We start from the raw sequence: 144,179 nt of genomic DNA on the forward strand, positions 1-144,179 counted from the left end.
TTCTCTGATGATGAGTGATGTTGAGTATCTTTTCATGTGTCTGTTAGCCATCTGGATGTCTTCTTTGGGAAAAATGTCTAATCATGTCTTCTGTCTTCTATTTCTTAACAGGTATTTGTTTTTTGGGTGTTGAGTTTGATAAATTCTTTATAGACTTTGCAGGAGGAAAGAATATTCAAAGGAAAAAAAGAGAGTCTCTTCAAAAATGGTGTTGAGAAAACTGGACAGCAACATGCAGAAGAATGAAACTGGACCCCTTTCTTACATGATACACAAAAAGAAATTCAAAATGGATTAAAAACCTACATGTGAGACACGAAGTCATCAAAATCCATGAGAACACAGGCAGTAACCTCTTTGACATTGGCTGTAGCAACTTCTTACTAGACACATTTCCTGAGCCAGGGGGAACAAAAGCAAAAATGAACGATTGGGACTTCATCACGGTAAAAACTTCTGTACAGTGAAGGAAACAATCAACAAAGCTAAGGCAAATATCAGAATGGTAGAAGATATTTGCAAATGACCTATCTGATAAAGGGTTAGCATGCTAAATCTATAAAGAACTTATCAACCTCTTTTCATTTGTCAATTGGATTATCTGGGGTTTTTTCGTGTTGAGTTGAGTTGTATAAGTTCTTCATATGTTTTGGATATTAACCCCTTATTGGATATATTGTTTGCAAATATCTGCTCCATTCAATAGGTTGCTTTTTTGTTTTATGATTTCGTTAAATGTGGAATAGCCTTTTATTCAGATGCCCCAATAGTTTATTTTTGCTTTTGTCTTCCTTGTCTGAGGGGACACATTCATAAATGATGTTGCTAAGACCAATGTCCAAGAAATTACTATTTTTCCTTTTCAGAGTTTTATAGTTTTATGTCTCACACATTTAGGTCTTTAATCCATTTTGAGCTTTCTTTAATGGAAAAGACTGTCTTTTCCCCATTGTACTTTCTTCTTTGTCACAGATTAATTGACCATACAAGTATGGATTTATTTTTGGCCTTTCTATCCTATAATTCTAGGGCACACCTTCCCGTGGAAGAATGGAAGAGCGGCAATACACAAATTCTAAAATCTTTTATGGCAATAAATCTTTTATGATTATACCTAAGACTGTACATTAACTATTCCTTATACAGTAAAAACCTGGAAATTTTGGTGGTACAAAACAACAAGAAATTTTAACAGTATTTTGTATATTGGTACATCTGTACATTTGGTATATTTGTACATTTTATTAAAAATGTGTATTTCATACATGTTTCTTCACTAATCAGCATGATTATACACAATTAAGTGCAATTTTATAATTTGGGTTACAGCATTATACTAATTTCTATTAATACTAATCTTAAATTTTAAAGATTATGAATGAGAGATAAACATAAGTAAAAATATATAAATTGCATTATTTATAACTCAATTATAAAAAAGCATCTAGTTCAATGCATCACATGATTCTACTCTCTCTCCCTTCTTTATATTTAATTATTAACCTTCCCATATTTTCTTCAGAGTAAATGAGTCATCTTCCCACAGAAGACATTCAGCTGCTGTTGGTAACTCAGGCTAACGTGGGTTTTAATTTGTTTTCTGATGGACAATAAGACGTGCTTTGGAAGGCATTAAAATAAATGATTCCAAATGTTTAAATTGTTTTAAGTCAATACAATTTACTGTAAAAAATGAATGAAATAAATAAAAACCTTAACCTGTTTGGAGGGGATATAATCCATAATTGAAAATGTCAACTCTGATAAAAAATCATAAATATTTAAAATTAAATGTGTTGTATATGGCTCAAATTTTATATTCACCATGGTAGCCTGAAAGAATGAGTATGCTTTGAGCTTAAAATGAAAAGGGGAGCTGCTGCCTAGCAAGAGGAGAATGGACTAACATCAACACCATGAAAAACAGGTGGTTTTTTAAGCATTCCAAAAACGGGAAGTGTTATGTATTAATATTTGCTAATTTAACATTATATTAACTTGTTTGGATTTTATGAATGCATGCCTTATTATTCACGTAATTTAAAATTACATGGGCATGTGTGTTTAAAATAGATTTTTAAAAGAAAATAAAAGTATGAGGTAATATTAATCAGAGCATAAAGCTCATCTTTAAAAACCATAAAAGGGGAGGGTTTGGGGAAATGGGTCAAATAGGTGATGGGAATTAAGAGGTGCACTTTTCATAAGCATCAAGTGATGTATTGAACTGTTGAATCACTATATTGTACACCTGAAACTAATATAACCCCATATGTTAACTAACTGGAATTAAAATAATAACTTAAAAATAAATAGAGCCATAAAAGAAAATCTCAAAGTCCTTAATGAAATAGAACACAATTCAGAAGAGAGACCTATTAAAAAATGTTTAATTTGGTACCAATTAGAAGGACCTTAAAGCATCACTTAAAATATCAAACTACTATTGTATAATAAACTGATAGTAATATAAAGCTTGAACAACCATAAAGCCTTATTACTAAAACTGGCCACTTGACCAGCAGGATCAGCATCATTTAGGAGTTTCTTAGAAATGAAGAATCTCAAAGCCCACCCTTGAACTGTTGAATGAATTGGTATTTTGTCAATAAGGTCACTAGGTGATCCATATGCATATTAAAGTGTAAGAATCACTGTCCTATAGCATAATTTTAATTATTACTTCATAAATTATACAGTATTGTTTATTTCATTGCATTAGAAGTGAATGAGCTACCTGACAAAGTTCTAGAAAATTCAATTTGCTATCTGAAAAATCTATTCTATTTATACATTTGCATATGCACACACCTAATAAATTTCTCTCTTATTTAGGTAGATACTTGATGAATATTAATAGCATACAGTAAAAGTGAATTAAATTTTTCTAATCCTAAAGTGGCAGGGTAATGAAAATGATATATTTGCAAATCAAAGAAAATAGTTTACAATAATTTCTTCAAATTTTTTAAAAGATCATTTTAAAGAATCTTCATTTTACAAATCATGATAACTTTAAAATGATTCAATCAGCAACTTCCCATCCTAAACTACTCATGTTAGAATTCTCATAACTTCTAAAAACTCTAATTTTCCAAGGTAGAAGGACTCTACTTTGCTAAAACCGCTGGAGCCTTGCATAAAACACAAACACACACTGTGGAAATTCCAAGCTATTTAAACAAAATGAGCATAGGGATTTCTTTCATTTTAAAATGCAGAAACAGGAGACATTATGCCTTAAGGACCAGAAGATATCTATAGGCATTTCCAAATTAATTCAATATACAGCAATGTATCAAAGGGATCCCAGTCCCTCAGAGCACTCTGGATGCTGAGATAGGTTCCTGAGAACCTTAGAACCCACCCTTGAACTGTTGAATCAATTGATATTTAGTCAAAAAGGTCACTAGGTGATCCATATGCATATTAAAGTATAAGAATCACTGTCCTACAGCATAATTTTAATTATTACTTCATAAATTATACAGTATTGTTTTTTATTTTTTTGCATTAGAAGTGAATGAGCTTAGTACATTCCATGTACAACATCAAAATTTACTAAAACGAATACAGACAATTCAAAATTCTATGATAAACTTAGAGTACTTTTCAAACAACTTATGCCAAATATTTACTTACTTAAGTACTTCTTTAAATCTGAGAAGTTAGGGTGAGTAACTATAAAACAGGGGGCAATATAATCTTTAATGTTATTTACCTAAAACTTTCCACTTCTAGGATGAGTAACAATTATGAATAAATGATAGTCATTTTTAATAAAATACGTGAAATTTTTAACAACTAGGATTATTTGAAAATTAAAGATTATTTTTAAATAAAATTTCTTAAGGGTAATTCAATCATATGCCTCACACTAATTTGTATTACAGAATACAAATAATCACGATTTGACCTATCCTATCTTTTCTTTTATGTAAAGATTTATCTGACACATATATATAAAGAGTTTAACTTATGAAAATGTGATTTATTTTGTGAAGGTATCTTAGGAAACTATTGTGTTTTAAAGAAAACATTATCTACTGAAAATAGCATGATGTAAAGAGAATCTGGACTCTTAAACAACTTACGTGGAATATCCTCTTGAGGTCTATTTTTCCGTAGTAGAGAATATAGACACAAGCTACCAAAAACCTAGAAAAGATGGATGCTGTGATGTTGAGAGAAGAAATAGAGAGGGAGAAAAGAAATCTCAGACTTTAATTTTTTCATTCAACTTTATCCACAGTTTGCATCGGTAATATACATTTAGTGTTCCATTTATTTTTAAATGCATCAGAAAATCAATTATGATAGATCTGTGACCAATACAAAGATTTCTGAATTCTTCAAAAAATTCACTTATAAAAGTCAATAAACTAGCATTCTGTAGAGATCATTATTAAACAAATGGTAATGCATTTTTACTTATTTAAATTCTAACATATCCAACATCACTTCTTTCTTGTGCCATACAGTAATAAAATTTAGCAGATGTAGCTATCTACTACATTTCTTAGGGCCTAATAAAATATTTCAGTTTGATTATTTAACCCTCTTCAAATCACAAATCCAATTCAAATAATTATAATCATTCTTAACTCAAAAATTGATGAAGTAAATATAAAAGAACCATAAGGACCATCTAGAATAAAATTTACACTTATTTAAAAACTAATAAAAGAAATACATTAGAGCCTTGGTAAAATGTTTCCTTGGGGACTATGCTGAGAAACTGACTTAGAGGCGGTGTTGCCTTCTGGCACTACAGTAAATAAACTAACATGATATAGACCTCAGATGGACCCATCTTAAATGGAATTTTGCTTTGCAGTAAAGAATGCTACAGTATGGTTCTGGTGTATTTTCCCTTTAAGGTAATAACTGACAAGTAAATGAAATAAGGAAGTGGCCTATAATTTCACTAATATTTCAATGATATGAAACAGGAAAATATCTGTGAAACAACTTCCAGGTTGATTAATAAGAGGACTTCTACAGCATGATAACTAAGAAAGGCATACGGATGATTGCTGTAGCTTTTACCGGTCACTTTATTTATAACATTGTTAAATTTCTACAACAAAAACTAACAACTTAAGATATTTATTTGCCATTTCTTACCTTTATTACCCAAGTTTTCACTAGGGAGATTGACTATGCCAATGAAGTTTTTTTTGTTTTTTTTTTGTTTTTTTAAGATCCAACTGAAAAATAGTAACTAATTAGCTCAAATATTTAAAGTAATAAATTACTAATAATTTAATTTTTAAACCTTACAGTCTCAAGAAGCTTTAATTCTTTAAAAGCTCCAGTTTCACACTTGGGGAATGTAAAGAACACATCCATATTCTAACGCCAAAATTTAATTATATGGCTTCATGCCGACGGATCAAAAAAAGTTGAGTTGTTCCAAAACCAACCCTTACTATACCATTTGGCACACTAGTTTTTAACTTTTATATATGCCCTTTGAAATAACCAGGCCAACACTTTTAATAAGTTGCATCCATATTAAGAGGTAACAAGTGCAAATAATCACATATTTAAGATATGGTACTTACTTGGCTACTACAAAAGTAATTATACTAAGGTTCTTCTATAGCAAACTGAGTTATTCATTACAGTAATGTTTTTGAAAAATTCTTGCACTACTACCAACATAAATGCATCCATCTCCAAATTAAACAAGGACTTTGTAACATAGTATACTTATGAAAATATTTATAGACTGTTCTGTGTTTAATTCAACATCTTATTAATTGAGGATCATAAGATTTACAGGATCCACAGAGGGCCAGATTTTAAATAAAAACCTATTCTTTAATTGCTGCTCTCTGAATCTGAATAAAATTAATGGCAGTATACTCACATAATGTTACTGAAAGTCAGGACATAAACCCAAACTTTGGCAGTTTTATCAAAATGTCCTTGATAATTAGTACTTTGCTACTTCTCAAAAACCTTACTGCTTTGTGTAACATTTTCAATACAGAAATAAAATACTCTTCAAATAATACATTTTAAAAGATGATTAAGTTTTGCAAAATTAAATAGCATAAATTAAGCATATTAACATTGGGGTTTTTTTTTTTTTTTTTTTTGGACAACATGACATCATAACCAATTTAAGGAAAACTGCAATGGACTAAATAAAAAACCACAAATGTCACAATGTGAGGCACATTTAAATCCTCACATATTACTGACCTTACAAAATCTACTAAAATATTTTAAAGTTCCATTGATTCCATTAATACATAAAAAGAAACTGCAAAAATGCTTAAGACTATATAAGAGTCATCAATTACACAGGCACTTCACATGTAAACAATCTACAGTACAACTGAAAATATTTTGGCACCAACCTATAATACTAAAAGAATTTAATATAAAGCCAGAGTTCTGCATTTTCTACTCTTTTTTTTCTAGAAAACTAAGACCAAAGATTGAAGAAACTGCGTATAAACTAGAAGTGTATTAAATAACTCAAATATAGAATAGTTTTAAATCGGTAAAAAAATGATTACCTCATCCAGGTGTTTACTAGTATGCTATGATATAAAAAATTAAACATAAATGATTATTAAATTGAAACCACATTTTAAATTTAGTATCAATCTGGTTTTTGAAAAATAATCAAGGTTATCAACTGACTTAGTAAAAAGAGAATTTGAATTTATCAAAAACTCATATTAAGTTAATCCTGTCTCCCCCAAAAGAAGTTTGGGCAATTCAAATTTAATTTTTATGTTTAAATGTGATATTTTTTAACCTAAGTCTTGACCTAATTAAATTATTTTTGATTAGAGATTCTTATCATGAATTTGAGATATTTGAAATCACTTCAAATAAATGCAACTATACACTTATGATTTTGAAATGTTACATCAAGCTGTAGAAAGCTGAGATGCCTTGGTTGTAGGTAATTCAAGAAGAGCCTGAACTGTGACACCAACTTTCACAAGACCTCTCTCTTCCAAAATGTGATGAGGCAAACAGAGTCTTTCCTGAAAAACAAAATAAATGACATCAGAACATTTGGTTTTTAGTAGTGCAGTAAAGCCTAAACAAGTCAGAAATAGATTTTTAAAATGTTTCCTGTAAAACATCAAGTAAAAAGTACACCATTCTAGTTAAATTAAATTCTAATTTTTAAAATTGTCTTATTGAGGTGTAATTCACATATAACATTATATTGGCTTCAGGTATAAAATATGATTATTTGAAATATGTATATGGTATAATGCAAGAGGATCATCACAGTAAGTCTAGAACCATCCATTACCATACAAAGTTAACTTTTAGAATTTACTCTCTTGGCAACTCAAAGCTTATTCTATAATATCACTGACTATAATCACTATGTGGTACATTACTCCCATGACTTATTTATTTTATGACTGAAAGTTTGTACCTCTTGAGCCTTCATCACCTAATTTCACTTACTCTCCTCTAGCGAACACTATTCTATTCTCTGTATGTATAATGTACATTTTGTTTTTTTAGAATCCACATATAAGTGAAAACATACAGGATTTGTTTTTCTCTGTCTGACATAATTTGCTTATCATAGTTTCCTCAAGGTCCAACCATGTCACAAATGGCAAGACTTCATTCTTTTTATAGCTGAGTAATATTCCAGTGTGTGTGTGTGTGTGTGTGTGTGTGTGTGTGACATCTGTATCCATTTTGACGGACACTTGGGTTGTTTCAGTATCTTGGCTACTGTAAATAATGCCACAGTGATCGCTGGGGTGTATATATTTCTTTGAATTGGTATTTTTGTTTTCCTTGGATAAATTTTCAGAAGTAGAATTGCTGGATCTTATGGTATTTCTATTTTTATTTTTTTTTTGAGGAAGCTGCATAGGATTTTCCATAGTGGCTATACCAATTTACATTCCCACCAACAGGGTATTAGAGTTCTCTTTTCTCCACATCCTCACCAACATTTTGTCTTTTTGACAGTCATTCTAACAGATGTGAGATGATATCCCATTGTTCTGCTTCTAAAATGGCTGTTTCAAAAGGTTTTAATGGTATGGGATTCTATTTTACAGGCTGTATTTTGATCTGATTCACATAATAAGCAAATATTTTAAAGTGAGAGAGGCATGCTAGATGTTCCCTAAGCTCTCTCTCTCTTTTTAAAAAGAATTTATTTATTTATTCGTCAAAGAGAAAGAGAGAGAGAGAGAGAGCACAAGCAGAGAGTCGGGGGGAAGCAGGCTCCCTACTGAGCAAAGATCCCAGATGTCGGGCTCCCCGCTGAGCAGAGAGAGAAGCAGGCTCCTTGCTGAGCAAGGATCCAGACGCGGTACTCGATCCCAGGACCCTGGGACTGGGATCATGACCTGGACTGAGCCACCCAGGTGCTCCTCCCTAAGTTCTTATGTTGGAGTAGAAAAAGCACTACATTTCCAGTCAGGACATCTAAGGGCCATGTGATATGATGTATTAAAAGTAATAAAATTCCCTGAGACTCAGTTTCTTTATCCTGAAGTCAGGACTGTGTGAGAAACGAAGTGAATAGTCTGGTGGTAGAAGTGCTTTGTAAACTCCTCAGTCCTGTACAAAATTGGCTGCTCTGGTTCATTCATTGTACCAGTTCCGAGGTTCCATGATCTCCATATGAAGAGATTCAGTACTTTTTTATCTTAAGGTTACTTCCCTCCAGCTGCTAGTGATGTTTTGTTGCTCCTTAGTTCCAGTAATCTAGAATTTGATAAGTAACAGCTACCTATTATAAGCACATCACGTGTCCTTTGATCTTCATAATTCTGTAAAAAAGGTTTAAAGCAACTTTGCATTAGGTGCTCATTAGCCTTCAATGATCCTACTCGAACATTACTTTTTTTTTCTTTTTTGTAAGTAATATCTACTACCAACGTGGGGCTCAAACTCACGGCTTCAAGATCAAGTGCCACATTCTCTACCAACGGAGCCAGCCAGATACCCCTCTTCTAACATTCTTAATGTTTTCAAGGGTTCTGTCTTTACCTCTTCTCTTTTATACTATATCCTCTCTTTGGTATTATCAAGCTTTAACAAAACTGCAAGGGTTAACTGAAGGGTTTCATGCATTTGCATATCATCAAATAAATGTGGTAGCCATTTCTGAGGAAACAATGCAGTCCACTGCTTCAGGTGGAACACCCATTCACCTCAGGAATATAGGCTAGTAATGGATAGAGTGAATGGCAAACAGACCATCTACAGGTCCCACCTGGTTTATAACTGTATTATACTTGGAAAGCATAGTATTTTACGAATCTAGAAATATTATAAATTTTTAAAGATTTTATTTATTTATGGGGCACCTGGGTGGCTCATTGGGTTAAGCCTCTGCCTTCGGCTCAGGTCATGATCTCAGGGTCCTGGGATCAAGTCTCACATCTGTGTTCTCTGCTCAGCAGGGAGCCTGCTTCCGCCATCCCCTGCCTGCCTCTCTGTCTACCTGTGATCTCTCACTGTCAAATAAAGAAATGAAATCTTTAAAAAAAAAAAAAAAAAGATTTTATTTATATATTTGAGAGAGGCGGGAGGCAGAGGGAAAAGGAGAGAAAGAATCCCAAACAGACCCCACTGAACAGGGATCCTCACGCAGGACTCGATCTCAGGTCTGAAATCATGACCTGAGCTGAAATCAAGAGTCAGATGTTTCACTGGCTGAGCCACCCAAGCACCCCAGAACATTATATATATTTATTTAATCCACTGTTTTTTAAAAAGATTTAATTTTCGTTACTTGAGAAAGAGAGCAAGCAAGCACAAGTAGGGTAAGCAACAGGCAGAGGGAGAGGGAGACGCATAAACCATTCATGACCTGAGCCAAAGACAGATGCCTAACCAACTAAGACACCCAGGTGCCCCTAAATCCACTGTTTCTTGAAATGTGGAAAGCCTTGGCAAGACTGGGTTCCTATTTCCAAAAGGTAACAACTATATCCTCTACCCTGATGTCTTTCAAATCTTATTTCCTGCCATAATCTCTCACTGAGCTCTGGATACAAATCTGAACGGGATACAGCCAAATGGATGTTCAACAAACATCGAAATCAATGTGTCCACAACAGAATTATCCCATCACTAAATTAAATTTTCCTGTTACAATCTACACCTCAGTGAGTAATACACTATTCAATCTCTCTCAAAATAAAACTGGAGAGGAGTCAAGATGGCGGAGAAGTAGCAGGCTGAGACAACTTCAGCTAGCAGGAGATCAGCTAGATAGCTTATCTAAAGATTGCAAACACCTGCAAATCCATTGGCAGATCGAAGGACAGCAATCCTAGAAACAGAAAAACAACCACTTTCTGAAAGGTAGGACCGGCGGAGAAGTGAATCCAAAGCGACGGGAAGATAGACCACGGGGGGAGGGGCCGGCTCCCGGCAAACAGCGGAGCAATGGAGCACAAAATCAGGACTTTTAAAAGTCTGTTCCACTGAGGGACATCGCTCCAGAGGCTAAACCGGGGCGAAGTCCACGCACGGTCAGCGTGGCCTCGGGTCCCGCAGGGTCACAGAAGGATCGGGGGTGTCTGAGTGCCACAGAACTTGCGGGTATTGAAACGGGAAAGCCGGCTACAGAGACAGAGCTGACAGTAAGCTCACAGCTCGGGATTACCTTGAAACAGTTGCAGGTTCGGTGAGCTCGGTGCGTGGCCAAAAGTCAGGCAGACGGGAGTTACTGGGCACTGTTCTTTGAGGGCGCACTGAGGAGTGGGGCCCCGGGCTATCTGCTCCTCCGGGCCGGAGACCAGGAGGCCGCCATTTGTATTCCTGTCCTCCGAAACACTACGGAAAGCGCTCAACCAACAAAAGCTCCTGAAAGCAAACCTGAGCGATTACTCAGCCCAGCCCCTGGTAAGGGCAGTGCAATTCTGCGTAGGGCAAAGACACTTGAGAATCACTACAACAGGCCCCTCCCCCAGAAGATCAACAAGAAATCCAGCCAAGACCAAGTTCACCTACCAAGGAGTGCGGGTTCAATACCAAGGAGAGCAGCAGAATTCCAGAGGAGGAGAAAGCAAAGCACGGAACTCATGGCTTTCTCCCTGTGATTTTTTAGCCTTGCAGTTAATTTTTTTCTTTTTCATTTTTTTTCGCTTCTTCTGGCTAAAATTTTTTTTAACTGTTACCCTTTTCTTTTTTAATGTTTTTAAACTAGTTTATCTAATATATATTTTTTATTTTTTTATACTTTTCTTTATTCAATTACTTTTTTAAATTCTTTTCTTTTTTTTTCCCTTTCTTTCTTTCTTTTTGAACCTCTTTTTATGCCCTTTCTCCCCCCTCACGATTTGGGATCTCTTCTAATTTGGTTAAAGCATATTTTAGTATTTTAGTATTTTACTTGCACCTTCATATACTCTTATCTGGACAAAATGACAAGGCAGAAAAATTCACCACAAAAAAAGAACAAAAGGCTAGGGACCTAATCAACACAGACATTGGTAATATGTCAGATCTAGAGTTCAGAATGACAATTCTCAAGATTCTAGCCAGGCTCGAAAAAGGCATGGAAGATATTAGAGAAATACACTTGGGAGATATAAAAGCCCTTTCTGGAAAAATAAAAGACTAAAATCTAACCAAGTTGAAATCAAAAAAGCTATTAATGAAGTGCAATAAAAAATGGAGGCTCTCACTGCTAGGATAAATGAGGTAGAAGAAAGAATTAGCGATATAGAAGACCAAAGGACAGAGAATAAAGAAGTTGAGTAAAAGAGGGACAAACAGCTACTGGACCACAAGGGGAGAATTCGAGAGATAAGGGACACCATAAGATGAAACAACATTAGAATAATTGGGATTCCAGAAGAAGAAGAAAGAAAGAGGGGAGCAGAAGGTATCCTGGAGAGAATTATTGGGGGAGAATTTCCCCAATATGGGAAAGGGAAGGAGCATCAAAATTCAGGAGGTTCAGAGAACGCCCTTCAAAATCAATAAGAATAGGCCCACACCCCGTCACCTAATAGTAAAATTTACAAGTCTCAATGACAAAGAGAAAATCCTGAAAGCAGCCCGGGAAAAGAAGTCTGTAACATACAATGGTAAAAATATTAGATTGGCAGCTGACTTATCCACAGAGACCTGGCAGGCCAGAAAGAGCTGGCATGATATTTTCAGAGCACTAAACGAGAAAAACATGCACCCAAAAATACTATATCCAGCTAGGCTATCATTGAAAATAGAAGGAGAGATTAAAAGCTTCCAGGACAAACAAAAACGGAAAGGATTTGCAAACACCAAACCAGCTCTACAGGAAATATTGAAAGGGGTCCTCTAAGTAGAGAGAGCTTACAAGTGGTAGATCATAAATGAACAGAGACAATATACAGTAACAGTCACCTCACAGGCAATACAATGGCACTAAATTCATATCTCTCAATAGTTACCCTGAATGTTAATGGGATAAATGCCCCAATCAAAAGACACAGGGTATCAGAATGGATAAATAAAAAAAGCCATCTATATGTGGCCTCCAAGAAACTCATTTTAATCCCGAAGACACCTCCAGATTTAAAGTGAGGGGATGGAAAACAATTTACCATGCTAATGGACATCAGAAGAAAGTAGGAGTGGCAATCCGTATATCAGATCAATTAGATTTTAAGCCAAAGACTATAATAAGAGATGAGGAAGGACACTATATCATACTCAAAGGGTCTGTCCAAAAAGAAGATCTAACAATTTTAAATATCTATGCCCCCAACGTGGGAGAAGCCAACTATATAAACCAGTTAATATTAAGAAACACATCAACAATAATACAATAATAGTAGGGGACTTTAACACTCCCCTCACTGAAATGGACAAATCATCCAAGCAAAAGATCAACAAGGAAATAAAGGCCTTAAACGACACACTGGACCAGATGGACATTACAGATATATTCAGAACATTTCATCCCAAAGCAACAGAATATATTCTTCTCTAGTGCACATGGAACATTCTCCAGAATAGATCACATCCTGGGTCCTAAATCAGGACTCAAACGGTATCAAAAGATTGGGATGATTTCCCGCATATTTTCAGACAACAATGCTCTGAAGCTAGAACTCCACCACAAGAGGAAGTTTGGAAAGAACAAAAATACATGGAGACTAAACAGCATCCTTCTAAAGAATGAATGGGTCAACTGGGAAATTAAAGAAGAATTGAAAAAAATCATGGAAACAAATGATAATGAAAATACAACGGTTCAAAATCTGTGGGACAAAACAAAGGCAGTCCTGAGAGGAAAATATATAGCAGTACAAGCCTTTCTCAAGAAACAAGAAAGGTCTCTGGTATACAACCTAACCCTACACCTAAAGGAGCTGGAGAAAGAACAAGAAAGAAACCCTAAGCCCAGCAGGAGAAGAGAAATCATAAAGATCAGAGCAGAAATCAATGAAATAGAAACCAAAAAACCAATAGAACAAATCAATGAAACTAGGAGCTGGTTCTTTGAAAGAATTAATAAAATTGATAAACCCCTGGCCAGACTTATCAAAAAGAAAAGAGAAAGGAATAAAATCATGAATGAAAGTGGAGAGATCACAACTAACACCAAAGAAATACAAACTATTATAAGAACATACTATGAGCAACTCTACGCCAACAAATTTGACAATCTGGAAGAAATGGATGCATTCCTAGAAACATATAAACTACCACAACTGAACCAGGAAGAAATAGAAAGCCTGAACAGACCCATAACCAGTAAGGAGATTGAAACAGTCATTAAAAATCTCCAAACAAACAAAAGACAGCTTCCCGGGGGAATTCTACCAAACATTTAAAGAAGAACTAATTCCTATTTTCCTGAAACTGTTCCAAAAAATAGAAATGGAAGAAAAACTTCCAAACTCATTTTATGAGGCCAGCATCACCTTGATCCCAAAACCAGACAAGGATCCCATCAAAAAAGAGAGCTATAGACTAATATCCTTGATGAACACAGATGCGAAAATTCTCACCAAAATACTAGCCAATAGGACTCAATAGTACATTAAAAGAATTATTCACCACGACCAAGTGGGATTTATTCCAGGGCTCCAAGGTTGGTTCAACATCCGCAAATCAGTCAATGTGATACAACACATCAATAAAAGAAAGAACAAGAACCATATGATACTCTATATAGATGATGAAAAAGCATTTGACAAAGCACAGCATCCCTTCCTGATCAAAACTCTTCAAAGTGTAGGGATAGAGGGCACATACCTCTATATCATCAAAGCCATCTATAAAAAACGCACCGCAAATATTCTCAATGGAGAAAAACCGAAAGCTTTTCCACTAATGTCAGGAACATGGCAGGCATGTCCATTATCACCACTGCTATTCAACATAGTACTAGAAGTCCCAGCCGCAGCAATCAGACAACAAAAGAAATTAAAGGCATTCAAATCGGCAAAGAAGAAGTCAAATTATCACTCTTCGCACATGATATGATACTATATGTGGAAAACTCAAAAGACTCCACTCCAAAACTGCTAAAACTTGTAGAGGAATTCAGTAAAGTGTCAGGATATAAAATCAATGCACAGAAATCAGTTGCATTTCTCTACATCAACAATAAGACAGAAGAAAGAGATATTAAGGAGTCAATCCCATTTACAATTGCACATAAAACTATAAGATACCTAGAAATAAACCTAACCAAAGAGGCTAAGAACCTATACTCAGAAAACTATAAAGTACTCATGAAAGAAATTGAGGAAGACACAAAGAAATGGAAAAATGTTCCATGCTCCTGGATTGGAAGAATAAACATTGTGAAAATGTCTTTGCTACCTAAATCAATCTACACATTTAATGCAATTCCTATCAAAGTACCATCCATATAATTCTAAAATCTATATGGAACCAGAAAAGACCTCGAATAGCCAAAGGAATATTGAAAAAAGAAAGCCAAAGTTGGTGGCATCACAATTGCGGACTTCAACGTCTATTACAAAGCTGTCATCATCAAGAAAGCATGGTACTGGCACAAAAACAGACACATAGATCAAGGGAACAGAATAGAGAGCCCAGAAATAGACCATCAACTCTATGGTCAATTAATCTTCGACAAAGCAGGGAAGAATATCCAATGGAAAAAAGACAGCCTCTTCAATAAATGTTGTTGGGAAAATTGGACAGCCACATGCAGAAAAATGAAATTGGACCATTTCCTTACACCACACACAAAAATAGACTCAAAATGGATGAAGGACCTCAATGTGAGAAAGGAATCCATCAAAATCCTTGAGGAGAACACAGGCAGCAACCTCTTTGACCTCAGCCACAGCAACATCTTCCTAGGAACATCGCCAAAGGCAAGGGAAGCAAGGGCAAAAATGAACTATTGGGATTTCATCAAAATCAAAAGCTTTTGCACAGCAAAGGAAAGAGTTAACAAAACCAAAAGACAACTGACAGAATGGGAGAAGATACTTGCAAACGACATATCAGATAAAGGGCAAGTGTCCAAAATCTATAATGAACTTATGAAACTCAACACCCAAAGAACAAATAATCCAATCAAGAAATGGGCAGAGGACATGAACAGACATTTCTGCAAAGAAGACATCCAGATGGCCAACAGACACATGAAAAAGTGCTCCACATCACTTGGCATCAGGGAAATGCAAATCAAAACCACAATGAGATATCACCTCACACCAGTCAGAATGGCTAAAATCAACAAGTCAGGAAATGCCAGATGCTGGCGAGGATGCGGAGAAAGGGGAACCCTCCTCCACTGTTGGTGGGAATGCAAGCTGGTGCAGCCACTCTGGAAAACAGCATGGAGGTTCCTCAAAATGTTGAAAATAGAACTGCCCTATGACCCAGCAATGGCACTACTGGGTATTTACCCTAAAGATACAAACGTAGTGACCCGAAGGGGCACGTGCACCCGAATGTTTATAGCAGCAATGTCCACAATAGCTAAACTATGGAAAGAACCTAGATGTCCATCAACAGATGAATGGATCAAGAAGATGTGGTATATATACACAATGGAATACTATGTAGCCATCAAAAGAAATGAAATCTTGCCATTTGCGACAACGTGGATGGAACTAGAGCGTATCATGCTTAGCGAAATAAGTCAATCAGAGAAAGACAACTATCCTATGATCTTCCTGATAATGAGGAAGTGGTCATGCAACATGGAGGCTTAAGTGGGTAGGAGAGAAATAAATGAAACAAGATGGGACTGGGAGGGAGACAAACCATAAGTGTCTCTTAATCTCACAAAACAAACTGAGGGTTGCTCGGGGGAGGGGGGTTGGGAGAAGGGGGGTGGGATTATGGACATTGGGTAGGGTATGTGCTTTGGTGAGTGCTGAGAAGTGTGTAAACCTGGCAATTCACCGACCTGTACCCCTGGGGATAAAATATATATGTTTATAAAAATATATGTTTATAAAAAATAATATATATTTAAGGGGCACCTGGGTGCCACAGTAGGTTAAAGCCTCTGCCTTCACTCAGGTCATGATCTCAGAGTCCTGGGATCGAACCCCACGTTGGGCTCTCTGCTCAGCAGGGAGCCTGCTCCCCCCCTTTCTCTATGCCTGTATCTCTGCCTATCTGTGATCTCTGCCTGTCAAATAAATAAAATATTTAAAAAAATAAAATAAATAAAAAATTTTGAAAAATAAATAAAACTGTGAATCATAATAATCTTTTTTTTTCTTTTTTTAAAAGATTTTATATATTTATTTGATAGAGAGACAGTGAGAGAGGGAACACAAGAAGGGGGAGTGAGAGAAGGAGATGCAGGCTCCCTGCTGAGCAGGAAGCCCAACGAAGGGCTCGATCCCAGGACCCTGGGATCATGACCTGAGCCAAAGGCAGACACTAAACTACTGAGTCACCCAGGCGCCCCATCTTTTGTTCATAATAATCTTTTCTTTCCTAGTTATTCCCATAAACCACTCATCAAATACTACTGGTAATATCCCATTTATCAGAAGCATTCCCCAAAGCTCTTCTGATCTCCATTTTCACAACAGTATTTATTGCCCTCCTAATGTTATGCCTACTTATTCAAATAACGACTGAAACGTTAAAAAAAAAATAAGGTTTCAAATCAACAACCTCAGCTTCCACCTTAGAACATAGAAAAAGAACAAATTAAACCAATGGGAAGTAGGAAGAAAGAACAAATGAAGTTGAGAGAGGAAGACAATAAAATAAAACCAGGGTCGGGGGGAGTCAGTGAAACCAAATATTAGTTCACTGAAAAAATTTCTAAAAATTCATAAACCTTGGGGCACCTGGGTGGCTCAGTGGGTTAAAGCCCCTGCCTTCAGCTCAGGTCATGATCTCAGGGTCCTGGGATCGAGCCCCGCATCAAGTTCTCTGTTCAGCTGGGAGCCTGCTTCCTCTTCTTTCTCTGCCTGTTTCTCTGCCTACTTGTGATCTCTGTCTGTCAAATAAATAAATAAAATCTTAAAAAAAAAAATTCATAAACCTCCAGCAAGGTTAATCAGCAAAAATAGAGTAACTACACAATTTACCAATATCAGGAATAAGAGAAGTAACATCTCAAGAGAGTCTACAAATATTAAGTTGACAATGAGGGTGATAAGGGAAATCTGTGCTCTAAGGTGGCCAACTAATCCAGCAGGGGAATCCCAGTCCTGGCCCCAGGATCATTCTGGGTTTTCCCTCCTACCCTGCCTCCCCCAAGTGCAAGAGTGCCACAGATGAGGAAGTTCAAGTATATAAAGTATGCTCTTTGTCCTATGAGAGAGAGAGATAGGGCAGGAGGAGCACACAGGGGATCACACAAGGAAAACACTTCCCTGAAGCCACCGACAAGAAAAAGGAGAGGGGCCAATTTTGGGGACTTCTTGCAATCAGCGGGACAAATACTGGAGTTTTACAGGTCTGCAACATGGCTGCTATAAAGGCCTGAGGGCTGTCGTGCTAATGTAGAGTACACAAGCAGCTAACCCAGAGGCAGACTGTATAATCTGTGGTTCCCATTCTTGGGGCACATCTGGGAGAGGTGACATTGCCTCTCCAGGGACAAAGGAGCAGACAGACATCATTTCCCTCCCCTGCCCTTCGGCATAGGTGCTAAGACACCTGATGAGGGCAACTAACCAGGACACTAGCCCTTTAGCACACTTTACTCCAAACCCCACAGTCCTGCACTCTGGTACATCTGCCTATCTCAGTCAAACCTGCATCAATCCCAGCCCAGCAAGACCCTCCCCCAGAAGACCAGCACAGGTTCCCCTTTCCCCCCACATCTGGCCCCTACAGTTTGGAGGATTTAAACTCAGCTGACCTGGCTGGGATAGAGTCCAAAGTACACTGTGCTGCTCCAGGAAGGCAAGCAACCCAGATACAGTGTGAAAACACATACGATACATGAGGGGAAATTGTTCACTCTTCCGGAAGGGCTTCTCTGACAGCAGCAAGCAAGAACTCACCTGTCTGGGGACAAAGGAGATGGCTAGTGCCATTTCATATCCTCACCCCACAGCATAAACTAACCTCAGCAAGCAGCACAGTGCCAACAATTGCTGCCTAAATTGTTTATACCAAGCCCCCTTACCATGTGCTCTTCTGGTACTATTTTTCTAGGATAAGTGTGCCGAAGAACCCAGAGCAGCCCAGGCCCCTCCCCCAGAACACCAACAGAAACGCCCCCATGCACCATATCTACTGACCAGAAAATTCTGCAAAGTTTCAGCTCTAGTGGAAGTAGAATCAGGTCTCTTTTAACAAGCAGACCAGAACACACCTAGTTAAAACTTGCCATACTCTGGCCAAGGTCCAAACATACGCCCCACTACAAGCAAGGAGAAACTCTGCAGAGGACTGATCTGGGGGATAGAGCAACCATAACATAGCAGACTGCATGCAGCATACACCAGAGACACTTCCTCAAGACCCAGGTCATGGACATTTGACTTCTGCTTCATAAAGCCTTTAATCTCCAAAGCAGGAAAGATAATAGGCTTTCCTAACACAGAGAAAAGAGACCTAGACAAAATACGAAGATGGAAGAATTCATCACAAAAGAATGAACAGGGGCACCTGGGTGGCTCACCTGGTTAAGCATCGGCCTTTGGCTCAGATCATGATCCCAGGGTCCTGGGATCAATCCCCACACTGGGCTCCCTACTCAGCTCAAGTCTACTTCTCCTTCTACCCTTCCCCCCTTTCATGATATCTCTCTTTCTCTCTCTCATATGTTCTCTCTGTCTGAAATAAAAAAAAGAAAAATCTTTAAAGAACAAAAGAATGAATAAGAAAAGGTCAGGGCCAAGGATCTAATTGAAACAGATATTAAGTAATATGCCTGATCCAGAATATAAAGCAATAATCATAAGGATACTAGCTGGGTTTAAGAAAAGAATAGAAGATATCAAAGAGATCTTTACTGCAGAGGAAAGGAGCTTAAAATCAGTGAGGATGAAATGGAAGAAGCAGAGGAACAAACAAGTGATATATAAGACAGAATTACGGAAAATAATAAAGCTGACCAAAATAAGGTAAAAAGAAAAATCTTGGATCACAAAAGTATATTAAGGAAACTCGGTGACTCCATGAAATGTAATAACAATCATACCATAGGAGTCTAAGAAGAAGAAGAGAGCAAAGGAGGGCAGAAGATTTCAGTAAATTATAGCTGAAAACTTCCCTAATCTGGGGAAGGAAACAGATCCAGGAGGCACAGAGAACTCCTATCAAAATCAACAAAAGCAGGGGTGTCTGGGTAGCTCAAGCATCGAACTCTTGATTTCAGCTCAGATCATGATATCAGTGTCATGAGATTGAGCCCCTGTTGGGCTCCATGCTCAGTTCGGAGTTTGCTGGAGGTTCTATTCTGCTCCTTCTACCTACCCCTCAGGAGGATAAATAAATAAAATCCTTTAACAAAATCAATGAACGCAAGCCAACACCAAGCCAAATCATAGTTAAATTTGCAAAATATAAAGATAAAGTAAAAATCCTAATATCAGCAAGAAAAATGAAGTACCTAACTTATAAGGGAAGACAAAATTAGCAGAAGATCTTTCCACAGAAACTTGGCAGGCCAGAAGAAAGTGGCATGATATATTCAACGTGTTGAATGGGAAAAATCTGCAGCAAAGAATACTCTATCCAGCAAGGATATCAATCAAAATTGAAGGAGAGATAGAATTTCCTAGAAAAACAAAAACCAGGAGTAGGTGACCACTAAATCAGCCCTTCAAGAAATATTAATTATTAAATATTTAATATTTAATACAATATTATTAAATATTAAATATTTAATGTTAAATATTTCCGACTCTCTGAGTAGGAAAGAAAGACAAAATGCAACAAAGACAACAAAGGAACAGAGAAAATCTCCAGAAACAATGACAAAACAGGTAATAAAATGGCACTAAATTCATATCTACCTTTAATTACTGTGAATTTAAATGGACTAAAAGCTCAAATCAAAGACAGAGAGTGTCATAATGGATAAAAGACAACGCCCACCTATATGTTACCTACAGGAGACTCATTTTAAACCTAAAGACACCTACAGATTGAAATTGAGAGGATGGAGAAATACTGGCCAAGCTAATGGATGCAAAAAAGAAAACAGGAGTAGCAATACTCATATCAGAAAAACTAGATTTTAAACCGAAAACTGTAATATGAGATGAAGAAGGGCACTATATCATAATAAAGGGACCTATCGAACAAGATCTAACAATTATAAATATTTATGCCCCCACTTTGGGGGCAAAACAAAACAATAACAAACATAGAGGAATTCATTGGTAATAATACAATAATAGTAGGGAACTTTAACACCCCACTTACAACAATAGACACATCATCTAAACAGAAACTCAACAAGGGAAAATGCCTTTGAATGACCCACTGGAACAGATGGACTCATCCAGAACATTTCATCCTAAAGAAGAAGAATACACATCCTTTTCAAGTGCACACTGGACATTCTCCAGAATAGATCATATAGTAGGTAACAAATCAGGCCTGAACAAGTATAAAAATATTGACATCAGGGCACATGGGTGGCTGAGTGGGTTTAAGTTTCTGCCTTCAGCTCAGGTCATGATCCTAGGGTCCTAGGATGGAGCCCTACATCGGACTCCCTACTCAGTGGGAGTCTGCTTCTCCCTCTGTCTGCTACTTCCTCTGCTTGTTCTCTCTCGCTGACAAATAAAATCTTTAAAAAAAGGGAGAAAAGACACAAATAAAATCAGAAAGAGAAGAAATCACAACCAACACCACAAAAATACAGACAATGATAAAAGAATATTATAAAAATAATGTTCAAAAAAATGGGTAATCTGGAATAAATGGATAAATTTCTAGAAATATATCAACTACCAAAACTGAAACAGGAAAAATTATAACACTTGAACAAATCACAAACCACCAAAGAAACTGAATCAGTTACCAAAATTCTCCCAACAAATAAAAGTCCTGGGCCAGTTGGCTTCACAGGTGAATTCTAACAAACATTTAAAGACTTAATACCTATTCTTTCAAAACTTTCAAAAAAGTTTTTAAAAAAAACTTTCAAAATCATTCTACAAACCCAGCATTACCTTGATTCTAAAACTAGACTGAGACTCACATAAAAAGAGAACTACAAGCCAATATTCCTGATGAAAAATTCTCAACAAAATACTAGCAAATCAATCCAACAGTACATTAAAAGAATCATTCAGGGGCACCTGGGTGGCTCAGTGGGTTAAAGCCTCTGCCTTCGGCTCAGGTCATGATCCCAGGGTCCTGGGATGGAGCCCCGCATCGGGCTCTCTGCTCAGTGGGGAGCCTGCTTCCTCCTCTCTCTGACTGCCTCTCTGCCTACTTGTGATCTATCTGTCAAATAAATAAATAAAAATCTTTAAAAAAAATAAAAAATAAAAATTAAAAAAAAAATCATTCACCAGGATCAAATGGGATTTATCCTTGGGTTGCAAGAGTGGTTCAATATTAGACAAATTAATCAATGTGATATACCACGTTAATAAAAGGATAAGAACTGTATGATCCTGTCAATAGGTGTAGAAAAAAACATTTGACAAAGTAAACTATAAAACACCGATGAAAGAACTTGAATATGGCACAAGAAATGGAAAAGCAGTCCATGCTCATTGACTAAAAGAATAAATACTGTTAAAATGTCCATACCATCCAAAACGATCTACATCTTGAATGCAATCCCTATGAAAATACCACCAGTATTTTTCAGAGCTAGAATAAACAATCCTAACATCTGTATGGAACCAGAAAAGACCCCAAATAACTAAAGCAGTCCTGAAAAAAAAAGCAAAGCTGGAGGCATCACCATTCCAGACTTTAAAGATATATTACAGACCTGTATTGATTAAAACAATATGTTACTCACTCAAAATCGGAAACATAGATCAATGGAACAGAATAGAAAACCCAGAAAAGGACCTATAATTATATGGTCAACTAATCTTCAACAAAACAGGAAAGAATATCCAACAGAAAAAAGATGCTCTCTTCAGTAAATGGTGTTATGAAAACTGGACTGCAACATGCAAAGGAATGAAATGGGACTACTTTCTTACCCCAAACAGAAAAAAGAAATTCAAAATTAATAAAGACCTAAATGTGAGATAGGAACCCATCAAAATCCTAGAGAACACAGTCAGTAACCTCTTTGACATTGGCTGTAGCAAATTCCTACCATATACATGTCCTGAGGCAAGGGAAACAAAAGGAAAAAAATAAACTATTGGGACTTTTTCAAGATAAAAAGCTTCTGAAGAGTGAAGGAACCAAACAACAAAAGCAAAAGGCAGCCTTCAAAATGGGAGAAGATATTTTCAGGTGACCTATCTGATAAAAGGTTGGTATTCAAAATTTATAAAGAACTTAGAAAACTTACCCCCCAAAATGTAATTCAGTTAAAAAATTGGCAGAAGACATGAGTAGACATTTCTTCAAAAATACACATGAAAAGATGCTCAAAATCACTCATCATTAAGGAAATGCAAATTAAAACCACAATGATATATGACCTCACACCTGTCAGAATAGTTAAAATTAATAATACAGGATACAACAGATGTTGGAGAGGATGTAAAGAAAGGGGAACCCTCTTATACTGTTGCTGGGAATGCAAACTGGTGCAGCCACTCTGGAAAACAGCATGGAGATTACTCAAAAAGTTATCTTTTCATCAAGATAAAAAGCTTCTGCACAGTAAAGGAAAGTCAACAAAACGAAGAGGCAATGCACAGAATGAGAGAAGATATTCGGAAAGATGCTACAAACAAAGAGCTGATATCCAAGATCTATAAAAAACTCCTCAAACTCAACACTCAAAAAACAGATTATCACGTCAAAAATGGGCAGAAGACATGAACAGACACTTCTCCAAAGAAGACATACAAATGGCTAACAGACACATGAAAACATGTTCATCATCATTAGCCATCAGGGAGATTCAAATCAAAACCACACTGAGATACCACCTTACACCGGTCAGAATGGCCAAAATCAACAAGACAGTAAACTCCAACAAGTGTTGGAGAGGATGTGGAGAAAGGGGAACCCTCTCACACTGTTGGTGGGAATGAAAGTTGGTGCAGCCATTTTGGAAAACAGTGTGGAGATTCCTTTAAAAAAATTAAAAATAGAGCTACCCTAGGACCCTACAATTGCACTACTGGCTATTTACCCCAAAGATACAGATGTAGTGAAAAGAAGGGCCATCTGTACGCCAGTGTTTAGAGCAGCAATGGCCACAATCACCAGACTGTGGAAAGAGCCAAGATGCCCTTCAAAAGATGAATGGATAAAGATATGGTCCCTATTACACCTCCATCAGAAAGGATGAATACCCAACTTTTGTGTCATCATGGATGGAACTGGAGGAGATTATGCTGAGTGAAATAAGTCAAGCAGAGACAGTCAATTACCATATGGTTTCACTTACTTGTGGGGCATAAGGAATAACATGGCAGACATTAGGAGAAGGAAGGGGAAAATGATGAGGGAGAATTGGAGGGGGAGATTGTAGCATGAGAGACTGTGGACTCTGAGAAACAAATTGAGGGTTTTGGAAGGGAGTGGGGTAGAGGTATGGGTGAACTTGGTGGTGGGTATTAAGAAGAGCATAGATTGCATGGAGCTACATGGTACATAAACAATGAATCTTGGGTGTGGTGCATAAACAATGAATCTTGGAACACTGAAAAAATAAAATTTAAAAAATAAATAAAGTTAAAAATAGTACTATATTACAACCTACCAACTGCACTACTAGATATTTACCCAAAGGATACAAAAATACTGATTTGAAGGGATACATGCACCCTGATATTTATAACAGCATTATCAAAAATAGCCAAATTATGGACAGAGTCTGAATGTCCATCCATTGATGAATGGATAAAAAAGTGGTATACACAATGGGATATTAATCATAAAAAAGAATGAAATCTTGCCATTTGCAAGGACATAGATGGATCTTGTGAGTATCACAGTAAGCAAAATCAGTCAGTCATAGAAAGACAAATACCATATGATTTCACTCATATATGGAATTTAAGACACATAACAGATGAATAAAGGGGAAAAAGAGAGGGGCAAAACATAAAACTGAGTCTTAACTATAAGGAACACACTAAGGGCTGCTGGAGAGGAGGTGGACAGGGGGACTGGTATTAAGGAGGGCACATGTGATAAGCACTGGGTATTATATGTAAGTGATGAATCACTAAATACTACACCTGAAACTAATATTACACTGTATGCTAACTGACTGGAATTTAAATAAAAACTTGGAAGAAAAAGAATATTCTAAACTTAGACTATTGTGACTCTTGCCCAACTCTGTGACTATTCTACAAACCACTGAAATATATACTTTAAATCAGTGAATTTTACAGTATGTTAATTATATTTCAGTAATAATGTTTTTTAAAAAAAATCAATGTGTGTGCCCAATCTCAGGTGTAAAAAAAGAGGATTACTATTCATATCATACAAACACAACTAAAATTTGATCATAGACCTAAATATAAAACTTAATATTATAAAACTTCTAGAGGCGACTGGGTGGATCAGTCGGTTAAGCATCTGCCTTCGGCTCAGGTCATGATCTGGGCGTCTTGGGATCGAGCCCCACATTAGAGTCCCTACTTGCAGGCAGTCTACTTCTTGCTCTCCCTCCCCTTCATGCTCTCTCTCACTCTCTCTATCAAATAAATAAATAAATCTTTAAAAAAAAGATTATAAAACTTCTAGAAATAAACATAGGAGAAAATTTTTGTGACCCTGAGTTATGCAAGGATTATTTGGTTTGAAACAAAAAGCAGAATTTTTAAAAATGATATATTTTACTTCAAAAAATGTATAACTTCTACCGTTTGAAAGATATTATAGGGGCGCCTGGGTGGCTCAGTCATTAAGCATCTGCCTTTGGCTCAGGTCGTGATCCCAGGGTCTTGGGATTGAGCCCCACATTGGGCTCCCTGCTTGGCGGTAAGCCTGCTTTCCCCTCTCCCACTCCCCCTGCTTGTGTTCCTACTTTTGCTGTATCTCTATATGTCAAATAAATAAATAAAATCTTTTTTTTAAAGAAAGATATTATAATGAGAATGAAAAGACAAGCCAAAGACTAATGCTACAATATTTGTAATCCACACATCTGATAAAGGACTTTGTCCCTTCTTTGTAGAGAAATCTCAAACTCAATGAGAAGAAAACAACCCAATTAAAAAACAGACAAAAGATTAGAACATGTCATAAAAGAAGTCATACAAATGGCAAATAAGCTCTTGAAAAGATGATCAACATCATTAGTCTTCACGGAAATGCAAATTAAAACCACACTGACAAACCAGTACATACCTATTAGAACAGCAGAAATTAAAAAAGAAAAAAACAACATTGACTATATTAAATACTGGTTGAAAATGTAGAGGAACTAGAACTCACACAGTGGTGATAGGAATATAAAATGGTACAACCACTTTAGGAACCAGTTTTTTACTTTCTTATAATGTTAAATACACACCTACTATCCATTCCCATCTTTCCACTCCTGGATATCTACTCCAAATTAAAGAATGCATATATCTGGGGGTGCCTGGGTGGCTCAGTGGGTTAAGCTTCTGCATTCGACTCAGGGTCCTGGGATCAAGCCCCACATAGGGCTCTTTGCTCAGCAGGGAGCCTGTTTCCCCCTCTCTGTCTGCTTGCCTCTCTGCCTATCTGTGATCTCTGTCTGTCAAATACATAAAATCTTAAAAAAAAGAAAAAAAGAATGTATATATCTGAAGACTTGTATATAAATGTTCATAGCTATCTTATTTGTGTAAGTGGTCCCCTAAAACTGGAAACAATTCAAATGGCTATTAACAGGTCAGTGGATCAACAAACTGTCATATATTCATACAATGAAATACTGCTCAGCAATAAAAAGGAATGACTTATTTATACATGCAACAACATTGATGAGTCTTAAAAACAGTAATACTGACTGAAGAAAAGCCAGAAAACAATCATACATATTCTATTATTCCATTTATATACAACATATATACAACTCTAGATAGAAAATGCAAACTAAACTATAATAACAGAAGACAGATTAGTGGTTATCTGGGGAAAAAAAGATTGCAAAGGGACATAAAGAAAGTTTTGGGAGTAATGAACATGTTCATTATCTTGACTATGGTGATGATTTCACGGTGTATGCATGTCAAAACTTAAATTGTACACCTTTTCTATATGTCAATTATACCTCAAAAAAGTTTTTAAAAATAAAAATTTAAAATCTTAAAAGAAGAAAACCTAAATGAGACAACTAACTCTGTATTACCATTTCTAAGTTAGGGAAACAAATTGAAGCTAACTATTAAACTCTTCCCCCACTGCCAGCAGCTGGAGAATTTTGAAAATGGGAGTTGATAACTAGTCGTTTCATACTGCCTCTTATATTAACCTCAGTGGGGCACTAGCCCTTCCCTAAAACAAGCTAAAGAGAGATTAAGAGTATGCTAAGTAGAATAGTTTTCATAAGATCTTCCTAACTGATCCCCCTTGCCTATGGTACCAAGAAGGTATCTCGAGTTGCAATGTCTTTTCTTTCATGTAAAAGAACAGAAATAGAAAATATCCACATTAGAGGATATGTTCTGAAGTTAGACCACCTGGATTCATAGCTTGACTTCACTGTTTATTAAAGATGTGACCTTGGACAAGTTCCCTAACTTCCCTTGCCTCAGTTTCCTCATTTTTAAAATGTGCATTCATTCAATGAATGTTTATTGAGAATGCCCCCCAAAACTCTTAAAAATGGTAAAACAGAGGGGCGCCTGGGTGGCTCACCAAAAAATGGTAAAACAGAAAAATGAATATAATGCAACTAGAAAATAAACCTTTCTAATTTTTGTTTTCTTGATAAGAGATTGAGTACAAAAAAGAAAGAGTTAACATAAAAATATTTAAGAATTAAATTTTTTAGGGATGCCTGGTCGTTGAGCTGGTTAAGTATCTGCCTTCGGCTCAAGTTATGATCCCAGAGACCTGGGACCGAGTCCAGCATCCAGCTCCCTGCTCAGAAGGGAGCCTGTTTCTCCATCTGCTTGTGTGTGCTCTCTCTCTCTGACAAATATATAAAATCTTCAAAAAAAAATTTTAATTACAATGAAAAGAATTAAAATTTTCAAACATCATGTCAGGGGCACCTGAGTGTGTCAGTCGGTTGGCCGTCTGCCTTCAGCTCAGGTCATGATCTCAGTATCCTGGGATCAAGACGCATCAGGGTCCCTGCTCAGTGTACCAAGGGAACATATTCATTTTCATGTTCGGAAAGCATGATTCATCCGATTGTGAAGAAAAAGTCCAGTATGCACACAACAAAGTAACATTTAAGTGACAATTTTGTTAGAAAAATAATAGTTACCTGTGATACACCCAACTTTTTACAAGCATCAAGAAAATTTTCTACATTTCTTCGACATTTTGCCATGCTCAGTTTAGGCTGCAACGTTAAGAGGAAGAAGAAATATTACAAGCATACTTATACAGAAATTTATCAATAAAAAAATTAAATTTATTGAGGTATATTATTTAAAGATAGTTTCAAGAAACTCTATCGTCCTTTAGAGAACTGACAAACTATAGATAAAACTTACCACTGCTGGTGATGGCACGTGAATACTAGCTACAGAGCGTGGCCTTATGTGATTGGCTAAATGGCAAAGAACAACCCCATCCATCAGTGCAGCTCCAATGTCATCAGGCAAAATTACTTTTAACCTGGACTCGAGATTCTGTAAAGAAATGGGTATAAATCACAGATACTCTATGTAAATACATACGCTACATATTTATATTACTAATCGTTATATAATCCAAAATTTTAAAAACCTTGCGATAAAATTCAGGTATCTTGTTAATTTCCCAAGTTAAACCCATTTCTACAAAGCAGATCTATAAAGTCAAGCTCACTTACATTGCGAAGTTGTCGTATTTGCTCTCGTTCTTCCCTTAGATGTTCCATCTTTCTTCTCATTGTAAATCCTGGATCTGCTGCCCCATACTCCTGGCGAGATGAGCGGCTAAAAGCTATAAAAACAGAAATTTCCTAGCTTATCACAAGGCCAATAGGAAGACTCAACCAGCGGTGGGAAAAGAGGCATGATAAAAAAGAAGCAGTACAAAACTACATAAAACAGTATTACTTATTAATACATTCTAAATATTTTTATAGAATTGAAATCTACTTATCTGCACAATTGAAAGCAACAGGGAATACAAGTGTAACGATTTCTACCACCTATCCATGTTCGTATTTAAACATATGTTATTAGAAACTTATGCTCCAGGTTAAAATAATTATTGAACATAAATCAGCCTTTATTATCTTTAAAGAAAAAGGAAATTATTCTTGAAGGTCAATACAGTTATTCAGGAATAAAAACTATAATTCAATACCTTGCCAAGTAACATGGATCCATTTTCTTTTGGGCTTGCCAAATGCGAAAAGATCCCTTTTTAAAACCACAATATAATGGAGTGCTATAATTTCAAACAGTGTTTGGTCTGCTGGCAGAGTGGTCATTCTAATAGCAGTCACAGTAGAGTAGAAATAAGACTGCAGTATATCTAAGGCAAAAAGCTGAGGTTTCAGGAGCTTGAAGGTAAAGAGGAAGAAAGAAATGGGGAATGGGAATTGGAAAGACAAATAAGGTTAAGAGAAAATTACTTTTAGGAGAGGGGAAAGAATCTATGTGTACTTAAAACTATGGAATCAATCCCACTTAAGCTGGAAAACTCTAGTTTCATATATAACCAAAAATTTTTATTTGCAGAATATATACTTACCTGATCTAGGCTTCAAGCCAAAAGGACCATGTGAAAAACCATCAGTTCTATCATATTCCTAAAAAAAAAAAAGAAAAGAAAGAAAGAAAGAAAACCACTTTTCTTTCAAAATAACCAAGATAGTTATTCATATCCATTAAATCTTTGAAGCATTTGTTTCTATGATTAGTGGAGTACAGAAAGACAAACTGCATTTCAATTCAAAATTATACATTTCACTTTTAAAAGGTCTACAAATATTTGCTAATTAATCTGACTACATAAGCTTTTAAATATTCTCTCTCATAGTAGAAGGAAAATAAAAATTACTGAATTATACAAAATAGGTACTGGGGTATCTGGGTGGCTCAATCAGTTAAGCATCTGCCTTCAGATCAGGTCATGATCCCAGGATCCTGGGATGGAGCCCCACATGGGGCTCCCTGCTCAGCAGGGACCCTGCTTCTTCCTCTACCCCTCCCCCTGCTTGTGCTCTCTCAGTCTCCTTTGTTCTTTCCCTCAAATAAATAAATAAAATCTTAACTAACTAAATAAAAAGGTATTATTTTTTGAATGAACAATGAGATCAAAGCCTCCACAAAGTGAAACAAGCTTCAGTGAAAAAATAAGTGAATTTAGCAACATTCACTCAATTATCTATTATGGACTTGACATTTAGTAGATAATATGAGGCAAAGCTGCACATTCATACTAATAGGGGGTGACAGGTGACACACATGAGAAATTATCATCTCTTCTATTTGAATAAATTGTTTCGAAATACTTTCACACAGTGGTGTGGTGTGCTATGGAAAGAAATAGTATATTTTTAAAATCTGAGCTTGGAGTTAGAAAGCTTAGGCTAACTTTTGAGCAAAACATTCAATTTCTCAGGGTACCTGGGTGGTTCTGTCAGTTTGGCATCTGCCTTGGGCTCATATCAAGCTCCCTGCTCAGTGGGGATTCTACTTCTCCCTCTCCCTCTGACCCCTCCTTGTGCTCTATCTCAAATAAATAAATAAAATCTTTCAAGAAAAAATTAATTTCTCTGTGACTTTCTCCATGTTTAAGATGGAATGAAGATTAACTCAGATAACTAAAAGAAAGCACTTTGGAAATTGTACAGTGATAAGAAAACATAATTTCGGGGCGCTTAGGTGGCTCAGTGGTTTAAAGCCTCTGCCTTTGGCTCAGGTCATGATCTCAGGATCCTGGGATGGAGCCCTGCATGGGGGGGGGGGGGTCTCTGCTCAGCAGGGAGCCTGCCTCCCCCCTCCCCCACCTGCCTCTCTGCCTACTTGTGATCTCTGTCTGTCAAATAAATAAATAAAATAAAATAAAAAAAGAAAACATAATTTCATCAGTATCTTATTTAATGCTTGCAATAACTATGAAGCACCTAGAGTATGGGTTTCAGTCACTTGTCTATCATTTATTGATTGGGGTCTTAGGGAATGGTTACCAATCTCTTCAGCTATAAAATCATGAGGATAATACCAGCTCATGGGACTACTTCAGGTTCAAGTGTATAGGCAAGCACTTTGTTAATAGTATAGTACTAGGAATGCCTGGGTAGCTCAGTCAGTTAAGTGACTCTTGATTGAAGCTCAGGTCTTGATGTCAGGGTTAGGAGTTCAGTCCCTGCAGTGTGTTCTACGCTGGGTATGGAGTCTACTAAAAAAAAAAAGACTAAACAGTATAGGGGTGTCTGGGTGGCTCAGTCAGTGGAGCATGTAAGTTTAAGCCCTATGTTGTGCATGGAACCTACTTAAAATTTAAAAAGATAATAATAAATAAAATAATAATAATAAATAGTACACTACTATACTAATTGTTTTTACCATTGTCTTTCACAGATGAAATGGAAGTAATCAAAATTTTGTTGATTCTCTAAATCTTCTGTTGATTAACATGTTATACGCAGTTCAAGTTGAATGTTAGTTGAGCCACCAAAGCACATTTTCATCGCCCCATTCATCCACAAGCTTATAGTTTATCTTCATTATTTTGGTTAAAGTGTTACGAATTTCCCAAAATCTGACTTATGCAAATGCAAGCAAAATGTACTATAAAAGCAATATAATTTATTTGAGAAAAATGGCACTAATACTCTCCCCATGAGCAGAGATGATAAAATCATAAGGAAACTAGGGAACTAGTAACTGATATGCTTACATTTATTATAATTGAAAGTAAAGGAAAGGATTAACAAGGTCATGTGACAAAGACTAATTTTAGGATATCCTAATTTAAATTACTTTTTAAAAGAATCCAAACCATTTTACTTGCCATATACATAATTTAGACATGTTTATAAAGCTAATACCAAAAACATTTAAGTTTTATAATGCGGAGCACCTGGGTGGCTCAGTGGGTTAAAGCCTCTGCCTTTGGCTCAGGTCATGATCCCAGGGTCCTGGGATCGAGCCCCACATTGGGCTCTCTGCTCAGCAGGGAGCCTGCTTCCTCCTCTCTCTCTCTGCCTGCCTCTCTGCCTACTTGTGATCTCTGTCAAATAAATAAACAAAATCTTCAAAAAAAGCTTTATAATGCAACTCACCCAAAACAAAAGCTAAATGATCCTGGCTTAAAAAAAAAAAAATTAATACCACTTAGATAAAATGAACTACTATCTATGTCATTAACCAAAGTTACATGATGAATATGGATGTTCCAAACATTTAGACAAAGTTCTGAATTCACCAAGTGAATACATAATCCTTTCTTTACTAATGCCAACACACTTTTAGAACACTAAATAATCTGACGTAGAAAAGATACTGTTTCAAATATTTTAAATTTATCTCCGGTTGTAAAGTAATGGGTCTAACTAAATTAGAATTGGTCATTCAAGCCACTAGAGTATTTGGGTGAGATCTCACAAATCTTGACTTTCATCTACCCTTCTCCCCTTCCCCCACTTAGGTCTACTATGACAAGAAAGGTGTACCCTCCTGTCGATAGGAACAACCCACCACAGGGAAGTTTCTCGTGGAAAAAGGAAGTTTCTCTTGCATTGCTTTCAGACCTAATTGGTTACGAGAAAAACCAAAGGCCATTGCACAATGCTGAAGTACTTTCAAATATAAAATTGCGAAGTTGTTCTTAACATTTATTTGAAAATATAGATGAATTATAAAACATAAGAATTTTATAAAGTCTATGCTCTATAGGCATTTTCCAATAAGTAATTCAGGTAATACTATTACTATAAATATTTGTACAAAAGATGGTGTTTTTAGAATTTTTTATAAGCTAGGTTTGCACAAATTAAACTACTGTGGAGTTCTTAATATGGGTGAATAAATTATATTGTTTAAAAGAAAAAGAATGATGAGATTAAAGAGAAGAAACAAGGAAGAAACCTTAAGTAAACACATATAAAAACAGAACTTGTACCTCAGATGATACTGGAGATTGTGGTGACATATTAGCATTATCACTGTCTTGCTAAAATATAAAAATAAAAATATGAAAGATGAAATTAAAATACAAATGATGATTTAGACATACAAAAGAAAAATTGAAAACTGTTTTGATCAACTGCTAAAGGAAGAATCTGGAAAATACTATCAACCACCTTGCCACTCAATATGTGGTCTGTGAACCAACAGCATCTGCAACCTCTTGAAGCTTGTGAAAAATGCAGAATCTCAGGCCAACCCTAGACCTGCTGAACCAGACTCTGTATTTCAATAAGATCCCCAGGTGATTGATTCAAAAGCACTTTAAGGTATGAGAAGCACTATCAATTCACATCAAATATTCCTAAAAAATCTATTTCCCTTAAATAACAAAAATGAAAAAAATCTGTATTTTTTAGAAGAGATCCATATTTAGGATTAATTATTGATGGGACATGCCAACAAGATGCTACAATCTAAAAGAGGTATTTGGAGGCATACAAAAATTTTATCACCCCAAGACGAACATTTTACATGGAAAATTATGTGTATCTAATAATGGCTTGGAAGTACATACAAAGAACTTAACTGCATAAAACAATATTAAATGGTCCATGATTTTGAATGACTACTACCAACCAAATACAAAAATCTTCACATTTAACCTTGAATATGCATGCCACATAAGACGTTTATTCATCATTCAACAACAGATTATAGACTGCCTACTATATGTCAGACATGGTACTAGACAGTGGGGATATCAACATTTAGTAAAATATCATCCACTCAAGGATCTCTTAGTCTAGGGGGAAATGATATTCATTGTGCAGGTAATACAACCTTCTCAGTACAATGACAAAGCTATGCATGGCATATTATGAGGCACGGGTAAGGGGCATTTGGGGAACTGGAAGGGGTGGTAAAGAAAGGCAAATCTCCTGAGAAAGTGAAAAATTGAGTAGGTGTTTACCAGAAAGAGAGGGAATGAACAACATTCCAAGATATCCAAAAGGACAAAGGCACAGAAGCAAAAATGAAAGAAAACTTTTGAGCAGTCCATATTGGGAGAGTGAAGTGAAAGAAAGAGAAAGCAGGATAGATTATGAGTTGAGACTAATGTGCTAAGCAGGGGCCTGCTGAGGAAGAAACAAGAATTTACCTTCGAAGTGACAGGGACACAGTGAAGCTTTCTAATCAAGGGGATGGCCTGAGCTCATTTTTGTGTTCTTTGGAGCAGTCATTATGGCTGCAAGGAGGAAAATGGGCTGTAGAAAGGATAAAGAGCAAGGATGATATTGCATGTGGTACAGGCAAAAAAAAATGCTAAGCGCCTGTGCCAGGGCAGAAAAAGCAGAAATGCAGGTGGGGAATGTATTCAAAATATTTCAGTATCACAAAGAAAAAGTAGGTATTTGGTAACTGATTAGATATTAAGGCAGGCAGGACCAAAGTGAATATAAAATACAAAGGGACATGATGTCCATCAACTGATTAATGGATAAAGATGTGGTATATATCTACACTGGAATATTATGCAGCCATCAAAAATGAATTCTTGTCATTTGCAACAACGTGGATAGAACTAGAGGGTGTTATGTTAAGTGAAATAAGTCAATCAGAGAAAGACAATTATCATATAATCTCACTGATATGAGGAAACAAGATGAAACCAGAGAGGGAACCAAACGATAAAAGACTCTTAATCTCAGGAAACAAACTGAAGGTTGCTGGAGGGAAGGGGGAAGGGAGGTATGGGTGGCTGGGTGATGGACATGGGGGAGGGTATGTACTAAGTGAGTGCTGTCAATTGTGTAAGACTGATGAATGACTGAAACAAATAATACATTATATATAAATTTTAAAAAAATTTTTTAAATACAAAGGGAGAGGAACAATGCCACGCTGTACCTCTAGCTCAGGGTTCAGCAAACATTTTCTGTGATTCCATTTCTTAAAGTTTTCAGAAGCCCTGCCAAGTACTCAACATCAAATTACCTACCAATCCCTCTAATGAAAAATACACAAAGCTTAAGTATTTATGGTGATGACACTATATCATTTCAAAAATGCTAGGCTGCTCTATAATTTAAAACAGTGAGATAGAAAAATTTATAGTAATGCACAAGCTGTAGCAACTTAATTTTAAATGTTAAAATAGTACACAAAATTTGTAAAAAAAAAAAAAAAGATTAATAAATTCCAAAAGAATCTCAAATGGTCACGATGTTGATTTAGGAAAACAATAGATGAGAAAATGTAAAAGACAAATGTTATTAATAAAATTCTAAAACTGAACTATTAGAAATTCTGTTCAAAATAAAGGATATATGGAAATTACATGATTAAATTAACAATTGCATGATGATGCTCAGCTTTTATTATTGGAAAAAACCCATGCATTAAATCACTAACCATGAAACTGACAGAGGTATTACATTTTACTCTGAATGAGCCAAATACATATAAAAAGTAAATATTTTTAAATAATTGCTACTATTACCCCCCTTTTCTCACCTCATCCTTTTCATTGCCACTTGAACTCTTCCTTGATGATTTATACTGAAAAATATTTAAAACATACACTTTATTTTTCTTTGAACACACGAGTTCTCTATCAGTAGTAAATTATATGTAGGTTTATTCAAATTCATATTAGTAAATTTATTAAATTATGATACTAACTTTAATTATATAACCAATTTAAACCGTCCCACCAGTTACTAATAGCTAACACAAACAGTGGTTTCATGGCATTGTTCTATATATCTATTAACATTTCCTTCCTGAGCCAATCCACTTCCCATTCATTCAAATTTTCTATCTGAAAGTTGTCTTAAACTCTCTGTTTTTCTCTCTATTTTTCTTAATACACTATATCCAAAACATCATTGTCAATTTTTTCTGTAATGTCTCTCAGGCTTACTTCCAAATTCGTACAACTACCAACTTATCCTAGGCCCACATTACCTCACACCTAGTGGGTAATCTCACCATTCAAAAATGCCATTTATTGTTAAGAAAACTACTGATTTCAAGTAAAAAAAAACAAAAACAAAAACAGTAGGTTAGGTATATATATTGATCATACAATAACAGTAATAGTGATAATAACTAATACTTATAGAAGCGTTTACTAAACACCAGGCACTATCAAAAGTGTGTTACATGTATCAACCCATTTAATTGTCCTAACAATGCTAAAGTGAATACTATTATCTGCATTTTATACTGAGGCACAAGGCCATATGCTTAAAATAAAAAATGCTAGTGTGTGAAAAAGTGCTTGTTTTTAGAATCAAGAATTAAAGAAATACAGTGTGACAACCACTATAGTTCTTGTTTCAAAGTCCTCTACGGTTATTATTTCTCAATCCTCCTCACCACAAATAATCCTGCAAATCAGTGCCAGATTAAAACACTCAAAACACTACTTGCAACTCATGACTCCCCTACTGAAAAACCTACTTTCAAATTATGTTCAAATTTCTTTACCTGGCATTCAAAGTTCTACTTGATGGCCCTCTTTACTTATGCAGCTTTATAATCCATAACTCTTGGAAAACTAGATAATCTACCTGAGAGCTCAACCACAGACTGGGAGGCAAGCAGTATTAGGGTTTACAAATATCAAACCTAAATTCCTTCACTGTCTCTCCCGTGATTTATGACAGCTATCACTAATCTACCAGGGTGCTCTCTCCAGCTGATTCCAGACATAATCTCAATATGTTTACACCCAGTGTTCCAGATAGCCACTGAATGGAGTTGTGACATGTGTGAAAAAACCTACTTGCCATCCCTAGGCATGATGCTTGCAGACAATTTGTGTTCTTGGTTCTACTCTACTTCAACAAGAGTGACGGGGCACCTGGGTGGCTCAGTGGGTTAAAGCCTCTGCCTTTGGCTCAGGTCGTGGTCCCAGAGTCCTGGGATCAAGCCCCACGTCGGGCGCTCTGCTCAGCACGGAGCCTGCTTCCCCCCACCCCGGCTGCCTCTCTGCCTACTTGTGATCTTCATCTGTCAAATAAATAAATAAAATCTTAAAAAAAAAAAGAAAGAAAGAAAAAGAGTGACATTTGCACAGAAGACCCTAGGACCTGAAGATGGCATCAGTCATAACAGTAAAAGAGAAGAAATTCATGGACAGAGGAGCTGCTAAGTTGAATACCGTTGCAGGATCTCACTCCTAAAGGCACTGCTGGGATTTTTCAAAGAGGTTACTACCAGTATTACAAGTACGACAATGTGAAGAAAGGGACCATCATTGGGGTTTCTAAGTTGTTGGCATCTTACATGCTTTTCAACTACTGCCTTTCACTCAAGGAACTCAAACATCAACAGCCACATATGTACCACTGAAGAGGGCCCAGTGTGGAGGGTGCAGTCTGCATTCCTGACCTTGACCTTCTCTGTCAGGCATCACTGATATTTGTTGAATCCTTTCCTACTTTAACTGAGAATTAATACCTGATAAAAGAAGACTGGTACAAAAACAAAAACAAAAACAAAAACAAAAAAAGAATGACATTGGAATGAATAATAAGCTAATATTTATTAAATGTATATTTTGTGGCAAGTGCTATTCTCATAACCACTTCACATTATCAAGTAATTCAGTAATTATAGAATCCTGTAAAAGAAGATGCTATCAGAGTCATTCGAGGATAGAAAAAAATTAAGCTCAGCAAGGTCAGGTGATTTGTCAAGGTCACACAGTTAGTGAATATCCAAGTTAAAAACTGGAACCAAAGCATCTTGATTCTAGAAGCCAAGGCTCTAAACCACTATGCTCTACTACCATCTCTAAATCCTGAAAGATTAGTATAAGTTTGCCAGGAATAAAAAGAGCTAGTGGGCATCCTCAGAAGGAAAGCACAGAGGAATAAAAAAGCTTAGCCTATGTAGAAAACAAAAAGTAGTGGTATGGCGGGGTGCCTGGGTGGCACAGTCAGTTAAGCTTCAAACTCTTGGGTTTGGCTGAGGTCATGATCTCAAGGTTGTGAGACTGAGGCCCCTGCTGGGCAGGCTCCACACTCAGCGGGGAGTCTACTTGAGATTTCTCTCTCCTTCTCCCTCTGCCCTTCCCCACCCATGCCCTCTCAAACTAAAATTAAATAAAGAAATAACTCTTTTAAAAATAATAGCAGTATGGCTAGTGAGGAGAGTGAATTGTAGCAGGTAATAAAATTTAGAGAAGTAGATGAACACAGTGTCTGAAGTTTCTTAAAAGCCCAAACTTTGTGTTACTGATAACAGAGAACCAAGAAACAAATTTAAGTCAGGGGATTTCTCTAAGGACTGTGAAATTACAGATAGGGAGGCCAATTAAGAAGTTATTACGGGGCACCTGGGTGGCTCAGTGGGTTAAGCCTCTGCCTTCGCCTCAGGTCATGATCCCAGGGTCCTGGAATCGAGCCCCACATCAGGCTCTCTGCTCAGCCAGGAGCCTGCTTCCCCCTCTCTCTGCCTGCCTCTCTGCCTACTTGTCATATCTCTTTCTCTCTCTCTGTTAAATAAATAAATAAAATCTTAAAAAAAAAAAAAAGAAGTTACTACATTTGCCTAGACAAGAAAGAATGAGGGTTCCAACAAAAGCAAGGGCAGTAGAGATGGAGAAGAAATGATGAATTGGAGAAAGGACATATAATTAACATCCTGGTGATCAATTAGGTGAGAGGAATAAGAGACGGAAGGATCCAGGAGGACAGAGGTATAGAGCACAGACAACTGGATAGACATTGCTACCATTAACTCGAATAAAGAATAGAGAGGAAGAGCAACTTCTCTGCAGGAGAAGGGCAAGAGGGAGAGACGTATCAAACTTGAAATACATGTAGGGCATCCAGACAATTAAAACACAGGTCTGGGGCGCCTGGGTGGCTCAGTGGGTTAAGCCGCTGCCTTCGGCTCAGGTCATGATCTCAGAGTCCTGGGATCGAGTCCCGCATCAGGCTCTCTGCTCAGTGGAGAGCCTGCTTCCCTCTCTCTCTCTCTGCCTGCCTCTCCATCTACTTGTGATTTCTCTCTGTCAAATAAATAAATAAAATCTTTAAAAAAATAAAAATAAAAAAAAAAAAAAAAAAAAAAAAAAAACACAGATCTGGAGACTAGGAAAAAAGCTGTGGGATGTAAATTTAGACCCCCCCATCCCCGCCGAGACTATGAGACATCTGGAGTCATAAAAGCTTCAGAGAGCATTTTTAGGGTAATGAAAAGAAGATGAACCCCTAAAAGCAAGCAGAAGCAAAGTCAGAAGAGAAGTTAAACAAGACCATCCAAAAGAAAACAGAAAAACCAAGGAAGAAAAATGAGATAGAAAACAAGAAAGAAGTTTCAAGAAGAGATAAGTGGTAGTAATCACTGTCATATTCTTAGGTACAGGGGTGCCTGAGTGGCTCAGTTGGTTAAGCCTCTGCCTTCAGCTCAGGTCATGATCTCAGGGTCCTGGGATGAAGTCCCAAATCAGGCTCCCTGCTCAAACAGAGAGTCTGCTTCTCCCTCTCCCTCCCCTCTCCCTCTGCCTGCTGCTCCCCTTGCTTGTGCTCTCTCTCTGTCGAATAAATAAATAAAATTAAAAAAAAAAATTCTTAGGTACATGTTAAGCTCTAGGTAAGAGGTTATTTCAATGGAGAAGTGGAAGCAGAACCCAAACTGTGGTCGGTTAAGGAGTGATCAGAACCTGGAGATATAGAAATGGTAAGTCTGGCCCTAAAAGGAAAGAGACAAGGCGACAGCTCCAAGGGGACTTGGGATAACTGCAGAGGTCTGAGCTCATGTATCCGATCGAAAGTAAAGACATGGAAAGAATATAGAAAAGTGAGTGAATAACTGATAAAGGAAAGAAACCGAGTGTAATGAGGTCAAGAACACAGATAATGAGACTTGTAGTACTATAACTCCACTACACTTCTAATTAAAAATATCCATGATATATGAAAACTTAGGAAGGCACTCTTTAGTTTGCACTACTGCACAGATTCCTCAATTAGTATTAGTCTGAATAACTAAAGTTTATTATATCTAAATTCAAATAATTTAGTAAAGACCTATTTACAAACCAGAGAAACAAAAAAGGTCAGTTTACTTCTGAAGCTTATGTTAATTTCACAGAAGAGCTATTAACTTGTGCAAATTCTGACTTAGAACAAAACAAATCAGGTTATTTCACAAATCCAGTTGGCTTCCCTATTCTAGGATAAAATTAGTCATGATCAGAGAAAATACATAAAAATATTTTCCTTGGCATTAGCCTTTAAATGCACATATACTATATTTATGAAATCAGATATTTATTTAAGGGTCATTATAATGTTTTATCATAACAGCAATATGATACATTTGTATACAAATACATATGGCATTTCAATAAATCAAATAATCCTTAAAACTAATATGGTATAGTTATGTTAATGCTTTTTAACTTTCTTGATTAGAAATCAACCAAGTGCATTTAGAAATCTATGTATTATTATTTTTAGAAGAAATTAAAGCTACTAATTTACATTAAACATAATTTTTCAAAAATTAGACGTTCATATTTTGTTGTGAGTCTTATTAAAAGTATTAATACACTTCTGTAAAATGTAATCTACATTTGCCTTTCTTTAAGAGATTTTTAATAAAGTAATGTATTTCCTGAAATATGTTTACTTTAAAAATGCAGTGACTTTATTTTGACAATGAGGACATTATTTTATTTAGTAGAGTAGTAATCTACACAAGAGTGGTCTGGGAGTTTAGAAGAGTTAGTGTAACTCTCCTGCAATGATTTTTTTACTCATATAATCTGACCCAATTTATCTTCTTGCTCACATAATCTGGCCAATATGTTGAAACCTTTTATACTCAGTTTCAGAGGCTTACCTGAAAAACGTTACTATCCAAGATCAGTCTTGGCAACTGAGAAATAATATATAAAGAGACCCACGCACACAAACATACACACAAACACTTTCAATAAATATATTGAATAACAACAGTGCCATTAATAATTTACCATGGAACACAAAGAAATCTTGTGGCTCAGTCATTTACATGTGCTGGGATAAAGTTGCACAAAATCTCTGTATGTTTCTTAACACCACAAAGCTAACGGGGCTCTCACTGAGTGAGCTTGGTATTATTTGGATATATATCTCTAAAGTAGCATATTTTCGTGTTTAATCAACTATAAATCCAGATTAAATTCAGTAATATATCCTATGAATAACCCTTTTGATTCTTGGTAGATGGGTGATTAAGAGAAATTTTATTTTTTAAAATAAAGACACTTCATAGGTATCAACGATGTCTTAAGAAAATACTGGAAGTTCTGAACAATGGTTTTGACTTAGACAGTAGTAATTTCAGGTTTATATTTTTTTTTACAGCTTAGGAAAAAACTGTTGACATTCCATTTTTTTCAGTGTCCTAACACTGACATCTTCTGACTGCTGAGGAGAACTACATATCTCCTTGAAATATTTCCCAATGACTAAAGCTAAACTTTGCACCCACTTTACTAAAAGCATGGAAGCAATTAACATTTGTTAAATGCAGATAATGTAATGAATATTTCAAATACTACCTCATTTAATCTTTTAGTGCTTATAAAATAAAAATATTATAGGAGGTATGCTTAAGTCTTAAAAATAAAATATTTAACAAATGATGCTATTAAATCAAACAACTATTTTTTAAAGAGTCTTCTGTTAAGACTTTATTGAGAAGTTCACTTGGGTTACTGTATTTTTAAAAACAATAAAACTGTATTAATCTGAAAGTTTTCATTTGATATCAGGTTATCCACAGTAGATAAACAGGCAATGTAGCATAAGCTCTGGGTTCAAATCTTAGCTCAACTGCTTATTACCTAAGTGAGGCAAAGCATATTATTTAGCCTCTCTGTGCCTTAATTTCCCTATCTGTAAAATAGGAATGATAATTGTACTTACTTCATAGGGCCGTTATGAATATTAAATTAATTGATACTTGTAAAGTACTTAGAACAGTACCTGGCACTTAGTAAGTGCTATGCAAGTGTTTTGATAAACCGTCAGAATGTAGGTGCTTTTACTTTACTAGCAGATCAAATAAATACCAAAATCTATTCCATTAGTCTGAAAAACTAAAATTTCCTCCACATCATCCCTCATCCGTCAGGTTTTATCTACTAACAAATTTAATTGAGTGCCTTTGTTCAAGGTCCTTTAAACTGAAAGAGGAGATTCTGAAATAAGTGTCAGAATGTAAATATAACTGCAGATCTGTAAAGACCTGGGATAAACAGATTTTGACCACTACTGACCAGGGTTCTGCTTAGAATGTCCTTTTTTTTTTTTCCCTATCTCTTATTTCTTCATGATCTCTCATATGGACCAGGTAATATGAAGCTCAATAAAAGGATTCAGTAATTAATTACTCATAGAAGTATGAAACTTATCACAGGCTTGCTACGACACCTAACATTATTGTTTTGGTCATATGATACCACTTCAAAATATGTTATATTCAAGTAAACCGATCAACGTGTACATATAACCGCTTCTACCAAACAGAGAAAAACATGAAATACAATCCTATCCATTAATGATATAAACCTCAAAGTACCTATAATTTAGCATAGAACTACATATTTACATAAAATTATTATTATTAAATAAAAAATAGGCTTGGGGAACAGGTGCACAAAAACAACAGAATTTGGTATTCATGGGGCAGGAAGCTTTCCTGTACTGTTCATCTGAGTCAGGAATTCCAGTAATGGATTCTGACTAGTACTGAAGATTATGCTAATTCCACTGGTTTCTATAAACATAGCAGACTTTAACCACAAATGAATAATATTACAATATTTATAAGGGTATACACAGTAAAATTTCACTAAAACCCCGTTAACTAGAAATTTGGGATGATTCAAATAATCTAAACTTTTAATTTACCTAAGATAAAAGATCATCTTGAGAAATCTACTAAGGTAGCAAGAAGAAAAAATGGGGGAGAAACAATTTCAAGCATTTTTAGAGCCACGTAAGTAGCATTTATTTAGACAGAAACAGTTAAATGCTAATTGCAAATACATGTGAACTATATAGTGAAACAAATCTACTGAAAGACTTTTCTAGCAAGTTCTTTTAAAACATAACTACATATTGCTACAACTAGCAGTATAGCAAACATTCAACTTTCATGTCAAGTATCTGGTAAATCACAATTCACATTGATCTACAGAGTCATTCTTAATTATTCTGAATTACTAAAATTTCATATATTTAACTGGATCATATTATATATACCTATGCATGTGGGAAACCAAGATAAGATAGCACATTTACTACATGTAACTAGAGTTATGAGCTACCTTATTAATTCAAAACTTATAAAACCAAAGCTAATAATTACAAAGTAAATTTTGCAATTTAATAAGAAGTACCTTGAAATATTCTTTTCTAATCTGTTTGCTCCGCCTCCTTTCTTCACTCTGCCAGATTATAGGTTGAGATTCTGGCCACTGCTGTTCATCTATTTGATCCTTCTGATTTTCTAAGGGCTGTAATGAGACAATTTCTTTTAACTAAATAAATGAGAACAAAATATTAGATATAACAGGAATTCATTTTCCTCTTACCTGCCATGTGAGGGGTGATAACGGTGAATTAACTTCATCTGCTGAGACACTACAAAATTAAAGATGCCTTAATATGGTAAAAAATTTAAACTTACCCTTAGGAATTTATTATGAACAATAAAGAGTTGTCTCTCCCTCTCACTCTCTCTTTTTTTTTTAATACCAGAAATCTAAAAAATTTACCCATGTCTATAGTTTGAACTAATAACATATAAAACTTAAAGTCCAGAACAACATATTTAAGTTCCCAATCACTTCTATTCCTTTAAAAAACTCAAAATTCTTTTACTTAATATGCAAAAGACTACTCTAAGGACTTTTTAGAGGCCAAGAGAAATGTAATACCTAGACATACAGTGAAAAAACAGAATGCTTATTACATTAAATCATAAAAAACAAATAAAAATCTAATAATTTTATACAAATTTATTTTGTTTAAATGCCAAAGAGATTAGAGGAGTAATTCCTTTTTGACTATTGAATTACAGATTATGAACCTCTAACCCTTCATTTTGACACACAGGGGCTATGGCTGAAATTTTTCTCATCTATTTTTGTCAGGAAAAGTAAACTGCACATCTTGTTATTAGGCAAGAAGTTCCTTTGAAAAAAATACACAGACAAAATGCCCACTAGAGCTATTATCATTCAACACTGTTGTAGAACTTCTCTATTGTACAGTAAGAAAGAACATTTAAAAATTAGAAAGAAACAAATTTTCAAAATTTATGGAAAATATGATTATCCAAGGGGGAAAAAAACCCATTATTATTAAAAGAAGTTTACCAGTTATAAAAAATATACAAAAGTTAATAGCTTTCTCATATATCAATTATAACAAGCTATAAAATATATTAGGGGAAAAATTCATTCATAAAAGGAAGGAAAAGCAAAAATATTGGAACAAAAATAATTTAGACATGCATGAGAAAAAAAACTACCCATGTTGGAGTACTTGAGTGGCTCAACCAATTAAGCATCCAACTCCTAATTTCAGCTCAGGTCATGATCTCGTGGTTGTAAAATCAAGCCTCAACATTGAGCATGGAGCCTGAGTGGGATTCTCTCTCTCCCTCTGCCACCAACCCTGTTCCCTATTTCCCGTTTGTGCTCTCTTTCTCTCTCTCAAAACAAAACAAAACAAAACAAAACAAAAACTACCAGTGTGTTTAGAAAGGAAATTGAATAACTATAAAGTTCTTAGAAAGACTAAATATTGGGCACATGGGTGGCTCAGTTGCTATGCATCTGCCTTCAGCTGGGATGGAGCCCTGTGTGTCGGGCTCCTTGCTCAGCCGAAGGCCTGCTTCTCCTTCTTCCACTTCCCCTACTTGTGTTCCCTCTCTCGCTGTCTCTCTCTCTGTCAAATAAATAAATAAAATCTTAAAAAAAAAAAAAAAAAAAAGAAAGACTAAATTTTATGGGTATAACCATTTCAAATTATTTGACAGCTGAAATAAAATATAATAAAAAATAGAAAGTATTTCTGGGCTTGTATTAGAGACCTGATAAAAGAATTTCAAAGTTAATTTGGAGAAAAGTTAGATAATAAAGGGGATTTCCCTACCAGGAAACTGCATATATTCTATTAAAGTAATTAAATACTATGAGATCCAGAATTTATAGATTTTCCAGTGACAACCTATGATTAAAAAAATTAAATTCACAATTGACATAGAAATGATAGGCTATGTCGCAAATAGTGTTGAGACAACTGATTAACCAATTATAAAACACACACAGAAAGAAAGAAAAACAGAGGGTGAGGAGGGTAGGGAATGAGAAAAAGAAAGAGAGAGGGTACAAAAGAGGAAGAAAAAACTACCTACCTTACCTCATATCAAATACCAAAGTTAATGACTAAAAGATTTAAGTATGAATAAAGATGAAATCACATAAGTATATGAAAAATATGGGCAGTAAGTTTTTAAATGTTGGGGCAGGGAGTTATATGAAAGAAACAAACTAAACATTGACAAAACATAACAAAATGCAAGAATTAGACTTTGCGTCTGGCCAAGATAGAGTAACAGTGGTCAGATTTATACCCTGACAGAAAACACTATAAGAGCAGACAAAATATATAGAATTCTGCTTTCCAGAACACTGAGTATCAGGCAAGAAAAAAAAAAAAAAAGGACATTTACAGATGGGTAACAAACAAGGTGAAACCCCCATAATTGCATCAGGTTGCTGCAGGAAAAGTTTCCAGGCTTCTAACCCAGAGAGGAGAAAACAAAGGTCCAGGGAGCTCCCTGAATTGAGATGAACTGGGAGCCAGGATGAAAAAGATGGATGGCATTAACAGGACAAAGTGAGAGAGAAAAAAAGCAAAGCACAGAAAAAGAACTTAAAAGTTCTACAGAAAAATTTTTAATATTTTCAACAGAGTACTGAGCCCTGATCATATGCCTGAGAAAACTACACTAGGCAAAAGAACGAATAGCCAGAAAGACCGAATAACTCTCAGACTTAGAGAGGACTATGAATAAATTAATACCGGTTTCCACCAGCCAGACTGGAAAAGCATGCAGTTCATGGGGCATCAGCTATAGTACTAAGAAAAGTCTTCCTCCAGTAGGGGGCCAAATCTAGTCCTAGACTAAATGCCACACTGATTCCATATAACAAGTTATAAAACCAAATCCCCCAAATATCAAACTGTTGCCAATTAATTTAACCACATCCTAGAACAATGTTCAAGAATATTTATAATGATACTGTAAAATCCAGCACCCAAGAAGGTGAAGTTCACAATGTCCAGCATTCAATCAAAAATTCAATCAGGTAATATTCAGAAGCAAGAAAAAAAGACTAAATATGTTAAGTACAGACACAATAGACATAAAATAGATAAAAATCAAAATTCAAGAGATGAAAAGTACAACAACTGAAATTAAAAATAAACTGGATAGTGGGGGGCTGGGTGAGCCTGGTGGTAGGTATTAAGGAGGGCACGTATTGCAAGGAGCACTGGGTGTGGTACATAAACAATGAATCCTGGAACACTGAAAAATAAAATAAAATAAAATAAAATTACAAAAATATAAAAATACATAAAAATAAACTGGATGAGATTAACTGTAGTTTGGACATTTAAGAGGTGCCTGGCTGGCTCAGTAGGTACAGCATGAGACGCCTGACCTTGGGGTTGTAAGTTTGAGCCCCATATTAGGTATGGAGATTACTTAAAAATAGAATCCTTTAAAAAAAAAAAAAAGAAAGAATTGACTAGACTTAGTAAAAGAACTATCAAAAATCAAATGTAGAGGGTGCCTAGGCGGCTTAGCCAGTTAAGTGCCTGCTTTCAGCCCAGGTCATGATCCTGGGGTCCTACTTCTCCCTCTCCTGCTTCCCCTGCTTGTGCTCTCTCACTCTCTCTCTGTCAAATAAATAAATAAAAGCTTTAAAAATGTTAAAAAGAAAAATCAAAGACAAAAAGAAAAATATTGAAGAGGACTGAACAACTGGTGGGAGACTTTAAGTAGCCTAATATAAATATAATTGGGGTTCCAGAAGAATAGGTCAGGTGACAAAAAGGATCTTTGAAGAAATAAGGGCCCCAAATTTACAAATTTCATGAAAACAATAAACCCACAAATTTCAGAAGCTCAAAGAACTCCAAGCAAAAGAAAAATGAAAAAAACTACATCAAGATACCTCATAATCAAATTACTTAAAAACAAATGATAAAAAAAAAATTGTAAGCAGCAGCTAGAGAAAAAAGACACATTAGATTCTATGAAACAAACATTGACAATAGAATTTTCATAAGAAACAATCTAATCCAGAGGACAGAGGAGAAAATTCTTTAAGGTACTGAAAGAAAACAAAAATGTCAACCTAGAATTTTGTATCAGCAAAGATAGCTTTCAAAAATGAAGGGAAAAAAAAAAAAAAGAAGGCAAAACCAAGACTTTCTCATACAGAAGCTGAAAGGATTCAACAAGAGTGGACCAGTAGGGCGCCTGGGTGGCTCAGTGGTTAAGCCGCTGCCTTCGGCTCAGGTCATGATCTCAGGGTCCTGGGATCGAGTCCCGCATCGGGCTCTCTGCTCGGCAGGGAGCCTGCTTCCTCCTCTCTCTCTCTGCCTGCCTCTCTACCTACTTGTGATTTCTCTCTGTCAAATAAATAAATAAAATCTTTAAAAAAAAAAAAAAAAAAAAAAAAAAAAAAGAGTGGACCAGTAATAAAAGTAGTCTTAAAGTTTCTCTTTCAGGTAGAAAGAAAACTATACATGGAAACACAGAGCTACTAGAGATAGTTAAGGGAGGAAAGATAAAAGACATTTAAATCTCTTTAAAGAAATAATTGACTCGTTAAAGCAAAATAATAACAATGTATTATGGGGTTTATAACATATATAAGTAAAATATATAGTAACACCATCACAGAGGCCAAAAAGGAAGAAACAGAAGTATACTGTTGTAAAGTTATGCAACGTATGAAATGGCATAATAGCACTTGAATGTAGACTGTGATAAGTTAAACACTATTCTTTTTTTTTTGGGGGGGGGGGTCAGAAAGAGAGAGAGAGAGAGCAGAGAGAGAGAGCGCAAGTGCACATAAGCAGGGGGAGCAGCAGGCAGAGGGAGAAGACTCGATCCCAGGACACTGGGATCATGACCTGAGCCAAAGGAAGATGCTTAAATGACTGAGCCACCCAGGCATCCCAGTTAAACACTATACCTTAAACCCTAAAATAATCACTAATGTACAATAACAAAAAATTATAGCTAATAAGGCCATGAAGGAGATAAATGAGAATTTTAAAATAAAATTGAAAAGAGGAAAGATGGCTATAACAACAAAAGCACAAAAGATGGTAGATTTAAATCCATTAATATCAATAATTCCATTAAATATAAACAACATGAACATTGTCATTAAAAGATTCTCAATTAAATGCAAAAGGAAGGTGCTACCATATGCTAAATACAAGAAATCAACTTTCTCCACAAAAACACAGGTAGGTTAAAAATAAAAGGATGGAGAAATATAGATCTATCATGTTAACACTAATCAAAAGAAAGCTGAGATGACTATACAATATCAGAAAAGTAGACTTCAAAGAAAACTATCAGAAATATAAAAAATGTCATTTCAAAATGACAAAGGTATAAGTTCATTAAGAGGACACTACAGTTCTAAATATTTATGTATTTAATACAGAGGATACGACTATATGAAGGGAAAATGACAGAACATCAAAGCCAAATCCCCAATTAGTCCTGAAGTTTTCAATAGTCTTCTCTCAATAACTGATAAAACTGACACTGTAGTGTGCCAAGGAAGTGGTGTGGTGGTGAAGACAAACAGTAAACAAAGTAGTATATATTCAGAATGCCAGATGGAAAAAATGTATAAATTTGGAATGTCAGAGGGTATTACGTTCTTGGACAAAAATAAAACAGGGTATCGAAAAAGGACAAAGAAGTGGGGAGGCATCCTCTTTTATTTAAGTTGTCCAGGGAACTCCTTGCTAATGAAGTGAAATTTGAGCAGAAACCTGAAGCCAAGGGAATAAGCCATAAGGCTATCTAGGGGGAAATCATTTCAGGCAGAGGCAAAAGCCTTGAGGAAGCAGGAAATGCCTGGTGTATGGAGATGCAACAAGGAGGCCAGTATAGCTAGAGAGGAACTAACCAACCAGGAAGATCCAGGCAAGAAAGAAGACAGGAGGGAGCCAAATAATGTAGAGGTTTCTAAGTCCTTAAAGGACTCTAGTTTTTATCCCGAACGAGACGGGAAGTTATTAGAGAATTATGAAGAGTGACATGATCTGACTTATATTTCAAAAAATAAAAATCTGATGCTTTTTTGAAAAGCAGACTACAGGAAAGCAAGGGCCTGAAACCTGTTAGGAGGCTATTTTAATAACTGAAGTTAAGAGACGGCTAGAGCCAAAATAAGTCAGTCAGAGATTTCACTCGTATGTGGAATTTAATATACAAAACAGATGAACACAGGGGAAGGGAAGAAAAAGTAAAATAGGAGGAAAACAGATAGGGAGGCAAACCATAAGAAACTGTTAACTACAGAGACCTCAAACTGAGGGTTGCTGGAGGGGAGGTGGGTGGGGGATGGGCTAGTAGGGTGATGGGTATGAAGGAGGGCACTTGTGATGAGCACTAGGCGTTGTATGTAAGTGATGAACCCATAAATTCTACTCCTGAAACCAATTTTACACTAAATGTTAAGTAACTTGAATTTAAACAAAAACACAGAAGGAAAAAAAAAGTAAAGCTAATATAAATAAATAATAAAAATTAAATTTAAAACATTTTTAGAAGACATGGTGAGGGTTAGGGTGGAAGGTGTGGAGGTGGTAAGATGTGATTAGATTTGGGGTATATTTTGAAGGCAGAGTCAAATAATAGCAAATAATAGCAAATCCCTTATTTACTAATGGATTAGATATGGCATGTGAAAGAAAGTGACATGTTATGGTTGACTCAGGTTTTTGAGCTGAGCAACTATAAGGATGAGTTGACATTTTTTGAAAAGGGAAAAAATAAAGGAAAAACAAATTCAAGAGGTGCAAGGAGGAATTAAGAGTGTGGATTTGAAAGTTTCGTACGCCTCCTGGGGCTAATAACACATTACATATTAATAAAAAAAAGTAAAATAAAACGTTTCATATGCTTATTATACATCCAAGTGGGAGTGTTGAGTAGGCAACAGGTTATACAACTCTGTGGTGTATGTATATACACATACACACATGCATGTGCAAATTATTTATGCACACAGAAAAAGGCTCTGAAGGGGAAAACACCAAAATACTATGACCTGTCATCTCTGGAGAGTGGGAAAATAGGTGATATTTATTTATTTATTTGTGTTTGCCAAGTTTTGTAATTTTGCAACCATAAAGCCACATTAATTCTTTTTTTAAAGAGGTTTTATTTATTTATTTGACATAGAGACCACAAGTAGGCAGAGAGTGAGAGGGGGAAACAGGCTCCCCACTGAGCAGAGACCCCCCCCCACCCAATGCAGGGCTCGATCCCAGGACCCTGAGATCATGTCCCAAGACAAAGGCAGAGGCTTAACCCACTGAGCTACCCAGGCACACCAAAGCTACATTAATTCTTATCAGAAAACTTTTTTTTAATTTTGTTTTTAAAGAAAAAGTTGAGTGATGGTTTTGAAAATGAGAAATGTAGAACTAATAGTTATATGAAAGAGAGGTCAGGATTAGGTATCACACTTTTGAGATTTGGGCAATTGGGTCCTTCTCAAGAGAATATTAGGAATCTGGGGAGGGAAATTAAGATGGGAATGAAAAGAAGTGAGGAGCAAAGTAATCACACAAACTTTAAGGAGAGCAAACATGTAAGATAACAGAATCAGTACTCAAAAAGGGAGGGAGTGGGTTAAATCCAATTAATGAAATTTGAGTAGAGGAACGTTTCTAGACTTGAGTATAAAAAGTCATCTTTATGTTTGAACTGAATTCTGAAAGCCTAAGTGAAAAAAAGGGCAATTCCAGTAGAGAAACCAGGATATAGAACAGATGTGAAATCATGATAGATAAGGAGAAAAATTACTGTTCCTAACAGCAAAACGTGCCAGTGGAAGAGTGCATGATAAGGTTTAAGGTAAGCAGAAACTCACTTCAATCTTACAGGTTCACTTAGGCATTTTCAGCTTTATCCTGAAAGTGATAACCAGTAGAAGATAATAAATGACAGTCACAGACGGTTTTGGAACCAACACTTACATCGATGCAGAAGACAAACTTAAACGTAAGCAAAAGTGAAGAATGGAGACATGTCTGGGTACTGTTGTGGTAATCCAGGAGGAAAAGGATGGAGCCTAAACCAACATGGCAGTGCTAGGAATGAAGAAGTTGGAAGAGATGGAAGTAATGTTAAGACGCTATAATTTTCAGGGCACCCAGGTGGCTTAGTCGGTTAAGCTTCTGCCTTCAGCTCAGGTCATGATCTAAGGCTCCTGGGATGGAGCCTCGCATCTGGGCTCTCTGCTCAGCAGGAAGTCTTCTTCTCCCTCTCGCCCTCCCTCTGTGTGTGTTCTCTCAAATAAATAAAATCTTCAAAAAATTTTAAAAAACAATAAAAAATAGAAAAGAAGCTATAATTCTCTGTGATTGACTGAATTGGGAGGGATGCACGAGAAGTTTCCGATAATTTCAAAGTTGCTGACTTTGGTGACTGAGTAATGGTACATTCACACTCAGGCAAACTATACAGAAGAAATAAATTTGGGAAAAAATAAGTTCAGTTTAGACTATGAGGTATCCAAGAAAAGATATCAGTGGGATGTGTGAATCTCAAGAAAGCAAAATGTTCCTGTTACCATATGTTAAGACTTGAGGTTCTGCAACCAGACAACCTGGGCTTGAATCTTTACTGTGGCACTTACTAGCTGTGTGACCTTGAGCAAATTATGGTAATTTCTGAGCCTTGGTTATCTCCCTTACAAAATAAGGTAAGAAGAGTAAAAACTTCATAGAGTTATTATGAGGATTAAATGAGATAAGACATCTAACCCACTCAAAACAGTTTGCATACAAGTATTCAAGAAATGTTACTTCTCTCTGTGTATACTTCTATACGAACCCTACACCCAGCCTTGGACGTTTACCCTCCTACAGGAATGACCCAGGAATTTAACCTAATACAAACTTTCAAACTGCCAACAAAATAAATAGAAACTTTCAAGGTCTTCTGGTTCTCTGGAATTCACATATATTAACTTGGATCCTGAATTCATAAGGAAGAATTTAGTAAAACCCAATTGAAACGAAATAAAAAAGTGAACAATAACAGAGAACAAATACAACGACGAAGAAACACATTAATCCCAGCAGTAATGAGTTAGTAAATAAATGCTTCTATCATTACAACGAAATACAGGTATGAGTAGAAAAAGATATCAAATCAGCATTTTTTGTTTATATCAAAAGTACATTGAACTGGTGGCTAGGACACAGTTTGTCATTAAATTATCTAGTTAGTTATATTAAATCTGTATCATCTACTCAATTAAAGCCCACATATAGGAATATCACTATTAGAGAATCAAGTCTCATTAAAAACTACTAAATATAAGGACTAAGATATTTTTATACCTCTTTTCGCATTCCATAGTTTGTTTTGGCTTGTTTCTTGGGACAGAAGTTGAATGATTAAGAATCCTAGAAGTAAATCAATACATTAATTCCAAAATACATTAAGGAGAAAAGCATTTACACATGATATAAAAGATCTGCATAATAAACTGCATCTGGTCCATGAAGATCTCCGCTAGAAAACAATGTTTATATATTATTTAGAGCTAATGTCCATGGCTATTATGAAGGAATGAAGCTCACCAACTCCTCCACACATCTTCTTTTATAAACCTTTTCTCGAGGCCTGGATATTTGCCCTCTGTCCATCTAACTTTTGGCTGACACAGAAAATAAAGAGATGCAGATTGTTCAGGTGCCATGATGACTGATTTCATTTTCCCAGCACAGCAAATGACATGAGTTATGTTGATGGAACAGATGACCATTTTGCCAAAAGCCAAATAACAAGCCTTCATTCTAAATGTAAAGCCATGTTAAAGTTCAATTCCTTAAAAAGTTTATCAAACTTTTAATACCCAAATGAAATGCTATTTGTAGAAAACAAAAAGAAAAAGAATGATAAACCATCATGATAGAACTCTTGTCCATATTTTTATAGAATTCTAAGTATTAATCTGAAAGTCAAAAGTTGAATTAATAACTTTCTTTCACATAACTCATTAAAATATTTAAGAGTTCTTAATATTAACTCTAGATTTAAATATAACTTCTCAATTTTAAAGTTTAGTCTTATAAGAAAAAAATATGTCTTTTATTCAAAAAACTTTAGATGTCAACTATCAAAACACGGAGGAGAAAACAATTTAAAATTAAAACTACATATTTACTACTAAAAGATATTTTAAGCTCAAGTTCGTAATTTCAGAAAGATGGTTAACCTAGAGAAACCAATTTCCATTAGCCCGGTTTCCTCACTAGCTTGGATGGATTAAAGCCTCCCTAGGAAGAAATCACAGTGAGGAGCCAAGGGCAAGTATCACAGGCAAAGCAGTGTAGCTTTGTACCAACAATTTTCAGATTGACAACACCTTTATTCTTCTTACTATGAACATATACTAAAATTGCACGTAATCCTGAAATGCAAAAGAACTAAGGTAAAAAATATATATATCTAGGACTGTTAGGAAGAAATACATCCTTGAAGAGTGATTTTTAAAAAGGAGATGTAACAGTAAGAACTGTCCTGAGGGGTGAATGTCAGAATTATTGACAGGGGGAGGTGAGGGATCAAACTACAATGCCCTCAGTATGGTAAATTTCAAATTCTCCTCAAGCAACACTTATTAGCATTGTGATTACTGATGTGTATAAATCATATTGGAGAAGAAAAACAAAATTGGGATCCATTTACCTATAAAATGTATTTTATACACTTGAGAATTCCCCTATGTAAACATTTGTTTGTACATGGGTATTTAATGTTTTATTCGTGATACTCAAAGTCAAAATAAACACCTACATTATCTAAATATCTATTCTAGATTATTAGCACATTTCCCTAACCCCGTTACTAGTACTGTATTTTAAGTAAATGACTATAAAATTCAGCTGCACCAACCTGGCCCCTTAATACTTAAGGCTTCCATAAACTCTAGATACCTTGATGCATGTCCTGCGTTTCTGGTCCTCTGGAAGAATTTTTCACTGAATGATGCTTTATAACACAAAGGCCTCCATCTGTATTCACATTTCCCGTACATCAACCAAATCAAAAGATGGGAGAAATAAGATGTTTTGGGAGAGGACAGGGAAGTCATTAGTAAAGCAAGCAGAAAAGAAAGAATGGACAGATTTTAAGGGTTGAGAGAACGACCTAATTAGTTATAACAACCTAGAGGTTAACATGATGCCCCTCAAACTGAAACATTCATATATATGGTAAGAAAAAAAAAATCACATGAAATAGGGTATGTATATAATTTCTATCATTCTAAACCAGAATAATAAACTTCTCAAAATGTGATTTTCCTTTCCATGATCCTTAATTATACTTCAATATAACTTTTCAGAATTACTTTTTTATTTGGCCATACTACAGAGTACTAAGAAGCACATCTTTCCACAATAAGTGAAAACTCTCAGGACACACTTAACAGCAAATAAAATCCTTATTAAAAAGAAAGACATAATAGAAAATACTATACAAGTTAGCAGGAATGAAAATGCAATAAGAACCAGTCAACTGAAGTTATTCATTGCAAAAGCCCATATATATTGTAATCCTCTCTTTATGATGATAACCACGCAAATTTTAAGAAGCCAGATAAACATCAACTTTTTCAGCCACATAAGAATATCTGTATAAGAAAATGAATGGGGTGCCTGGGTGGCTCAGTCGTTAAGCAGCTGCCTTCAGCTCAGGTCATGATCCCAGGGTCCTGGGATAGAGGCCCACATCGGGCTCCCTGCTCAGCAGGAAGCCTGCTTCTCCCTCTCCTGCTCCCCCTGCTTGTGTTCCCTCTCTCGCTGTATATCTCTGTCAAATAAATAAATAAAATCTTAAAATAAAAGAAAGAAAGAAAGAAAATGAACAGGGGGCACCTGGGTGGCTCAGTCAGTTAAGTGTCCAACTCTTGATTTCAGCTCAGTTCTTGATCCCAGGGCCATGAGATAAAGCCCCAAGATGGGCTCCATGCTCAGTGCAGAGCCTGCTTGATACTCTCTCCCTCCCTCTCCCTCTGCCCCTGCCCCCCAAATAAATAAATTCTTAAAAAAAAAAAAAGAAGAAGGGGTGCGTGGGTGGCTCAGTGGGTTAAAGCCTCTGCCTTCAGCTCAAGACACGATCCCATCGGGCTTTCTGCTCAGCAGGAAGCCTGCTTCCTCCTCTCTCCTCTCTCTCTGCCTACTTGTGATCTGTCTGTCAAATAAATAAAATCTTAAAAAAAAAAAAAAGAACAGTAGCTATTTTTCTAATAATTAGATAAGAGTATTGGTGGACATTTGAAAAATTAGCTAAATAATTTAGAATAAAACAGCTAAGATAATTTTTTAAGATGATAGTTTTTTTTTTTAATTTCCCAAATTACAGTGAATATTAAAAACTTACAGAATGGCTATTTTTAATATAGGGAGCTTCACTGATTCAGAGGGACTTCAATACACCCAAATACAAGTAGAAATAATCCAATACTTTAACAAGGGGGTAAAGATTAGCTTCTAAATACTCAACAATAAACTGTCAAAACAAAGTAGCTTAATCTATGCATCTCAGACAAAGAGGAAGCAGTCTTCTAAAAACTGGCCTTCAGATTTTGAACACTTGTGAGTTATCTACTTGATAGCTTATTTCATCTCCTTTCCCACCCTTTTTCACTATTATTCTGTGAAATACCCTCTTGTTATTTTCCTTGGGTAGTTTTATCCTCAAAGTACTAGTACAAATTTGCTTAAAGAATAAAAGACACCTTTAAGAATAGTATGAACTAAACAACTGGCAAAGTTGCTTTAAGAAAATGATCACTGATTTCATTCTTTTTTTTTTTAAAGATTTTATTTGTTTATTTGACTGAGATCACAAGTAGGCAGAAAGGCAGGCAGGGGGAGGGGGAAGGAGGCTCCCCACTGAGCAGAGGGCCCGTTGTGGGGCTCGCTCCCAGGACCCTGGGATCATGACCTGAGCCAAAGGCAGAGGCTTAACCCACTGAGCCACCCAGGGGCCGCAATCACTGATCTCATTCTAAGCAATTTTTAAATTGCCTTTAATTTGGGAGTACATGCATGGCTTCTTTCAGCTGATAGCTAACACTACATTTACCTTCAACTAGTAGCTAGCTAAAGAATAGTTAAGTAGCAGAGAGTCAGAGGAGGAGTTCTAGGTGGTACTTTCTGATATGCGAGGGTAATTTCACTCCACATAAATCATTTTAAATCAAGACAATAAACAAAAATATTATAATGACTTTAAAACCTTAAGTGAAATGTTATAACTCCTGATTTAGAATTTAATCCTATTTTGTTTTAAGATTTTATTGATTTATTACTTAGAAAAAAACACATATAAACAGGGCGGGGCAAAGGGAGAGGAACAAGAATTTCAAGCAGACTCCACTCTGAGCATGGAGGCTGATGCAGGGCTTGATCTCACGACCCTGAGATCACGACCTGAGCCAAAATCAAGAGGTGTGCACTTAGCCGACTGAGCCACACAAGCATCCCTGACTTGCAATTTTAAATAGCATTTCAAATTTTTCATTAATAAAATTGGAATCAAAAGCACAATACGGTGTGAAAGAGAAAATCTATAACCAGAAAAGGTACAATTAACATCAAATCCTCTAAGGGATGGATATATCTTTATAGAAGATTACTTTTGATTTTTTTGGACTCACTCAAATCAAGTACTGTAATAGCAAACAAAAATTTTAATTATCTGCATCTAAGAGATGTGAGCAACACCAACATATTTTAGAAGAAGAGAAGAGATTATTTAGTGGAGTAAATCAGCATACAAAACTTCTGAGATCAGTTTAAGTTCAGCCATTAACAGAAGAGAACTGGCCAAGGATCTAATTTAAATTGTCTATAAATTACAGATTTTTTTTTTTAAAGATTTTTTATTTTTATTTATTTGACAGAGAGAGACCACAAGTAGGCAGAGAGGCAGGCAGAGAGAGAGAGGAGGAAGCAGGCTCCCTGCGGAGCAGAGAGCCCGATGCGGGACTTGATCCCAGGATGCTGAGATCATGACCTGAGCCGAAGGCAGCGGCTCAACCCACTGAGCCACCCAGGCGCCCCTATAAATTACAGATTTTTTAAAAGTAAAATGTGCTCCTTACATTATGACCAGATCTCATAAATATTTTAAGGCCTTCCAAAATAAGATATAATTATTACATTAATGTCTCCGCATCAAAAGATCTATATCTATGTGTGCTAACGTCTGAAATGGCTGATGAAGAGAAACAGCAGATATAGAGTAATTACTTTTGCATACATCTAAAAAAGTAACAAGTTATTCAGAATGAACATAACTAAATTAATGGTTCCTATTAGCTTTAAATTTGTTAATCTCATCTTCAAGCAATCAATTAACTAATAACAGTATTACTGAGTACCTACCATGTACAAGGCACAGTGCTAGGTATTATTTTTTACAGATTACAAAACTATCACAAAAATAAAACCTACAAAACATCATTTGATATTGTTTCTAAACCAAAAAGAATAATTCAAGTTATTGAAAGACAAGAAAAATAGTAGAAAACTGAAAAATATAGAAACGATATATACGACATTGTTAAAATCTAAAATTATGCCCTCCAATACTATTTTTAACATAATCAGAGAAATAAATATTGCTGTGGGTTCTTTTAAAGTCAGTATTCTCTGCTCATAATGATAAATACAATCATTTCAACTATTGGGTAGAAGAGACAGAAACTTAACTATTTTTTAAGTCACATAGAGCAGGTGGTGGCTTGCTTCATAAACCTCTTAAACCATGGGGACAACCAATATTTTGATTATACTGGAGGGAGAAAAACATACATAACCTCACAAGTAGCCAATATAAAAAAAGGCCCATTAGAAACGAATGATAGGAAAGGTTCAGAAAATCAATTTCAGAGAAAAGGGTGACAGAAAGTTATGGTAGAAGAAAAACATGAACTGGGAATGAGGATACTTTAGATATCGAAGGAATAAAAAGGAGTGATATTTTCTAGTATGGATTTAATTCTATAAATGTAGTAGTTGCACAAAAAAGGATAATCAGTCATTATTAAAAAATATAGTGGCCCTTAAAAACATACATTTGCAATTTGATAAGTTTCAATAGTAATTATTTTTCAAAGCATATCTAAAAGCAAATGCCAGTGTACTTAAATTTTTAACATTCCAAAACATGGTCATGTGACCCACGAACATTTATTGTTTTGGTTAAGAGAAGTAAAGTACTTATTAGCTACCCATAATAAATTTAACAAAATTATTCTTTTAATTTTCTCAAAACAAAAAAACACTCAAATCTCCTTTATTATTTCAAAACTATAAATATAGTACTCTTAGTACATGAAGATGGCATAATAGCAGACCTTCAGCAGCACATAGAACTTCTGTATTAAAAATGGACTTGCACTGATTCTATAGTCATTCATACATCTTCCTTATTGCCAATGGCATGTAAGGAAAGCCTAGCCAGAGGGAAAAATCATCATTGATCAAGGAACACACCAAAGTGAACCTGTGACCGCCAAATCATCATGCTGATTTAATCAACCATTATAAAGTTCCATTCAATTTTAAGGAGTTTATACATATCCCAGGTAATCTGGAATCTGATAAAAAGTGCACTACATACACATGACATGTACTTAGGGGGTAACACTTATAATGTATCTGTTATTGTGAGCTAAAATGATTATCAACAAATAAATCAGTTATTATTTAGCACACAAAAATAAAAGAGATACCTACACAATAATTAAATAAAATGACTGTGAATATAAAGTATATGTTAATTGTGTACGTTAACTTTACACTTCTCTCCTAATTTTTTAGTAGTTAGTCCCTCGACATAGATCTTAAGATGGTCCTATTGTTTACTGGAAACTTCATTTGATAATCTTTGAATAATCACTTAATGATTACAAAGTCTGCCTATTTAAATCTCATTACTGAAAAAATACCTGTTCTTCTGCTCTTGCTGCAATAACTGAGCGGCTATTTTCCTCAAATCAGTTACTTCCTTCAAATCATCATCCTCTTCCTCTGCAAGTAACTGTTCTTTCCCAAGTCTGAAAGGTGACACAAACATGGTTATCCAAAATCTAAGGCCGATGATATTTTATGCCAGCTTCCAGAAACAGAAATCACTTTTTCATTTCTAATATCATGTAAAAAGCTAAAATTCTAATGTCCTTGTATTTAAAACATTAAAATAAGGAATAAGAAATATTTAAGGAATATGAAAACATACCTATCTTCTATTCAATAGGAAATGTACCATACTGGTGATATTAATGTAATTAATGGCTAACAAAGTAAACTGCATTACCATTTTGTAATTTCTTATAATTTAACAATGCATACTCCCCAGTCTTGAGAGTAATAAGAACTTCAAAGCTCTAATACGCCTGTCTTTATAAATATCAAATGCTATGAAAATTTTACTAAACCACCCTACTTTTATCAGTTTATTCATCATAATGTTAAAATTCTCCATGTAAAATGTTTGAGTAGAAGAAATGAAAAATAGGTACAAGACTGGCAAATCTGCAGGAAAATGCTCATTAAAATACATAATTTTTAATCATTCATAAAGAACAAAGGAATTTTTAAGTAAGTTGTTCTCCAAACTCTAGTAATTTTATCCCAAAAGTATTTCACTTAAAACAAAGTATCAAATCCTAAGACTTTGTATCTTGACCATATCTTATATACCACTGTGACACTCAAGTTAATACAACTGTCTTCATGAGATAAGATGAGAAAGTAACAGAAAAATGAAATATAAAGAGTACAAGACAAAGCAATGTACCACCTTATGGGGTACCAGAGATGACTAATTCATAACTGATTAAAAAGTTACCAGTGAGGTCACTTGGAGGAAGCACAATGTAGAGAAAAGAGAAAAGCTTAGGGATCAGAGAGAGTTACATTCATACCCTAGGTTCTAGTGGACACTATCTAAGTAGTTCTAGGCAAGAAACTTTAGAGGCTCCAAACTTCCCCCTTCCTTATCTGTAAAAATAGAAACAGTATCAACCCTATAGGATTTAGGAAAGATTAAATAAGAAACATGAAGGGCATCCGGCTAGCTCAGTTGGAAGAGCATATGACTCTTGATTGTGGGGTCATGAGGTCGAGCCCCATGTTGGGTAGAGAAATTAAATAAATAGAACTTAAAAAAAAAAATCTTAGGGGCTCCTGGCTAGCTCATTTGGAAAAGCATGCTACTCTTGATCTCAGGGTCATGAGTTCCAGCCCCATGTTGGGTGTACAGACTGCTAAAAAAAATTTTTAAACAGTAAAAAAAAATTTTTAATAAAAATAAATAAGAAACATAGGAAATCACATAGCACAGATCCTGGTACATGGCAGGTATTCAACAAATGATCCTTCTTTCCTTCCTACAGCTACGAAGCAACTTTAAGGAGTGACTAAATATAGCAAGTCATATTCTAGCATTTCATAAGATAAATGATACATAAAAGATCCAAAGTGGAATGGTTTTAATAAAATACAGGGATAAATACCCATAAAATTACTATAACCAGCCTGATGAAATGGAAAGTGTATTAGACCAAGAGTTAGAAGACCTGAGTGCCAGACACTTGAAACTGCAGGTCTGTTTCCTTATTGACTAAATGATGCAAAAAAAAAAAAAAAAAATCACCTATTTTAAAGAGTTGCTAAAGAGCTCAAATGAAGCAATGTATGTGAAAATACAGTCCTCCTCGGTAATAGTAATAGGAGAATTACACTTCTGGGAGGCAGGGGAAATGTATATAACACACTCAGCTTAATTATTTATTATAATTTACAGTTTAATCGAGGAATGCAGACAAATGAAATAGTTATAAATTAACTACTTCAGGTAAATGAAAATTAACAGGTAAATGAACCAAAAATTAATTTTTTTCAAAGTACTCTGAAGTAGGAATACCTAACAAATATTTCATGTATAAGTAACATTTCAATTTGAGAATTCCTATATGCTTACCTTTTTTCATCTCCCAATTCTTCATTTTTCTGAGATTTCTCAGGACCTTTTTCTTTCCCCTTATATAAAAGAAAGTTATAATTTTAAATCTATGTGGTATACTTTCACGAGATCAAGGAAAGTATGCTATTAGTATTTATTTGTTCAAAGTTTTCTTTACCTTAAGGAAAGAGACATATGATCCAATATGTGCATCTCCTTGTTCAGGAACTGCTATATCTTCTGTGTTGGGGTCAATAAAATCATACACCTCTTGGTCTAATTACAGATTAATATTTGTTAGAAAATATAAGTAAACAGTGTGCTTTCATACTGTATTATTTAGAATAACAGTCTATTTTTTCAATAAAAGAACTGGCTGAAGATTCTAAAATTTTTCAAAATGCTTTTTTAATAAGAGCAATATACATGAAATAAAATTAGCAGGTACCATATGAATTACCTTTCTGAGAATCAGGTTTACTTCCTATTGAGTGACTGTCATTTCTTGATGTCTGCTCTCTATTGGATTCTGAGACTTGAGAGTGAAGGCTTATTGTGTCATCATCTGATGGCTGAAAGGCATAAGCACAAAGTACAAATGGGGCATTTTAAACATAGAAGAGGATTAAGTTCTCTTAATTCCACATAATAGAATATCTGCTTTATATCTCCAGTTCTCAAACCAAAAAATATTATGGTAAGATTTACTGCTCTGCTTCTAAAAATGTACATGTTCTTTTTTCATCTGAAGTCATAAAATTTAATAATGATATTTTTTAAGCAAATTAAATCAAGTATGTACAAGTGTCTACATATTTCAAAACTCTAACAAATTTTTAAAATAAAATAGATCAGCAATAGAAAAGACTCACTTCCGTTGTAGATAATCGTTTCTCTCCATTATCACTTCCAATTCCAGAGTCAGGGCCATGATTTTTATTTGGATAAAAGTCTTCCATACTATGGAAATAGAAATTCTAAGGGCAGTTAGGGTTTTCTTCTTAAATAAATACAGACTTGACCTAAAATTTCCCTAGGTAATATAAAATATACTCTCTTGATGTCTAAGATCCTTAAGGGAAAATATCAGAAATCTTCCTATAAAATATTTCACTTCTATACCTCATGTAGTATTTTCCCTGCATGTGCTCTGTTGTAAAGTGTCAATTGTTGGGGCATATGGGTGTCTCAGTTAGTTAAGTGTCTGACTCTTGGTTTTAGCTCAGGTCAGGATCTCAGGCTTGAGGGACCCAGCCCTGCATCAGGTTCCACGCTCAGCGGGGAGTCTGCTTGAGATTCCTTCCCCCTCCCTCTCCCTCCACCTCTGCTCCTTCCCCCATCCAGCATGCACATGCCCTCTCTCTCCAAAATAAATAAATAAATAAATAAAATCTGTAAAGTGTCAACTGTTAACAATGCCTATTACTTCTCCTGAGAGAATCAGAAAAGCAGAGCATCCTGCTAGAAAATAACCTTAATGAAAGAGCTTTCTATTTTTCTGTTTTTACACATTTCACCATAGAACATTGAAATATTTTTTAACTACAATTCATAGTTTCTTCATTAGCTCTAAAAATAAGCTTTAACTTTATAAATAACGCCTATCTGAAAATTAAGAGAAAAATACAAAAAAAAGAGAGAGAGAAAAGAATGTCAGCAAAGAACTGAATAAGCAATTGTTTTGGTATGAGGATAGATCTATCCTTGCAAATTTCTGAATTACACAACAGTATGCCACCCAGGCTGCAAAGTATTTTTCACTTTACTTTGCAATTTACATACATGGAAACTTGCATACACTCTATACAGACCATTTTTTATGTGCCAGGAATTAGGCTAAGTGCTTTAAAGGTGATACCTCACATATGCCTGGTTTAAATTCTAGCGCATTAGTGTTTTCTTTTTGCAGGTGAGGAAACAGGCCAGGACAGATTGAACAAGTGACCCGCAAATTACGAATGGCAGTTTAAATTTGATCCCAAGAATCTAACACTAAAGTCCCTGATCTTAATCACTATGCTATATTTCTTCCCCAAATACTGATATGCACACATTCCAGGAGTGTATCGATAAACTCAGGTAAGCAACTACCAAGTAAGTGTAGGCACTATGCTGAATGCTTGAAATGAAATGAGATGAATTAAAAAATGTTTGACCTCAAAGGGTTCTCAGCCCAGAGAGGAAGTATGTATATATATTTTGAAGACTAAGATAAAGGCAAATATAAAGTACTATGAGAAAAGAGAATCAATTCTTGTTAAGTTTAGGAAAGGCCTCACCCAAGAATGTGGCATTTGAGCTTAGTCTTGAAGGATAAAGAGAGGCATTACTTGCTAGCATTTATTGAGTGTCCACACTGTATTAGCTAATGTGCCAGGTACACATCATATCTTATTTATAATCCTTACACTCTACAATTTATGCATTATTTCTTTTTACAAGTGAGGATAATGAAGCTTAACTTTATGGGGGGAAATGGAGAAGCAGGCTTCCTGCTGATCAGGGAGCCCAATGCAGGGCTCATCCCAGGACTCTGGGATCATGACCTGAGACAAAGGCAGATGCTCAACCGACTGAGCCACCTAGGTGCCCTGAAAAAATGTAACATTTACTGAATATCATTTCTTGAACTAGTTGCCACACACACATTTAATTCTCACAACAAGCTTATGAAGTGGGTATTGTTAACACTTTAAATAAACAGGCTCAGAAAGATTAAATAATTTACACAGTCTACAGTGGATTTAAGAGGTTAAACCATGATTAGAAGCAAAATCCATCTGACGCCACTGCACAATAATATATCCATGTACTATACTAAAATATATGTGTATTTTTAATAGTTGACAATGATAGTAATAAGCTATTTGTTGAGGAATTGTTTTGGTAAGGCATTGTGTTATGTACTCTATAGACATTATTTAATTTAATCCATATGATTATTTTCCCTTTTACATATAAGAAAACTAAGGACTAAAGACATTATGACACAAGGACATAAAGTTACTAAGAGCTGGAGAAGGACTTCATGGGCGTTTATGTCTAACTCCAAAAGTTGATATGCTTAACTACTATAATGCTTATCTATGTAGAATAAGAAATTTACCAAATAATCAAGGTATGGAAGGCTCTATTAACGTGCACTATTCTATATAGTAGCCACTAGCCAACATATATAGTTGCTGAGCACTTGAAATGTGGCTAGTCTAAATTGAAATGCGCTATAAACAAAAAATACACATTAGATTTAGATGATGTAATAGAAAGAAAAAGAACATGAAGTACCTTACTAACATTTTATAAGAAATATAAGTTGTAATGATATTTTGGACATACTGGGTTAAATAACATTACTTTTTTAAGAATCTTATTTATTTATTTGTCAGAGAGAGAGCACAAGCAGGGGGAGCAGCAGGCAGAGAGAGAAGGAGAAGCAGGCTCCCAACTAAGCACAGAGCACGATGCGGGATGTGGGACTCAATCCCAGGACCTTGGAATCATGAAATGAGCTGAAGGCAAATGCTTAACTGACTGAGCCACCCAGGCATCCCTAAATAACATACTATTCAAATTAATTTCATCTGCTTCATTTTTACTTTTTTCAATGGATTATAAGAAAATGCAAAACAACATATGTAGCTTATATTACATTTCTATTGGATATCATTGCTAGAGACCATCTCCAAAATATGTCTCAGTCCTGTCCACTCCTTTTCATCACTACTACAGTCACCCTGTGTAAGACCCCTTGATCTCTTGGAAGTACTTCAAAACTCAACTAGACCCTGTGCTTCTGCTTTTGCTTATTTCCAATCTATTCTCCTTACAAGAGCCAAAATACCTCCTTTTAAAAACATAAATCGGATCATTCCCTTGCCTATAACTGTCCACCGACTTACTGTTGTACTACAAGTAAAATTCAAACTCCTTACCACAGTTCCAGAGCACCCACGTGACTTGAGTCCTGACTATTTCTCCAAAATCAACTTGTATATCCGTACCCTTCAGCCATTCTGCTCCAATCACACTGGCCTTTCAGTTTCTTTAACACACGAAGTTTCTTCCTAACTTAAGGCCTTAGCACATGTCATTCTTTTGCCTGAAATGCTCTTCTCCTTCATCTTTACACAGCTAGCTTTTCTCCTTTCAGGTCTTGACTTAAAACCTCACCTTCCCAAAGCGACATTCCCTGACCACCCTCCTGAAACATGTTCCTTTCCTTCACAGTACTTGACACAATTTGAAATTTAAGTGTGTATGACTATTTGATTTATTTGCTTTGCTGACTGATTCCTCCACTATACTGTGGACTCCATTGAGGGCCAACACCAAGGTGTATATCATTTAACAAAACACACCCTGAACCTAGCAGTAAGCAATTGTCTGATACTGGTGTTTTTTTTTTCCCCAACTGTTATTTGTAAAATAAATAAATGACTAGTACAATGAATGCCATTACTGAAGTAAATTCATCTTTAAATAAATAGAAAGCAAACTAATAGATTAGACTACGAATAAAGTTTAGTTTCTGTAGAATTATTTAACCTATTACCATTCATAATATTAAACAAATTAATCTTTAGGAATTAAATATAATGTTTAGATATTTAATTCTACTTAGGCAACAGAAACATTCAAGAAAATGTCCTATTCAGGAAATCAAGAAGAGTACTTAAAATATTGTCATTCCAATTAGTCTAAATTTTGGCACAAATAAAATGACAAGTCTTTAAACATTTTAGGGAAGAGTACATTCTTCCTTTCTGTAGTCTCACCCCATTCCAAATTATTTTCCATACTAATGGACGGAATTATGTTTCCATGAAATCTTTCAGAACAACCTACATCCCCAAAAGATAATTAAAAACAGATAATCAAATCTACCACTTCAAAATCTCAGGAGGAAATTTTCATATCATATCAATGATAAATCACCTTTGATGTAGACATAAAGAATAAAGAATATGAAGAAGAAAGGTACCCCAAAATGTCTTGCTCTTCCACTAACTACAGTTCAAAGTCAAATTCTGCTAGTTATTACAATACTGTTTGGTACAATAAAGTGATAATAGTAGTAAATTAACAGTTGTCGAGTCCTGAGAAATTAGTGTTTCTGTACTATAATGTCAAACATTTATATTTTACTACTAATATATTAGTATTAATTAATATTTTGAGAAAATACCAAATTTATTCTAGTATCACAGAGGTTCATTCTATAATGGTGAGATTTCACATCAGTCAATTATTGATTTTAACACTGGGCCAATGAACCTAAATATATTCGGTGCACTCAGGTTAATAAATATCTTTTACATACAGAGAAGACACTGAACATGAAAAGAGATTGTAAGAATTTTACATTACCTGTCTGTGAGAGGCTGGGAGGGCATTCTTTTACTTAATGATGGAAGATCCAGAGAATCTGGTTTCTTATCCATTCTGCAACATGCTTGGATATTTAAGTATTTAAATATGTGAACTTTACCCTTTAAACATATCTGTCAAAAATAATTGAGAAAGTAGATTTAATTATATAGGTACAAATATAAGTTTTACCTATCAACTTATTTATATATTTTAATAACCTGAAATTATGCTGAGACATCACAATCATAATAGACACTTCACATATTTGAATAATTTCTACAGCTGACACTTAATGAAAACATTTGACAATGATACCAACTAAAATTCTTTCACTGTTTCTATTCTTACCAGAAAAAAATAAGCTAATTTTTCTGTGTATCACTAATGTTTTCTTGTTAGAAGTACAATATACAAACCACCAAATAATATAAAATTTATAACTCATAAAAGTGTCTTTTATAAGAAAAAAGTGAGAAAAAATATATTCATTGCACTGATAAGAACAAGAAAAAAAAAAAAAATAACCCATGTAATTCCTTAAAGTAGTCTTATCAGGGGGACCTGGGTGGTTCAGTCAGTTGAGCAACTGCCTTCAGCTGGTGCTGTGACCCCAGGGTCCTGGATCATCGGGTCATGGATAGGGCCTAGAGCCGGGGATCCTTGGCATCTTTGGCATCCTCAGGCTCCCTGTTCAGTGGGGAGTCTGCTTCTCCATCTCCCTCTGCCCCTTCCCCTGCCCGTGCTCTCTCTCAAGTAAATGAAAAAAAAAAAAAAAATCTTAAAAAAAATAGTAATCTTTCAGAACCACTAAATTGTTTGGTCTAAACATTGGAAGGTGGGGCACCTGGGTGGCTCAGCTGTTAAGCATCTGCCTTTGACTCTGGTCATGATACTAGGGACCTAGGATCAAGCCCCACATCAGACTCCCCACTCAGGAAGCCTGCTTCTCCCTCTCTCACTCCCCATGCTTATGCTCCCTCTCTAACTCTCCCTCTGTCAAATAAATAAAATCTTAAAAAAAAAAAGAAAAGAAAACTATAATCAGGGGCGCCTGGGTGGCTCAGTGGGTTAAGCCGCTGCCTTCGGCTCAGGTCATGATCTCAGGGTCCTGGGATCGAGTCCCACATCGGGCTCTCTGCTCAGCAGGGAGCCTGCTTCCCTCTCTCTCTCTGCCTGCCTCTCCATCTACTTGTGATTTCTCTCTGTCAAATAAATAAATAAAATCTTTAAAAAAAAAAAAAAAAGAAAACTATAATCAAAAATGTTTAGTTTTATGGGCCTACATAACCTACAAATATATGCAAAAATAATCAACAAAGAAAACAGTAAGAGGGGCGCTTGGGTGGCTCAGTCATTAGATGTCTGCCTTCGGCTTCCATAATGATCCCAGGGTCCTGGGATGGAGTCCCGCATTGGGCTCCCTGCTCAGCGGGAGGCCTGCTTCTCCTTCTCCCACTCCCCCTGCTTGTGTTCCCTCTCTCATTACATCTCTCTGTCAAATAAAAAAAATTTAAAAAAAAAAAAAAGAAAAGGAAACAGTAAGAAACAAAACAGTCTTAAGAAAAGTAAATTTAAAGGTAATTATCATTCCTGGTATAAAGGAAGAATGTTTCTTAGATCATTGTAATAGATACCAAATCTGACCTGACCACTGAAAAATTTCATTTAAAAGGAAAAACTTCTGAGCTATTAGAATATAAATATATTACGAATTAAAATATATCCCATTATCTGTATAAACCAAAAAATAATCATCACTCATTGTCATGGTGAATTCTTTTCTTTTGTAAATTTTTTAAAAATTTATTTGAGAAAGAGAGAGAGAGTGTGCGCGCAAAAGCAGGGGGAGGGGGAGAGGGACAAGCAGACTCCTAACTGAGCAGGGAACCCTATGCCTGGCTCAATCCCAAGACCCTGAGATATGACCTGAGCTGAAGTCACATTCTTAACTGACTGAGCCACTCAGGTGCCCCCTTTCATAAATTTCTTATTGTAGTTATTCATGTACACAGTTTTAAAATCAAAGAGAATTCTAAAACTGGTAACAAAAAATTAATCCACCCCTTTCAATCTCCAAGACCTAGTCCCCACACGTCGACTTTTAGTTGGTTTCCTGATACTTACCTTTATACGTACCAGTAACATGGTTCTACTGTTTAATTTAGTTATGGATCTTATTTATTGAGGTCTAAGGAAAATGAAACTTGGATTTCTTACATTACCACTACCACCATTAATCACGTATCATCAACACCATACCATCATCCCATCTTCAATCCCTATCAACCTGCTTCCTCCTTCAGAAGCATAGCATAGTTGTTAGAGCGTGGACTTGAATCAGACTGCCTTGGTTTGAAACCAGCCGTACCACATGCTAGCTACGTGGCACTAAATAAGTCCCTTAACTTTGATGCCTGTTTCCTCATATATAAAATGAGGAATGGGGCGCCTGGGTGGCTCAGTGGGTTAAGCCTCTGCCTTTGGCTCAGATCATGATCTCAGGGTCCTGGGATCAAGACTCACAACGGGCTCACTGCTCAGCGGAGAGCCTGCTTCCTCCTCTCTCTCTCTCTGTCTCTCTGCCTGCCTCTCTGCCTACTTGTGATCTCTGTCAAATAAATAAATAAAATATTTTTTAAAAAATTTAAAAATGAGGAATAATGATATTACCTTTTATAGGGTTACTGTAAGAATTAAATTAATACATGTAAAGCATTTCAATGGCGCCTGAAACACAGTAAGCACTAGATGTATCTTTGCTATTATTTTAACTATGTCGCAGTTTCTCATTAAATCAAAATGTAGTATTTACCGTATTATGACCAATAAAATAATCTGCTGAGGCAAGAAGCAGTAGTGCTTTGGCTGCTGAACCAAGGGAGAGAATCTGAGAGACTCTACCTGACTATGCTACTACCAAATAAACCCAGGCCTCTGCTAAGGCAAGTGAGGGCTAGTTACGTCACTGCAGAGCTAAGGGCAACAATCTGAGGATGTAAATCTTAGACTTGTCGTGTCCAATATGGTAGCCACTAGTCATGTGAACCTACTTAATTTTATTTTATTTTTAAAAGATTTTATTTATTTATTTGACAGAGAGAGATCACAAGTAGGCAGAGAGGCAGGCAGAGTGAGAGGGGGAAACAGGATCCCTGCTGAGCAGAGAGCCCCATGCAGGGCTCGATCCTAGGACCCTGAGATCATGACCTGAACGGAAGGCAGAGGCTTAACCCATTGAGCGACTCAGGCGCCCCAAAGCTACTTAATTTTAAATTAATCAAAATAAGATTACATTTAAATTTTGGTTCCTTAGTCGCATAAGCCATATTTCAAGTACTCAAAAGCCACATGTGGCAAGAACCAATGGTATCAGACTGCACAAATTATAGAACATTCCTATAATTCAGGAAGTTCTGCTGGATAGCACTGCCTTAGACATTCTACAGACCTTCATATTTTCAGTCTTTCTTCTTTCTATTCAGTTATATGTTTTCCTCCAACATGCAAGCCATTCCCAGGTTAACAAGTGAATCAACCTTCCTCTTCTTGCCTTCTCCCATAGCGGATCCAAGCTTCAGTTTTCCCTGTCCTGCTCAGCCAGCTACTACCAGCACCCCAGCCAGCCTTTATTTGAATTAGAGAAAGCAACTCCTTTGGAATGAGTGGAATGTACCTTTGTAGAAAGAAAAAGGCAACCCTTCTTCTGGATGCAAACCCTGACTGAGGGAACATAGCTTGGAAGTAGAGAAGGGGTTGGCATTTCACTGTCATGTGCTTCCTTGGCCAGATTCTCTTGTGGGAGTGTAAGACCCTAATTTCTGCTATTTCATTTGTCTTCCATTTTCCAAAATTCTGTTGCCATCTCTCCCCTGCAGCCCTCTTCTCTCTCATTCCTTGGCCTTATGGGTTTGTAGTTTAGTATATTCTTCTACTATCATTTTAGTAGACTTCACGTGGACTTAATCCTCCAACTCAAAGGCTCAATTAATACTTTTCCACTCATATCTTCTTTCTGTTAGGATTCCATCTATGAGTGCTAAGTATGTGTTATAATCAATTGTACAACAAATGTCAAGTAAACATATACCTGAGTTGGGCAGAGGTAGAGAGACTACACAGTCTGTTTTTAAAAGAACACTGACAGAATTATGGATCTGGGTTTTCTTTCTCTTTTTTTTTAAACTTTTTTTTAAAAGATTTTATTTATTTATTTGACAGAGATTACAAGTAGGCAGAGAGGCTGGCAGAGAGAGAGGAGGAAGCAGGCTCACTGCTGAGCAGAGAGCCCAATGCAGGGCTTGATCCCAGAGGCTTTAAATCACTGAACCACCCAGGCGCCCCGGATCTGGGTTTTCAAAACCCTCTTCTCTAGAAGCTAAGCTAAAACTCCTACCAAAGTGCAAGAGTCACTTATCAGAAAAGCTCCCTTAGATAATAAGGCCTCAACAATAAACTGACTTCTAATTCTGATGCTTTTTGATTTATCAATTTGATGCATAATTATGAATAAAAAGAGAAGAAACAAGTATTTTTTTTCTTACAAACCTGCGCTGGTGGTACTTGCAATGGATTGTTATCCAAAATCATTACTTGTAAATGATGCAGCTTCCTGTAACAAACTGGGATTTCGGTCACTTTATTACAAGAGAAATCCAGCTTGACTAAGGGAAGATCTCCTAATTCTGTTCAGAAATGAAAGATAATTAAATTAAATTTGACACAGTTACTCTCTTATTCATTTCAGTAAAAATAATGAGCATCTTACCATCTGGCAACATATGAAGATTATTTCTTCTTATATTTAGCTCTCTAAGTGAATGTAATTTCCCCATTTGTTGGGGAAGGACCTGAATCTCATTGCAGCTGATATCCTAAGGAAAATAAAAAAATAAAATTATAACAAACTAACTGAGAAATACCTATTTCCATTTTAAAAGTAAAGCACATGGCTAATGGAGCTAGCAAAAGTTACCTGAAATGTTGTTTCTCTAAAAATGGATTATCTGGCAGATTTCTATTTATATTACATCATGAAGTCAATTTAGCACAGTTATCAAATTTTTCTGTGCAGTACTGTGAAATTATAACTGAGTACTACATAATTCAGCCTTTTGAAAATCTCAACTAAAGACCACTCTTGCCAATCAAAACTAGAACTATAAGGATCATCCAAGTGCTCTTCATTCAGAGGTAAAATCAAAAACAACTATCAATCACTGAGATAATCTGTCAATTATAGTAGTTTTGAATTACTCTGTTAGGCAAAAGCTGAGAGACTCAAGGACTTACAGACATGAGCTTGAGAACCAAAAATGATGGTCAGAATCAATTTAAACCTCTTTCTCTAAAGGATTCAAAACATGAGGGGTTACAAGCTCAAAATTCTTTGGCCCACATCATAACCCAAAGACTTTCTAGGAGATCTGAATCGGAAGTGTCTCAAGGTTAAATTAAAATGCAAATCCTGATTTAAAGATAAAGGATACCACTTTTCCATATTAAAAGACAGCTTAACTGTGCTCTCCTCTTCCTCCTCTATAAGCAAAATCTGCAAAAAGATCTCACACAGCAGTCACTCCAGACACACTGCAAATGAAATTCACATGCTACTGAACTGCCCCCAAATTCCAACTTTCACTGGAAATGATATTAGCTTGGAGAGAGAAAAGTGGCACATATATTCAGTTCTATCAAAAATAAAAAAGGCAGGAGGGTAAATTCAGAAGAATATTAAAGCCGTGTAAGGAAAAACCCAATAGAGCTAAGAGGATTAGAAAAAATATATCCTACATACTTCTTTCAAACTATATCTAAGGCATCTTCATTCAATGACAAACATTTATCCAATACCAACTATTTGCTAGGCCCAATTGTAGGTGCTAGGGACACAATTTGAAGTAAAGCCAACAAAAATTCCTGCCCTCATAGCTCTTTATGGAGCTTATTACATTCTAGCAAGGAGAGTAGATTATATAATATGACAGTTGATAAAGGCTGTGAAAAAAAAAGGGTAAAGGAAAATGGCAGAGCAAACAGTAATGAGGAGGGATATTAGCAATTCAGATTGTCTCATGAAGAAGCTGTTATTTGAGCAGTATTGTCAGAGCTAAGAGTATGAGCCATGCCAATATATAAGAAAGGAATATAAGGAACAATAAATATTAAAGGACTCTTAGGCAAAATATGCCTGATATGTACTAAAGAACAGCAAGAAATCCAGTGTAACCAGAAGGAAGTTGGGGGTGGGGGGAGCTAAGCTAAGGAGGGGTATAACTTAGGCTTTTACTCAAGAGATATGTGAGCAGGAACCAAAAATTTTTAAACAGAGAATCCATACAAAGTACAGAGTACGGAGAATCCATACAAACATGAAATTCCAAAGACAGGCAACAAGGGGCTTATGTGACATCCCGAGCTAAGGAGAGGGGTAGGAATCTGGGAGAACAAAGGGGAGGAAGACCATTATCAGCTGGAAAGAAAGAGGTGATGTTTCGAAAATAAACCAGTGCTCAATTATTCAAATAATTTAGGTAAAGTTCAATAGGTAAAGAGGAATCTCCGTTAACAGGGCCTTTCCTAGTACAGGCTCTCCTTTTCAATGTAAATTTAGGCAGCTGTGCTCCACCACCCCCTCCTCCGCCGCCGCCCCCCCCCCCGCGGCGAGGGCTGGGGGGGGGTGGGGGGGGGTAAAGAGCTTTTCCTAAATCTTGGTTTGATTGCTTTCAACTCAAAATAATCACACCAAAGTAGCCCATCTTGGGATGACCTGTCCTCGTCCCCCTACAGAAGTAACAGAAAGATGAGAAAAGGTCAATGCTTTGAGAATATGTTTCTCTCAAAGTTCAATATCCTTTAATACCTTAAATGTTCTGTTCAAGGTAATTAAATTATTCCTATATTTCTACAATTAATTGTATATAATGGCATCTCTTCATTTATCTTGGTTCCCAAGTGTTATAAAATCACATGAGAATATAGAAGAGGAAGAGTTATTTTGTTCATTCTATTGTTTGCAGGCATTGTACTCTCTTCCTTTATCACTTCTCTAAGGATTTCATAGTAGCCCTGTAAAACCTTTTAAAAAAGATATCTTTTCCTGGTCTAAGACCTTTATTGTCCCCAAAATGAATAGACAAATGCTTATTGGTTTGAAAAGCATTTCTTAACACTTACAAGCAAACCTTTCGACTCACTGGGACTAAAAATAACCAGGCTTTTATTGTGGCTGTGAGCTAAAATCAGACATAAGCAATGGCATCTCAAAATTTTACTAAGGTAAACGTAAGTGTATATAAAGTTATTCTTTAAAAAAAAAAAAAAATTACACTGAAATTCCATAAAGAGCAATCTTCCAAAATATAAAGGCATGTGTCAATGCAATTATTTTACTCACCAATTCCATTAAGTCTTTTAACTTCCCAATTTCTTCTGGAATGGATACCAGTTTATTATTACTGATGACCAAAACTTTAAGGGGAAGATCAAATAGGTATTTTGGCAATGTTGATAAAAGATTTCGACTGAAAAGAAAAAGAAAGTCTCATTATTAGATATGTCTGAAATCTCCCACATTATGTTGAGGTGAACAAATCACCTCAAAAGAGAAAAAGCTTTCACCAGATAATGACTATCATTTAATGAGCGTTTACTCTATAACACACTAAAATCCTTAAATGCACTATCTCATTTAATACTCACAGTAACCCCTTAAGACAGGCAGTACTATTATCTCTATTATACACATAAGAAAACAAAGGGTAAAACTAGCTAAGGGATTTGCCCAGTCACAAACGTTTGCAAAGCTTGTGTTGTTACCTATGATATTATCTCATCAGTTCTCAAAACGCAAAATCATTCTGAGTTAGAAAATGTCAGAACCTTGTTCTCTGGTATCATTTCACTGCATTCAATACCTCCATGCCTCTAACAAAGGAAAGGTTCTAAGGATAAGTTTGCATGCACTAAGATCAAATCTATGAAAGAATTTAATAGAACTACATCTTCAGGGGCGCCTGGGTGGCTCAGTGGGTTAAAGCCTCTGCCTTCGGCTCAGGTCATGATCCCAGGGTCCTGGGATTGAGTCCCACATCGGGCTCTCTGCTCAGCAGGGAGCCTGCTTCCTCCTCTCTCTCTGCCTGCCTCTCTGCCTACTTGTGATCTCTGCCTGTCAAATAAATAAATAAAATCTTTAAAAAAAAAAAAAATAAATAAAAAAATAAAAAAAAAAAAAAAGAACTACATCTTCAAAGACATGTGAAACCCTAATCCACTCCCTTTTCTTTTTCTTTTTCTTTTTTAAAAGATTATTTATTTATTTATTTATTTGACAGAGAGAGAGAGAGAGACAGAGAGGAAACACAAGCAGGGGGAGTGGGAGAGGGAGAAACAGACTTCCCACCAAGCAGGGAGCCTGATGTGGGCTTAGATCCCAGGACCATGGGATCATGACCGGAGCCGAAGGCCGGCACCAACCACTGAACCACCCAGGTGCCCCCACTCCCTTCTCTTATGGGTTTACAGTAGAATAGCCCACTAACACCTTTACCTAAGTTCCAAGTTGATAAAACATTCCTATCTCTATGGATACACTTAAATATAAAAACAACTAACATGTATTGTTTACTATGTGTCAAGCCATGTTCAGAGCACCTCACATGAATTAACTCCACTAATGTCACAACAACCAACTTTAAGAAAACAGAGCATATCATGATGCCCATTTTATAGAGGAAGAATCAGTCAAAAAGAGATTAAGCACTGAGGGTTGCCGGGGGCAGGGGGTAAGGAGAGGGTGGTTGGGTTATGGACATTGGAGAGGGTATGTGCTATGGGAGTGCTGTGACGTGTGTAAACCTGATGATTCACAGACCTGTATCCCTGGGCCTAATACATTATATGCTAATAAATAAAAATAAAATAAATTTTAAAAAATAAAATGGAAAAAAAAAAGAGACAGAGATTAAGCAAACTGCTCAAAGTCACACTGCTTATAAATAAGAGAGCCAGGATTCTAATCTGGACAATATGGCTCTGAGGTCCTTACCCTCAACCTACTGTGGGTCAAATTTATACACCAATACAGAGTGACCAAATGACCCCTGCTATAGACTCAATATTTGTGTCCCCCACAAATTTATAATGTTGAAACCTAATCCCAATGTGATGATATTTTTAAGTGGAGCCTTTGGGGGGTGATTAGGTCATAATGGTGGAGCCTTCATGAACAGGTTTAGTGCCCTTGTAAAAAATACCTCAAAGATCGCTTCTTGGCCTTTGGCTAAGATCAAGTGTAAAAACACCTCAGAGAGCTCCCTTGCTCCCTCTACCAAGTGAGGACAGCTAGGAGATGGCTGCCTATCAACCAGGAAGCAGGTCCTCAATGAGACACCGAATCTGCTGGTGACTTGATCTTGGATGTCTCAGCTTCCAGAAACATGAAAAATAAGCTTCTGTTGTTTATAAGGCACCCAATACATAGTAAGAAGCTGAAATGGCTAAGGTCAAAGAGGTTTCTGCCTGCGTTCTCCTCTAGGATTTTGGTAGTTTCCTGTCTCATGTCTTTCATCCATTTTGAATTTATTTTTGTGTATGGTATAAGAAAATGGCCCAGTTTCATTCTGCATGTTGCTGTCCAGTTTTCCCAACACTATTTGTTGAAGAGACTGTTTTCCATTGGATGTTCTTTCCCACTTTGTTGAAGATTAGTTCAACATACAACTGTGGGTCCGTTTCTGGGTTTTCTATTTTTCCATTGATCTATGTGTGTTTCTGCCAATACCATGCTGTCTTGATGACTGAAGTTTTTTAATAGAGCTTAAGTCTAGAATCATGATGCCTCTAGCTTTGCTTTTCTTTTTCAGGATTGCTTTGGCTATTTAGAATTTTTTGTAGTCCTGAACAAATTTTAGGACTGTTTGGTCTAGCTCTGTGAAAAATGCTGGGAGTATTTTGATAGGGATTGCATTAAATGTGTAGATTGTTTTGGGAGCAAGGTACCCAATACATGTATTCTGTCATAGCAGCCCAAACAGACTAAGATAATAGTCCCACCAAAAAATATAAAGTATACCATTACATTTACATATTATTAGGTATTCACAAAAATAAGTTATTTTTCCTGCTTTTCAAAGTGCTATTTTTTTTTAAGATTTTATTTGGGGTGCCTGGGTGGCTCACTGTGTTAAGCCTCTGCCTTTGGCTCAGGTCATGATCTCAGGGTCCTAGGATCAAGCCCTGCATTGGGCTCTCTGCTCAGTGGGGAGCCTGCTTCCCCCTATCTCTCTGCCTGCCTCTCTGCCTACTTGTGGTCTCTGTCAAATAAATAAATAAAATCTTTAAAAAGAAAGATTTTATTTATTTATTTGACAGAGAGAGCACAAGCAAGGGGAGTGACAGGCAGTGGGAGAGAGAGAATCAGGCTTCTTGCTGAGCAGGGAGCCTGATGTGGGGCTCGATCCCAGGACCCTGGGATCATGACCTGAGCAGAAGGCAGACGGTTAACCAACTGAGCTGCCCAGATGCCCCTCAAAGTGGCATTTATAGACCTGTACCCAGCATTTTGTGTAACACACACAGCAAAAAAATAACTTAGTATTACCCCAAGGAAGAACATTAAGACCTGAGGACATTCAGAAACACTATACTGGCTTTAATCACAAGGCACAAGCTTTTAAAAATAAAAAAAAGAAAAGAAAAGACAATGGCCCTAGACCACAATCCTGGCCAGGCTGCTAGAATGTCAGGTGCTTGTTACAACTCTTGACACTTTCAGAATCAAACAAGATCCTTGGGAAAGTAGCCAATGTAGAGCACACAAGGGAGTATTATACAGAAAGAGAGAGCTGAAAAACCATCTTAGAAGTTTCTCAAGATATTTTCACCAAAATAAAAAACAAAATAAAAAATAAAGTGGGAAGAGTAATGATACATACAAATTTATTCTAATCTCCTTCAGACCAAAAAAAGATTAAAAATTGGCCTATTTGGGGGGGCACGTGGCTGTTAGTCAGTAGAACGTGTGACCTTTGATCTGAGGGGTCATGAGTTCAAGCACCAGGATGGGCCTAGAGCTTACTTTTTAAAAAATTGGCCTATTTTCTTACTTTAAGAAGCAGGTTCATTGAGTTAGCAGTCAGCTTTCTCCAGAATTGAATTTTTTTATACACAGCTAATAAGTCATCAATTTTCACTTTTTTGCCATGTTTTAGAGACAAAGGAAGTCGAAATGAAGACTAATGTTATTTCAATAAAGTTTGTTCAAAAACGTTTGTGACTATAAACAAATACCCCTGGAGACAATTTTTAAAGATCAAAATGGGGCTCCTGGTGGCTCAGTCGGTTAAGCATCTGCCTTCTGCTCAAGTCATGATCCCAGGGTCCTGCATTCAAGTCTAGCATTGGGATCCCTGCTCAGGGGGAAGTCTGCTTCTCCCTCTACCCCACCCCCCTGCTCTCTTGTATGCGCGCGCACGCGCGCTCTCTCTCTCTCATAAAAATAAATACGTAAAATATTTTTTAAAATACATAAATAAAGATCCAAACAGGAATCAGAGAAAGTTTTAGTAGAACTATTTTAAGATAACCATACATTTCTGTTAGTATAGGAATATAATTCAATTTTTGACAAATCACTTTTTTCCATAAGAGAACAAAGTGAAACAAAAATAAAGACAACACTTCAAAGTACCTCACTTGCCTCAAAACCTCTCCCCAAGCCAGGCCAAGCAGATTAGAGAATTGGAGAAAAGAGCAACCCAAATGACTAATATCTATGAAAGGAATTCACACATTTTAAGGTATAAAGATTCAGTTAAAAAAGAGTATGTACTGCCAGGTGACACCACTGGGGGAGACAAATAGAAGGATTAATGTATCACAGTAAGAAAGGACCATTATTATTTATATACATTAATTATATTTACCACCTCCCTGTATGGGAATTCAGACACTGTAACTTTGTTAAGGAGAGGGAAGAAATGAACACTTACAATTAAAGAAAAACAAAACAAAACAAAAAAAACAAGAAAGTGGTCCTTTAAAAAAAAGAAAAGACTTTATTTATTTGACAAAGAGAAAGAGAGTACAGAGTGCATAAGCAGGAGTAGCAGCAGAGAGAGGGCAGGCAGAGGGAAAGGGAGAAGCAGCAGGTTCCCCACTGGGCGGGGCTCTCAATCACCAGACCCTGGGATCATGACCTGAGTGGAAGGCAGAAGCTTAACAACTGAACCACCCAGGCACCCCTCAAGTAAGTAAAATCTTTAAAAATAAATAAATAAATAAATAAATAAATAAATAAAGAGTACCTCTTTCAAAATGCAGTTGTGAAGAGGAGATGAGGTAATATGGGTAAGGTATTTGTAACATTGTCTGGCACACAGTAAGCATCTATTAAGTATTAACACCTTCATCTACTTCCTAAAATTCCAACACTCCCAACCCAACCCATCCATCCTTAAAGTAGCAAGGAGAACTCACAAGAGTGAACACTATAGCTCAAGAACTGTTTCTTTATAATGTTTCACTTTAACAGAAAATGCATATAAATAAATCTGCATAGTGGTGCTATGATTTCAGTAAAATATTTCTGATCTAAATAAAGCCTGGCATTACTAGGGGCTTGTTAGAAATGCAGGCCCCACTGCAGAGCTATGCAATCAGATGTTTTAATCCCCATGTGACTCCTGGGAAGATTAAAGGCTGGGATGAGAAGCACTGCTCTCAAGAACAAGACCAAACACCTATAAAGTAATGTTAAGGTATAACAAATACAAATAAGGTACTGTTGAGATAATTATAGGTTACACAGCCAAACCAAACACATTCCTTTATTACTAAAAAGGATTAGAAATGTAATAAAAAACAAAATCTACCCCCCAAAATGTTTCCTTACCTAATGTTAAGGTATGTTAACATCTGCAGGTTTTTAATGGCTTCAGGAATGGTTTTGATGCAATTATGATATAAATTTAACGTCTCAAGAGGTGCAAATAACCAGACATCGGAAGGAATTTCTGTAAAGCGATTTCTTGAAAGATCTGAAAAAGAAAAGTAATATTTGAGTGCCAAACATATACAGTATCTATTATAATTAACAGAACTATTTTCATACTTGCTGAATCACTCAGCATCTAATCAACTATTTAAAATATAATAAAATATGAGGCACCTGGCAGGCTCAGTTGGTAGAGCGTGTGATTCTTGATCTCAGTATTGTTGAGTTCAAGCCCCACATTGGGCATAGAGTTTATATATGTACATACATATGTACATAAAGTATTATAAAATATTGGGGCACCTGGGTGGCCCAGTCAGTTAAGCGTCCAACTCTTGATTTCAGCTCAGGTCGTGATCTTAGAGTTCTGAGATCAAGACAGAGTCAGCTTATCCTTCTATTTCTGCTCCTCCCCTGCTCTCTCTCTTTCTCTATTTCTCTAATAAATAAAATCTTTTGCAAATACATACTATAAAATATCATCCACCATGACCATGAAGGCAAAAAAGTCATATAGAAATATACTCATTTAGGGCACCTGCATGGTTTACTCAGTTAAGCATCTGCCTTCTGTTCAGGTCATAATCCTAGGATCCTGGGATAGAGTCCCATATCGGGCTCCTTGTTCAGTGAGGAGTCTGCTCCTCCTTCTCTCTCTGTCCCTTCCCCAGCTTGTGCTCCCTCTCGCTCACACTCTCAAGTAAATAAACAAAATCTTAAATATATATATCCTCATTAAAAGCTTGTTTATTAACAAATTGTACTTCATATGCTTTGATATCTTTAGAATTTATCTTTAAAATACCAATGAGGAATTCTCTCTGATCTTTTCAAAACCACAAAAAATCCTCCCCAGATCCCACGTCCGCCTCTACCTCTTCCTCCTTCACAGCCAAACTTACATAAACCAACAACACAACTAAATTTTTTACTTACCATGGATTTCTCAACCCACTGTAAATGGGTTTCTAATCACTTCCTGCCCACCTAGGTCACAACAGCCTCTGTATAAATAACGACTCATCTAACTGGAAGAATTTCCTTTCTCTTGGCTTGGGAGACTACACTTCTGCATCACTTATTATCTCTCTGGCTACTTCTTAGTCTCTTGCTGGATTTTCCCCTGTATTGTGAATGTTGATGTTCCTAAGAGCTGTGACAAGGTACCCTTTCCTTCTTAAGATGTACACTTTACTGGGTGATTTCATCCAATCCCAGGGTTAAATTATATTTATATATCAACAGATTTCAAATTAAAGCTATGTCTGAACACCTATGTTCTGATCTTCACAATTTCTCTTGATATCTCTCAGACACCTCAAATTGTACAAAGTCTGTACAAATTCTGCAAAATCTGAACTGAAAATCTTCTTCCACACATCTGTTTCTCTTATCTCAGATAATGTCACCAACATCCTCCTGTTCCCATTGTGCAAGCCAGAAACCTGGTATTCATTCTCGATTCCTTACTATTCCAAGTACACACAAATATACTTCCAATCATTTCAGTTTTAACAAAAATAAAATCATGGAATTATTATAACTATTTACACCTCTTTTAAAGGTTAGTTAAATGAAATTTTGAAAAATACTTAAGATAACAAGTATGTGGCAGGTTGGAAAAAATATCCTAAAAGAGTTTCTTAACTGAAGCACTACTGCCATTTTAGGCTCTATGACGATTTGTTGTGTAGGGCTATCCTGGGTATTGTAGGATATTTAGCAGCATCCCCAGCACTTAGCCACCAGATGCCATTAAAACCCTCTAATCATGACAGACAAAAAATGTCCCCTGGAGTTCAAATGCCCCTTCAACCTGTTGAGAACCACTGCTACCTCATCATAGATATATATTTTGCTTACATTAATTCATTATATTTGGTTAAAAAATAAGAATATTATTTACCTCTGTCAGGAAGAACATCTATGGTGTACATTAACCCACCATACATCATTCAACTTGTGTTCTGCCCTCACAAGAACAGTCTCCTACCAATTTCTAACTTCCTTACCCTAAGGGATGAGACCTATTTACTTAGCAATATAGTAAATTCCCTATTCAGAATACTAATATAAATGTATTAATATATGTTTATGTGAGTGCAAACACACACTCACCTAATATAAAATTTTATAATAGGCAAAAAAAATTAGTTATGATTATTTGAGAATTAATTTGGATTTGTCTTCCTACCACCATAAGATTCTAAATGACTAAATAAAAGGACAGACGGAATTACTAGAAACCAAAATCTGAATTTGAAACAGAAGTTTCTCAATATCCTGGCTTACCTCCTCTGAACAACCAAGCATCAGGCAGTTCTACTGAGGAGGAAAAGTTAAATCATTATTTTTTTTAAGTTTAGGATGTTTCTTTTACATTTAGGGTTTAACCTCTTAACTCTTGTAACTTCAAAATCCTAGGAGTTGAAAAATTACTGTTTACAATTAATCTGAAACCTAAAATAAAATTATGCCCAGTTCATTATTCTGTATAATAGCTAGCATTATAGACCCATAAATAATAAAGTCCTAGAGACAGATGATGGTAGTTTAAATTAAGAGCACAAGAATGAGTCTAAGAAAATTAGATTTTGAAATATATTTTTGTATTAGTACTTAGATATTGGGCAAGTGACTGTCTATGTGGAATAAGTAAGAGGCTATTTAATAAAAGAGGTGGGGGTTGAACGAGATTTTTGTTTTTGTTGCTGTTGCTGGTGAGAGTTTTATTTTGTTTTTTGAAGCAGAAGTTAGAATCAAAGATTCAATCATCTATTTGTATAATGTGAGATATCTGAAAGAGAGTCAATGGAGGGGTTAGTCAGATGATTATAGATCTCTGACATGAGGTCTGGGATGGATATATAAAATTTAAGGTTCTGGGAATATGGTTAGTACTATAAAATCACAGAAATGGAAGACATCACCTAACATCATAGTACTGAGTTGGAAAGAGTTCAAGAATGGGCCATCGGGACAGCCAGTATCTACAAGCTAAGTCGAGAGGAAAAAAGCAAGCAGAGAAGACTAAATATAATGGTCAAAAAAAAGCACAATAACCATATAAAGAGTGTTTCAAGCACTGACGGGAAAAAAACATCAAAAGTACTATTTGTTCAGCTATAAGATAAAAGCAGTCATAATCCTATTCTTTTTTTTTTAAAAGATTTTATTTATTTATTTGAGATACAATGAGAGAGAGAGAGAGAGCACAAGCACGGAGAGGAGAGCGGTAGGCAGAGGGAGAAGCAGACTCCCTGCCAAGCAGGAGTCCGATGCAGGACTCGATCCCAGGATTCCTGGATCATGACCTGAGCAGAAGGCAGACACTCAACCAACGGAGCCACTCAGGCGCCCCAATCATAATCCTACTCTTGATTTGTTTTATCAGCAGACAAACTAATTGTTGGTGTGATGCATAACTGTAGCCCCAAACAGAAATAAAATGAGTGTACAATTTATTTGACAATATAAAAAAGACAAAATATCAGTATTAATAACAGTGATTTTAATAAAATAATTTAAATACTATGAACATTATTTTAATAATTTACATATTGTGTGAGGCTTTATGTTCTTTCCCCTCTAAAAAAAAGATAATTTAGTTAAATTACCAAGTAATATATGAATTCCCTTAGGGAATCTAATTAAATTTGCAATAATAAACTATTTTCTAGATGAGCTAATATATTTATTTACTTAGTAAACACCACTTAAAATTACAATTAATTATTATTCTAACTTAACTGGGTAAAATCAAATAAAGCATAATAAACTCAAAATTAAAACTCAAGCTATTATAAAGCCCTTAATTAAGGAAATCTTGTTCTAGGATTTTTCAGATTTTAAATCTGTATAAACATCCTTTCTAAGAACTAGGTAAACAGAGTAACAGTGCCAAAAGAAAAATACAAACACGGAAAGAAAGATAGGGAATAATACAAAACATTCTGTATCTTAATTTCTTTAAATATCTCACACTAACAGCATCTCATCTTTTCCTTCAAAAAAGTGAAAATTAACTTCTATATAGATATAACAGATAAAATTTAAACTCTTAAATTTATCTTGTGATGTACAATTAAACCAAAAAGGAATTTTTACATTAAAAATCATTTAATTAACAGGTACACTAGGGCAACTGAATTATAGGACTAGTAACATATTATACTCAAGAAAACATGCAAAATTGGTATTGTATATAATATGGTTCCATCTAAAGATGAAAAAACAAACTTAATTTATTCTTTATGGAAACACTCATTTCACAACAGCCTTAATGCCTGCCTTCTTTGGAGACAAGCAGGACTTGGGAAAAGACCATTATAAAGACGTTTCACCTTTCCCACACACACAAAAAGAGAAAATGAAAATCTGTTGCTTATTTTCCTGAAGTGAGTTGAATGGTGGCCCTCGAAGATATCAGGTCCTAATTCCTGTGAATACTGGCTTATACGGTAAAACTGTGCAGATATAATTAAGAATCTCGCATTGAGATTATCCTGATTGACCCAGGTGGGTCCTAACTGCTATCACACAAATCCTTACAAGAGGAGGGCAGAGGGAGATTAGACAGACACACTGAGGAGAAAGCCATGGTGAAGTTGGAGGAGATACTGGAATGTGATGCAGCCAAGAATGCCAGCAGTTGCCAAATGCTGCAAGAGGCAAGGAAAGAATTTTCCCGTAGAGCCTCTGGAGGGCAAACAGCATTGCCAAAACTTGATTTTAGCCCTGTAAGAGTCATGTCATATTCTGGTCTCCAGAACTGTAAAAAAAAGTAAACTTCTGTTGTTTTATTTTAATTTTTTAAAGATTTTTATTTATTTATTTGTCAGAGAGAGGGAGAGAGAGCATAAGAAGCGGAAGCAGCAGGCAGAGGGAGAAGCAGGCTCCCTGCTGAGAGCAAGGAGCCCAATGCAGGACTTGATTCCAGGACCCTGGGATCATGATCTGAGCCAAAAGTAGACACTTAACCAACTGAGCCACCCAGGCATCCCTAAACTTCTGTTATTTTAAACCACCATGTTTGTGGTAATTTCCTACAGCAGACATAGGAAATTAACACACTTCTCATAAAATCAGTTTATCACAATCAATGAGAGAATGTCTGCAAAGTTTTTTAAATTAAATAGTTGTGTATTTTTTTCTCTTAAGTAGTAAGTTTATATCTCAATTAATTAGTACCCTTGCCAATAAGCATCTTTATAACCATTGAATCATTTTTCTTTTGTCCTGCTTCAATTATAAATCATATCAAGCAGTATTGGCAACAGCTCAACAGCAGACAGAATACTGTGCCGTTTCCTGCCTTCCTTCAAAACCCTCCTTGTGAAACTGCTAGGAGGCTTTTAAAGATGTTAAGAGATCATTTTAAATAATCTCATCTAAATTACATTCTGTATCACTCTTGAGCATCAGATGTCAAATGAAGCTAGGGAAAGGAAGGAGAGGAGTCAGATGGAATGGAAATCTGTTTGTTGCCTCCCAACCTGCAGCCACAGCAGCCACAGACGGGTCCATATGCCACCCAGTGCAATTCCTGGCCCACAGACTAGCATTTCAGCCAAGGTAGGCATAGAAAACGACTTTCAGAAATTATACTATTACACTATATTAATTATACTAATTATAGTTTTATTTTATTCCATGTACAAAAGAAAGTACAGTTTTTGTCACAAATTGTTGTAACTTAAACGAAAATGCGTGAGTCTTCTTTAGGTGATATTTAATGATATAGATTGCTATAGTCCCTCTTATTTAAAAAAAAAACTGTAGAAAATGTTTGAAAATCTGATACATTTCTACTTCTGGAAAAATTTCTAATAATGGAAGTGTGTTGCTGGAACACATTCTCATCAGTAACAGAGATATCGTCATAGAATTTTCTGCTTGGGGCATCTGGGTCACTCAGATGGTTAGGTGTCTGCCTTCAACTCAGGTCATGATCCTGGAGTCCTGGGATCAAGCCCAACATTGGGCTCCCAGATCAGCAGGGACTCTGCTTCTCCTTCCTCTGCCTCTCCCGCTGCTTATGTGTGCTCGCTCTCTCTCTGTCTCTCTCTCTCTCAAATGAATAAATAAAATCTTTTTAAAAAAATTTTTTTTCTGCTTAAGGAAACATGAGGAACAGGAACCTGGCTGATTCAGTCAATAGAGCATAGGACTTTCATCTCAGAGTTGCGAGTTCAAGCTCCACACTGGGAGTAGAGCTTATGTAATAAAAATTTTTTTTAAAAAAAGAAACATGCCAGGTAAGTGGAGAAATAATTTGAAATGAGAACTCTAAATTCACAACAATAACTTAAGTGGAACTGGGGTGACTATTTCTATTTCTCTCTGTCTCTCTCTGTCCCCCCAACACACACCACATATCCAAGATCACAGTGCTACAGGCTTTGCATAATTATGTCTAATCCTCATAACACCCTTATGAGGTAGCTATTATTCCACATTATATATATGAATCAAAGACAGATTGAATAGTATGCCCAGTGCTAAAAACTAGTATAAACTGACAACACCAGGGTTCCAAACTGAGGTGTTACTTCAAAGCCCATGTTCTAGGTGTGCTTTTCCACTCCTCCAACATACTTTTGTGATTTCGTGTCCCAAATTTCAAATATTCTGTTCCACTAGAATCACAATGCAGGGTCAGAGAGATTCTTAGTCTCCTTGCCACATTCGTATTTTAGGTTGCTTCTTGCAATAGAAAGAACATAAACTTGACTTCAAGTCCAATTTTTAATTAAAAAATAATGGGGGCACCTGGATGGCTCAGTGGGTTAAAGCCTCTGCCTTCGGCTCAGGTCATGATCCCAGGGTCCTGGGATAGAGCCCTGCATCGGGCTCTCTGCTCAGCAGGGAACCTGCTTCCTCCTCTCTCTGCCTGCCTCTCTGCCTACTTGTAATCTCTGTCTGTCAAATAAAATAAATAAAATCTTTAAAAATAAATAATGAACACCACTTAAAGCTCTCAGCTGTTTGTAATTTACCAATTCAGAACTGTTCTTGGCTCCTTAAAGAGTAGACCCTTATTAATTTTTCAGAAGTTTAAACCAGTTCAATAAACAAGGATTAAAGAACATTAAACAAGTTTCTCCAGAAGAGACGTAACATCTTACAGGCAAAACCACTGTCCTGAGTACCTGCTAAAAACTCTGAAATATCTGAGACTTTACCCTACTTGTAAGCCAACAAGTTAGCCTAAGACGGTTGTACAGGTGCTGGCAGAAGGCATGAGATTCCTATGTGAGACAAAGGACTTTATTACTCATAGCATAGCAAGTGGCATAAGCAGCAAATTTTTATCAGTTCTCCTTGCGCCTTCCAAATCCCACAGGGGTAACATAGATGGGTATAGATGAATGTTGACCCACATACTACAACACATAATAGGAGACAAACTCTAAGCTAGAGGAACCCAAATCTTTATAATAGACAATAAGCCAGCACACACTTTGTTCAAAGGGAGACATTATCTTTAGTTTACTAGATAGTAAGCATGACTGTCCTTTGCTTTGCAGAGAGAAACTATCTCATTCTTCCAAAAGTCAGTCCTGAGCAAAGGGCAATTAGTGTCGCATTCGCAAGATCTGCAGAAACATGGAAGCCCATGGAAAATTATCTCCCAACAGTACCATGTACATTCCTTATCAAGCGGGATTGGAAGTTGCAGCCTCACTACAGAGAATATACAAGGTAAAATAGTTACCTTAATGGTCACATTCTCTGTAGTCCTGTACTTACTGTCTGTCATAGAGGCAGGCAAATCCTGATCTTTGCCTTCCAGGCCCCATTCTCCTTATTTCCTGGGCAGCATTCTGACTGGACTCATTTATCCAAACAAAATTCTATTAAGCCCTAGCAGGTGTTAATGTAGGTAAAAAGCCCACTCAGACACCAAACCTAAGCAATCCCAATTACTGTTTCACTCTACCACCAAATACAATTTGCTTAGATAATAACATTCAGTGAAAGAAACTATGCAAAAAGAATCACCCCCACTTAGTTCTAGTAAAATTTAAATTTTCACAAAGCTGTTGTGGTGGGACCAATACTGCATCATCCTTGGGGTATATCATGAGGTTCACACAAAGACTGATGGAATGAAAAAGGAAGGGTAACTTCTTTAACATATAAGCAGTAAACTGGGTCTGAACTGTATTCTGATTCTACTGATTACTACCTATGAAACACTGCCAGAATCAATTACTATTCCTCCCTATCTCAGAGCTATTAGAAATATTCTGTAACAACCTAAAATCCCTAGAAGTAAGCAACAGAAATGAGGGGGAAATTATCAACTTGCACATAACTATATATATATATTTTTTCACAGATGCATAAAATAAAATGAGAGAAGTTGATTATTATATTCTGTTCTTACAACAAGGAAAATATATACCAGAATTATGTCTTTAGAGAGTGGATAAAATCAACCAACTCAAAAGCATATTTCCTCATATAAAAATTTTTAAGAATTAAATTTTCTGTTCTCTTTAGTAATTGATATTACTCAAATGTAAACATTTACAGTATGTAAAATATCATTAATATGCTCTCAAATATTAATGCTTCCTTATCTATTTTTCCATCTGAAAGAAATGTCAGGACTAGAAACAAAAGCAACAAGAAAACAGGAGGCACCACAGCTGTTTGTCGATGCAAGAATGGAGAGTGTCTTTGAAGTATTAGAGACTCTGATGTTGGAGCCTGATGGGAAATGACAAGCCTATATGGATCTGGCATCTGCTTTGAACAGATGCCTTGCAAAGACAGGTGATTTCTTGATTCAGTATTCCCTGGAAGGGTGTTGTGCTGTCATTCAGGACAAGATAAAGGAAAGTCCATCTATAACTCCGAAGCCCTGTTGCATGAGTAAGACCTATGGGTAACAGAATTTCTGAGCTACTCTGTAGTGAGTTAAAACATTAACCATAAGTACAGTGGAGAGAGAAAAAAGGTCAGTAGATATTGGAAAAAAAAATGAAGGAAAATGCTTTAAAGACAACTATGAGAAACAATAACAAGCAGACCTCACCGGCCTACAGCAACCAATACTGAAAATCTCTTTTTGAGCACAGGAACTTTGAGAAGCAAGGGTGCAAACAAAAACAGATGCTGCAAAGAGAAAGAAACCACAGCTGCTAACCAGAAGGCAGATTACATGCATGCTCAGTGAGAAAGGAACTGTGAGTCATACAACTATTAAGCCACGTGGAAGGATAGGACTTTATTTAAAAAAAAAAAAAAAAAAAGGAGGGGGCTGCTCTATGCAGTTATAGGAAATTCTGCTAAGTGTTTTAGTTTCGCCAAGAAATAATGACAATTAACTGTGCAATGACATTCAAACATCAAAGTAATGCTTAAAAACGACACTACAACCCTTGTAAGAGTTATTACACTGTAAATTTGGCATTATGAATTCATGCAGTATTATTTATTAAATGGTTCTTGGAAAACTTTTATTTTCAAAAGACAAATGGTATAGCCTCATCACATAACTTTTACTAAAATAAATTCCAGATGGAAGAAAACGATAAACAAAAATGAACCATAAAAAACTAGAAAAACATTTTGTGAATATCCACTTAATATTAAAATGGGGAAGGACTTTCAAGGCCTTCAATAAGGGAATAATTCGCAAATGAAAAGATTTCTAGATTTAGCGACATAAAACTACAGTCTGTCAAAAAGCAAAATGATACCAACAGCTCGTAGGTAAAACCTTGCAGCAACGACATAAACAGATTCAAAAATGAAAATTACCAGACCAAGAGGAACATGAAAATATGTTCAACCTCACCGTCAATCAAAAGAAATGCAAAGAATAAGATATCATAACTCGCTCATCAAATTTAAAGGTTTTTAAAAGTATTGTTCTCTGTTGGCAAGACACTTCCACACACCACTGATGGGATTTCAAAATGAGGTAACCTGTCTAGAAAGCAATTTGACGATATGAATCAAGCTCCTGAAAAATGTTCATACACACTGAGCCAAGAAATCAATCTCTAGCAATTTTTGAAACCAAATAAACATAATAAACATAAGAAATTATGTACTTTTAAGGATTATCTAAAACAGTAGAAAATTAGAAACAACTTAAATGCCCAAACAATAGGTAAAGGCTAGATAAAATATAGTATATCCTTAAAATGGAGTATCTTGCCGCCTTTAAAAACACTATTATAGATCTGATTATTTAAAATGAATATAAGAATGCTCACAGGATAATAACTAGTTTTTATTTTGTTTTTTTTTAAGTAGGTTCCATATGCCCAGTACAGAGTCCACCACAGGGCTTGACCTCATGACCCTGAAATCAAGACTTTTTTTTTTAACGTATTTTTTTTTAAGATTTTATTTATTTATTTGACAGACAGAGATCATAAGTAGGCAGAGAAGCAGGCAGATAGAGAGAGGAGGAAGCAGGCTCCCTGCTGAGCAGAGAGCCAGATGCAGGGTTCGATCCCAGGACCCTGGGATCATGACCTGAGCCGAAGGCAGAGGCTTTAACCGATTGAGCCACCCAGGAGCCCCGAAGTCAAGACTTGAGCTGAAATCAAGAGTCAAGACACTTTGCTTCCTGAGCCATCCAGGTGTCTGTCTCATAACTAGAATATTTTAAATACCAAACTATATACACAGCATGAACCATTTTTAGGGCACCTGGGTGGCTCAGTCAATTAAGCATCTGCCTTCATTCAGCTCAAGTCATGAATCCAGGGTCCTAGGATGGAGTCTGGCATTGGGCTCCCTGCTTAGTGGGGAGTTTGCTTCTCCTTCTGCCTCTGCCTGCCTATTTCTCTCTCTCTGTCAAATGAATAAATAAAATCTTAAAAAAATAATAATGTACATTTTTATAGGGGCGCCTGGATAGCTCAGATGGCTAAGCATCTGTCTTCAGCTCAGGTCATGATCTCCATGGGATGGAGACCATGGCTGGCTCCCAGCAAAGCAGGGAGCCTGCTTCTCCCTCTGCCCCTGCGTGTGTGTGCGCTCTCTCTCAAAGGAATATAATCTCAAGAACAAATAAATAAATAAAACTTTAAAATAATTGAAATGTACATTTTTAGAAAGCACACTTTTTTTTTAAGATTTTATTTATTTATCAGAGAGAGAGAGGAGGAGAGAGCAAGCACAGGCAGACAGAATGGCAGGCAGAGGCAGAGGGAGAAGCAGGCTCCCTGCCGAGCAAGGAGCCCGATGTGGGACTCGATTCCAGGACGCTGGGATCATGACCTGAGCCGAAGGCAGCTGCTCAACCAACTGAGCCACCCAGGTGTCCCTAGAAAGCACACTTTATACATTCATTCATACACACATAAAGGTGATGAGTGTAGGATCATGAAGGAAATACACCAAAATGTTAATATCTATTCAAAGTTGGTGGAATGAGGAGTATTTTGTACTTTCTTCTGTATGCTTTTATTTTCCAAGTTTTTTACAATAAGCAAGCATTGCTTCTGTTATAAGAAAAACACAATATTATGCTATTTTATTTTATTTTTTTTAATTTATTTATTTGACAGACAGAGATCACAAGTAGGCAGAGAGGCAGGCAGAAAGAGAGGAGGAAGCAGGCTCCCTGATGCAGGGCTCGACCCCAGGACCTTGGGATCATGACCTGAGCCAAAGGCAGAGGCTTTAACCCACTGAGCCACCCAGGCGCTCCCAATATTATGCTATTTTAAAGGTATTATATTTCACAAGGTAAACTGAATTCTAACCATACACATTCCACTCATAAAAATGGTATGTGCAGACAGTTACAGGCTTCATAAGGTGGTATTAGATATAATCATTTTCTTTTTCATGGGGCACAACTCGATCCTTCTACCAAAACCTGCTACCAAACATCTATCACCATGCTGAGTCATGTTATATTGACACTCCACCATATGTCATAATTTTTAAGATGCAAATTACCAGGAAAATATGAAACTTCAAAAGTCAAAATCATGCTTCCATGTAAATTATTTTCTTGAAGCAAAACCCCAAAACTGTAAAATCTTAATTGTTATAAGAAGTCTGGTTAGTGAAGTAAGTAATGGCAAAACATTATCATCTTCACCATTTCCGAGACATATGAATTGCTGCATAATTAATATGACATTCATGCTCCTCCTGCCTAGGTCAAGATCAACCAGCCACTGAAAATTAAGTGGAACTGTTTATACAGTATACTTTCTTTTTATACAATATACTATTTATTTGCCTTAATTAAGACACCTTAGTAGCTTCCTACTGCATGAGAAAAGAAAATCTAATGTAGTATGAGAACAGTCTGCATGAAACTGACTCCCCCAGAATAACTCTAGTAGGCTGTGGGCTCCAAAACAAAAGTAGTCCTTAAAAACGCAGCGGTGGGAGTGGGGGGAAGGCGGTCGCCTGGCTGGCTCAGTTGGTAGAGCATGCAACTCCTGATCTTGGGGGTCTTGTTTTTGAGCTCCATATGAGGTACCACATAGCAGGCAGAGCTTACTTAAAAAAAAGTAGCCCAGGGGGCACCTGGGTGGCTCAGTCATCTGCCTTTGGCTCAGGTGGTGATCTTAGAGTCCAGGGATGAAGCCCCACATTGGGTTCCCTGCTCGGCGGGAAACCTGCTTCTCCCTCTCCCACTTCCCCTGCTTGTGTTCCCTCTCTTGCTGTGTCTCTCTCTGTCAAATGAATAAATAAAATCTTAAAAAAAAAAAAAAAATGTAGTCCTTAAGGAAAGTTTAAAAAAACAAAACAAAACAGAAAAACCCTGAGAGGAAGCTACCAGGCTAAATAAAACTGCTTTATCTCTGATGAATCTAGATTATGATGAATTTTACAGGTAGTATACTGTGCTCCTTAAAAAAAAAATACTCTATTTAGTCTATTTAGGGGCACCTGGGTGGCTCAGTGGGTTAAAGCCTCTGCCTTCGGCTCAGGTCATGATCCCAGAGTCTTGGGATGAGCCACACAGCAGGCTCTCTGCTGGGCAGGGAGCCTGCTTCCCCCCTCTCTCTCTCTCTGCTTGGCTCTCTGACTACTTGTGCTCTCTGTCAAATAAATAAATAAAATCTTTAAATTAAAAAAATACTGTACTTAGAGAGCAAGAATCATCCTTACTTGAGCTGTTTAACAATAAAGCACTAAATACTGGATGCTGAAATTAAAAGCAAGTTATAGTAAACTAATTACAAAGTAATGGCAAATTCCACAAACCAGGCCAAAGAAGACTGCATTAATTTGTGCTACATGGTTAAGCAGCCCCTACAGAGCAGCGTATTGGAAGCTATCAGTAAGACCAAATGCATTCAGACAGTCTATTACCACCAGAGAAAGTATGATTAGTATGGGATCAGTTCCCTGTGTCTTCAGGCCTACAGGAGAAAACCAAACTGGAGGGAGGGACCATTAAATGTCAGACAACATGCACGGTGGATTGCTCGTTTTTGAGGAGTCAACTCTAGATTGCAGCTTTGCAATTTTATACTCACAGCTATAGCCAAATGTCCCAATATCTCCCCAGTATGAGAGATGAAAATAATAAACTATCTTGAAGCAGCCTCCCACAAGAGAGGAAGGTAGATAAGAAATGACCTCATGTCATCTATTTTGCTGTGTACCAGGGAAGATCATAGAGTCTTCCTGCAAGACCTGGGCCAGATTGTGGTTGAGCCTGGCCTATGCAGACTATGCAGAAATGTGCAAGATCACCAAGGTACCATGGCAGAGCCATTCCATCAGTTTATAGTCAAATAGAACAAGTCAGTGTATAAAAGAATATACCATGTCATGTTCCTTCCCATAATTTTAAGTTCAGAAATTTGATAAGCATTCACTATCAACCATTGCATAGAGGCACAACACTGAACCAACACTATAGGGAATTTCTGTATCTGCCCTCAAAGAGTTTAAATTCCTCTTGGGGGAGGCAATTTATTTATGTATGTATGTATGTATTGAGAGAGAGAAAAGGAAAGAGAGCGCTTATGGGGAGGAAGGGGATATACAGAAACTGAAACAGGCTCCAAGCCTAGTGCAAAGCCTAATGCAGGGCTTGATCTCCCAACCTCGAGATCATGACCCAAGCTGAAACCAAGAGCTGGAGGCTTAATTGACTGATCCACCCAGGCACCCTGGAGGAAGCAATTTAAAGCCAAGAATACAATTGCACCTGGCTGTATTAAATAGTAACTTAAACATTTAACAATAGAAAAATGGTTTAATAAAATATGGTACATTCATACAATAGACTATTAGGCAATCCTAAAAAAATCACACCATAAAATATTTTTCTTCAGTGGAACAGTGGCATAAGAAAGACTCAGGTAGAAAAATTTGGAAGACTATACAATAGACTATAATGTGAAGACTTTTATGGCAACATTAAATAGATAAATGTTGAGAAAATTCAGCCACGAGGTGATGAGGCTTTTTACAAGCGAGGCAGTAAACATATAAAGAGTTGTTTATGAGGACCTTTAAGCTCTGATCCTACTGAAGATGATAAACTTTGCAACTCAGAAGTAGTAGATCTTAGTTCTGCCTAAGGCAAATGGAAAACAGCAGACTAATGTAATAAGAGAAAACTAGAATACAATTTTAAACAATTTAGAGCTATGTTACCAAAAAAAATTGCTAAACCTAATCAAAAAATGTGCATTCATCTCCCAATTCTTCTGGACTTCATCTACAAATATAATTTTCAGAACAGAATTTGTTAAACTGACATATTAATCCTAAAAACATTTTATAAATTAAAATTTTCAATGTAAAACATATTATTTAATGTTATAAACATTACTCAAAAATCAATTCTATTAGTTAACCTAAATATTTAAAAGCTGTCAAATATTCTGCAGAGCACTGGCTGACTGAGTTGGTGGAATATACAACTCCTGGTTCTCAGGATTATGAGTTCAAGCCCCATCCATGGTGGGCACAGAGCCTACTAAAAATATATATATATAATAAATAAGTAAATAAAAGCAGTCAACTATTCTAAAATAAAAACGTATCAATGGTACAATATAACAATATACAAAAACTATAGCTAAAAACCCTAGCTGATTCAGTCAGAAGTACATGACTCTTGATCACAGGGTTGTGAATTCATGCCCCATACTGGGTATAAAGATTACTTAAAAAATAAATAAATTTTAAAAAACTATACCTAATCTACAACAGTTCACTTTTAATAATCATCTCTCTGCTTATGAAGCAATAGACTTCTTTGTTCTAATGGTTTTTTCCTTTTTTTTTCAAATAAAAATAAAGCAAAGAAGACAGAAGACAAAATCAGGGATACAATGAGAATTCCAATCTGGCTGGAGAACCGGGTACATACGTGAGCAGTGGTAAATATAGAGGAAAAGGAAAGAGGCAAATTGTGCAGAGACCTGAAAAGGCACCCAGGGTAAGGAGCAGCCTTAACTGAACAAATGTGTTAAACACCTACCACTCTCTACTAACTGCTGGAATGGCAACAAAGTAACTACATTCAAGTAACTCCCAAAATCAGTAAAAAGAGAAAGGTAAACAAATACCATATTTCTTTGATTTTACAATGCACAGTTTACTTTAATGTTAATAATCCTGAAATCCATGTATGTGCTTATTGTGTATTTTCTCCAGAAAAGTTATTAAATTTATGGTAAATGCTACAACAGAGTAAATATATTAAATGCAATTTAAAAAATCACACCTGCTATAACAGAGGTATAGAGTAATCACTATATGTGGACGATGAGAGGACAGGGAAACAAATAAAGACCTGATCTGAGATACAAAAGATGAATAGGAATTCACAAGGTAGGAAAGAAAGAGAAGGACATTAACAGTTAGGGGTAAAAACATGGAGACAAGGAAGTGTATGATACTGTCATGAAACAGCATGTAGTTTGGTAGGTTGCAATGTAGAGTTTGGGAGCATATAAGACTAACTTGAAAGGCAGATAGGCCAGGAATGCCAAGGGGGTTATAATATCCAAAAAACAATCAATGAAAGTATACCATATTAATGCAACAAAGGACAAAACCCATGTGCTCATCTCAAAAGACCCAGAAAAAGCAACTGATAAAATCCAACACCCTCTTTTGACAAAAAATTTTCCAAAAACTGGCTTAAAAAGGGATTTCTTCAACTTAATAAAGGACATTTATGAAAAGAACCAGAGCTAACATTGTATTTAACAGTGAAAGAGTCGATGTAGTCCTTCTAAATTCGGGAACAAGCAAGAATGTCCACTCTCACCACATCTACTCAACATTGTACTAGAAGTTCTAGTACAATTAAGTAAGAAAGGACAATTAAGTAAGAAAGAGAAATAAAAGGCATCCAGATGCAAAAGGAAGAAGTAAAGCATCTCTATTTGCAGATGACATGATCTTGTATAGAGAAAATCCTAATGAACTATTAAAAAACTATTAGAAAGAAGAAACTAGTTTGGCAAGGTTGCATGATAAAAGATCAATATATAAAAACCAATTATATTTATATACCCTGGCAATGAACATCCCCAAAGTGAAATTAAGAAAAAATTCCCATAATACTCAGCCATTAACAAAAAAAAAAAAAATCTTGCCATTTGAAACATGGATGGACCTAATACCTAGAAGGTATTAGGCTAAGTAAATCAGACAGAAGAAGACAAATACCTTGTGATTTCACTTATATTTGGAATCTAAAAAACAAATGAACAAAGAAACAGAAACAGACTCATAAATACAGAGAACAAATTGGTGGTTGAGGGAGGGATGGGCAAAATAGGTAGAGGGAATTAAGAGGTACAAACCTGCAGTTATAAAATAAGTAAGTAACAAGGATGTAAAGTATAGCATAGGGAATACGGTTCGGTTAATATTACTGCAATAACTTTGTATGGTAACATAACTAGACATCATGGTAATCATTTTGTAATGTATATGATTTCAAATCAGTACACTCTACAACTGAAACTAAAATTGTAAGTCTTACATCAACGTGGATGAAACTGGAGGGTATTATGCTAAGTGAAATAAGTTAATCAGAGAAAAACAATTATCCTATTGTTTCACTCATATGTGGAATACAAGAAATAGTGCAGAGGATCATAGGGAAAGGGTGGAAAACTGAATGAAAAGAAATCAGAGAGGGAGACAAACCATGAGAGACTCTGGACTCTGGAAAACAACCTGAGGGCTGCAGAAGGGGAATTTGGTGGGGGGACTGAATAACTGAGAGATGGGCATCAAGGAGAACACATGACGTGATGAGCACTGGCTGTTAAACACGACTGATGAATCACTGAGTACATCAGAAACTAATGTTGGCTAATTGAATTTAAATAAAAAACGATAACTTTTTATGTCAAGTATATATATTTTTAAAGATTGTATTTATTTATTTGACAGAGAGAGATCATGAGTAGGCAGAGATGCAAGGCAAAGAGGCAGGCAATGTCAAGTATATTTCTAAAAATTTTTTACTTACAGTAGTATCAAAAAAATAATCTAGTAAAACTACAAAATGTTGAAAGAAATTAATTTATAAATAAATCAAAAGACATTCATTATTCATAGGTTGGACAACTTAATATTGTTAAGACGGTAAAACTCCCCCAAACTGATCTACAAATTCAACAAAATCCCAACTTGCATTTGCTGAAGAAACTGACAGGCTGATCCTAAAATTGATACAAGAAAGCAAGGGTCTCAGAATAGCCAAAGCAATCTTTAAAAAGAACGATATTGGGGGAGTACCTGGGTGGCACAGTGGGTTAAGCCTCTGTTTTTAGCTCAGGTCATGATCCCAGGGTCCTAGGATCGAGCCCCCACATCCCCTCTCTGATCGGCAGGGGGCCTGCTTCCCCCCCTCCCCCACTGCCTGCCTCTGCCTACTTGTGATCTCTCTCTGTCAAAAAAATTTTTTTTTTTTTTTAAAAGAACAATATTGGAAGATTCACTCCTCCTGGCTATAAAACTTTATACACAGCTTACTGATCAGCTACAGAAGTCAAGAGTATGGTACTAGGAGAATAGAAATAAATACACAAATACACACACACACACATATGAAGAGAAATATAGATCAATGGAATAGAATTGAGAGTCCAGAAATAAACATTTGTATTTACATTTATGGTCAACCGATTTTTGACAAGTGTGGTAAGATAAGTGGATGAGGAAAGAAATATTTTCAATAAATGTTGTTGAGGGGCACCTGGATGGCTCAGGTCATGACCTCAGGGTCCCAGGATCAAGCTCCACAACGGGCTCTCTACTCAGTAGGGAGCCAGCTTCCCCCTCTCTCTCTGCCTGCCTCTCTGCCTACTTGTGATCTGTCTTTCTGTCAAATAAATAAATAAAAATCTTAAAAAAGAAAAAAAGAAAGAAAGATATGGCGCTGAGACAGCTGAATATCCACATGCAAAAGGATAAAGTTGGACCCTGATCTCACATCAAACACCAAAAACTAAAAATGGACAGTACACCTAAATAGAAAAGCTAAAACTATAAAATTCAAAACAAAACATAAGGGTGAATCTTCATAACCTTGGGTTAGGCAACAGTTTCTTAGACATGGCACCCAAACCACAGATAACATAAGAAAAAATAGGTAAGATAGGCTTCATCAAAATTTCAAAATTGTTTTTTAAAGTAAAGAACCCACAGAATACAAAATAAATATTTGGAAACCATCTATCTGATAAGGTTTTATGTACAGAATTCAAAAATAAAAACTCTTATAACTCGGTACTGAAAAGACAACCCAATTAGAAAATGGACAAAGAGTTGAACAGATATTTCAATTAGGAAGATATACACATGAAAAGATGCTTAACATCATTAGTTATAAGGGAAATGAAATCAAAACCATAATAGATTATACTTCACATACTAAAATGACTATAAAAAAATATATAGATAATAACAAGTGTTGTTCCCAGATATGAAGAAATTCGACTCCTCATACATTGCTAATGAGAACGTAAAATGGTACAACCACTTTGGAAATAAGTTAATATTTCCTCAAATTGTTAAACATAGAATTACCATATGATTCAGCAATTCTATTCCTACATGTTATACACAAGACAAACAAAAACATAAACCTACACGAAAACTTGTACATCAGTGATCAGAGCAGTATTATTTATAATACATAGCCAGACAGGAAACAACCCAATTGTCCATCAACTGATGAAAGGATAAACAAAATGTACAATGGAATCTTGTTCAGATATAAAAAGGAATGAAGTGAGGCGCCTGGGTGGCTCAGTGGGTTAAGCCTCTGCCTTCGGCTCGGGTCATGATCTCAGGGTCCTGGGATCGAGCCCCGCGTCGGTCTCCTGCTCAGCAGGGAGCCTGCTTCCCCCTCTCTCTCTGCCTGCCTCTCTGCCTAATTGTGATCTCTCTCTGTCAAATAAATAAATAAAATCCTTAAAAAAAAAAAAGAGGAATGAAGTACTGATAACATGCTACAATATAAACGAACTTTGAAAACCTTATGGTAAATAAAAGAAACCTGTCACAAAAGGCCAGATGAAATGTACAGAATAGGCAAATCCTATAGAGAGAGAAAACAAATGAGCAATTACCTAAGTTCAAACTAGGTGGGGGTGGGGAAGCTCGGAGTGTGGGAGGAATGGGGAAGGACTGCCAATAAGTATGGGGCTTTTTGGTGTAATTCCAAAATTACATTGTAGTGATGGATACAGAACTAACAACCAATCAACTATACACTCTAAATGGGTGAATTTTTGGTAGTGAATTATAATCTCAAAATATTAAAAAAGTAGGCAGGGATAGATCTGGAAAAAGATTATCTGTGTCTAAAATATGAAACTGAATCTCACACTATTGTATAAAAATCAATTCCATATTGATTAGGAACTTAAACACTCAAAACAGACCTTTAAACCTCTTAGCAAAAAATGTAGGTAAATGGGGACACCTAGGTGGCTCAATCAGTTAAGTGTTTCTCTTCAGCTGAGGTCATGATCCTGGAGTCCGGGGATAGAGCCCCAAGTCAGGGTCCCGGCTCAGTAGGGAGTCTGCATCTCCCTCTCCCACTGCCCCTGCCCCCCTAGTCCATGCTCTATCTCTAACTCACTTTCCCTCAAATAAATAAATAAAATCTTAAAAAAATAAAATGTAGGTGAATGTATTTTGCACATTCTTAAACAAGACACAAAAAGCAGTGACTACAAAGCACTGGCAAATCTGACTGTATTAAAATTTTGAACATTTGTTCATTCAAAGACTTCTTAAAAAACAAAAAGGCAAATTAAAATCTGGGAGAAAATATTCACAGTATACAAACCTGACAAATGAGTACTGTAAGGAATATGTTTTTAACCCATAGACATCTGTAAGCAAAGGACAAGCCACCAATAGAAATTGGGCATAATATATGAAAAGTTATTTCACAGTACAGGAAACACCTATGGCCAACAAACATTCAAAGATATGTCAATATCACTAGTGATGAGAAAACTGTAAATTAAGAAACACTTCATTGAAATACCATTTTAAACTCATTTGTCCAAAATGCATAGATCTGACAACACTATGTGTTGGACATATGGATTCTTAAGATCTCTTATACATGTTGAAGGAAATGTACATTTTAAACCAGTTCAGCATTATCTCAAGTTCAACACTGACACGCAAAATAGCCTGGAAATTCCACTACCAAGTATATGCACAGGAGAAATTCTTGAACATGTACACCAGGAGACATAATAATGCTTACAGCAGCGCTGTTTGCAAGAGCACAACTGTGTAAACAACACAAACGGCCATCAGTGAGAAAGTGGATGAAGTATAGTATAGCCACACAATGAAAGATAATGCAGCCATCAAAGAGAATAAACTACAGCTTCACACATTTGGATGAATCCTAGCAATTTAATATTAAGTAATACAAAAATTACCAGTCATATAAAGCATAGTGTATGCAACAGCTTTTTTTTTTTTTTTTAAGATTTTATTTATTTATTTGACAGACAGAGATCACAAGTAGGCAGAGGCAGGCAGAGAGAGAGAGGGAGAAGCAGGCTCCATGCTGAGCAGAGAGCCCGATGCAGGGCGATGTGGGGCTTGGGCTCGATCCCAGGACCCTGAGATCATGACCTGAGCTGAAAGCAGAGACTTAACCCACTGAGCCACCCAGGCATCCCTGCATCAGCTCTTTTTACATATTTTTAAATATTTAAAACAAGGAATAAGCAATGTATTGTTATGGAGCTGGCTTACTGGCTCCAAGGTGTTTTAGTAGCTACAAGTGACAATCAGATCTGCATATTACAAAGAATGCTCTGGCTACCCTGTAAAGAGCTAAACCAACTTGAACCAAATATGAGGCAGCGTGATTATTTGGGAAAACTGCTGTTAAGTCCAATTAAAGGTAAGGAGAGGAGGACCTGAACAATAACAATAGCAGTGAGAACAGACAGGAAGGAAAGAGATCTCAAAGCTATTCAAAGAGTTATGACCAAAAGGCCTTAGTTTCTAACTAGTTCTAAAAGGAAAGGGAAGGGAAGAGTGGAGAATCATTCCTAAGTTTCTGATCTGAGTGACCAGGGGGCCTAGGATCAAAATAAAGGCTGAATTTTTTTTTTTTTAAGATTTTATTTATTGATTTGACAGACAGAGATCACAAGTAGACAGAGGCAGGTACAGAGAGGGGGGGGGAAGCAGGCTCCCTGCTGAGTGGAGAGCCCAATGAGGGGCTCGATCCCAAGACCTTGAGATCACGACCTGAGCCGAAGGCAGAGGCTTAACCCACTGAGCCACCCAGGTGCCCCAAGGCTGATTTAATATATTCTGAATTAGAAGAGACTCTCTGATGTCAATATGCATATGGTTTCCTCCCTTCATGAGTAACTATAAAATCCGATCCTTTCCCTTACCTCCACTCTCCTTTACAAAGCCCTCTCTGCTGTCCTAATGTAAGGGCCTATTTAGCCAGAGCGATTCCATCTGGTTAAACAGTGATTTTGTTGTTTATGCAGTAAAACTTAAACTGACCCTGCCCCCCTGCGCCAGGGGAACTTACTTAAAAGCAAGTCCGGGAAACCAGTAGAATATGGTCTACCAGACCCCGATAACAAAGCCCAAATACAAGGGGGGTCAGGTCAGGTGGAGGTAACAGAGCCCGAATGCAGGGATGAGTCAGGCCAGGTGGAGACATCCCATCAGTGAAGCGCGCATACTGTCTCCCTAGCTATCAAGGAGTGTGGGTCCTGCCTTTTGGGTGCCTTTGGGCACCAATCCTGACCAAGTTATAGGCTAGTTCAAATAGCTACTATGGGGTGAATTGTAATTCAATTGGCCACCTGTGTGTGGCCAGGCTCAACCACAGGGCCTTTGCTCTATAAAAGTTGGTCGGCAAGGCAGGGAGGGGCCGCCATCTCTGTAAGAGACGACCCCGACTGGTCGGTTTGATTCTCTATGCTTGGCGCGAAATAAAGCTTTGCTTGACCTTTGCGTTTTATCAGTCTCATTCCTTTGACCATGGACCCAACACTACCAAGGCAATCAGAAGTCATCTCTCCCTCTTTGAACCTGCAATGTACTTTGTTTTCACTTATGACATTTATCTTACTCTAGCCCAGTGATTCTCAGTCTTAGCACTCCTGACATTTTGGAACAGATAAGTCTTTGTTGTGTGTGGCAGTCCTTGCTCTGCAGTGTGGGATGCATTGCAGCATCCCAGGCCCCTCTTACCCACTAGATGTCACAATCAAAACATCTCCAGACATTACCAAATACCACTGGGACAAACCTTCCTTCATTGAGAACAACTGACCTAACCTAACCTATATAATAGATAAGTGGGTACAGATAAGGGAGTACTTTTTTTAAAAGATTTTATTTATTTATTTGATATAGAGAGAGAGATCACAAATAGGCAGAGAGGCAGGCAGAGAGAGAGGAGGAAGCAGGCTCCCTGCTGAGCAGAGAGCCCGATGCAGGGCTGGATCCCAGGACCCTGGGATCATGACCTGAGCTGAAGGCAGAGGCTTTAACTCACGAAGCCACCCAGGCGCCCAAGTGAGTACTTATTTTTATACCACTATGAAATCATAAATTCCTTAAAGGCAACAACTTTACAATCTTATCCATTTACGTAAGATAAGTCCATTCTTACATATTAAGGCAGGTTAAGGAAAAAGTTACCTATGTCGATTTAGTATTTTTAACTTATATATATCTTTTTAAAAGTACTTGATTTCCCACTGGCAGACATCCTCAACCAGTTACCTCAGAATATTAAGGATTTACATATTGTAATTACTTTTATTTTAAGATTTTATTTATTTATTTTACAGACAGAGATCACAAGTAGGCAGAGAGGCAGGCAGAGAGAGAAGGGGAAGCAGGCTCCCTGCTGAGCAGAGAGCCCAATGTGGGGATCAATCCCAGGACGCTGGGATCATGACCTGAGCCGAAGGCAGAGGCTTTAATCCACTGAGCCACCCAGGCGCGCCTATAATTACTTTTTTAAGAGAGGAAGAATTGTAGGCTGCCCGTTCTAGAGTCTCTTTGTGGCATAATCATTTAACAAAGTGATTTTGGATGAAATCCAAATTCACAAATGTTCTAGAATGGGTTAGTCTCTGTAGAGTTCAAATAAAAGTTTATGCTGCAGTTATTTTCTGTCTTTGGTCACCTTGAATCCCTAATATTATACATAAAATTCTGCTGAAAAGGATTGAAGTAATTAATTTAAAAGTAAAGTGACAAAAATCTCTGTCACAAATCATAAAAGAGGGGCACCTGGGTGGCTCAGTTGTTAAGCCTCTGCCTTCGGCTAGGGTCACCACGGTTCTGGGATTGAGCCCCAAATCGGGCTCCCTGCATGGTGGGAAGCCTGTTTCTCCCTCCCCCACGCCCCCTGCTTGTGTTCCCTTTCTCACTGTCTCTCTCTGTCAAATAAATGAAAAAAATCTTTTAAAAAATAATCATAAAAGAGTTCAGCGAATTAGCAACATCCACAAATAAGAAAAGACTTACTTCCCTATTTGGAAAAAATAACTTTTCTTTAAAATTTTTCATATCAAGAAATACATTAGAAAACAGCCATTGTTTAATCATCCATTACAGTACATTGACTGATACTCTGTAAGTAAAATGCTATCAATTTATAATTTATTCAAAACAGGAGAAATATAAAGATTAAAATTTAAAACTTGACCTTTAGCAGACTTCAGTGCAATAGCTTTAAGTGAGACTAAACATAAACTTAAATTATTGTTATAAAACTGACCTGTCGAGGGGAACCCGGATGGCTCAGTTGGTTAAGCCTCTGCCTTTGGCTCAGGTCATGGTCTTGGGGTCCTGGGATGGAGCCCCACATCGGGCTCTCTGCTTGCGGGGAGCCTGCTTCCCATTCTCTCTCTGCCTGCCTCTCTGCCTACTTGTGATCTCTGTCTGTCAAATAAATAAATAAAATCTTCAAAAAAACAAAACAAAACAAAAACCTGACCTGTCCAGTTTCCTCTTATTACACTGAAAAGTGTTCCCCGTAATGGAAGGTGTTCCCTTCTATAAAAGGGAAGTAAAGAAAACTTTTTTTTAAAAGATTTATTTATTTGTTTGTCAAAGGGAGAAAGAAGAGAGAGTGCACACCAACAAGGGGAACGGCAGGCAGAGGGAGAAGCAAGCTCCCCACTAAACAAGGAGCCCGATGGAGGACTTGATCCCAGGGTTCATGGGATCATGACCTAAACCGAAGGCAGACACCTAGCCAACTGAGCCACCTAGGCCTCCCAGACAAAACTTTCCAAAACTTTTCAGAGTATTACAGTGCTTCAAGAAGTACCCTCAAGGGATGCCTCGGTGGCTCAGTGGGTTAAAGCCTCTGCCTTTGCCTCAGGTCATGATCCCAGGGTCCTGGGATCGAGCCCTGCATCGGGCTCTCTGCTCAGCAGGGAGCCTGCCTCCTCCTCTCTCTCTGCCTGCTTCTCTGCCTACTTGTGATCTCTGTTGTCAAATAAATAAAATAAAATCTAAAAAAAAAAAAAAAAAATCAGTTAAAAAAAAGAAAAAGAGGAAGAAGAAGAAGAAGTACCCTCGACACACCCAAAGTGCAACAAAAAAAAGAGAAAACCAAGATTTCCTCTCTCGTTCATTATGCAAAGCTCTGTAGAATGAGGGTGGGCATCACAGAGTTTAAGCATGCCTTAGAGTAGGCTGCTGGGGTGGGTCAAGAGAATGACATGCCCTTTTGCAAAGTTCCACAGAGTTCCTTGGAAATGTTAAATAAATACCCCCTTCCAAGGAATCAATAAGCTGTTTAAGTCTTCAATTATTTATATTTGTGAAAAATATTTTTATTTCTGGAAAGGGTTCCTAGCATCATCTCTTATTTTGTCAACAACATTCTGGATCTTGTCCAACTTCATGCTTTTCATCATGAAATAAGTACTTCAGAGTTTGTATTACAAATAATCTAAATCAAGATATCAAATTTTAAACTTTAGGCAAAGTGTCCCTATAAGTCCAATTCTAAAATATCCTAATCAGCCACTTCTGTTCTTTTACCTGTCATGTTGTATATATAATTATTTTCATAAAAGATGATATGCTCATGTTTTCCAAAAGGTACTAATTTAACTGCTTACCACACAGTCCTAATTCTGAACTGTGGTTTATTCCCCAAATTGATTCCTTAAAGCATTATGCTCTATTGAGTACCTTTTCTACTCTCATCAACCTTTTCCCTGATGACACTGCTTCATTTCTTTAAGATTAAAATTTAAGACATTACAAGTAATGACAGATGCTGGCGAGGATGCAGAGAGAGGGGATCCCTCCTACACTGTTGGTGGGAATGCAAGCTGGTGCAAACACTCTGGAAAACAGCTTGGAGGTTCCTCAAAAAACTGAAAATAGAGCTACCCTATGACCCAGCGATTGCACTATGGGTATATATCCTAAAGATACAATCGTGGTGCTGAAGGGGCACGTGCACCCAAATGTTTATAGCAGCAATGTCCACAATAGCCAAACTATGGAAAGAACCTAGATGTCCATCAACAGATGAATGGATAAAGAAGATGTGGTATATATACACAATGGAATACTATGCAGCCATCAAGTGAAATGAAATCTTGCCATTTACAACAACGTGGATGGAACTAGAGGGTATTATGCTTAGCGAAATAAGTCAATCAGAGAAAGACAACTATCATATGATCCCCCTGATATGAGAAAGTAGAGATGCAATGTGGAGGGTTTCGGGGGTTGGAAAAGAAAAAAATGAAACAAGAGGGGATCGGGAGGGAGACAAACCATAAAAGACTAAATCTCAAAAAACAGACTGAGGGTTGCTGGGGTGAGGGGGGACGGGAAAGGGTGGTGGGGTTATGGACATTGGGGAGGGTATGTGCTATGATGAGTGCCGTGAAATGTGTAAACCTGGCGATTCACAGACCTGTACCCCTGGGGATAAAAATACATTATATGTTTATTAAAGGAAAAAAAAATTAAGACATTAATGTCCCCAAACATCTACCTTCAATTTCACCTTAGTAAAAGTCAGGTTACTTCTCCCTTCCATGGCTAACAGCTCCCCACCCTGTTCTTGCTTCCCTTGCCTTCAAATGAAGGTCCTCTCTACTCCTCTTACATTTGAACTCCACGCTCTCCACCTGTTCCCTCCTCTCAGCCTCTCAGGATTTTTGTGAAAATACAGAGTAAACCAGTTAACATTTGTCCTTAACACACAATATCATTCCTAACTCTTATTCACACAATTTTTCCCCTGAAATTCTGCAACTGTCCCTCCTGCCTTATCATACTGATCGTTTACCTCAAGATTCAGCAAATACCTAACTTTAAAGGACTTTCTCAAACTAACTTAATGCCCAATAAAATTAAGCCTTATGCCATAGTTTCACATCACTTACTTGTACATTTTATAAATGTATACAATTTTGAAGTGTTACATAATTCTTTTCTTTTTTATGAATTGTTTTATTAATTTTTAAAGTGTTTATTTATACCCAATGTGGGGCTCAAACTCATGACATTGAGATCAAGAATCACATGCTCTTGGGGTACCTGGGTGGCTCAGTCCATTAAGCATCCGACTCTTGATTTGGGTGAGGTCATGATCTCAGGATGGTGCGATCTAGCCTTGCATCAGGCTCCATGCTCTGGGAGGAGTCTGCTTGAGATTCTCTCTTTCCCTCCCCTCTGCCCCCTCCCAACACTCACTCAAGCATGCTCCTGCTTTCTCCCTCTCACTCTCTCTCTCTAAAATAAATAAACAGGGGCTCCTGGGTGGCTCAGTCGTTAAGCATCTGCCTTCGGTTCAAGTCATGATCCCAGAGTCCTGGGATTGAGCCCCTCATCGGGCTCCCTACTCAGCAGGAAGCCTGCTTCTCCCTCTCCCACTCCCCATGTTTGTGCTCCCTCTCCCACAGTCTCTCTCTCTCTCTGTCGAATAAATTAATAAAATATTTAAAAAATACATAAATAAATAAATCTTCTTCTTCTTCTTCTTCTTTTTTAATCACATGTTCCAGGGCACCTGGTGGCTCAGTGGGTTAAAGCCTCTGCCTTCAGCTCAGGTCATGATCCCAAGGTCCTGGGAACGAGCCCTGCATGGGCTCTCTGCTCAGAGGGGAACCTGCTTCCTCCTCTCTCTCTCTACCTGCCTCTCTGCCTACTTGTGATCTCTGTCAAATAGATAAAAGCTTTAAAAAAAAAAAAAATCACATGTTCTTTCCAGATGAGCCTGCCAGTTAACCCCTATAATTCTTTTCTAATTGTTACACATATTCCTGTACACATTCAATTATTTTATAAACTGCTCAAGGACAATAACCATGTCTCTTTCTTTTCTATTGGCTATAATCATGTTTCCAAAGTTGGAGTACAATAAACGCTTGCTTAATAAATCTATTCTAAAACCATCAGAAAGAGGCACAAAGACAAGCTATGCAACTGCCATACATACCATAAAAAACAGTGCACACAAATCAAAAAGTATATTAACCACATTAACGTATGAAATTAAATTAGCATAGTGTACAGTTTAATAATAGCTTTATTATATAGAAAGAATGTGTTACAATGGAAATAACAATGGAATAGTGAGGGCTTGAGTCAGAAAACCCAGGCACTGACCCACACTCTGCCATACGCTAGCCATTTAACGTTGGACAAATCATTTAACCTCTCACAACAAGGAGTAATTACTATGTACGGTGCCAAACTCACAGGGTTTTATTAGGATACAGTAGCATAATATACATGAAAGTGCTTAGAAATTTATAAGGAGCTATATAAATGGTAATCTTTTAATGATGAACATACCCTCCAATTTAAGGTAACATTTTATTTTAAAATATGAACTTACAAAAGAAAGAAATTAAGGGACAACTATTTATGCTGTAGAAGAATTCATCACTAAATAAAATAAATCACTGCAAGGGCCAGCAACTCAAATTCAATCTAAAGCAATTAAAATATGAGTCAACTGTCAAAAATGTGCTTCACATTCAATTTTTTAGGGAGACATTTATTACACAAAGCAAAGTAGATATTTGAATCAGTCCACAAAATCACAAATTCATTCCACTGAATGCTCTACGAGGGCCTTCACCTCACAACATAATCAGATGCTGCTAAGTTTATCTGGCTCCATTTTACAACCTGATACAATGCACCATGCCCCACAGTTGAAGGGGTGAACCAGCACATGTAGGAAATACTAGAGTTGACTCCAGGTTTACAGGAAAACATGTGATTAACCCAGGACACAGCACCATCTGATGCATGTAAGAATTCCTAAATCTGTTTCGCAGACCTATTGTTTATAAAGAGGTATGAAGAAGCAGAAGAAGAAGCTGCAAGTACGCTGAGACTTATTTGTAGCATTGGTGACAAAGTCAAATATGAAAGTTTCAGGATTTCTTTGAGGAGCTATCAGAATCATTTTCAAGCTCTCTTCTTAAGGTCAACAAATTATCACAGTATCCAGACAGATTAAAAATGTTCTAGGCAGGGGCGCCTGGGTGGCTCAGTGGGTTAAGCCGCTGCCTTCGGCTCAGGTCATGATCTCGGGGTCCTGAGATCGAGTCCCGCATCGGGCTCTCTGCTCGGCAGGGAGCCTGCTTCCCTCTCTCTCTCTCTCTGCCTGCCTCTCCATCTACTTGTGATTTCTGTCAAATAAATAAATAAAATCTTAAAAAAAAAAAAAAATGTTCTAGGCAATTTCCCTTTGCCCTGCCAAGTTTACCTATAGACCATCTAAGACAAGACATTACAAGAGTCAGTTACTTTCCTGAAATGGATTATAAACTTTCTCATCTGTTATTATGTCTTAATATAGACGAGGACTTTAATCAAGAACCTAGAAGACAGATCCAAAAAGGTCATGACTTGGAGCGCCTGGGTGGCTCAGTGGGTTGGAGCCTCTGCCTTCAGCTCAGGTCATGATCTCAGGGTCCTGGGATAGAGCCCCACATCGGGCTCTCTGCTCAGCAGGGAGCCTGCTTTCCCCTCTCTCTCTGCCTGCCTCTCTGCCTACTTGTGATCTCTGTCTGTCAAATAAATAAATAAAATCTTAAAAAAAAAAAAAAAAGGTCATGAGCGCAAACCACCAACTGAAGATTCAAATAAATTAGCAAACTCTCCCTTTTAAATATTAATTCCTTAAAAGGCTGCCATAATAAATTTCAAGCTACATCCCAGCAAGAGAAGGGGATTGAGCCGAAGAGGGGAAAAGAAACGAGGACAGCAGGAGGACTCAGGCAGGTAAAGATCACACACCAGAAATGCAAAAAAAGGTAAAAAGACACCAAAGAGAAACTAAACTTCAACCAATTATCCATCTTCCCTCAGGGCAAGCCTATTAATAAACAAGATTTTGCTGCTACATGTTTTAGAGGCACTATTTTCTTAATGCCAAGTTACCCAACAGTATTCAACGTAAACCAGGGTTATGAATGGTAACTGAAGAAACTATAGCTTCCTGGCAATTTTCTGTTCACTATAGACATGACATAATGAAAAAAAAAAAAAAAAAAATGAGACTCTGCTTCATCTACCCTATTAAAAAGAATATTGAATTAGATCTTGAATACATCGTTCCTAGTTTTGGCTTTGACCCTCTTGACACGTGACTTTAGTCACTAAATTTTTATCAATATTTGCATTCACCTAAACAGTACTACTTGAGTACCTAAAAAATGAGTTATTTTAGAGTTTCTCAGCACTGTCTGCACAGTAGAATCACCTGGGAAGACTTTTTTTTAAAAAAGATTCTCTTGGCCCCTGAGATTCTGATTTAATTGGTCTGGGGTAGGGCCCAGGCATAGGTTTTAAAAAAAAACACTCCCTTGGGATTTTAACCCGCAGCCCAGGTGAAGAACCACAGGTCTATTTTGTCTTATGTATATGTGAGGAACAGCAAAATAATGCAAAAAACCCTCCCTGCTTCCTTTCAAATTTATCAATTTTCCCTTCTTATCCAATTTAGTTTTACCCCAGATTCTTACCACCTCACACCTAGATTAACAGAATACCTTCCCACCTATTTTCCCTTGCACCAGTCTCCTCCCAACCCAATAAACCATTATCTGCTTGCCTAACTAATCAGTTTGGTTCTGAAACATTATCCCACTGAGAGTCATTTTTAAGTATAATACCAACAAAGAGAACTGTTTTCATCAGAGGATACTGTATGTATACAGATGTGTATGTATGTGTGTGTACATGTATATATGATCTCAAAAATGCTCAATTTTTCTTCAGTTCCAGTGTACCCACCTTCATTTATACATAATGAATACTAGTCTCTTCACATACAAAAATATTGCCCCTAAATAGTTCATGACTGAATTTTGTCAAAAATGAATGGCAAATGAATCACTCACAAATTTCTCATTTAAATTTTGAAGGGTTCCCACAAGTAACACACATTCAACTGAAAAAAATAAATAAAATGAGGTGGAATCGTCTCAAAAATCCAATGTTACCGTAGACACTGATAAAGTTTATGACGAATGAATCCTTAACAAGAACAAATATGGCTCTGCTTTGTGTTAAAGCTTGCCTCAGAACACCAACTGAAGGCTTAAAAGCCAAAGGTTATAACCACATAAGATGATATTCAAGTTTATGAAAAATATTATCAAGTACAATCTAAGCAATACATAATGAGAAGACTGAACAAGTATATGACTTACTCCCTGCCCTTAAGGAGCTCTCCAGCTTCTCAGGGACAGCATGACACAAACATGGAAAAGAAAATAAAGCCAGCACTAGCAAGTAAGTGGTAAAGATGCTAAGTACATAAGAACTCAAAAACAGGAGACTGCTGTGGACTAAGGCAGTTAGAGACAGATTCCTGGAAAGGCTGGGGGCTTAAACAAAATTAAATAGATGGAGTAAAGACAAAAATCCCAAGCATGTGGGTGACCTTCTACGAAGATGAGACAGAAATTCATTAAATATATTTGAAGGACAGGGAGTTGACCCAGTTGGAACAGAGGGTTCTGTGTAGGAGTGTTTGGGGCAACAAGGTTGCAATAATAAATTGGAGCTGGACAGTGAAAGCCCTAAATGCCAAGCCAGGACACTCAACTTAGTCCTACAGATACATCCTTTACAGGTTATAAGGCACAATAAGCAAAACAATATATCTCCTTAATGATGCAGTCTGAAACCATTTTTCCTGAAGCCTTTTAAGAACATACCAAGTCATATATTTTGCCAATATATTCATAAATATGTGAACATATTGTTTAGGAAATCTGTTCACAGTGAAGGAGTAAATACTCAAACATGTTTTTCAAAATACAAAATCAGTGATTGATTACGCATTCATAGTTCTTAGTAATTCCTAAAAGAGTAATTGGGTAGAAAGCTTCAATTTTAGACTTTGCTCCTCTCCCCACTCTCCTCCAAACACATACCTAAATTTAATATCCAGAAACTGAATACACTGAAATAGTGTTATTCTGAAAATAAGAGGCCTTTTATTACTAATCATTATAGGTGAATTTACTTACTGTACTGTTTCAAAATTACTACACCTATCAAAATAATTTTGTCCATGATTTCTTTGAGCAAAGCAAATATAAAAGATAACAAATGCAAAGATTATAAAAAGCAAGAAACCCTTTCATCAAACGAAAACGTACTTAAAATAATGAGCATTGGTTGATAAGGCAGAGAGGAAAGAGTATGTTCATAACAAAAATTGCCATCCACAACAAAGAGTACCAGAGAGTATATGAAGAACGCTACAATAGCCAATTTCTCAACCAAAATGATAGGCCATTAACCCACAACTCCCTAAAGAATAGAGTTAATTTTGTTTCTCAGAAATGCCCTCAAATTTTTTGGCAATTTCTGCTATAAAAATTAAGACTCTAACATAACTCAAAACAAGGATCCTTTCCCCTAGTAACCAGACATGTTAGTGATTGATGATTTCATTTGCCATTGCAACAAATACTAATTTAACCACCACTACCTTCTCAACACCAGGAAAATGAAAGGCATACGTGACCAGAAGGCAAGAATATTCTAAAATGATTAAAATACACACACAAAATATCACGTAAAACCCATGGCAATGCTTCTGCTGTACGAAGAAAAAGAATATGCCATTCTTCCAGACACATATGCCTTTAAAGAATATGTGTAGATTGTGATTTTATGTATTGTCTTCCCCCCCACTCCTTTGAGAAAGATGAGAAAGAACATCCAGGAGAGTTGAAAGAAGTGCGTTAAGGAAGGTGTCAATACCTCCCTCCCTACTCCGTAGTGGGGAAACTCGCTTTAACAATAATGCTCTTTCACCCCTCACATCGCGCCCGATTTCCATACATCCTTCAGTCATTAAGCCCCCAGTTCCACGACCACCACCATTCCCTTCTCTCTCCCTCACATTCACGAGAACAGGCTGCTCCGACTTTGTCAGTCTCGCCGCCCCCGCGAACCCGCCCAGACCAGCAGAGTCCAACAACGCAGCCACGCAGCCACCCACACCCCCCCACCTCCTCCTTCGGAGCCCAGCTTCCCCTCCCCCGCAACCCGTCCTGTCACCTGCTTGGGTGGTGTCCGTCAGGTCGTAGCCGCTGCCCGGGAAGTCTCGGAGTTTCCTACCACTGAGGCTCAGGATGCCGGAGTTGCCCGCCTCCTCCAGGGCCCGGTCCAGGCTCCTCACCGTGTGTTGAGGCTGCAGGCTCCCCGGGTTCCACTGCGGCCCGTTGGGGAACGGCTGACCGAAAAGAGTCGGTACCGGGATGGGCACCACCAGGGTCCCGCCGCCGCCGCCGCCTCCCCCTCCGGCTCCGCCACCTCCCCCTCCGGCTGCGCTACCGCCACCGCTACTTCCACCTCCACCACAACCGCCGCCCCCACTGTTAACACCACCTCCCTGACTCGCCGCCATGTTCCTGGGAGAGAGAATAGCCCCCGACAATACTCTCAGCTTGTGCCGCGAGTGTAGGGGCTTCTTAGGACGCATGCGCAGACTGGGGGGGGCAGACGGGGGGAGAGGTAGAGGGTGGGAAGGAACCAGGGGGCGGACTGGGAGGAGGTGTTGGGTAGAGAAGAGACGGTGTTCCAACGTGCAGAACGCTCGCTTTAAGAAATGTGTGATCAGAGGAAGGATGCTAAATCTCGGTTCCGCTGCTTTGGGTACCAATATCTTGCGAAGCGACACCAGCTTAACCACAGGTCATTTAGCGGTCTGTCCCCAGATCTCTAAATTGCTTCACCTTTCTCGCTCTGCAAAACAAAGGCAAATAGATAGGGGTGAAAGGGATCCGTTTCAGAATATATTGAAACAGCATTTAGAAGGACTATAAGCCATCTTATTGAAACGCTTTTCTCAAATGCCTCAGGAATTGTTTACCAGTGTTGACAGGGAGAGAAACGGTGGAGGGTCATTTGGGGAGGGAAACTGGTGGAGAACCGAGTTTTAAGCATATACGAATTTTGCCATAATTTAGAATTCCAAAATAGGAAAGGACTTTTTAAATGTTTTCAAGGAAGCCTCTTGTTTCAGTATATGTGAGTCTCAGCCAAACTGCTGCCTTCCAAAACTTGGAAAAGTTCTCTGCATTCTGTTCTATCACTCTTTGAAGTTGTGCCAAGATCTCCAAAATATCTCAGGTTTCTTCTCATCATGTCAGTATGGCTCATGGAAAACTCTTCGATCATTAAGCAACCTTAAAGTTTATTTTCGAAATTAAAGTTTTGGTTTTAAATGGAATTCTGTAAGTTTAACACTGGGAATAATAAGCTAATCAATCTTCCGATTTTAGGAGGTTATTTTTAGAACCTGAACCCAACAATTCAGAACACTGTTAACCCTTCTATACCCACTCAGAATACTCAAAACTTTTTCAATGATAGTAAAGAGACCCCCCCCCCCCAAGAAAACTATCAGAATATTTGGGCATATTCAATCATCATCAATTTGAATATCCAATGCATCTCTTACATCCATTTCAATTTGAGCAATCTGCCAACAATCTTCTTTTCTTAGAGAAATCACAAAAGTTTATCTGCCATTGGCTCTACTTTAGGGAGGAATGCAAGAAAAAAAAGTGTGGCCGTCCATACAGGTTAATTAAAATGAGTATGTTGCAAGAAATTACATTTACCGTATGCATGACCCACAGAAGGAACAGAACTGAGAATCAGACTCTACAATGAATTAGCTAGCTATTTAAACCCACTGGTGTCAGAAAGAAATGTTGTACCTTATATCTCATCTTTATATCACAAATCAAATAAAGTATTGATTGAGAACTTGCAGAATCAAGAAGCGGGGGGGGGAGAAACTAAATTTATTAGTTAGAGAAAAGACTAGAAAAGAAATGATTTTAATAATAATTAGCCAATTAGAATTTTGACATTATTTAAAAGGATGTACTGGACTCCAGGAAAAATATCCCCTCATACCTGTCAAGTGTAAAAGGCCATGTACAACCAAATTTAAGAAGTAAAGTAAAGTAATCTTTCATAGAATTAAAAGATAGTCTAAGTAAAAAGCAGGAAGCCTGCAAAGTAGGTTAGGTATACATGAAAATCAGACAAAATAACACATTCTAGAGCTCTTTCACAAGAACACCAAGGCCATAAGGAGTATTAAAATATAAACTGAGACATATTTTAAAAATTTAAAAGTTGGTTTGAGCATTTATCAATTTAAGTTTAGGCAATGCCAAACCAGAAGTGGCTAGGAGTACTCTGCCAACAGGAACCAGGGGAAAAAACATGTACAAAAATGGGAAAGCGAAGAAAGGAAATTGTCTGATTGGCTATAACTTAAAGCTAGTTGGGTGTTTGTGATTGGTTGTCCTTAGCAGTTTGATTTCATAACCTTGAGGCATTTATAGGTTTAGATTTTGGTATGCTTAAGTAAGTCACCTTAGCAATAGAACCACCTCGGTCTAATGTCTCCCTTGTTTCATTATCAGGTTTAGAAGAGTATGAAATTTGGAAATTTGTTCCAACCACCTAACTGACCATGTAATACTCAGAAAAGTATCTTAAAAATCTCTAGATGTCAGTTTCCTTGTAAGTAACACTAGAAAATAACACAAAGAAGAGCATTTAAAATAGTACTTAATAAAAAATAAAATAAAATAGTGCTTACTGTTTACCAAAATTGCTTTGCATATATTTGTCATTCAATCTTCATAACAACCCTGTAAAATAAGTACTCTTATTCTTCCATTTTACAGATGAGGAAAATAGGATATAGTTCACATAAGACTGTTCTAAGAATAAGATAGTGTTACTACTCTATGCCAAGAAACTATTCTCTGCAAGGAATAGTATAGCATTAGGTACTCAATAAATATTAATCTATTATGCCCTTGATGCTCTCTTTTTTTTTCTTTAGTTTTTTTTTAAAGATTTTATTTATTTATTTGACAGAGAACACAAGTAGGCAGAGAGTCAAGCAGAGAGAGAGGAGGAAGCAGGCTCCCTGCTGAGCAGAGAGTCTGATGTGGGGCTCGATCCCAGGACCCTGAGATCATGACGTGAGCTGAAGGCAGAGTCTTAACCCACTGAGCCACCCAGGTACCCCTCCCTTGATGCTCTCTTAAAAGAAAACTAAATAGGGATGCCTGGGTAGCTCAGTGGGTTAAGCGGCTGCCTTCGGCTCAGGTCATGATCCCAGGGTCCTGGGATCGAGTCCCACATCGGGCTCCTTACTCGGCAGGGAGCATGCTTCTCCCTCTGCCTCTGCCTGCCTCTCTGTCTGCCTGTGCTTGCTCGCTCTCTCTCCCTCTGTCTCTGACAAATAAAAAAATAAAATCTTAAAAAAAAAAAAAAGAAAACTAAATAATAAGAAACATACAAATAGAGGAAGTCAAAAGGAAAATCAGTTAATTTCTTGATAAAATTGTACACAAAAAGATATTTGACATATTGCATAAATTTTTTTGCTTCAAGTCTATAGTGCAGAATATTTTACAGTGGTTACCACTTCAATGTTATTTTTGATCTGGATGTTGGTAATTGGTTAAATTACAGTCAATACTCAGCATTATCCAAGCCAAACTTAGAAAACAAATGTTGATAAATCAACAGACTAGATGATATAAATCAAAGATTACAGAAGGAAAACAAGGCTGTTTGAACAAAACATGCAACCTCTATTAAATAAAGTGCTGGCAAATGACACAGGTGACTTTTATTCAAAAGAACTCTAAAGGGGACTTCTGAAATTCCAGACCAGTTTATAGTCACTGCTATTCCAAGCAAACAGTTAGGTACCCAACATCTCTAAATAATATAGAGGAGGAAAAGCACAGACCAAATTTCCAAATTCTTCTGTTAAAGAGCAAGATTATTGGGATAGACTATAGGATGTTCTTACCAGTCTGTAAATAAATCAAAAGTGAGATGTTTCACCTCAGGCTCTAGAACAAGTTAATAATCCTGGAATTAAATAGATCAAACTATAGTATGAATTTTTGTTTTCCATCCTGGTTAGGATCCAGGAGAAAGCCATAGGAGTCTCTGCAGTTTTTTCTCTGAAACTACCAGCTCAATTAAATGCTAAATCCAGGGAGGGGGGTGGATGGCTGGCTGGTTTAGTCGGTAGAGCATGATAATCTTGATCTCAGGGTCATGAGTTCAAGGCCATGTTGGACATAGAGCTTACTTAAAATAATTAAATAAATTCAGGTGTGGGCAGGGAGTGCCTGGATGGCTCAGTCGGTTGGGTATCTGCTTTCAGCTCAGATCATGATCCCAGGGTCCTGGGATCAAGCCCTACATCAGGCTTCCTGCTCAGTGGGGAGTCTGCTTCTCCCTTTGCATCTCCCCCTGGCTTGTCTCTCTCACTCAAATGGATAAATAAAATCTTTTTTTAAAAAATTCAGGGGGACAAATAAGAAATGGTGAGTATCATCAAGATATATATCAGAAACCCTAAAAAAATATATTTTTTAAAGATTTTATTTATTTATTTGACAGACAGAGATCACAAGTAGGCAGAGAGGCAGGCAGAGTGTGGGAGGAAGCAGGCTCCCTGCTGAGCAGAAAGCCCCATGTGGGGCTCGATCCCAGGACCCTGAGATCATGACCTGAGCTGAAGGCAGAGGCTTAACCCACTAAGCCACCCAGGTGCCCCCCCAAAAACTATTTTTTTTGAATCAACAAGGATATATATATATTTTTTTTTTTTTAAAGTTTTTTTTTTTTTTTTTTAAAGATTTTATTTATTTATTTGACAGATAGAGATCACAAGTAGGCAGAGAGGCAGGCAGAGAGAGAGAGAGAAAGAGGAGGAAGCAGGCTCCCTGCTGAGCAGAGAGCCCGATGCGGGACTCGATCCCAGGACCCTGAGATCATGACCTGAGCCGAAGGCAGCGGCTTAACCCACTGAGCCACCCAGGCGCCCAGGATATATATATTTTTAAAGATTTTATTTTTAAGTAATTTCTACACCCAAGGTGAGGCTTGAACTTACAGCCCCAAGATCAAGAATCATGTGCTTTACTGACTAAGCCAGCCAGGCGCCCCTGCAAAAGCTATTAATATATCCCATGCTGAACTATTTCACAGCTGCAGCTAGAATGAGATACACAGTTCTGCTCACTCCAATCTCAGTACAACTCCTGAATTAGAGAAAGCCCTGAGAAGTACACCTAAAATGATTAGAGAAATGGGGAACGGGGAAATTCACTTGGCCCTCCTTTTCAGTCCCTTCCCAAATCCCTGTTCTGGTATGGGACCTTCAGAGGACTATAGATTAACTTATTTTAACATAAGTTATAGCACACTATTTACAACATCCCTGATCCTCCTTTGCCTATCTGTCTTTGTTTCTACCCATGCAGATAAACCCTTTGCACTGCTTTAACCAGTCTTAACAAACTCACTAATCCCAAAGATAATATTTATTAACTCGAAAGAGATTTGGGCAAATGTATCAACGATCACTATTACTTAAAAGGAGCTATTACGTACCTAGTTTTCAATGCTGACATCAGCAAGCACTATTATATTCTATCTTGTTTAGAATCCCTGCTATGACACTTACAAGATGTGAGATAGACAAGTCTTACCTCTCAAAGTTTCGATTCCTCATCTATAGACCAGAAATCATAACACTATTAGCTATTTCATAGGATTATATGAGGATTACATGAGATAATTACATAAACACCTACCATATTATAGATGTTATTATTATCTTTTTTCTAGGTTCACTTTGTCACAAGAACACTGACCTAGTGAGCCATGAATTATCAGCATGACACTTCTTTTTTTTTTTTCTTTTAAGATTTTATTTATGTATTTGACAGAGATCACAAGTAGGCAAAATGCCTGGAAGAGAGTGGGAAGCAGGCTCCCTGCTGAGCAGAGAGCCCGATTCGGGGCTGGATCCCAAGACCCTGGGATCATGACCTGTGCCGAAGGCAGAGGCTTTAGCCCACTGAGCCACCCAGCCACCCCATCATGGTACTTCTTAAATTCTTTTGTACAATTGTGCCACCAGTGCTAACAAACATTTTCCTTTGTGCTGCTGTGGAGGTTACAACCTTGTTCATTCACCCCAAATTTCCACCTCTCCTAACTTTTGTGTTATCACTATGATCCCATAACCTGATTCCAATTCCTGTTTAATGTCTCTAATGCAATTCCAGATTTTGATCTCTGTGTTTCTAGTATGTTAACCTGATATCATGAAATCCATTTAAATATCTGAGCCAGGGGGCACCTGGGTGGCTCAGTGGGTTGAAGCCTCTGCCTTCCGCTCAGGTCAGGATCCCAGGATCCTGGGATCCAGCCCCGCATCAGGCTCTCTGCTCAGCAGGGAGTCTGCTTCCTCCTCTCTCTCTCTGCCTGCCTCTCTGCCTACTTGTGATCCCTCTCTGTGTGTGAAATAAATAAAAAAAACTTAAAAAAATTAAATATAAAAAAAATCTGATCCAAATCCTCCATAAAAATGTATCTCAAAATGGGACACCTGGCTGGCTCAGTGAGTAGAGCATGTGACTCTTGATCTTGATCTTGGGGTCCTGAGTTTAAGCCCTACATTGGGGATAGAGTTTACTTAAAAACAAAACAAAAGGGGCGCCTGGGTGGCTCAGTGGGTTAAGCCGCTGCCTTCGGCTCAGGTCATGATCTCAGGGTCCTGGGATCGAGTCCCACATCGGGCTCTCTGCTCAGCGGGGGGCCTACTTCCCTTCCTCTCTCTGTGATCTCTTCCCTTCCTCTCTCCTACTGTGATCTCTCTCTGTCAAATAAATAAATAAAATCTTAAAAAAAAAAAAATAAGCATATATATGTGTGTGTGTTTGTGTGTGTGCGTGTGTATTAAATATTTTGTTTCATGTAAGTGACATAAGTCTGCTAAACATCCTGAAAAGCTTTCTTATTAGTGAAGCACGTAAAAGATACAGAATGTAGAATTTGGCTAGTTTAGCTTGGCCAAAAGAAAGTAAATAAAACATCACATTAGATTATTAAAAGTGTAGGGGTGCCTGGGTGGCTCAGTCAGTCAGAGCCTTTGGCTCTGGTCATGATCCCAGGGTCCTGAGATCGAGCCCGTATTGAGCTCTTTGTTCAGTGGGGAGCCTGCTTCCCCCTCTCCTCCTTACTCCTGCTCTCTTTCACTATCTCTGTCTCTCTCTCAAATAAATAAATAAGATATATTTTTTAAAAAGGTTATTAAAACTGTATTGTCCAGGGGCGCCTGGGTGGCTCAGTGGATTAAGCCACTGCCTTCGGCTCAGGTCATGATCCCAGGGTTCTGGGATCGAGCCCTGCATCGGGCTTTCTGCTCTGCGGGAAGCCTGCTTCCTCCTCTCTCTCTGCCTGCCTCTCGCCAACTTGTGATCTCTGTCGGTCAAATAAATAAATTAAATAAATCTTTAAAAAAAAAACTGTATTGTCCAATTAGAAAACATAAAATTGAAGTTGTTTTTTTTATTCTTCTTTAGCATTACATTAGTCTCCTTTTTATATAGAAACATGGAAACATGCCAAATGCCTTTTAGGCAATCTTGTCTTGTAAAATTATTTTCCTCTTCTTGCAGTATGTGAGAGAGAATGATGAAGTTGGGCCTTTTTAAGCCAAATCCAAATTCCTAATAGGAAAGCCTAGGTAACAATCATACTTCCTAGAAGCAGGCTATGCCTGTAATAGAGAAAAACAGACATTAGTGGCATTTCAGTAAAACATATTAAAAGAATTATGATATCATGGGGTGCCTGGGTGGCTCGGTGGGTTAAAGCCTCTGCCTTCGGCTCAGGTCATGATCCTGGGATCCTGGGATCGAGTCCCACATGGGGCTCTCTGCTTAGCAGGGAGCCTGTTTCCCCCCCTCTTTCTGCCTACTTGTGATCTCTGTCTGTCAAATAAATAAAAATAAAATCTTAAAAAAAAAAAAAAGAATTATGATATCAAGCTAGATTAAAAACTCAAGAGAAAATATAAATCCCAACAGGGTTTAGATTCTTTATTTAATTAAATAGAATGATATAGAAATGTGTGGCCCAAAATCTGTGTATAAAATGAAGGTTATGGGACGCCTGGCTAGCTCTATCAGTGTAGCACGTGACTCTTGATCTTAGGGTCATGAGTTCAAGCCTCACATTAGGCATGGAGATTACTTTAAAAAAATGGAAGGTTGCAACAGAATGATGAAAAATCAAGTTGGACATCCACCAAGGTTTAATTACATGTATTCACCTTAAAATTTGGTTCAAATCATTGTTATTACATGTAGCATTTATTTCATGTGTGAAGTATGTCTGGTTTACAGGTTTATGTTTTTTGCTTCTCCCAATAAAATAAATGTATGACAAAAATCTCCTGGGAGTGTGACTGAGGTTTCCCTTGGTGGCAGTGTACCCAAATTATGAGCATTTTGTTTTGTTTTGCTGTGGGGTTTTTTTGGTTTGTTTTTGGTTTAATGATGAAAGTCCTTTTAAAGTCGGTATTTATAAACCTAAAGCTCCAGGGGCCCCTTGCTGGTTTGGTTGGCAGAGCATGTGACACTTGACAGGACTGTGAGTTCGACCCCACATTGAGTACAGAGATTACTTGAAGAAAAATAAAAGTCTTATAAACCTAAAGCTCTAAAGTGATAACTGAGTCACACATGACCCTAAAATCCAGTTTTTCCTCTCCATGTGGCAACAAAACAATTTCTTCTTGACTACAGTCAGAATCATAACCCCAGTTAGGCTATGTGTAGGTTGTCAGAAAGAAGGGTCAAAGCTGTGTTCCATAAACAAAGACTGTGTGATCAAATATTCCAGGATATTTTAGATGTGTTTTGTTTGGGTGAGGGGGTCAGAAATTTCACTTTTCACTTATCTTATAGGTTTAGGTTGGGCCATGCTAACCCTTAAGACCTATTTATTTCTGCTTAAGTACTTTGTCTACAAGTATGATATGATTCCACAAAGTAAGAGAAAATATATTACTTGCGATGACCTCATGTTTTACACTTCCTGGCTTTAACACATGCAGTTAATGTAGGAAACTAACATGCTTTCCCACTCTTTTGTGGTTTTAGAAGTCTCTTTATTGAAATAGCTAAACATAGTTATTCATTAATGGAGTAGATAATTCTAAGGTACTAATTACTAAACAACTAGGTTATCCTTGGTGACTTAATCGACTTCTTCCATTTTGTACTTCTTATACACTCCTTAATAAAATCTTCACCTTCAATACCTCTACCTAGATTAAAGTCTTTTTCTCTAGGACACATACATAGAGTGCCAGAGGAAACTGGTTCAGAGAAATTCAGGAACTTGTCCAAGGTCTCAGCTGAAAAGTGGCAAAGTAAAAATTTGAACAAAAGCATGGTTGACTCCTAACCCCAGGCTTTTAGTCACTGTAACTTCTGGCAGGTAATATATCCGCATTAGTGTCCTTTCTCAATCTAAAAGAATCTTGGCTGCTTAACTCCTTCCAAGTTATCACCATATAACTGTGAATACTAATTGCTAAGTACCGCCTGATTAACTTACATTAAATCATTAAGTTTATACATTAATAACTTCTATCGTGTTTTAAATCAATCTACTTTCTTATGTGGACTTAAATTGACTTTTTCTTTTTTGAAATATCATAAACCCAAAATTAGCACGATGACCTTTTTATTTATTTTATTTTTTTTTTTAAAGATTTTATTTATTTAACAGACAGAGATCACAGGTAGGCAGAGAGGCAGGCAGAGAGAGAGGAGGAAGCAGGCTCCCTGCGGAGCAGAGAGCCCGATGTGGGGCTTGATCCCAGGACCCTGGGATCACGACCTGAGCCGAAGGCAGAGGCTTTAACCCACTGAGCCACCCAGGCGCCCCACGATGACCTTTTTAAAGGCTTTATTATATTTTTATTGTGAAAATTTACCCATAGTATAGTTCACAAAGATAATCGAAAGTGTATATTTGGTGATAAGATTTTTATATATTTGTTTCCAGGTTTTTGCGTGGCATAATTTTTTTATTTATTAGTTATTATATATATTCATATAAGCATTTTTTCTTTATTATTACATTTATTATTTTTTAAAATTTCCTTATTTATTCATTTAAGTAATCTCTACACCCAATGTGGGGCTCAAACTCACGACCCTGAGATCAAGAGCTCCTTGCTCTTCTGACTAATCCAGCCAGAGACTGATCCTCTTTACAGATATTATAACTATATACTGCATATAATATATTCTTCTATAGTACATAACCATATACCACTTGATCTTTACAACTGTTATTGCATATTTAGATTCTTACCAATAATCCCTTATTATATATAACCTTGCATTTAAGATTATTATTAATAAAGCACTTCTCTTATTCATTGTTTCCTCACACTAAATTCCAAGGAACTCAGCTGCTTAATCATAGGGTAGAAATATTTTCAGTCTCTTCATAAATATTGCCAATTTGTTTCCCAAAATGTTTAAACCTATTTATTTATTTTTTTTGAAGATTTTATTTATTTATTTGACAGAGATCACAAGTAGGCAGAGAAGCAGGCACAGAGAGGAAGGGAAGTAGGCTCCCTGCTGAGCAGAGAGCCCAATGTGGGGCTCGATCCCAGGACCCCGGGATCATGACCTGAGCTGAAGGCAGAAGCCTCAACCCACTAAGCCACCCAGGCGTCCCTAAACCTATTTAAATTGTCAATAGCAACATAAGTAAGAGTATTTCCCCAGTACTGGGAATGTTCAGTTTTTAAATATCTTTAATATATATGGCAAAAAAAAGAGAGAGAGAGAGAGTATGTAGCTCTGCTTTAGGCCAACCAAGCCTAAAGGGACCAGACTTATTGTCCTACCTGAAATTACTAAAAATTTGGAAAAAGTATATGAAGCTATGGTTTTCAAGACATTTAATATCAGTCAACAAAAACAGTAATCCATGAGGTATGAGACACAAATGAAGTGAGACCTGCAAATGTTCAATTTTATTGCTCTGAGAGAATTTCCAGAAACTTCCTCAACTGGAATAAAGAAGATCTATGAAACACCTACAACTAATAAACTTGATGGATGAAAGACTGCTTTCTCTCTAAGATCAGGAAGAAGACCAGGAGGTTCACTCTCACCAACTCATTGAACATTGTACTGAAGTTTCCAGGCAGAGTTAGAAGAGAAAAAAAGAAGGAAAGACAGACAGACAGACAGAAAGAAAGAAAGAAAGAAAGAAAGAGAGGGAAAAAAGGGGACATGAAGGTAAGAGGGTAAAGGACATGGGGAGAGGGAAGGAAGGAGGGAGAGAGGGAGGCACAGGGTAAGAGGGGGAGTTTGAGGCAGGCAAGCATCCAGATTGGAAAGGAGTCTTCATTCACAGATGATATGATCATCTATGTAGAAAATCCAATGGACTCTACAAAAGAGCTACAAGAACAGATAAAATGAGTTTGACACAGTTGCAGAATAGAAAGAAACTAAAAACCACAAACCACTGCTAAAAAACATTAAATAAGTCATAAATGGAGATAGATGATAGATATCATCTTCAAGGATAAGAAGACAATATTTGGGGCGCCTGGGTGGCTCAGTGGGTTAAGCCGCTGCCTTCGGCTCGGGTCATGATCTCAGGGTCCTGGGATCGAGTCCCACATCGGGCTCTCTGCTCAGCAGGGAGCCTGCTTCCTCCTCTCTCTCTGCCTGCCTCTGCCTACTTGTGTTCTGTCAAATAAATAAAAAAAAAAAAAAAATCTTTAAAAAAATAAAAAAAAAAAAAAAAAAAAAAAAAAGAAGACAATATTTGTATGATGTCAGTTCTCCCCAAAGCCTCATTTTTTAGAAAATGGCAAGCTAATTCTCAAATTTACATAAAAATGCAAAGGATCTAGAATAGTGAACACGATTTGGAAAAAGAAGGACAAAGTTGGAGGACTAAGAATACCAAAATTCAAGACAAAGATACACTATTCAAAACAATGAGGTACTGGTTTAAAAAGACAGCAATAGGGGCACCTGCGTTGCTCAGTCGTTTAAGCATCTGACTCGATTTCAGCTCAGGTCATGATGTCAGGATCATGAGACTGAGCCCCACGTCCGGCTCCACGCTCAACAGGGAGTCTGCCTGAGATTCTTTCTCTCTCCCTCTTCCTCCGCCCTACCTGCTTACACTCGCGCACACTCTCTCTATGTCTCTGTGTATAATAAATAAATAAATCTTTTTTAAAAAGTAAAAATAAAGGCAAATAAGTGGGAAAAAGATAGTTTCAACAAATGCTGCTAGCATAATTAAATATTCCTATGCAAAATGCAAACATAGATCCATACCTCACATCAGATGCAAACACAAACCAACAATGCGTCATAGACTTAAATGTAAAACCTAAGACCTAAAATAAAACATAGGAGGAAATATTCATGGCCTTTGTTTTAGGCAAAGATTTCTTAAATATGACACCAATAACACAATCTGTAAAAAACTGGCATATTTGACTTTATCAAAATTATAAATCTCTGCTCTTTGAAAGACAAAGTTTCTTTAAAAAAAAAAAAATTTATTTATTTGACAGAGAGAGACACACACACAGTGAGAGAGGGAACACAAGCAGGGGGAGTGGGAGAGGGAGAAGCAGGCTTCCCACCAAGCAGGGAGCCTGATGTAGGGCTCCATGCAGGACTCCATGTAGGGCTCCATTCCAGGACCCTGGGATCATGACCAGAGCTGAAGGCAGACACCTAACAACTGAGCCACCCACTTGCCTCGAAAGACAAAGATTCTTGTTAAGAGAATGAAAAGGCAAAGCACAAAAGGAGAGATTGTTATATTCACTATGCTAATCATGGTGAAGGTTGCATGGGTATATACCATATGTCCAAACTTACCAAACTGTATGCTTTCAACATGTGTAGTTTGTTGTATGTCAGTAATACCTTTATCGAAAGGTTAAAATTGGTAAATATTCATTGTAAAATGAACATGGAAAAGATTGTTTAAAATTAAAAGTTGAGTTAAATAAAAATACAAAAAATATTGAATAGAAAATTGATCCAAGAATTAAATAGGGTTAGTTGAACTCACTCTTAATATGCTTTCTCAACAAAAAGAGTGAAACATAATTCTGAATCATATGTTTGCACACATAAGCAAGAAATCAACATTTTCAGGGCACCTGGCTGGCTCATTCGGTGGAGCATGCAACTCTTGATCTCAGGTTCATGAGCTGAAGCCCCATGTTGGGCAAGGAGCCTACTTAAAAAAAAAAAAAGAAAGAAAGAAAGAAAGAAAGAAAGAAAGAAAGAAGTCAACATGCTCTTAGAGCTCAAATATATGTTGTCTCAAAATGGGTCACAATGTTAGAATAAAAATGGCCTAGACCCAGTTGGGATCATTGAAGTAATATTGAATTCTAGCCCCTTGAAGAGTTAAAAAGGTAGTTGAAGAAGTAAGACTTGCATGTAATACGCAGTTAAATCATCTATAGGGTATATGTTTCTATTTATAGTTGTAATGGGAAATCAAAGAACTAAGAAAGTTAGAGAAATCTTCATGGCAGAGCTGCAATTTGATTTGAGCCTCAAAGGACAATGCGGCCGACAGAGGAGATAGAATATGACACCTCAGGAAGGGACAGAGACAGAAATGAACCTGTAGTGTTTTAGGGACAGTATGGAGCATGGCCCGACCAGAGCACAGGGGGCATGTTGGAAGGAATGAAAGACAAGCTTGCACAGGTAGGATGGAACTGGATTATAAAAGGTCTGATTGGATTCATGAGACAGATCTCTCAAAGAAGATATATCGTTATACTTGATGAGTTTAAGCAGGGAAAAACTAGAGTGGAGGAGATTCACTGTTATGGAAGACTGAGGCAGTGGTATTAGAAATGTTTAGGAAAAAAATTCGAGAGATTTTATAAGAGGATTCCTCAAGACTTGGAGACAGATTAGACTCTTATTTCCAACACATTATTAGTTCTATTCCGTGTTTCCTTGATATTTGATTGATATCTACTGGGGTTTTTCTTTTCTTTCTTTCTTTCTTTTTTTTTTTTTTTTAACTTTTTGGGTAGGGATAGACAAAATTTTTTTTTTTAATTTTATTTATTTATTTGACAGAGAGAGAATTCACAAGTAGGCAGAGAGGCAGACGAGGGGTGGTGGGAAGCAGACTCCCCACTAAGCAGAGAGCCCAATGCGGGGCTCGATTCCAGACCCTGAGACCATGACCTGAGCTGAAGGCAGAGGCTCAACTCACTGAACCACCCAGGCACCCCTGGGGTTTTTCTTTAAGATTTTATTTATTTCTTTGACAGAGAGAGACAGAGAGCGCGAGGGAGCTCACGAGCAGGGGAGAGGCAAGCAAAGGAGAGGGAGAACAGGCTCCCGAGCTGGATCCCAGGACCCTGAGATCACGGATCTGAGCCAAAGTCAGACGCCTAACTGACTGAGCTGCGCAGGTACCCCAGCCCCATCTCCTGGACTATTACAGCAGCCTCCTAACTAGTCTCCCTTCTTCTGGTCTTGTCTCTCTTTGGTCCTTTCTATTCTCCACATTGTTGCCAGAGTGACTTAACAAGATGATCACTTACTCTTGCACTTAATAGGCGAAGCCCTATTGCTGACAGAAGAAAGTTCGACGGCCTTAGCATAGCATACAGGGCCTTTCATGATTTGGCTCCTGCCTATTTCTCCAGTTTCATCTCTCATCCTTCACTTGTTTTTACTTTATGCTCTAGTCTAGTCATACTAAATTACTTACATTTCCCGCCACATACCGTGCTATTCCTCTTGACCGAAATGAACTCCCCAAACTCTTTCCTCTGGGTAACTCCTACTCATCTTTCAGGATTCAGTTTAGGCATCGCTTTTTTTTAACTTCTCATCAAAGCCTTTCTTTAACTTCTCACCTGGCTTCCCTCCAGTTCACTTTGTTCTCAGAACATTCTGGGCTTATTTCTATTACATTAGTTGTTACAATATACCATTTTTTTGTCTTGTTACCTTCCCCTCAGATGTGAACTCCTAAAAGGCAGGGACCATGTCAAATCCATATTTCTGTTCTGGCATGTAGTTGATATTCAAAAATATTTGTTGTATGAATAGAGGAATGCAAAGTTGACCATCACAGAAACCTCATGATCAACACCTTATACTGGGCTCTCGGATACCACTTAAAAGAGTCTGATCCCGGGCGCCTGGGTGGCTCAGTGGGTTAAGCCGCTGCCTTCGGCTCAGGTCATGATCTCAGGATCCTGGGATCGAGTCCCGCATCGGGATCTCTGCTCAGCAGGGAGCCTGCTTCCCTCTCTCTCTCTCTGCCTGCCTATCTGTCTACTGTGAACTCTCTCTGTCAAATAAATAAATAAATAAAATTAAAAAAAAAAAAAAGAAGAGTCTGATCCCAACTCCTTTTTATGGTATACATATAGGCCTGTGAGGATTGAAATCATTTAATCCTAAGTCTGCTAGAATGATCCTTTTTTTTTTTTTTTTTTTTTTCCAGACTCACATTCTAAACTTGCTTCTCTCCACATCACAGCTGGGATCATCTCTTTATCCTGGCATTCAACACAAAGCGGCTATGTTTCAAAGTTTTGTTACTTGCAGCCCTAAGTCCCTTTCAGATTTACCATCCCATCTGAAGACACTAACAACTAATTTCACTCAATGTGACTGTTCCCACCTGATTTCTAGGGGCCTCAGACTGTGGCCTTGTGAGCAACTAAATTCCACTGCTTACTGCCCCTAAGGCCAAATCCAAGAAAGGTTTTCTGGCTCATAAATTTTTCCTGCTGTTTGGAGTAGAGGGCACAGAGCCTGGGTGTCATAACAGAAAGTGCTAATCTGTACACCGGGTGTATTGAAGCATGTAAAGCCAATTCATAACATTCTGTGACACTTTTATGAGCTTAAAAGCATCTTGCCAGACCTATTCAAATTGTACGCATGTGGGAGAATGGTGCTCACAGCTATTTTTAGAGTTTAGATCATCTTTTACAAATATGCCAAGGTACCCTCAGTAGTCTGTTAGAGATCAAAAATGTTTCCAAAGAAGTGTGCCAAGGTTCCAACTCCTTCTGATGTGGCAGGGCTGATTACAGACGCTTATTCTTATTGTGGGTTAAGAGGATGGACAGCAGGTCCACCACCTTTCTAATAAAAGGCAAAGCAGATTTTAATCTGCTGACTCCAGAGAGAGGATCAGGAGGTGACAGGGAACCACAGTTCTTGCAAATGGCTGGCAGTGGAAAATCTTAGGGACTATGAGAGAGGGGAACTGGAGTTATTGAGAAGTTCATGTGCCACCTTTAGTGGGAATACTAGCAATATATATTGCTACCCCTCTTCGGGATATGCCTTTATCTATTGTCATCTCATCCTATTCCTTCTTTCCTTCTTATCTGTGACCTTTGGGTCATCCATTCCCTGTAAGTCATTCCTGCCCTAACAGGTTTTAGTTAAAAACAAAATCACAGTCAATAATGTGACACATCTCCTAAAATTGGTGACACAGTTGTGTACAGTTTCAATAGAAGGACATAAATCAGGTTAAAGGAAATAATATCGGGGTGCCTGGGTGGTTCAGTCTGTGGGCATCTGCCTTCAGCTCGGGTCGTGATCCCAGGGTCCTGGGATTGAGCCTGGCATCGGGCTCCCTGCTTCAAGGGAGCCTGCTTCTCCCTCTAGCTCTCTTTCTCTCTCTCTCTGTCTATCTCTCATGAATAAATAAATGATATCTTTTTTTAAAAAAAGGAAAAAGTATCTTCCTTCTACATTTTTTAATTTGTTTTTATTTTTATGTTATTTTATCTTTTTTTTTTAAGATTTTATTTATTTATTTGACAGAGAGGGATCACAAGTAGGCATAGAGGCAGGCAGAGACAGAGAAGGGAAGCAGGCTTCCTGCTGAGCAGAGAGCCCGATGCGGTCGGTGCTCAATCCCAGGACCCTGGGATCATGACCCGAGCCAAAGGCAGAGGCTTAACCCACTGAGCTATCCAGGTGCCCCGTTATTTTATTTTTTTAAAAAGATTTTATTTATTTATTTGTCAGAGGGAGAGAAAGCACAAGCAGGGGAAGCAGCAGGTAGAGGACAAAGCAGGCTCCCCACTGAGCAAGGAGCCCTATGTGGGACTCGATCCAGGACCCTAGGATCATGACCTGAGCTGAAGGCAGCCGCTTAACCAACTGAGCCAACCAGGTGTCCTCTACTTTTTTTAAAAAAATATTTTATTTATTTACTCGACAGAGAGAGAGAGAGCGAGGACAAGCTGGGGAAGCAGCAGAGGGAGAGGGAGAAGCAGACTCCCTGCTGAGCAGGGAGCATGGTGTGGGGCTTAATCCCAGGATCCTGGGTCATGACCTGCCACAAAGACAGATGCTTAACCAACTGAGCCATCCAGGTGCCCCCTTCACTCTACTTTTTATTAGTCAAACAAACCCAAATAATTGGTTCCAGCATTGGGGTTATACTTGAAGAGAATAGACACAAATATCTAGTGACTTTGAAGATCAAGTCTTATAAACACCATTTTTTGGGAAATTTTAAAACTGTATTTCCCTAGGCAGTGTTTCTTGACATGTAGTCTATGTACTATCCACATCAGAATTATCTGGGATGCTTGTTAAAATTTTAGATTCCTGAGATCAGTCTCAGACCTATTGAATCAGAGTTTCTGGGGATAGGACAAGGAAATCTACATTTTTAACAGGCTCCCTAGGCCATTCTGTTGTACATTAAACCTTGAGAACTAATGGTTTAGAAAGCACATAATAATGACCTTCAGCTATTTGGAAGGTTCTCATTTGGAAAAAGGGAAAGATTAATTTTGAGTTGCTCAAGAAAGGTAAAGATTAGTTTTGTGCTCCTCAAGAAGGCAGGCATTAAACTATGAGTGAAAGCTGTAATAGGAAAGTGTTCAAAATGAGGACTGAGGAGGATTTTAAGAAAACAATTAGACATGGGGACGCCTGGGTATCTCAGTCATTTAAGCATCTGACTCTTGGTTTCAGCTCAAGTCATGATCTCAGGGTTGTGGTATCCAACCCCAAGTTGGGCTCCTTGCTTGGTGGGCCATCAGTTTGGGATTCTCTCTGTCCTGTCCCTCTCCTGCTGCCCCCCCATGCTCTCTATCTCTCTCTAAAATACATAAATAAACAAAATCTTACAACAACAATAACAATTAGACATACCCATCACTGAGTGACTTTCTTACACATCAGCATATTTTCCACCTCTGGAAGTGTTCATACAGAGAAGAGACAGGACTGTCTTTAAAGCATGATGGAATAGAACTATTACACTGAGTGGGAAGTTGAACAAAGTGATTTCTTGAATCCCTTCTAGCTCATACATTTGATAAGTTTATGCAAAAAGCTTCAAACTAGTAAGATGATGCCATGGCCTCCAACGTTGGTCATTCTGATTTCTTTGCTCTTTCCTTTATTTAATATTTGTTTGTGAGCGACTAGTATGTACTGAACACTGTGTTAGTTTGTAGAGATACAATGGCCAATAGGCAACAATGTTTCTGTCTTCATGGAATGTATAGTGTGTGAGAGAAAAGGATAGAGCTGTGATTATAGAATGCTAAGCACTGTAGTGAAGGAAAGATAAGGTGTAAAGGAACATAAAGAAGGGGCACCTAACTGTATTTGGGAGTTAGGGAATGCTTTTTGGAGGCGACAATATCTAAGTTGAGAACTCAACGATTGGCTAGAGTTAACAAAGCAAAGAGACAGAGAAGCACTTGTGCAAAGGACAGGTGGCAAGAGATAGCATACCCATTCAAGGAAATGGCTAGAACAAAAGTGCCGAGAGACACAAAGTGATACTGAAATGGTGTATGGCGTCCAAATCCCTCTGGGCCATAGATCGTAATAAAGACATTGGATTTTATCTGAAAGGCAATGTGGAACCATGGAAGGGTTTTAAGAAGGAAAATAGGATGGTCAAATTTTCAGTACACAAAAAAACATTTTTTGGTGCACGAAAAATATTAGAAAGGAGACAGGACTGAAGACCTGAAGACCCATTACAAAAGGCTTGCTTCAGTTGTTCAGAAGAAAGACAACATTGCTTAGACCAGTGAAAGGGTACTGAAGATGAAGAGAAATAAATTTCTTGAGAAATAATTACAATTTATCATTGATAGGAGTTGGTGATAAATGGGATGAGAGCGCAGTAGGGGCAGGAATCAAGGACAATTCTCAGGTTTATGACTGGAGACAAGGAAACAGGAACCGTAGGCTTTATGCAGAGAAGATGGACACGGTGAGGTCAACTTGGAACATGGTGAATGTTAGCAGCCGGAAAAGATAGACAATAGGCAGTTGGATATGTTGTAGCAAGAGAAGGAGCTGAGCTAGGGATGGGGTTTGAAAGTCATCAGCTTTTGTAACTACATAAGTAGCAGAGTCACCCAGGGAGAGTACATCAAGTGAGAAGAAGATCTAAGAGAAATCCCTGAGAAAACTAACAATTATGCTACCAGATGAGAAAGAAGAGCCTACAAAGAACACTGACAATGTCCAGAGTTTCTTATTCATGTTTTTCTACTGTTTTATATATCCTATTGTGAACCACCAAACTCTAATTATGGTATAGTATACATTAAAATGCATTCATTGTCCCATTTGACTACTTGGTTTTATTTTTCTTTTTTTAAGATTTTATTTATTTATTTGACAGACAGAGATCACAAGTAGGCAGAGAGGCAGGCAGAGAGAGAGAGAGAGGAGCCACTTGGGCTCTCTCACTCTCTCAAATAAATAAATAAAATTTAAAATAATTAAAGAAAATTTAAGGAAGATGAACCAACCAAAAACAAGAGTGCACACTACAGAATTTAGTAAAACAAAACAAAACAAAAAAACCCTGTCACCTATTATCAGAACTGGTGATGTACAAGTTTGATTTCAGCTACTTTGTATACACTAGACAGTGCTCAAACAAAAAGCAGAAAATTTGGAAATAGTGATGATGTGAAACAAACTAGGGGAAGATGGATTTGGCAAATTGCTTCGTCAACCCTGAGGCAGGGAATGGGTCTGTTTACCAGCTGTCCGCCTATTTTCCTAATGTATCTGTTGGGCGTTTGCTGCAGAGATGAAAACAAACAAAAGCCTTGCCAATATAGGTGAGATTCTGAACAAGTGGCCTACATAAAGGTAATTGCCATGGTAAGACAAAGAATAAGGATGTATAACACTCTGCTGAATTATGTATATTTAATGACTTAATCTCTAAAAAGAGACATAGAGCAGTTTTCAGAAATGGATTTAAATTTGTGTAGGCCTAATAGTAATAAAAATTTGGAAAAAAATTTAGTCTGAAGGTAAAAATAATTAAATGGCCAGAATGAGGAAAATACATAAAGTTTTCAGAGCACCTTGCTTAGCTCAACATCACAGATGAGTTTTAGAACACTCATTGAGAAGTGAAGACAAAATACATGAATATAAATTTATTTAAATATTTGAGAAATATTTGATGATACATAAAAATGTCTAATGATTGTGTAAGAAGGAGAGAGCCAACCTTATTTTGTCTCAAACTCATTCTACAACATTTAATTAAAAGAGATTTTAGAAAGCAAAACACATGTTATGGTAAAAATAATAGCATAATGATATTCGCTCAATATAGCAAACCTTTTCTTAGTAGAACAGGCTTCATAAGTCTATCAGCTAGATTACATAATAAATCCCTATCAAAGAATATCCTCCAAAGAAGGTAAATGGATTTTAACTTCATTGTTTTAGGGCATGTATAGCAACAATCACAAAATTACAACAAGAAATGCATGCAGAATTACACTTACCAAATGAAAGGTTATAGGCAGGAATAAGTCTTCCCAGGATTTGGTAGGTGTCCCTGTAGAGGAGAAACACTAAGCAAATCTCTCCTTTTCTTATCTGCCTGTCCAACCCTGAACACGGGCCTTATTGTCAAAGCTAAATAACATTTAGGAAATTATCTTGTGTCTTCACTGTAAGGCCTTTCATAAAGATAAAATACAGACTGAGGCAGAGGGCAGAAGAGAATGAAATAAAAATGTGTAGCTGAGATGCTGTCAGAAAATCTCTGATAAATTAAGGCAAAGGCCCATTTGTTTGTGACAGAACCAGTTCTGGAAGTCTACAGATACCTGAAATGTATTTAAAAAAACCGTTTTCCTATCCATCTGATTTGGCAGTGGAGTGCCTCTTAGTGTCCATGGTAACTCCCACAAGAGTGGTTTGGAAATTCATCATTAAAACGCTTGTCCATTAAATGATAATGGGTCAGCAACAGTTCCTAGGCAATGTTCAGTGTCCGAACTTCAAAACATGTTTAAACGCTTCTATAGCTTTAGGAACATGTTACCAGAGAAATCACTTATAAAAACTAGCCAATTTTTGTGATCCACAGCCGTGTGATTTTTCAAGTATTACAAAGTATATAGCTGTGGTTATAGTATAGAAAAGGTAAAAACATGAGAGTATTTGAAAATCTAAAGTAGTCTTACAAAATATAAGTAGTACGTATAAGTTGTAATCATAGAAATGTTAATAAATGCATATGAGAACTTCTATTGATGTCCTCAATTGGCTTTTCTGTTTTGTGTTCTTTATCTTAGAGGAATATAAGGTGGCTGTATTCTTTGAAAATTTTTTTATTCATTTATTTATTTTTAAGATTTTATTTATTCATTTGACAGACAGAGATCACAAGTAGGCAGAGAGGCTGGCAGAGACAGAGGAAGGGAAGCAGGCTCCCTGCTGAGCAGAGAGCCCGATGATGCGGTGCTTGGTCCCAGGACCCTGAGATCATGAACTGAGCCGAAGTCAGAGACTTTAACCCACGGAGCCACACAGGCACCCCTAAAATTTTTTTATTTTTTTAAAGTGATCTGGGCGTCTGGGTGGCTCAGTCCTTAAGCGTCTGCCTTTGGCTCAGGTCATGATCCTAGAGTTCCCGGATAGAACCCTGCATTGGGGTCCCTGCTAAGTGGGAAGGCTGCTTCTCCCTCTCCCACTCCCTCTGCTTGTGTTCCCTCTCTCACTGTGTCTACCTCTGTCAAATGAACAAATAAACTCTTAAAAATAAATAAATAAAGTGATTTCTACACCCAAGGTTGGGCTTGAACTCATCACCCGGAGATCAATAGTTGTATGCTCTACCAACTGAACCAGCCAGTCACCCCTAAAGTGACTATAATTTTGACTTCGAAATTTCTAACATTTTCAGTTATCCTCTCAGCATTAAGAAGCTAACCAAATTGAGGTAAGGCAAAATTTAATGTAGTGGGTTGAGGGACACCTGTGTGGCTCAGTTGGTGAAGTGTCTGCCTTGGGCTCAGGTCAGGATCACAGGGTCCTTGGGTCCAGCCATGCATCAGGCTGCCTGCTCAGTGTGGGGGCTGCTTCTCCCTTTCCCTCCACCCTTCCTCCCCTTCCTGCTTGTGTTCTCTCTCTCTCTCTCAAGTAATGGATAAATCTTTAAAAAATGATAATAATAATGTAGTGCACGGTAACTAAAGAAATCTGTCTCGGTTCCTGCTTATAATCCTTCCTTGACAGGTTTCATATTACAATTTGAGAAATTGGTTAAATGTGTGTAAATACTTCATTGGCCTGCTTGAAAGCAACTGAACTTTACTCGGTCTGTTAATCAGTGAGTGAAGTCAGTGAGATGTGACTAATCCCAGAGGAACAGCTTTTGACTGTACCTTAGTGTGGGTGAAAGACTTGGCAGAAACGTGGGATGTGTTCAGCTGAAATTAAGAATGTAAAAATGTTAACCTTTTAGTGGTTTGAAATATATTATGTATTTATATACATATATATCATATATATAATATATGATATATATACATACATACATATATATATACATATATATATATATTCTAAATAAAGCTCTCCATGTGAATTGTACTCAGTCAACAAAACTATAGGCTCCAGATACAATATACCTCCAGAATTTTTAGGTGAGGTCAGGAATGTTATGGTTTGAATGGAAAAATTAAAAGAATCAAAACTAGGGGCGCCTTCGGCTCAGGTCATGATCCTGAAAGACCCCTCCCCTAGAAGATAGATAGGATAACTAACCGCTTGTTTCCTTTTCTGTGAACCGCTGGCTTTTAGGCGTAAATTAGGTTATTAATTGCTTATTAATTGCTCTTTTGCCCTTCTGTAACTGCTTGGCTTATAGAAATAATAGAAGACGCCATGATGGCATTCCTACCTTCCCCCTTCTTGTTCCCCCTCCCTGCCTCGCTCCTCCCGCGCGTGGGCCCTCAGAACCAATCAGCTTGTTCCCCCTTCCCGCCTCTCTCTTCGCGCAAGCGGGTCCCCAAAGCCAATCAGCAAACTCCACTAAGGCCTTTTTCAAAAGTTCTAACTGTCAACCAATCAGTTGCGCCCCACCCAAAACTTGTTTGTACCTGTCTATAAAAACCAGGCACCACCCCAGCCGGGTGTGCTCAGCTAGCAGGAGCTGCTGACCACCTGCAGGCGCGCACTGACCACCCGCAGGCGCCTGCGTAACAATAAAGAACCTCTTGCTGATTGCATCCAGTGGCAGTGTTGGATTCTTGGGTAAGGGGATCCGCGGGTCTTTCAATCCCAGGGTCCTGGGATCGAGCCCTGCATTGGGCTCCATCCCAGGGTCCTGGGATCGAGCCCTGCATTGGGCTCCATCCCAGGGTCCTGGGATCGAGCCCTGCATTGGGCTCCATCCCAGGGTCCTGGGATCGAGCCCTGCATTGGGCTCCATCCCAGGGTCCTGGGATCGAGCCCTGCATTGGGCTCCATCCCAGGGTCCTGGGATCGAGCCCTGCATTGGGCTCCATCCCAGGGTCCTGGGATCGAGCCCTGCATTGGGCTCCATCCCAGGGTCCTGGGATCGAGCCCTGCATTGGGCTCCCGGCTTGCTCGGTGGGAAGCTGGCTTCTCTTACTTCCACTCCCCCTGTTTGTGTTCCCTCTCTCACACAAATAAATAAAGTCTCTTTTTGTTGTTGTTGTGTTTTGTTTTGTTTTTAAATTTTTATTAGATTTTATTTATTTATTTGACAGAGAGATCACAAGTAGGCAGAGGCAGGCAGAGAGAGTGGGGGAAGCAGGCTCCCTGCTGAGCAGAAAGCTCAAAGCTGTGCTCAATCCCCACATTGGTAAGACACAGCCTAAGCAGCCAGCTAGACTTTTGCTGTGTCATCTTATGTAAAACATGGATATGCTTGAATTGATGCTCTGTTCTTAAGAATAGACTTCTGTTAACCCCATTCAAGAAAAATATTCCTGGGGTGCCTGGGTGGCTCAGTGGGTTAAAGCCTCTGCCTAAGGCTCAGGTCATGATGCTAGGATTCTGGGATCAAGCCCTGAATCGGGCTCTCTGCTCCGTGGGGAGCCTGCTTCCTCCTCTCTCTGTGCCTGCCTCTCTGCCTACTTGTGATCTTTGTCAAATAAATAAATAGAATCTTAAGAAAAGAAAAATATTCCTTATTTTCAAAAAGCAATGACGAAATTACAAGTACCCTACACAGGTATAGCCATTATGAAGGCAGTAAGGAAGTTCCTCAAAAACTAAAAAAATAGAATGACCATATGACCCAGCAATTCTTCATCTGGGTTACCATCCAAAGGAAATGAGGGACACCTGGGTGGCTCAGTCAGCTGAGCGTCCAGCTCTTGGTTTTTGGCTCAGGTCGTGATCTTAAGCACCGTGTCAGGCTCCATGCTCAGTTCAGGGTCTGCTTCAATTATTCCAAATCCAACCACTTAGCACCATCTTGTTTCAAATTATCACCACCTCTCACCTGGATTCTAGCAAAAGCACTGATCTTCCTATTTTCTGCCTCCATTCTTCCCCTCCACAATCTTTTCTCAACACAGCAGCCAGAGTCAAATCCCCACCTTACTCTTCAGCTCAAAACTCTACAACTGGTTTTCCATCTTAGTCACATACACAAAACAAAACTTTTATGATGCCTCCTTCACAGCCATACACAATCTCCCACTTAACCATTCCACATTCTCCCACACAAACGGAATGAACTGGGGTAGTGACACCTAGCAGGATATATGTACCAGCCCAAAATATGCCGCTTTTTGACATAACAATTATTTTGCCCTGATTATTTGGAGAAAGAGCAGACACTGCAGAAGCTCTAAAAACAGAGTAGAGATTACCCTTTTGTAAGAGAAATTTACATTTATGCAGGAAATCTCCATTTGCAAAGGTGTCTTCTTCTCCATACCAGGAAGTTAAGAATTACTAAATCACAAGAGAATCTAGTCCTGGAGAAGGCTCTCACTTAAATCTGCATAATCCTTTGTTTACTGGGATTTTTTCTGGAGTAACATCTCATAACTGGTCTCCCTCCCACCCCGACATCTTTCTTTTGTCTTTAGCTGACAAGGGTATTTAAGGTGATGACTTGAGCCATTTTAAGGAGTTATTCAGTTTTTCTGGGTATCTCTGTGTGTACATGAAGCACCCTTGTTGATAAAGTTCTGTTTTTATTTTATTATAGGAGATTTCCACCAAGAACCTAGAAGGGTGAAGGGAAAATTATTCTTCCTCTCCTTACAGTAGCTGTAAATAATCCTCCAGTTTTTAGGGGAAAGGGGAAGCCTGTTGGAAGTCTTAGCCGGTGAGATGAATTGCTAATATTTCACTATGTTCTAGTGACAATATCCTCATTTACCAGCTAGGAAGTACTGTTATCAGAGTATGCGCACAAATAGCACTAAACATGCTCCCATAGAACAATGAGTCATGAAAGTTAAGCAAAAGCTACATCTGAAAAGCAAGCATTGGCTATTATCAAAACCAAAGGATAAGTCCAAGGGACCTTAAAGCTAAGTTCAGAAGCTGGAGGTGAAGGTGTTCATTTGATATATTTTTTAAAGGCATTGCGGTTCCTTTGTGTTTTACTTGTTTCCGTGTTCTGACATATGAAAACCAGAAGATGCTGCATCTTTTTAAAAACATGAGTTTGAAAAATAAATAAATAAATAAAAACACGAGTTTGGGACGCAAGGCTGCAATTATGGCAAACCCTGTTTGTATTAAAAATGAGGACAAATGGTGAGTGTTACTTAACAAAAGTACATGAATAGATTTTTCAGTGGAATGTTTAATGAAAGAAAGAAGATAATTGTGGATTATTATTCTGTGGTATTTTGTATAATAGTAGAGAGAATACAAAATGTTCCCTTCTATTCATTTGCAGAAGGTTCTTAACAAACAAAGAATGCATGTATTTCTAAGAAAACTTCAGAGTTTTAATTATGCCTAAGTATATAGCTGGTAATGCTTCAGTGGAAGTAGGTAATTTATCTGAATATCTGAATGCAGGGGAGCAATGAACAGGATTTAGGACAGAAAATGAAGCGCTCATTAATGAGGGGTGTAGATCTTTTACAGAATGCATTATTTTACCCAAAAAACATAAGGTATTTGATATCACAGTCCAAAGCATGGCAGAATTGAAAAATGTTTTCCCTATTAAAAAAAATTTGCTTCTTCAAATTTGGGGAGAAAGAAATTTTTAAAATACCATGTCTCATAGGTAGCTTCAGGGATACTAAATTATGAAGCCTGAACCAAAATGCTCAGGAAATATCATGTCTAGACCAAGTCAATTTTCTGATAAAAACGCAGCTAAGCTTATTTTTGTTCAAGTTTCTGCTGAATAAAATTATTCTGAAAAACATTGCTCCTGGGGTGCCTGGGTGACTCAGTGGGTTAAAGCCTCTGCACTGGGCTCTGGTCATGACCCCAGGATCCTGGGATCAAGTCCTGCATAGGGCGCTCTGCTCAGCCAGAAGCCTGCTTCCCTCTCTCTCCTGCTTTCCCCCACCCCCCGCCTGCTTCTCTGCTTACTTGTGATCTCTGTCTGTCAAATAAATAAATAAAATTTAAAAATAAAAAAGAAAGAAAATTGCTCCTCTTTGTTGAATTAGTAAAACCAAATTCAGTTGAATTATATTAATAAAAACAGTGCTTTTTCCATGCTTGAACATGTGGTACATTTTTGGATTACCATTTTGAACAATGATGACTCCCCAACAGTCTAGATCTAGAAGATGAATTTGTGTGTTCATCTGCATTGTTGTTTTCTTTTTAAAGATTATTTATTTATTTATTTGACAGACAGAGATCACAAGTAGGCAGAGAGACAGGAAGAGAGAGAAGAGAGGGAAGCAGGCTCCCTGCTGAGCAGAAAGCCACATTGATGAGGGAGCTGGAGGCTGGCTGAGGACAAAGCAGGAGCTGGCGCCTTGCACCCCCTCTTCACCCTTTCCCCTCCATAAGTGTAGCATCCCTCAGGCAGCCCTGACTGCCATGAACAATAAGCAAATAGTTAACTTGCAGAGCTCACAATCCTGCTAGACAGGAGTCTCCCTTGGCTTACAAATGTCCTAAATCTCACTAACAAAGACGATTGATAGCAGGATTGTGACACCCCACCAAAAAGTCTCCCAACTATCTTAATGTTAATGGCTGGTCTAAAGACAACATTGATCCAGCAGCAAGGGCAAGGCCTCCGGCAGGCCTGGAACATCCTGGCACCTTGTAGGCCCTCTTTAGCATATGAAAACTCCACTGACACCTCCCTGCCCCTCACCTTCCCCCAACAGCAGGGTACATAACCTGCCACCCCTCACAACCCGGGGCAGCAGCTCTTCCTGCCCACGGGTCCTGTCCCCGTGCTTTAATAAACCACCATTTTGCACCAAAGATGTCTCAAGAATTCTTTCTTGGTCATCGGCTCCAGACCTCAGCCCACCAAACCTCACCTAGGTTCTAGAACTTCATCACATGCAGGGATAGATCTCAGGACCCTGAGATCGTGACCTGAGTTGAAGACAGAGGCTTAGCCCACTGAGCCACCCAGGGGCCCCTTTACCTGCATTGTTAACAAATAGAAATAAAAATCTTGGGGCACCTGGGTGGCTCAGTGGGTTAAGCCTCTGCCTTCAGCTCAGGTCATGATCTCAGGGTCCTAGGATTGAGGCCCGCATCGGGCTCTCTGCTCATCAGGGAGCCTGCTTCCCCCTCTCTCTCTCTGCCTACTTGTGTTCTCTCTGTCTCTCTGTCAAATAAATAAATTAAAAGAAAAAAAAAATCTTTGCTAACAGGTTTATTGCGATGTTTCGTTTTTCTATTCCAAGTGGAAGACAACAAAATACCCTGATTTTTCCACTGGAAGCTGTCCTTAAGTAGATAAAGAGAATGTCAGGTTTTCCACATATAAAGTGGATCGACCGAAAAGAGTTCGAATATTTCATACTTTAACATTTCTATCCTTTTTCTAACTTTCCAAACTCAGCTTTGTGCATTTTCTGCATGCAGCTCTGACAGAAGCTATGAAGCTCTAGTTGCTGGTGCAGGTCAGGATACATGCGGAACCCTAAACAATTCACCAGCTGTGTATCAGAGTGTGTGAGCACAAGGGAGTCTGCAACAAACTATTCCTATTCATTGTATGGGAAAGATGAGAGTCCAAAAAAAAAAAAAAAAAAAAGAAAAGGAAATGCATATTCGCATATTTCTATGGACTCTACTCTAGGAAGGATCTCAATTACATACATCTCTTCTCTCTGTCAGAGTTTAAATAATGGAACTCACGAACCTGCAATCCTAATGAGAAAAAAAGACTGGGGGTGGGGGAAGAGAGGCACCGTGTCCAATGTAGTGGAAAGAGAGAAGAAGCAAAGACAATAGGGCTTTAAACAGATGAGAACATGGGAAGCATGTTGCTTCTGGAAAACCTTTTCAGGAATTTGTGAATTGATCTAGCAAATATAATTATGAGAAGTCTATTTTCAATGTCACAGAATAAAATACAAAGGATAAGAAAAACAACAAGCTTAGCTGATTGTTTGCCCAATTTCATTTTTTGGATACATTTCTTTCCACCTCCCATTTATTTGAGGGTAGGTACTTCAAAATGGTAGCAGAATTATCTGCAATTTAAACTTCTTAACTCTGATTCTAAATTTTAAGATGGTCTAGGTGTGTCTTGACAATTAAAAAATAAATATTTTTTACCTTCTTCTGCCATCGTTTCCCTGATAGACGATGTAACGTGACTCAGAAAACATTCTCTTGTTTTCCTCTGCCAACTCCTAGCTATGTGTTGTGAGACAAAAAGCTAACCTCGGGGCGCCTGGGTGGCTCAGTGGGTTAAAGCCTCTGCCTTTGGCTCAGGTCATGATCCCAGGGTCCTGGGGTGGAGCCCCATATAGGGCTCTCTGCTCAGCGGGGAGCCTGCTTCTTTCTCTCTCTCTGCCTACTTGTGATCTCTGTCTGTCAGATAAATAAATAAATAATCTTAAAAAAAAAAAATAGCTAACCTCACTGGAGCTAGGTGTCTTTATCTCTAAATAACAGGTTTGGACTGAACCATACTAAGGGTTCTTGTTCCATTGTAAAATTCTGTTCCTTTTAAGAATTACTATTTCTATTTTTGAGCTGGACCTGCTTAGTATAGAACAAAAGAGAGATCTAGAAGAAAAGAAGTTAAAATAAACAGTTCAGGCCAGAAAAAAAAAAATTAGACTTGTATTATCAAATACACACAAAAGACATAATTTCTTGAACTTCCATTCATTTTGTAGTGTATGACTACATTATTTTGTAATGCAATTAATAAAATTCACAATGCCTCCGTTTTGAGGAAGATTAATTTTTTTCTACCAAAAAGGCACTTCTTTTATAAGCACGAAACACTGTTTAAAAAAAAAAAAAAAAACTTAGATGGCAAATGTGATGGTTATCAGAAGCAACATTTGAGGCACAATTGCTTTTCCATGTTCCCAGTGTCACGAGTTAGATCCCAAGACCTAACCTTTACTGCTTACCTGCTTAGATTCACTGACATTTGTCCCACATTTTTTCCTTAAGTTCCTTCTGGCAGCTTATCTCTTAACTCAGACAAATGAAAATTGAAACCCCACCTCAAACATAGCAACTGCCCTGACAAGAACTCTACCCTGTCCGGTCCAGTAGGAACATAAAACCCCCAACCACCATGACTTGCACCTGTACAGGTGGACCATGGAGTGACATCCAGAATGACTGACAATTACCTTTACATCATTATAATACTAAAAGGAGGAGCACAAGCTTCATTTACATAACATACAATGTATGCGTAGCCATGTTTCCTTAAGGTACATGCATGACCTTATATCTACCTCTACCTGTAATGATGAGGGTCCCTTTTTTGTCAGATAATCTCTATACCCAATGTGGGGCTTGAACTTAGGACCCCAAGATCAAGAGTTGCATGCTCTGGCACCTGGGTGGCTCAGTGGGTTAAGCCTCTGCCTTCTGCTCAGGTCATGATCTCAGGATCCTGGGATCAAGGCCCGCACTGGGCTCTCTGCTCAGCCGGAAGCCTGCTTCCCACCCACCCTTCGCCCCCCCCCCCACCCCGCCTCTCTGCCTACTTGTCATCTCGCTCTCTCTGTGTCAAATTAATACATAAAATCTTTAAAAAAAAAAAAAAAAAAGTTGCATGCTCTCCCAACTGAGCTAGCCAGGTGCCCCCCCAAGGATCCCTTTTTAAAAATATTCATTCTGGGGCACCTGGGGTGGCTCAGTCAGTTAAGCATCTGCCTTTGGCTCAGGTCATGATCTCAGGATCTTGGGATTGAGCCCTATGTCGGGTTCCCTCTTCCATGAGTAGTCACCTTCTCCCTCTATCTCTGCCTCTTCCTCCTGCTCATTTTCTCTCTCTCTCTCTTTGTCTCAAAGAAACAAAATCTTAAAAAAATTTCATCCTAACCCTAAATAAAAAGAACCTATCCACCCTTGCTCAGGAAGTGACAGCTTTGGAAGTCGTTCCCTCTGATCTCCTTATTTGCTGCAAGTAAAGTTTCCTTTGTGCTACAACCTACCTGGTGTAATTTCTGTATGTGTGACTCAAGGAGGGAAGTCAACATTAGTATACTTACACTAGCAAAAGGGGATTTTTAAAGTCACATGCTAAGAAAGTTTTATATTCTTGGGACACCTGGGTGATGCATTGGGTTAAGCGTCAGACTCTTGATTTTGGCCGAGGTCCTGATCTCAGGATAATGAAATCCAGCCCTGAGTCAGGCTCCAAGGTCAGAGCAGTCTGCTTAAGATTCTCTGCTGTTCCCTCTGCCCCTCCCCCACATATGTGTGCATATATGCATGCCTGTGCTCGCTCTCTCTCTCCTCTCTCTCTCGCTCAAATAAATAAATAAGTCTTTAAAAAGAAAAGAAAGCGTCATACTCTTCAGGGCATCTGTTAAGTATCTGCCTTCGGCTCAGGTCATGATCCTGGGGTCATGGGATCCAGTCCAGATTCTGGCTCCTGGCTCAGGGGAGAGTCTGCTTCTCCCTCCACCTCTCAACCCCCCATCGTAAGGGCGCTCTCTCTCATAAAAATAAATAAATAAAATATTTTTTGAAAAAGGAAAAGAGAGCTTCATACTCTCCAGTTATGATATCTAGTTAATACCATACGATACATTTGTTAGTGTCTCTATAAAAGCCATTATGTCATCTAAAGACAAGTTGATGCTTTATTTCTCTTGAATTCCAGGGTCTAAAAGTAAACACTCGGGGCACCTGGGTGGCTCAGTGGGTTAAAGCCTCTGCCTTCAGCTCAGGTCATGATCCCAGGATCCTGGGATCAAGGCCCCGCATCGGGCTCTTTGCTCAGCAGGGAGCCTGCTTCCTCCTCTCTCTCTGCCTGTCTCTCTGCCTACTTGTGATCTCTCTCTGTTAAATAAATAAAATCTTTAAAAAAATAAAAAAAATAAAGATAAATAAAAGTAAACACTCATTTACATTCATAAAAATGAATAATGTCAA

The 144,179-nt window shown here is 37.4% G+C and overlaps 1 protein-coding gene and 1 non-coding gene across 5 annotated transcripts; both read right to left on the bottom strand.

Moving 5' to 3' along the window:
• Window positions 1–4,198: 4,198 nt before the first annotated feature.
• LRCH2 (leucine rich repeats and calponin homology domain containing 2) lies at window positions 4,199–112,871 on the bottom strand. 4 transcript variants are annotated; one of them, XM_059158157.1, is made up of 22 exons: window positions 112,471–112,871; window positions 79,330–79,474; window positions 73,834–73,960; window positions 71,206–71,311; window positions 70,986–71,122; window positions 66,438–66,571; window positions 61,943–62,030; window positions 61,531–61,642; window positions 61,249–61,346; window positions 61,089–61,147; window positions 59,053–59,160; window positions 54,026–54,103; window positions 52,424–52,489; window positions 43,327–43,375; window positions 43,132–43,248; window positions 35,235–35,279; window positions 32,713–32,763; window positions 29,335–29,392; window positions 28,463–28,575; window positions 28,143–28,280; window positions 27,911–27,988; window positions 4,199–7,013 (listed from the first exon to the last, which is right to left on the bottom strand). In XM_059158157.1, the coding sequence occupies exons 1-22, from the start codon at window positions 112,817–112,819 to the stop codon at window positions 6,894–6,896; spliced, it is 2,376 nt and encodes a 791-aa protein (XP_059014140.1). In that variant the 5' UTR covers window positions 112,820–112,871; the 3' UTR covers window positions 4,199–6,893. The 4 variants fall into 4 exon arrangements, with proteins under 4 accessions (XP_059014140.1, XP_059014142.1, XP_059014141.1 ...); XM_059158159.1 differs by lacking the exon at window positions 54,026–54,103; XM_059158158.1 differs by lacking the exon at window positions 32,713–32,763.
• Window positions 32,256–32,384, bottom strand: LOC131822408 (small nucleolar RNA SNORA35). The gene has a single exon (XR_009350266.1). It is a non-coding gene; the product is annotated as a small nucleolar RNA SNORA35 (small nucleolar RNA).
• Window positions 112,872–144,179: the final 31,308 nt, after the last annotated feature.

Source organism: Mustela lutreola, chromosome X, assembly GCF_030435805.1.
Source record: "Mustela lutreola isolate mMusLut2 chromosome X, mMusLut2.pri, whole genome shotgun sequence".
Classification (NCBI taxonomy): domain Eukaryota; kingdom Metazoa; phylum Chordata; class Mammalia; order Carnivora; family Mustelidae; genus Mustela; species Mustela lutreola.

Bases quoted from the DNA above. Each gene is read 5' to 3' on its own strand.
- LRCH2 (XM_059158157.1), bottom strand. From the start codon at position 112,819: ATGGCGGCGAGTCAGGGAGGTGGTGTTAACAGTGGGGGCGGCGGTTGT. The intron at 73,961-79,329 runs GTAAGGAAACAT...TTTTCTTTTCAG, and splicing joins TTAACATACCTTAACATTAG to TCGAAATCTTTTATCAACAT. The intron at 28,576-29,334 runs GTAAGTATATAT...CTGTTTTTATAG, and splicing joins TGGCTTGAAGCCTAGATCAG to CTTTTAGCCGCTCATCTCGC.